Source organism: Salmo trutta, chromosome 5, assembly GCF_901001165.1.
Source record: "Salmo trutta chromosome 5, fSalTru1.1, whole genome shotgun sequence".
In the NCBI taxonomy this organism is placed as follows: domain Eukaryota; kingdom Metazoa; phylum Chordata; class Actinopteri; order Salmoniformes; family Salmonidae; genus Salmo; species Salmo trutta.
Window position 1 is genome coordinate 67,570,552 of NC_042961.1, and position 117,436 is coordinate 67,687,987.

General features: G+C 42.4%; 5 protein-coding genes and 1 long non-coding RNA gene across 6 annotated transcripts; 4 read left to right on the forward strand and 2 right to left on the reverse strand.

Moving 5' to 3' along the window:
- Positions 1-6,880: 6,880 nt before the first annotated feature.
- LOC115194904 (endonuclease domain-containing 1 protein-like) lies at positions 6,881-15,638 on the reverse strand. The gene is made up of 3 exons (XM_029754822.1): positions 15,629-15,638; positions 10,992-11,245; positions 6,881-8,362 (listed from the first exon to the last, which is right to left on the reverse strand). Exons 1-3 carry the CDS (start codon positions 15,636-15,638, stop codon positions 7,538-7,540), a joined length of 1,089 nt encoding a protein of 362 aa, XP_029610682.1. The 3' UTR covers positions 6,881-7,537.
- Positions 15,639-32,247: 16,609 nt separating this feature from the next.
- On the reverse strand, positions 32,248-42,359 carry LOC115194914 (endonuclease domain-containing 1 protein). The gene is made up of 6 exons (XM_029754836.1): positions 42,265-42,359; positions 41,155-41,286; positions 40,917-40,972; positions 36,243-36,363; positions 33,297-33,550; positions 32,248-33,061 (listed from the first exon to the last, which is right to left on the reverse strand). The coding sequence occupies exons 3-6, from the start codon at positions 40,956-40,958 to the stop codon at positions 32,519-32,521; spliced, it is 960 nt and encodes a 319-aa protein (XP_029610696.1). The 5' UTR covers positions 40,959-40,972; positions 41,155-41,286; positions 42,265-42,359; the 3' UTR covers positions 32,248-32,518.
- A 9,344-nt stretch (positions 42,360-51,703) lies between these two features.
- On the forward strand, positions 51,704-53,028 carry LOC115194921 (uncharacterized). The gene is made up of 2 exons (XR_003878562.1): positions 51,704-51,833; positions 52,500-53,028. It is a non-coding gene; the product is annotated as an uncharacterized LOC115194921 (long non-coding RNA).
- A 5,512-nt stretch (positions 53,029-58,540) lies between these two features.
- LOC115194917 (endonuclease domain-containing 1 protein-like) lies at positions 58,541-59,572 on the forward strand. The gene is made up of 2 exons (XM_029754841.1): positions 58,541-59,055; positions 59,306-59,572. Exons 1-2 carry the CDS (start codon positions 58,729-58,731, stop codon positions 59,393-59,395), a joined length of 417 nt encoding a protein of 138 aa, XP_029610701.1. The 5' UTR covers positions 58,541-58,728; the 3' UTR covers positions 59,396-59,572.
- A 17,782-nt stretch (positions 59,573-77,354) lies between these two features.
- On the forward strand, positions 77,355-79,924 carry LOC115194909 (endonuclease domain-containing 1 protein-like). The gene is made up of 2 exons (XM_029754829.1): positions 77,355-77,877; positions 79,292-79,924. The coding sequence occupies exons 1-2, from the start codon at positions 77,530-77,532 to the stop codon at positions 79,868-79,870; spliced, it is 927 nt and encodes a 308-aa protein (XP_029610689.1). The 5' UTR covers positions 77,355-77,529; the 3' UTR covers positions 79,871-79,924.
- Positions 79,925-102,541: 22,617 nt separating this feature from the next.
- On the forward strand, positions 102,542-104,291 carry LOC115194912 (uncharacterized). Its single transcript, XM_029754834.1, has 3 exons — positions 102,542-102,917; positions 103,240-103,275; positions 103,438-104,291. Exons 1-3 carry the CDS (start codon positions 102,591-102,593, stop codon positions 103,936-103,938), a joined length of 864 nt encoding a protein of 287 aa, XP_029610694.1. The 5' UTR covers positions 102,542-102,590; the 3' UTR covers positions 103,939-104,291.
- Positions 104,292-117,436: the final 13,145 nt, after the last annotated feature.

Sequence of the window (117,436 nt, forward strand, 5' to 3'; positions counted from 1 at the left end):
TTAAATACCTCCGTGTCTGGGAAGGGCTTGGTGTGTTTGGTTCTGATTAAATACCTCCGTGTCTGGGAAGGGCTTGGTGTGTTTGGTTCTGATTAAATACCTCCGTGTCTGGGAAGGGCTTGGTGTGTCTCGTTCTGATTAAATACCTCCGTGTCTGGGAAGGGCTTGGTGTGTTTGGTTCTGATTAAATACCTCCGTGTCTGGGAAGGGCTTGGTGTGTTTGGTACTGATTAAATACCTCCGTGTCTGGGAAGGGCTTGGTGTGTTTGGTTCTGATTAAATACCTCCGTGTCTGGGAAGGGCTTGGTGTGTTTGGTTCTGATTAAATACCTCCGTGTCTGGGAAGGGCTTGGTGTGTTTGGTTCTGATTAAATACCTCCGTGTCTGGGAAGGGCTTGGTGTGTTTGGTTCTGATTAAATACCTCCGTGTCTGGGAAGGGCTTGGTGTGTTTGGTTCTGATTAAATACCTCCGTGTCTGGGAAGGGCTTGGTGTGTTTGGTTCTGATTAAATACCTCCGTGTCTGGGAAGGGCTTGGTGTGTTTGGTTCTGATTAAATACCTCTGTGTCTGGGAAGGGCTTGGTGTGTTTGGTTCTGATTAAATACCTCCGTGTCTGGGAAGGGCTTGGTGTGTTTGGTTCTGATTAAATACCTCCGTGTCTGGGAAGGTCTTGGTGTGTTTGGTTCTGATTAAATTCCTCCGTGTCTGGGAAGGGCTTGGTGTGTTTGGTTCTGATTAAATACCTCCGTGTCTGGGAAGGGCTTGGTGTGTTTGGTTCTGATTAAATACCTCCGTGTCTGGGAAGGGCTTGGTGTGTTTGGTTCTGATTAAATACCTCCGTGTCTGGGAAGGGCTTGGTGTGTTTGGTTCTGATTAAATACCTCCGTGTCTGGGAAGGGCTTGGTGTGTTTGGTTCTGATTAAATACCTCCGTGTCTGGGAAGGGCTTGGTGTGTTTGGTTCTGATTAAATACCTCCGTGTCTGGGAAGGGCTTGGTGTGTTTGGTTCTGATTAAATACCTCCGTGTCTGGGAAGGGCTTGGTGTGTTTGGTTCTGATTAAATACCTCTGTGTCTGGGAAGGGCTTGGTGTGTTTGGTTCTGATTAAATACCTCCGTGTCTGGGAAGGGCTTGGTGTGTTTGGTTCTGATTAAATACCTCCGTGTCTGGGAAGGGCTTGGTGTGTTTGGTTCTGATTAAATACCTCCGTGTCTGGGAAGGGCTTGGTGTGTTTGGTTCTGATTAAATACCTCCGTGTCTGGGAAGGGCTTGGTGTGTTTGGTTCTGATTAAATACCTCCGTTTTTGGGAAGGGCTTGGTGTGTTTGATTAAAACCAGGGCTCCAATTGACTGAGGGTATCACATATCCTTTGTTAAAGAAAAGGGCAACAATTATATCTATTGTTTGCTTTATATTTGTGAATACATAAAACGTATCCAGATTATATCCAGCGTAATATAACAATGCTTCACTCTGTGATGTCTTATGGTAGAAACAACCTCTAAAATGCCGAGAAAGACGGGACTCCGATGCAGATGGAGATAAATTGATTCCTCTCTATGACAATCTGAAGCTGAGCTGCAGCCTATAATATTCTTTAGAGGTACAAAAAAATGGACTTTGCTATTCTGTCCCTATTAATTGAGCTTTTCTCTTTCTGAAAAGAGAAGATGTTTGTTTAAACCCAGGCAGCTTTTAAGGAAGCACTTCTGTTGTTGGGTTTTACAACGGACGAGAAGCCAGCAGTTGAAGCTTACAGTTTTCTGTGACAGTAGAGCCTCTGTCTGGGTGGAAAGGTCACTTTTGAAAGTGCCATGCTTAGATTCATCAGGATGTCTAAGATGTCATTATTTTTCTCTCGTCTAGGATGGCAGAACATCCGGGACATTGGTGATTTTATCAATGTAATCAGATATACCAGGCTGTGTTATTGACATTGAACTGATTATATAGCCTACTAACCAGATGTGTTAAATGGTGTTTAATTTGTAGCAGAGGAATATTAATTGGACTGCTGTTATGTTTTGTTCCTCCGACTTTTAGCTGAGAAAAAATGGACCCAAACACATTGGGGGGCAGAACGTCCAGGTCCGGTCCTGGAAGTGTTTAACACGTTTTATATACACACTTTATTAGAATACTTATGAAATACACATTGTTATATTTGGTAACACATGTTTATTTCCCCTCGACTCCAACCCCATTCGATGTAATGTCTACATAAGGGTCCAAACGACAAAACACTCACACAGCTCTGAGGAAGGCCTTGAGGCCGATACGGACAGCTGAATAAAGAGCAGTGATACTAGCAAGAGCAGTGGGCTGGTTTCTCCTTTTTTTTAATTAGTTTAACAACGTATAAAATACAACATTATTCAGAATATCAGATAACAGGACTTATTATCCAGCTGTGTATTGTTAGGTAGCTCTGGTCCAGGGTGTTATATCCATCAAGACGGTTCAGCACCATCAAGATGCACGTCACACCCTGGACCAGAGCTAATCATTAGGACGTAGTGCAACAACATATTCCAGTTAGATACGTCCCTAATGGCCCCCTATTCCCTTTATAGTGCACTACATTAGGGTACCATTTGGGAAGGAAATAAGTTCGTAATTACAACAAAGAACCACTGGGGGGCGACAGACAACAGTAGACAACTCTGTACAATAGAACATAAATACATAAATTACATTATAATGTCAATCACTGCAGAAAGTTTGTGTGTGTGTGTGTGTGTGTGTGTGTGTGTGTCAGTATGACTCCAGTTACAATGAAAATCACTTTGTTCAACAGACCTGGAGATATTTATTGGTTTTTGATGGATCAGCAAAGTGATTGGTGATTGATTGGTAACATGGTGAGTACAGGGTTCTCCATGTTTTCTCCCAGGTCAGTAATGTATTGCTTTGTCCCAAATGGAACACTATTCCCTATGTAGTGCACTACTTTAGACCAGTGCCAATTTGAGAAGGCCTAGGCTATAGGCTGCTATAGGCTATATCAGATATGCTTCTTAGAGTAGGTCTAGGCTATAGGCTATATCAGATAGGTTTCTTCTTTCTTTTTGTGTTTATATCTCGAGACATGAGCAGAATCTTTTTTATTACGACAAAAATCACTGGGTAGTATAGACCTATAGGCTACTGCTGATACAGGGTAGTATAGACCTATAGGCTACTGCTGATACAGGGTAGTATAGACCTATAGGCTACTGCTGATACAGGGTAGTATAGACCTATAGTCTACTGCTGATACAGGGTAGTATAGACCTATAGACTACTGCTGATACAGGGTAGTATAGACCTATAGTCTACTGCTGATACAGGGTAGTATAGACCTATAGACTACTGCTGATACAGGGTAATATAGACCTATAGGCTACTGCTGATACAGGGTAGTATAGACCTATAGTCTACTGCTGATACAGGGTAGAATAGACCTATAGACTACTGCTGATACAGGGTAGTATAGACTTATAGACTACTGCTGATACAGGGTAGTATAGACCTATAGACTACTGCTGGTACAGGGTAGTATAGACTACTGCTGATACTGGGTAGTATAGACCTATAGACTACTGCTGATACAGGGTAGTATAGACCTATAGACTACTGCTGATACAGGGTAGTATAGACCTATAGGCTACTGCTGATACAGGGTAGTATAGACCTATAGACTACTGCTGATACAGGGTAGTATTGACCTATAGTCTACTGCTGATACAGGGTAGTATAGACCTATAGACTACTGCTGATACAGGGTAGTATAGACCTATAGACTACTGCTGATACAGGGTAGTATAGACCTATAGACTACTGCTGATACAGGGTAGTATAGACCTATAGACTACTGCTGGTACAGGGTAGTATAGACTACTGCTGATACTGGGTAGTATAGACCTATAGACTACTGCTGATACAGGGTAGTATAGACCTATAGACTACTGCTGGTACAGGGTAGTATAGACTACTGCTGATACAGGGTAATATAGACCTATAGACTACTGCTGACACTGACAAACAAGCATTTCTCTCCACCTGCAATAACATCTGTTAAATATGTGTATGTGACCAATATAATTAGATTTGAACAGATCAATAAATCCACCTTGTCTGCAACCACATCATCTATGAAAAGGGAAGACAGAAATTCTGCAAGGTGAAGTCCATCTAACCTGGATGAGGAAATAATTGTCCAAAAACCAAGTTTCAAGTGTCTCTGACTGACCCAATGATAAAGAGGGAATATGCTCACAGCTCAATCACCAGGGATATGGATGTGTCACGTCCTGACCAGTAAAGGGGCTGTTAGTTATTGTAGTTTGGTCAGGGCGTGGCAGGGGGTGTTTGTTTAGTATGGTTTGGGGTTGTTTGGGTTATGTTCTATGTTAGTGTATTTCTATGTTATTTCTAGTTGGTCTATGTCTATGTGGTGTTTATTGGGTTGACCTTCAATTGGAGGCAGCTGCTTCTCGTTGCCTCTGATTGAAGGTCCTATAGGGGTGTTTGTTCTATGGGGGTTTGTGGGTAGTTATTTCCTGTTTTGTGTTCGTGCACCTGACAGGACTGTTGTAGTCGTTTGTTGTTTTGTATACGTGTTTATTTTTGTTTTCCTTCTTGAATAAAATGAGAAGATGAGTTCCCGCTGCGTTTTGGTCCCTACGACAACCGTGACAGGATGATGCTGTCCACTGGGGACAATAAAATAGCCTGCTATTCACTCAAATTGAGAATGTTAATAACTAAATGACTGATTAGTATTTTCATTGTCTTCACTTTACACCAACAGCCATTTGCTTTCCAAACTATGTTTTCCCGTGATTGTATTGTGAAATATTGTGACATGTCTGGGCCTGTTTTAGCTGCTTTTTACTGACAGTCGCTACCAAAAAGTATAATTTTTTTTGTATTTTCAGCACACACTGCCCAACCTGAGGACCTTCTAACTGTAGGCTGTGATTTAAAATGATCCACGTCTTATGTTTCATAAATAAGCGAAAGATCATCTGTGGCAGAATGATGCTTGCTGGTGTGTTAACCTATTTTGAATGATTTTATTGATTTATGTACAGACAGGATGTTGTCAATTTAATAAAATTTACTTTGAATTAAATTGGTTGGTAGACTGGAGAGACTACTGAGCTGAGTCAGGACAGACTGCTTCATTAAATAGGTTTTCAGAGACTCCTCCTTCAGGTTTCAAAACACATGCTGCACATGTCAAACACGTAGGAGTACTAGTCCACTAGTCAACACAGCATTGGGCACGGCCCAAGTTTATTTATTGTTAACCAGCAAATACTTTATTACAAAGGTGATTTTTACAACAAAGCATGTGACAGTGGAAGCTTGAAAACTGAAACCAGGCAGACAATGCAGGGCTGCGTTCAGTACATTAAAACTAAATAGAACGTTCAGTACATTAAAACTAAATAGAACGTTCAGTACATTAAAAGTAAATAGAACGTTCAGTACATTAAAACTAAATAGAATGTTCAGTACATTAAAACAAAATAGAACGTTCAGTACATTAAAACTAAATAGAACGTTCAGTACATTAAAACTAAATAGAACGTTCAGTACATTAAAACTAAATAGAACGTTCAGTACATAACAACTAAATAGAACGTTCAGTACATTAAAACTAAATAGAACGTTCAGTACATTAAAACTAAATAGAACGTTCAGTACATTAAAACTAAATAGAACGTTCAGTACATAACAACTAAATAGAACGTTCAGTACATAACAACTAAATAGAACGTTCAGTACATTAAAACTAAATAGAACGTTCAGTACATAACAACTAAATAGAACGTTCAGTACATTAAAACTAAATAGAACGTTCAGTACATTAAAACTAAATAGAACGTTCAGTACATTAAAACTAAATAGAACGTTCAGTACATTAAAACTAAATAGAACGTTCAGTACATTAAAACTAAATAGAACGTTCAGTACATTAAAACTAAATAGAACGTTCAGTACATAACAACTAAATAGAACGTTCAGTACATTAAAACTAAATAGAACGTTCAGTATATTAAAACTAAATAGAACGTTCAGTACATTAAAACTAAATAGAACGTTCAGAACATTAAAACTAAATAGAACGTTCAGTACATTAAAACTAAATAGAACGTTCAGTACATTAAAACTAAATAGAACGTTCAGTACATTAAAACTAAATAGAACGTTCAGTACATTAAAACTAAATAGAACGTTCAGTACATTAAAACTAAATAGAACGTTCAGTACATTAAAACTAAATAGAACGTTCAGTACATTAAAACTAAATAGAACGTTCAGTACATTGAAACGTAGTGGAGCGTTCAGTACATTAAAACTAAATAGAACGTTCAGTACATTAAAACGTAGTGGAGCGTTCAGTTGAATAGAAATGGTGCTGTACTGAACAACCAGCTGAAGAAACGGGGAGCGGTTGGGTTGTGGGTTCAAAATACACCGTTGCCCTTAAAACACGTCACTTAACGCTTCAATCCACACCCGGCAGACCCACTGAACGGAACAAATTTATCTCAGCCTGTTCAAGAAAGTACAAGAACATGTTTTTCAGCACAAATCATTCCGCAACGTAGCAAACGTTCCAGCAAACTGAACGTACCCCTGGTGAACTGTGTGTAGGACACAAGGGCTGCGTTTACACAGACAGACCAATTCTGATATTTTACACTAATTGTTATTTTGAACAATCAGATCAGCTCTTAAAAAGAGCAGATGTGAAACGATCTGATGTGATTGGTCAAAAGATATCAGAATTGGGTGCCTGTGTAAAAACAGCCTAATTTCACTGAGTGAAACAGAGAAAGAGAGAAAAGATTGAAGGAAATACAGAGGGATGGGAAGCCAAACTTCTAACTTGCTTTGACATTTATGGTTTTTAACCTAATCATTCTTGAAATCTGATCATTACTTTCCATAGATTAGGGACCTGCTTTGTGTACTGTACAAAACTCATATTGTCTAACAATGATCACATTTTCAATCCCTGTTCAAACTCACTTGAACAAGGAAATACACATTTTAATATTCCCCTTTTTTCCAAATCCAAAGACAACAAAGAGCCCCATTGTTGAGCTGCTATCCACCAAAAACTAAATGAAATAGATTTGTCTGCACTTCAGTGGAAGACATAAAGTCAGAGTTGATCCTCACTACCAGGGTAGCAGGTTAATGTCCACTACCTGCTGCTGACTAAAGGTCTATTCTCTTTTCACAACACATTCTAATGTTATTTCATTCTTTTTAATAAGAAGGATGAAATATACATTCAAAAATAACATTGTAATCACATGCAAAGTGAGTCCAGGCTAAGCAGTAATTATTTTAGATTTGTTTCAAAATACATTTGTCGGAAGTTGATCCTGAGATTAACATGATGTATGTTATTGAATTATCATGTATGATGTTGATCACAGCTTGAATTTCAGATCAGGTCAAATCTAATTTCAACACCCAAAACCAAATCAGCTACTCGGTTATATTCTTTAAGAATCAATGGCTACATATCATTCATTTAAAAGTCAAAAAAAAGGAGACAAATACAACAGGTAGGTAATAACCTTTGACCCCAACAGAGGAACAGACACAGTCATCATCATAGACACAATGATCATGTACATCCCCATCCCTGAGGGGAAGCTCTCTCAGAATATCAACTTTTCGGCGCTTTGTTAAGATCCCCTGGACATCACTCATCCGTTTCAAGTTGTTTTGGTCAGTTTTATCTTTTTTGTCTTTATCCTTAAGAAGCTCTTCCGGAATATCATCTTTTGGACACTGATCTGGGAACACCTTGACAACACCATCCCCATGGTAATGGTCGTTCAACTTCTCATACAGCTTTGCCAAGGTGATGGTGTCCAATTCTTTTTCATTCAGTTCCTCTTTGTTGTCCCCCCAGTATGCTCCGGCTATCCAGTTGTCCTTCTTACTGGTTTCACAGCAGAAGGCTGTCCACAGGAGATCTGGGATGTTCACTAAGTTCAGTTTGTTGTTACTGGGAACTGCTCCAGTCACCACATTGGCTTCTATCTTGTTGTTGTTCTTCTTACAGTTATTCCAAAGAGCTTCTCTGACTTTGAGCTCTGCTACACACCATCTACCCCCGTTGAAACTGCTTTCCTGGGGAACGATGTTTGTCAGGGTGAAAGTGGACCTCTTGGCAGCATCATCAGGTGCGTACGAACATGGGAACAGGTGACCTCTGTCCATACTCATGTTGTTATATTTGTAGTCTGCGTCCACAGCCTGGTGGTCGACTGTTATATCTGTATTATTATTAAGCTCCTTCATCTCGTGTTGGGTTTTCATCTCTTCTATTTTTATATCTTCAAGCTGCAGAAACATCAGTCAGACATTAAAACTCTTTAACTAGTTTAGACATTACAACTCTTTAACTAGTTTAAACATTACAACTCTTTAACTAGTTTAAACATTACAACTCTAACTAGTTTAGACATTACAACTCTTTAACTAGTTTAGACATTACAACTCTAACTAGTTTAGACATTACAACTCTTTAACTAGTTTAGACGTTACAACTCTTTAACTAGTTTAGACATTACAACTCTTTAACTAGTTTAGACATTACAACTCTAACTAGTTTAGACATTACAACTCTTTAACTAGTTTAGACATTACAACTCTTTAACTAGTTTAGACATTACAACTCTTTAACTAGTTTAGACATTACAACTCTAACAAGTTTAGACAATACAACTCTCTAACTAGTTTAGACATTACAACTCTTTAACTAGTTTAGACATTACAACTCTTTAACTAGTTTAGACATTACAACTCTTTAACTAGTTTAGACATTACAACTCTAACTAGTTTAGACAATACAACTCTTTAACTAGTTTAGACATTACAACTCTAACTAGTTTAGACATTACAACTCTTTAACTAGTTTAGACATTACAACTCTTTAACTAGTTTAGACATTACAACTCTTTAACTAGTTTATACATTACAACTCTTTAACTAGTTTAGACATTACAACTCTAACTAGTTTAGACATTACAACTCTAACTAGTTTAGACATTACAACTCTAACTAGTTTAGACATTACAACTCTTTAACTAGTTTAGACATTACAACTCTTTAACTAGTTTAGACGTTACAACTCTTTAACTAGTTTAGACATTACAACTCTTTAACTAGTTTAGACATTACAACTCTAACTAGTTTAGACATTACAACTCTTTAACTAGTTTAGACATTACAACTCTTTAACTAGTTTAGACATTACAACTCTTTAACTAGTTTAGACATTACAACTCTTTAACTAGTTTAGACATTACAACTCTTTAACTAGTTTAGACATTACAACTCTAACTAGTTTAGACATTACAACTCTAACTAGTTTAGACATTACAACTCTTTAACTAGTTTAGACATTACAACTCTTTAACTAGTTTAGACATTACAACTCTTAACTAGTTTAGACATTACAACTCTAACTAGTTTAGACATTACAACTCATTAACTAGTTTAGACATTACAACTCTTTAACTAGTTTAGACATTACAACTCTTTAACTAGTTTAGACATTACAACTCTTTAACTAGTTTAGACATTACAACTCTAACTAGTTTAGACATTACAACTCTTTAACTAGTTTAGACATTACAACTCTTTAACTAGTTTAGACATTACAACTCTTTAACTAGTTTAGACATTACAACTCTTTAACTAGTTTAGACATTACAACTCTAACTAGTTTAGACATTACAACTCTTTAACTAGTTTAGACATTACAACTCTTTAACTAGTTTAGACATTACAACTCTTTAACTAGTTTAGACATTACAACTCTCTAACTAGTTTAGACATTACAACTCTAACTAGTTTAGACATTACAACTCTTTAACTAGTTTAGACATTACAACTCTAACTAGTTTAGACATTACAACTCTTTAACTAGTTTAGACATTACAACTCTTTAACTAGTTTAGACATTACAACTCTTTAACTAGTTTAGACATTACAACTCTTTAACTAGTTTAGACATTACAACTCTTTAACTAGTTTAGACATTACAACTCTAACTAGTTTAGACATTACAACTCTTTAACTAGTTTAGACGTTACAACTCTTTAACTAGTTTAGACATTACAACTCTTTAACTAGTTTAGACATTACAACTCTTTAACTAGTTTAGACATTACAACTCTTTAACTAGTTTAGACATTACAACTCTAACTAGTTTAGACAATACAACTCTCTAACTAGTTTAGACATTACAACTCTTTAACTAGTTTAGACATTACAACTCTTTTACTAGTTTAGACATTACAACTCTTTAACTAGTTTAGACATTACAACTCTAACTAGTTTAGACAATACAACTCTTTAACTAGTTTAGACATTACAACTCTAACTAGTTTAGACATTACAACTCTAACTAGTTTAGACATTACAACTCTTTAACTAGTTTAGACATTACAACTCTTTAACTAGTTTAGACATTACAACTCTTTAACTAGTTTAGACATTACAACTCTTTAACTAGTTTAGACATTACAACTCTAACTAGTTTAGACATTACAACTATAACTAGTTTAGACATTACAACTCTAACTAGTTTAGACATTACAACTCTAACTAGTTCAGACATTAACTCGTCATAATAGTAACAATTTAACAATCCAGACTTAAGCTGAAAGTGGTTGCAACACATTATTGTCTCAAAGATACTGTATGTCTATAGCAGTAAACAAATACACATGTTGAATGAATAGAGATTAGAAGTACCTGGGGCTCTATCATCCAGGACTGACTTGATAACATAACTGTCTGCGATTTATACCAGTAAACAAATACACATGTTATGTTATATGACAAAACATTAGTCCTACCTGTGGTTCGATCATCCAGGACTGACTTGGTAACATAACTGTCTGTGATATATACAAGTAAACAAATACACATGTTATGTTATATGACAAAACATTACTCCTACCTGGGACTCTATCATCCAGGACTGACGTGGTCTACCTGTTGTATAACCAGTGAAGGTGTAGGCTGAGAACACAGGGATCCTCTTGGTCGTGTCGTAGAGAGTTGCAAACATGTAGGTGTTGTTGAACAACTGGCAGATCGGCTTGTAGCGGGTCTGGTTCTGGACTGTCCCATTAACCAAAATACCTGGGAGATTTGGAGTTGTCCCCTTCATGAAGAACTTCTTGCACTGTGGAACATCACTGAAGTTCTCCACTACATGAGAGAGAGCAGGAGGAAGGAGAGAGAGAAGGAGGAGAGTAGAGAGATGATTCAATACCCCCATCATCACCTGAAGACTGTACACCACAGAGACAAAGATGAAGTTACAGAGACCAGTTGGTAGACTGGAGACTGCTGAGCTGAGTCAGGACAGACTGATTTAAATAGTTATTACAGAGACCAGTTGGTAGACTGGAGACTGTTAAGCTGAGTCAGGACAGACTGATTTAAATAGTTATTACAGAGACTCCTCCTTCAGATGTCAAGACAGATCGGGTTGATTTGCATAAACTCCTCTGTATGTTTCCATGGAAACTGCTGTAACTAATAACATGTGACTCACCTCCTATAGTTTCTAACACGTATGGACCCAGAACTGAATCACACAATATTATAGTTCTGGGTTAATGAGATCACGTATGGACCCAGAAACATTATATTTGTTCAACATGCGTGAGGGGAGGAGTTCCCCTTTCTGTCCAATGAGGTCATTTCTGGACAATATTTCAGCAAGTAAAATGATGGTTCTACTTTAGAATGTGGAACACAGCCAATAGGGAGGTTTGATTGTTACACATTCTAAATAGTTCCACCTGTTCCACATACAGAGGAGTTTATCCAACCCTCCTTGTCCAGTCTGACCAATAATTATACCAGACAGGACTCATCTTCATACAGAGGAGTTTATCCAACCCTCCTTGTCCAGTCTGACCACTAATTATACCAGACAGGACTCATCTTCATACAGAGGAGTTTATCCAACCCTCCTTGTCCAGTCTGACCACTAATTATACCAGACAGGACTCATCTTCATACAGAGGAGTTTATCCAACCCTCCTTGTCCAGTCTGACCACTAATTATACCAGACAGGATTCATCTTCATACAGAGGAGTTTATCCAACCCTCCTTGTCCAGTCTGACCACTAATTATACCAGACAGGACTCATCTTCTCCCAGATATCATCACAGAATATATAATAATCTAGTTAGAAAGGCGGCCACTGGGTGAACATTGAGGCATTGATAGATCATGAGAGAAGAAAATATTAAATTACCATTTCTAAGCTGCTCATTTATTATAAAAACTCACCCCAGCACATTCTGAGGCAGGCCTTAGAGACAGGAAGGACATCACCCTCTTCTGGTCTTCACCCCACCAGGGAAAGGACAGTGATGAACTGTGGGCTCTGTAGGCAGCTCCTGGTTGGGTACTGTGGTAGTATAAATACACATATCAGAGGGTACTGTGGTAGTATAAATACACATAGAGGGTACTGTGGTAGTATAAATACACATAGAGGGTACTGTGGTAGTATAAATACACATATCAGAGGGTACTGTGGTAGTATAAATACACATATCAGAGGGTACTGTGGTAGTATAAATACACATATCAAAAGGTACTGTGGTAGTATAAATACACATATCAGAGGGTACTGTGGTAGTATAAATACACATATCAGAGGGTTGGGTACTGTGGTAGTATAAATACACATATCAGAGGGTACTGTGGTAATATAAATACACGTATCAGAGGGTACTGTGGTAGTATAAATACACATATCAGAGGGTACTGTGGTAGTATAAATACACATATCAGGGAGGAGGGTACTGTGATAGTATAAATTCACATATCAGAGGGTACTGTGGTAGTATAAATACACATATCAAAAGGTACTGTGGTAATATAAATACACATATCAGAGGGTTAGGTACTGTGGTAGTATACATACACATATCAGAGGGTACTGTGGCAGTATAAATACACATATCAGAGGGTAATGTGGTAGTATAAATACACATATCAGAGGGTACTGTGGTAGTATAAATACACATATCAGAGGGTACTGTGGTAGTATAAATACACATATCAGAGGGTACTGTGGTAGTATAAATACACATATAAGAGGGTACTGTGGTAGTATAAATACACATATCAGAGGGTACTGTGGTAGTATAAATACACATATCAGAGGGTACTGTGGTAGTATAAATACACATATCAGAGGGTTGGGTACTGTGGTAGTATAAATACACATATCAGAGGGTACTGTGGTAGTATAAATACACATATCAGAGGGTACTGTGGTAGTATAAATACACATATCAGAGGGTTGGGTACTGTGGTAGTATAAATACACATATCAGAGGCTACTGTGATAGTATATATACACATAGAGGGTTGGGTACTGTGGTAGTATAAATACACAGATCAGAGGGTACTGTGGTAGTATAAATACACATATCAGAGGGTTGGGTACTGTGGTAGAAAAATACACACAGACGGTACTGTGGTTGTATAAATACATATAAGAGGGTTTTGTGGTTGTATAAATACACATATCAGAGGGTACTGTGTTAGTATAAATACACATCAGAGGGTTGGGAACTGTGGTAGAAAAATACACATATCACAGGGTTGGGTACTGTGGTAGTATAAACACAGATATCAAAGGGTACTGTGGTAGTATAAATACACATATCAGAGGGTACTGTGGTAGTATAAACACAGATATCAAAGGGTACTGTGGTAGTATAAATACACAGAGGGTTGGGTACTGTGGTAGTATAAATACACATATCCGAGGGTTGGGTACTGTGGGAGTATAAACACATATCAAAGGGTACTGTGGTAGTAAAAATACACAGAGGGTACTGTGGTAGTATAAATACACATATCAGAGGGTACTGTGGTAGTATAAATACACATATCAGAGGGTAATGTGGTAGTATAAATACACATATCAGAGGGTACTTTGGTAGTATAAATACACATATCAGAGGGTACTGTGGTAGTATAAATACACATTTCTGTAGTATAATAATGAATATCAGTAAACATTCTAACCAACAGGTAAAGGTTAATCTGGAGAATGTGGCTATTGGCTGAGCAGGCAACTGGTGGGAGAAGGAAGGGCGGGTGGAATGTTTTTGAACCAAAATACCTTATAAATGTTTTGTTTGTGATATTGAAATTCTAACACTGATGTTATAAACACTTATTTAGTAAAAGTCAAGGAGGGGGTCAGGGGGAATGACTTCCACAATGACGGAGTTAGGGCCTAATTTAAATTCCTCAAACATGTCTGTGATCGTTGAAGAATACAGCTGTCTCATAACCATGTCTCCCCCCCCTCTCACTCTCCCCCATTCTCCCCCCCCCCTTCTCTATATTGGAAACCAGAAGATAGCAATAATGGATGTTTCATTTATTGGTGTTGTATATGTTGGTGTATTGTGGTCTGACCACTGCTGAGTTTATTTCAGAAACTGAAGTAGTTCACAGTAAGAGTTGACACAAGGCTGTGTATGTAGCATTAGAAAATGTGGTTCCTAACAACACTGTGGTCAGAGCAGCACTGGACTGATTAACACCTCAGACTCAGCAGCTGTAGATTCTTCAGTTGAGGAGGCCTTTTCTCAGTCAGAGTAGAGGAGACTGGGGAACAAACTAACACTTTTAAACTTTAGTTTATTATGAAAATATTATTAAAGTTAGATTCATCATATTTTTATACAAATAACATATCTCAGCTACCATAAACACACTAAGTATGTTCCTAGGACCTACCAGTCATTTACAATTCAACCAAGTGGAGGATATTAAATGTTATAATTGACCCAGTAGGTGAATGTTCCACAGGTCAATAATTTAACAAAAAGACAGGAGGATAGAATATTTACTTTAGGGCCTCAAAACCCTTTTTCTTCTTCAATAAAACTAAAAGTCATCAATGGATTTAAACAAAACCTCTTAGCAGTGTTGCTACTGAATGTTGGCTTGTATGATGTATAATATACTATGAATACATTTCTTATTTCATGAAACTACAGGAATCCTTTGTTTCAGGGAAACATTATATTTGTTCAACATGCGTGTGGGGAGGAGTTCCCCTTTCTGTCCAATGAGGTCATTTCTGGACAATATTTCAGCAAGTAAAATGATGGTTCTACTTTAGAATGTGGAACACAGCCAATAGGGAGGTTTGATTGTTACACATTCTAAATAGTTCCACCTGTTCCACATACAGAGGAGTTTATCCAACCCTCCTTGTCCAGTCTGACCACTAATTATACCAGACAGGACTCATCTTCATACAGAGGAGTTTATCCAACCCTCCTTGTCCAGTCTGACCACTAATTATACCAGACAGGACTCATCTTCATACAGAGGAGTTTATCCAACCCTCCTTGTCCAGTCTGACCACTAATTATACCAGACAGGACTCATCTTCTCCCAGATATCATCACAGAATATATAATAATTTAGTTAGAAAGGATGACACTGGGTGAACATTGAGGCATTGATAGATCATGAGAGAAGAAAATATTAAATTACCATTTCTAAGCTGCTCATTTATTATATAAAAACTCACCCCAGCACATTCTGAGGCAGGCCTTAGAGACAGGAAGGACATCACCCTTTTCTGGTCTTCACCCCACCAGGGAAAGGACGGTGATGAACTGTGAGCTCTGTAGGCAGCTCCTGGTTGGGTACTGTGGTAGTATAAATACACATATCAGAGGGTACTGTGGTAGTATAAATACACATAGAGGGTACTGTGGTAGTATAAATACACATATCAGAGGGTACTGTGGTAGTATAAAAACACATAGAGGGTACTGTGGTAGTATAAATACACATATCAGAGGGTACTGTGGTAGTATAAATACACAGAGGGTACTGTGGTAGTATAAATACACATATCAGAGGGTACTGTGGTAGTGAAAATACACATATCAGAGGGTTGGGTACTGTGGTAGTATAAATACACATATCAGAGGGTTGGGTACTGTGGTAGTATGAATACACACAGAGGGTTGGGTGCTGTGGTAGTATAAATACACAGAGGGTACTGTGGTAGTATAAATACACATATCAGAGGGTACTGTGGTAATATAAATACACATATCAGAGCGTTGGGTACTGTGGTAGTATAAATACACATATCAGAGGGTTGGGTACTGTGGTAGTATAAATACACAGAGGGTACTGTGGTAGTATAAATACACATATCAGAGGGTTGGGTACTGTGGTAGTATAAATACACATATCAGAGGGTACTGTGGTAGTATAAATACACATATCAGAGTGTACTGTGGTAATATAAATACACATATCAGAGGGTACTGTGGTAATATAAATACACATATCAGAGGGTTGGGTACTGTGGTAGTATAAATACACATATCAGAGTGTACTGTGGCTGTATAAATACACATATCAGAGTGTACTGTGGTTGTATAAATACACATATCAGAGGGTACTGTGGTAGTATAAATACACATATTCGAGAGTTGGGTACTGTGGTAGTATAAACACACATATCAAATGGTACTGTGGTAGTATAAATACACATATCTGAGGGTACTGTGATAGCATACATACATATATCAGAGGGTACCGTGGTAGTATAAATACACATATCAGAGGGTACTGTGGTAGTATAAATACACATATCAGAGGGTACTGTGGTAGTATAAATACACATATCAGAGGGTACTGTGGTAGTATAAATACACATGTCAGAGAGTACTGTGGTAGTATAAATACACATATCAGAGGGTACTGTGGTAGTATAAATACACATATAAGAGGGTACTGTGGTAGTATAAATACACATATCAGAGGGTACTGTGGTAATATAAATACACATATCAGAGGGTTGGGTACTGTGGTAGTATAAATACACATATCAGATGGTACTGTGGTAGTATAAATACACATATCAGAGGGTACTGTGGTAGTATAAATACACATATCAGAGGGTACTGTGGTAATATAAATACACATATCAGAGGGTTGGGTACTGTGGTAGTATAAATACACATAGAGGGTACTGTGGTTGTATAAATACACATATTAGAGAGTACTGTGCTAGTATAAATACACATATGAGAGTGTACTATGGTAGTATAAATACACAGAGGGTACTGTGGTAGTATAAATACACATATCAGAGGGTACTGTGGTAGTATAATTACACATATCAGAGGGTTGGGTACTGTGGTAGTATAAATACACATATCAGAGGGTTGGGTACTGTGGTAGTATAAATACACATATCAGAGGGTTGGGTACTGTGGTAGTATAAATACACATATCAGAGGGTTGGGTACTGTGGTAGTATAAATACACATATCAGAGGGTACTGTGGTAGTATAAATACACATATCAGAGGGTACTGTGGTAGTATAAATACACATATCAGAGGGTACTGTGGTAGTATAAATACACATTTCTGTAGTATAATAATGAATATCAGTAAACATTGTAACCAACAGGTAAAGGTTAATCTGGAGAATGTGGCTATTGGCTGAGCAGGCAACTGGTGGGAGAAGGAAGGGCGGGTGGAATGTTTTTGAACCAAAATACCTTATAAATGTTTTGTTTGTGACTTTGAAATTCTAACACTGATGTTATAAACACTTATTTAGTAAAAGTCAAGGAGGGGGTCAGGTGGTCGGGGAAATGACTTTCACAATGACAGAGTTAGGGTCGATTTTAAATTCCTCAAACATGCCTGTGATCCTTGAAGAATACAGCTGTCTCATAACCATGTCCCCCCCCTCACTCCCCCCCCCCTCACTCTCCCCCATTCTCCCCCCCCCCCCTCTATCCTCTGTTCACTTGTAACTTTTGTGAGGGTGGAAACTTCACTAACAGGAACTCGCAGTTTTCATTATTGGAAACCAGAAGATAGCAATAATGGATGTTTCATTTATTGGTGTTGTTTATGTTGATTTATTGTGGTCTGACCTCTGCTGAGTTTATTTCAGAAACTGAAGTAGTTCACAGTAAGAGTTGACACAAGGCTGTGTATGTAGCATTAGAAAATGTGGTTCCTAACAACACTGTGGTCAGAGCAGCACTGGACTGATTAACACCTCAGACTCAGCAGCTGTAGATTCTTCAGTTGAGGAGGCCTTTTCTCAGTAAGAGTAGAGGAGACTGGGGAACAAACTAACACTTTTAAACTTTAGTTTATTATGAAAATATTATTTAAGTTAGATTCATCATATTTTTATCCAAATAACATATCTCAGCTACCATAACACACTAAGTATGTTCCTAGGACCTACCAGTCATTTACAATTCAACCAAGTGGAGGATATTAAATGTTATAATTGACCCAGTAGGTGAATGTTCCACAGGTCAATAATTTAACAAAAAGACAGGAGGATAGAATATTTACTTTAGGGCCTCAAAACCCTTTTTCTTCTTCAATAAAACTAAAAGTCATCAATGGATTTAAACAAAACCTCTTAGCAGTGTTGCTACTGAATGTTGGCTTGTATGATGTATAATATACTATGAATACATGTCTTATTTCATGAAACTACAGGAATCCTTTGTTTCAGGGAAACATTATATTTGTTCAACATGCGTGTGGGGAGGAGTTCCCCTTTCTGTCCAATGAGGTCATTTCTGGACAATATTTCAGCAAGTAAAATGATGGTTCTACTTTAGAATGTGGAACACAGCCAATAGGGAGGTTTGATTGTTACACATTCTAAATAGTTCCACCTGTTCCACATACAGAGGAGTTTATCCAACCCTCCTTGTCCAGTCTGACCACTAATTATACCAGACAGGACTCATCTTCATACAGAGGAGTTTATCCAACCCTCCTTGTCCAGTCTGACCACTAATTATACCAGACAGGACTCACCTTCATACAGAGGAGTTTATCCAACCCTCCTTGTCCAGTCTGACCACTAATTATACCAGACAGGACTCACCTTCATACAGAGGAGTTTATCCAACCCTCCTTGTCCAGTCTGACCACTAATTATACCAGACAGGACTCATCTTCATACAGAGGAGTTTATCCCCCTTGGGCTGTGCTGTGGCGGAGATCTTTGTGGGCTATACTCGGCCTTGTCCCGGGATGGTATGTTGGTGGTTGGAGATATCCCTCCAGTGGTGTGGAGGCTGTGCTTTGGCAAAGTGGGTGGGGTTATATCCTACCTGTTTGGCCCTGTCCGGGGGTTTCATCGGATGGGGCCACAGTGTCTCCTGACCCCTCCTGTCTCAGTCTCCAGTATTTATGCTGCAGTAGTTTATGTGTCGGGGGGCTAGGGTCAGTCTGTCACATCTGGAGTATTTCTCTTCTCTTTTCCGGTGTCCTGTGTGAATTTAAATATGCTCTCTCTAATTCTCTCTTTCTCTTTCTTTCTTTCTCTCTCTCTCTCTCGGAGGACCTGAGCCCTAGGTCCATGCCTCAGGACTACCTGGCTTGATGACTCCTTGCTGTCCACATTTCACCTGGTCGTGCTGCTGCTCCAGTTCCAACTGTTCTGCCTGCAGCTATGGAACCCTGACCTGTTCACCGGACGTGCTACCTGTCCCAGACCTGCTGTTTTCAACTCTCTAGAGACAGCAGGAGTGGTAGAGATACTCTCAAAGATCAGCTATGAAAAAGCCAACTGACACTTACTCTTGTGTTACTGACTTGTTGCACCCTCGACAACTACTATGATTATTATTATTTGACCATGCTGGTCATTTATGAACATTTGAACATCTAGGCCATGTGCTGTTATAATCTCCACCCGGCACAGCCAGAAGAGGACTGGCCACCCCTCATAGCCTGGTTCCTCTCTAGGTTTCTTCCTAGGTTTTGGCCTTTCTAGGGAGTTTTTCCTAGCCACCGTGCTTCTACACCTGCATTGCTTGCTGTTTGGGGTTTTAGGCTGGGTTTCTGTACAGCACTTTGAGATATCAGCTGATGTAAGAAGGGCTATATAAATACATTTCATTTGATTTAGATGGTATAGCGTACAGTATATACATATGAGATGAGTAATGTAGGGTATGTAAACATTATATAAAGTGACATTGTTTAAGTGTTTAAGTTACATCCAATTATTAATTACCCAGTGGCATTGATAGATCATGAGAGAAGAATATATTAAATTACCATTTCTAAGCTGCTCATTTATTATGGAAAAACTCACCCCAGCACTTTCTGAGGCAGGCCTTGGAGACAGGAAGGACATCACCCTCTTCTGGTCTTCACCCCACCAGGGAAAGGACAGTGATGAACTGGGAGCTCTGTAGGCAGCTCCTGGTAAACAGCGTCTGGTCAATCCACTGCTGCTGCTTCTTGTTGAGAGTTGCCCACCAGATCTCTGGAATCACCAGTTGCATTTTAAGGGAGAGAGAGAGGCAGGAAGGACATCACCCTCTTCTGGCCTTCACCCCACTGGGGCAAGTTCAGAAGCCTGGGGTGGATACAAGAGGGCCTGGGATAGATCACCAGGGACAGGGGCCGAACGTGAGGCAGGAGGGAGCGCTGGAGGTACCTGCATGTCCAAGGGGTCCTACCTAATACATACAGAGAATACATAAGAGACAGACACAGTACTAAGCATTCTCAGCACCATGACAGTAAATCTACAGCATGAAAGGTAAGAGACAGATACAGTACTAAGCATTCTCAGCACCATGACAGTAAATCTACAGCATGAAAGGTAAGAGACAGATACAGTACTAAGCATTCTCAGCACCATGACAGTAAATCTACAGCATGAAAGGTAAGAGACAGATACAGTACTAAGCATTCTCAGCACCATGACAGTAAATCTACAGCATGAAAGGTAAGAGACAGATACAGTACTAAGCATTCTCAGCACCATGACAGTAAATCTACAGCATGAAAGGTAAGAGACAGATACAGTACTAAGCATTCTCAGCACCATGACAGTAAATCTACACCATGAAAGGTAAGAGACAGATACTAGATTTAGTTGTGTAACTAAAGGACAAAGAATGCATAGGCCTTTATGACAGATACAGGAAGGGAGTGTCATGATGCTGAGGAGTGTCACATTCAATACATGGACAAATAGTAAGATTAACACAATGCATATCTTCCATTATTGTAAAGTATTCATGCTTGCAGAATGTCAAGGGAACAGAATATCCTACCTAACATTGCAGAACCATATTCATGTGTAGATTGAAATGCAAGGCAAATATCATGATTATGACACCATGAAACTAGACAACATAATACATGTATTATCTAATCCATGACTGATACATGTTGAATAAAACTGTTTTACACTGAAACATCAAATAAACTACTGTACAGTAGCATGTTAAAGTTACTGAACTGTAGCCTGCATCACGTTCACACGATTTCACAACTTCACAGACGTCTTACACCACACAACAAAGCACCAATTTGAACGATAGTATGAATTAAAATAGCTCCGATTGTAAAAATAGTATTGAAAATGCAGACAAGTGGTGTGTGATTGTACAGGTAGTTACCGATACCAAACCAATGCTACGGGTATCATAGGTAGATGACTGCTGAGATATAACTGTATGTTTTACATTCACTTTTCCATTCTTCTAACAACTTCACAGATGTAGCAATAACATTTACAACTGATTTCATTCAACCTTATAAAAGATACTTACTCTGTAACTCTCCTTGTGATTTAAACAATGATCCGATGAAGGGAAAGTGGCTTCTTCTTCTTCTGTGGGTTTTATGGCGGACTACACACAAAAAGGTGCTTTGCTGCCACCAACTGGACGGTTTGAAATAAAAAAAAATACAATAAAATAAATAACTCCAAACATAATAGTGATACTAACTTAATCCACCCACCCTAATAAAATAGTACATTACCAAAACAAACAAAACTCCCACTTCCTCCTTCTTTTAGTTCTCTATATGTCCCTTCTCGGTCTCTAGGACCTGAGAGGGTGGTACGGCTCTGGGACCTGAGAGGGTGGTACGGCTCTGGAACCTGAGAGGGTGGTACGGCTCTGGGACCTGAGAGGGTGGTACGGCTCTGGGACCTGAGAGGGTGGTACGGCTCTGGGACCTGAGAGGGTGGTACGGCTCTGGGACCTGAGAGGGTGGTACGGCTCTGGGACCTGAGAGGGTGGTACGGCTCTGGGACCTGAGAGGATGGTAGGGCTCTGGGACCTGAGAGGGTGGTAGGGCTCTGGGACCTGGGAGGGTGGTACGGCTCTGGGACCTGAGAGGGTGGTAGGGCTCTGGGACCTGAGAGGGTGGTACGGCTCTGGGACCTGACAGGGTGGTAGGACTCTAGGACCTGAGAGGGTGGTACGGCTCTGGGACCTGAGAGGATGGTAGGGCTCTGGGACCTGAGAGGGTGGTAGGGCTCTGGGACCTGAGAGGGTGGTACGGCTCTGGGACCTGAGAGGGTGGTACGGCTCTGGGACCTGAGAGGGTGGTACGGCTCTGGGACCTGAGAGGGTGGTACGGCTCTGGGACCTGACAGGGTGGTAGGACTCTAGGACCTGAGAGGGTGGTACGGCTCTGGGACCTGAGAGGATGGTAGGGCTCTGGGACCTGAGAGGGTGGTAGGGCTCTGGGACCTGAGAGGGTGGTACGGCTCTGGGACCTGAGAGGGTGGTACGGCTCTGGGACCTGAGAGGGTGGTCCGGCTCTAGGACCTGAGAGGGTGGTACGGCTCCGGGACCTGAGAGGGTGGTACGGCTCTGGGGCCTGAGAGGGTGGTACGGCTCCGGGGCCTGAGAGGGTGGTACGGCTCCGGGGCCTGAGAGGGTGGTACGGCTCCGGGGCCTGAGAGGGTGGTACGGCTCTGGGACCTGAGAGGGTGGTATGGCTCTGGGACCTGAGAGGGTGGTGAGGCTCTGGGACCTGAGAGGGTGGTACGGCTCTGGGACCTGAGAGGATGGTAGGGCTCTGGGACCTGAGAGGGTGGTACGGCTCTGGGACCTGAGAGGGTGGTATGGCTCTGGGACCTGAGAGGGTGGTACGGCTCTGGGACCTGAGATGGTGGTACGGCTCTGGGACCTGAGAGGGTGGTACGGCTCTGGGACCTGAGAGGGTGGTACGGCTCTGGGACCTGAGAGGGTGGTACGGCTCTGGGACCTGAGAGGGTGGTAGGGCTCTGGGACCTGAGAGGGTGGTACGGCTCTGGGACCTGAGAGGGTGGTACGGCTCTGGGACCTGAGAGGGTGGTGAGGCTTGTGCCAATATTCCATGTAACTCCTTTGCTGTGAAATCTTTCAGCCCCAGGAACAGCTCCACCATAATCACTCTGACGTATATCTTCCTGTACCTTCTCTCTCCCTTGGCAGTGCCATTCATTACCACAGCTATAAATGCCATAAAGTCCACCTTCTTAACGTTTAAAATCTTGCTGCTGGTTAATGGCAACTCCCGCATCCTGCATTGTAGGCCTATCCGAAGAGACACACACGACACTTCAAACGTGTCAAGTCGGTTAAGACACACGTTCCTTCTGATCCGCAGAAACACAAGATCTAAACAAGCCCTCCTCTAGTGATCCTCACAGCCTTCACTTTACCCAGAACTCTCTCCACCAGGTTGGAGAACTCAAATGGTTTCTTCCAGATTGGTACTCTGCTCATCTGCTCCTCATTAACAAACCGTACTCCTACTAGATACAAAGGGTCATTCTCATCACTGTACCCTACTTTGCTCCGTTTTCCATTCTTTTGGATAATACTCCGGTTCTCCTTGATTCTACAGCCATTGTATTCAGAATCCACTGTATCATCTGCTTCCACCATCTTTCCAGCTTTCAGGGGAAGTGTCATGTCCGCCGTTTGTTTTTTGAAAATTCGAGATGGGGCCGGAGGCTAAAGTCAAAGGGCGAATATGATTGGACCACACGTCAAACGGGCGATGGTGGTTGGATATGGTTAGTTGAGACTGTCTCGCATTCCCATTGGTGGATTTTAGTAGCTTTTTGCTAGTTGAGATCTGCTAGACAACGGGTTAGCCTTGCGCAGGAAAATAATGCGTAAAAGAACGCTCAAAAGATGACACGCAAATTCGTGAAGCGTTCCTTATTTTGCCCCACCCTGGTGGTAGTTTTGCCTTTTTTAGACCTGTTCACTGTGTGGTGGAGAAAACAGGCACTTCTGTGGATGTTCGCTACCCTATAGTGGCATGTTGGGTAAGTTCAACAGGACGGCTGAACTAAACCTAAATCAAGTCAGACAGTTGTGTCCCAATCGACAAGGATGCTGCCTTTTGAGGCATCTCAATCCCGACAAAATTTAAAATGCTGCCTTCTAAGGTGCCTTCATTTGGTTGATTTTGATGGGACTCCCAATCACTGCCGGTTGTGATACAGCCTGGAAACAAACCAGGGTCTGTAGTGACGCCTCTAGCACTGAGATGCAGTGCCTTAGACCGCAGCGCCACTCAGGAGCTGTGAGAGACATCAAGAAGACAAACTTCCAACACTCAAATCAAATTAAACTTTATTTGTCACATGCGCCGAATACAACATTACTGTGAAATTTAAAAAAAAATATATATATATATACAGTAGAAAATAATACAGTAGAGAAAAAAAAAGTCTATATACAGTGAGTGCAAATGAGGTAAGTTAAGTTAAGGCATAAATAGGCCATGGTGGCGAGGTAATTACAATATAGCAATTAAACACTGGAATGGTAGATGTGCAGAAGATGAATGTGCAGGTAGAGATACTGGGGTGCAAAGGAGCAAGATAAATAAATAAATACAGTATGGGGATGAGGTAGGTAGATAGATGGGCTGTTTACAGATGGGCTATGTACAGGTGCAGAGATCTGTGAGCTGCACTGACAGCTAGTGCTTAAAGTTAGTGAGGGAGATATGAGTCTCCAGCTTTAGTGATTTTTTGCTGAAATGCTGAATACACCATGTGTAGACCTAACAGTGAAATGCTGAATACAACAGGTGTAGTAGACCTCACAGTGAAATGCTGAATACACCATGTGTAGACCTAACAGTGAAATGCTGAATACAACAGGTGTAGACCTAACAGTGAAATGCTGAATACAACAGGTGTAGACCTAACAGTGAAATGCTGAATACAACAGGTGTAGACCTAACAGTGAAATGCTGAATACAACAGGTGTAGTAGACCTCACAGTGAAATGCTGAATACAACAGGTGTAGACCTTACAGTGAAATGCTGAATACAACAGGTGTAGACCTCACGGTGAAATGCTGAATACAACAGGTGTAGACCTCACAGTGAAATGCTGAATACAACATGTGTAGTAGACCTCACAGTGAAATGCTGAATACAACAGGTGTAGTAGACCTTACAGTGAAATGCTGAATACAACAGGTGTAGACCTCACAGTGAAATGCTGAATACAACAGGTGTAGTAGACCTTACAGTGAAATGCTGAATACAACAGGTGTAGTAGACCTTACAGTGAAATGCTGAATACAACAGGTGTAGTAGACCTTACAGTGAAATGCTGAATACAACAGGTGTAGTAGACCTTACAGTGAAATGCTGAATACAACAGGTGTAGTAGACCTCACAGTGAAATGCTGAATACAACAGGTGTAGACCTCACAGTGAAATGCTGAATACAACAGGTGTAGTAGACCTCACAGTGAAATGCTGAATACAACAGGTGTAGACCTAACAGTGAAATGCTGAATACAACAGGTGTAGACCTAACAGTGAAATGCTGAATACAACAGGTGTAGTAGACCTCACAGTGAAATGCTGAATACAACAGGTGTAGTAGACCTCACAGTGAAATGCTGAATACAACAGGTGTAGACCTAACAGTGAAATGCTGAATACAACAGGTGTAGACCTCACGGTGAAATGCTGAATACAACAGGTGTAGACCTCACAGTGAAATGCTGAATACAACATGTGTAGTAGACCTTACAGTGAAATGCTGAATACAATAGGTGTAGTAGACCTCACAGTGAAATGCTGAATACAACAGGTGTAGACCTAACAGTGAAATGCTGAATACAACAGGTGTAGTAGACCTTACAGTGAAATGCTGAATACAACAGGTGTAGTAGACCTTACAGTGAAATGCTGAATACAACAGGTGTAGTAGACCTCACAGTGAAATGCTGAATACAACAGGTGTAGACCTTATCGTGAAATGCTGAATACAACAGGTGTAGTAGACCTTACAGTGAAATGCTGAATACAACAGGTGTAGTAGACCTCACAGTGAAATGCTGAATACAACAGGTGTAGACCTTATCGTGAAATGCTTACTTACAAGCCCTACTTACTTAGTGATGTTTCTTTGTTCCAGACCCTTACTGAACACCTATTCAGAGACAAGGCCGAGAACAAAGTCAACTTCCTGCTCCTCCTCTCCATGATAGACTCAGGAGGGAGGACGCTTCCTTCTATCCCGTCTGACCAGCGCTCTGCTACAACCAGCGCCTCATCAGCGATGTTCTCTCCATGGTCCTGAAATCAAATCGTCTGAGAGACACAGAGAGATGAGAAAGCGAGATTAGGATGTAGTCTTTTTAAGTAAAAAAAGAAGACATATTTAACATGCGATAGATGATTGAGTCATCTTAGAAATGAGTCGTGATAAAAGTAATGTGAGTGTATGATCAACACTTACCTTTTATTCAAAGACAAGATGACTCTCCTGGCCTTCCTGACAGCAAATACATGCACTGCTTCTTGGAGGTTGATTTTGTAACACACAGGTTTCACAGCCTCCACCTGGCTCTACCATCTCGTGGTGATGAGGGGTTTCACAGCCTCCACCTGGCTCTACCATCTCGTGGTGATGAGGGGTTTCACAGCCTCCACCAGGCTCTACCATCTCGTGGTGATGAGGGGTTTCACTGTGAGTCCATCTTTTACGTGCTCTTTCAGCATGGTCCCAGCGGTGTGTAGATCCGGATAAAAACGTAGAAATCTCTTGGAAGGTATTAAAAACTCAGCCGCCTCCAAGCAACACAATGCTGCATCAGAGAGAACCAGGTTCAAAATATATTTGGCTGCTTTTAGCTCACTGCACACTGTCTGCTGGATCTCAGTCTTCTGCCAACATGTCAATGATTACATTCTGGATTCTTTTACAGAGGTAGTGCTCATGTGTTTCTTTGGACGGCCCCTTCATGTACCATCAAAGACACCCAGCATTTCCGCACACTTCAGAAAGTTCCCATTATTTGGCTCGTTCAGCCTGTCGTTGGTCCCACATTGCGTAGAGTTCTGGGTGGCCATTACGCGTATCAGGGCTATGAGCCTCTGCAGCGCCGGCTGCCAGTGGAGAGTCTCTCCTTAAACATCGATAGTTTGCTTGGACACCAGCCTGATCTCCAGCTCCTTCCACCTCTGGAAACTATCTGGGTGGTCATGTGACTTCTCATGTGTGCTGAGGAGGTGGCACAGATTCCTCCAGTCCCTGGTTCTATACCTGACCAACGCAGGTTTGCATTTGTGTGAAAAAAGTTTTCAGCAAAAGAAGAAGGCTGCATAGTTTTTCTTGGAACAGACGAGCCATGTTCACTCTTAGCCTGTGGCGGTTATGACATTTCGTCAGTCGGTGATTGTCAAGAAAATAACTGCCTGCCTCACTGGTAAATGGCTGTTTATGTTCATTAACACATTTAGCATCTCCTGTCTTCCACACATAGCCTACAAGCCACTGATGCTGACCTCTGGAACATCGACATTTAAAAAAAGTCTAATAAATCCATGTAATATAGGCTACACCATCACAATAAATCCATTATTTATTTACACAAGTCTAAAGAAACATGAAGAAAATGCAGTCTATTTCAGAAGAACAGAATAGCATACTCTGAGATGTCCTTATGTTAGGCCCTGATCTGGCTATGCCGTATGGTTGTGGGATACACTAGTTAATTTAGCAGAAAAGAGTTGTTTAGAATTCCATGGCATTATTTTATAGTATGAATAATACAAGTTAAACATAGCTGAATAAAATAGAAAGGATATTTTCTCCAAATGATTTGAGGGAGTGCGCACGTGCGGCTATTCTGTGTTGAATGGTTAAGAAAGAAACAAGTCCTCCTATACGTTTAATTTAGAGTTATTAATGTAACTTTAGTTGTGATAAAAATGTTGTGCTATATGTTTAGATTTAACACATTGTAAGGCTGCATAATGAGACGAATGATGATTTGGGAAAAAGACACATAAAAGGTATAAGCTCTGCTTTGTTTTGTTTTGCGAAGGCTGTACACACATCATCAGCCTCTCATTCACAATTTGTAAAGCACTTGATAATGCCTTGAATTTCCTGGCGGCATCCCCTTTGTTAGGCCATAATCCCCCTAAAAAAATCCATGCCTTTTGCGGCAAGTGGCCGTTGTGCCCTCGGGCTGAATATAATAATTATAATTCCCTTCTCCCCGCTGCGTGCTGAAGCACCTCTCAGTTGCATGGCTCTCAGTCATGTGTTCGGGTCTTTCTCACAGGCTACAAGTGAAGACAGACACATCAGGGACGCGAATCCAATTCCGAGGTGCATATTGAAGAAATTGGAAGTCCCCATCTGTCCACATTTACTTTTCGTCAGCCAACAAGATGAGTAGGACTAACGGAGAGCAAAAGCACTAGCCTATGTCAATCTACTATCCCCCATAGTTCAAAAGTTGACCTATTCTGTGCGAGAAATAAATATTCCAAACATTGTCTAGGACAGTTGTGGGATGCAATAGATGCCAAATTAATACAACCACTAGCATCAAGGCAACGGAGGGAGGAGGGAGGCAGCCAATTGCCAAAATGCCGCCCCAAATTCAACTGCCGCTATAGGCAACCGCCTAATCTTGCCGAATGGGAGGGCCTGTAAAGATTCATCTCTATCTAAGAAAACTAAAATATGGAAATTCTGGAGTCCTATTTTGACAGTAAAATATAACAACTATAGTCTAATTGTCAAATTAAAATTCATGACAATCATTGGATTAGGTTGGTCTCAAATATATTGAGTCATGGATTCCTGCTTGGATTTGTTAGATGGAACAACTTATTTATTGAATACCTCAGTAGTGTATGTATTAATAAAGCACTATGAATGACTTTATGAGATGACGGGCTGTGTGTGTGCGTTCGTGCATGCAGGGGCAGATTGACCACTAGCAATTCTGGAAAATGCCAGATGGGTCCGGACAATTTTTGGGGGGGTTGGGACATTTAAATAATTAAAAAAGGGTGACATGGCCAGCTGTCCATGGGCCTGTTAAAATGTGTTTTACATTTCTCTGTTATACTAATCTATAATGAGCCTTTGTTGATCAGATATGCTGTCCCAGTTCTCATTCAAAATCAAACGTGGCAGAGACCTCTCTGACTCTGTCATCAGTTAGACTGCCAAGATCATGGATCATGAAAAACTTAAAGATTATCTTCTACATTGTCACCTCACTCAAAACGTCCTATTATTTGAGCGGCTAAAGCCGTGATTTGGTCAAAAAGTGCATTGTCCTCGTGATTCCTGTAATGAAAGTGTCTGCCCTGCTGCCCTCGCTGGGGCCTGCTGCTGTGATGAGTGAGCCACTCTCCTCTCCCCACGACACACTCGAGAGAAATGTGTTCTGATCACCATTTCAAAATGCAATTGTGGGAAAAACACAGCTTCGGATGCTTTGTCCCCTTGTACCCGTTGAAAAGAGGAGGGTCTCAGCGTTCTGGAGGTGTCATTTTAAATTGTAAACTCTCAATATTGAGCTCAATATAAACTATTTTACAGGATATTTTGAAGGTGTTGAACTTCAAATGAATGAACCTATGATATTAGTTAGTCCACATCAATATGTAACTCATCTCTATTGAAATATATATCTGGAAATTCTGGAGTCCTATTTTGACAGTAAAATATAACAAAAGTCTAATTGTCAACCCAAAATTCATGACAATCAATGGATTAGGTTGGTCCCCAAAATATATTGAGTCATGGATTCCTGCTTGGATTTGCTAGATGGAACAATGTTGATTAAGGGGAACATGTTAGTCTGAGCCCTGTAGTAATTAACACTTAGGGTAGGTGTGGATTCAGGGGAACATGCTAGTTAGTCTGGACCCTGTAATAATTAACACTTAGGGTAGGTGTTGATTCAGGGGAACATGTTAGTCTGGACCCTGTAGTAATTAACACTTAGGGTAGGTGTTGATTCAGGGGAACATGTTACTCTGGACCCTGTAATAATTAACACTTAGGGTAGGTGTTGATTCAGGGGAACATGTTAGTCTGGACCCTGTAGTAATTAACACTTAGGGTAGGTGTTGATTCAGGGGAACATGCTAGTCTGGACCCTGTAATAATTAACACTTAGGGTAGGTGTTGATTCAGGGGAACATGTTAGTCTGGACCCTGTAGTAATTAACACTTAGGGTAGGTGTTGATTCAGGGGAACATGTTAGTCTGGACCCTGTAATAATTAACACTTAGGGTAGGTGTTGATTCAGGGGAACATGTTAGTCTGGACCCTGTAATAATTAACACTTAGGGTAGGTGTTGATTCAGGGGAACATGTTAGTCTGGACCCTGTAGTGATTAACACTTAGGGTAGGTGTTGATTCAGGGAAACATGTTAGACTGGACCCTGTAATAATTAACACTTAGGGTAGGTGTTGATTCAGGGGAACATGTTAGTCTGGACCCTGTAGTGATTAACACTTAGGGTAGGTGTTGATTCAGGGGAACATGTTAGTCTGGACCCTGTAATAATTAACACTTAGGGTAGGTGTTGATTCAGGGGAACATGTTAGTCTGGACCCTGTAGTGATTAACACTTAGGGTAGGTAATGATTCAGGGAAACATGTTAGACTGGACCCTGTAATAATTAACACTTAGGGTAGGTGTTGATTCAGGGGAACATGTTAGTCTGGACCCTGTAGTAATTAACACTTAGGGTAGGTGTTGATTCAGGGGAACATGTTAGTCTGGACCCTGTAATAATTAACACTTAGGGTAGGTGTTGATTCAGGGGAACATGTTAGTCTGGACCCTGTAATAATTAACACTTAGGGTAGGTGTTGATTCAGGGGAACATGTTAGTCTGGACCCTGTAGTGATTAACACTTAGGGTAGGTGTTGATTCAGGGGAACATGTTAGTCTGGACCCTGTAGTAATTAACACTTAGGGTAGGTGTGGATTCGGGGGAACACATATCACAGGCACTACTTTGCAATATAGCCAAAGTCATTAGCTTAGCTTTTAAAACGGATAAGGGTTTAAGCAGACAGACAGACAGAGAACAAGCAGCAGCACAGGGACAGCAGAGTGGATGAGTTGCATTGATCTGGGCTGGTGTGGATAGAATGGCCAGGGCTGAGTTCTCCCAGTCGTTCCCTGGTTTGTGATTAGTGTCTGTACACTACCTGTGGTTACATTTAAACACCATACAGACAGACCTTTAAACTCTCAAACACTTAAATCATTACAGTTGTTTTATTCCTTCAGATGGGAAGAAGATGGATACATACAGTGATAGAATTACATTCAGAACATATAATAGTATCTCTATGGTAACAGTGATAGAATTACATTCAGAACATATAATAGTATCTCTATGGTAACAGTGATAGAATTACATTCACAACATATAATAGTATCTCTATGGTAACAGTGATAGAATTACATTCAGAACATATAATAGTATCTCTATGGTAACAGTGATAGAATTACATTCAGAACATATAACAGTATCTCTATGGTAACAGTGATAGAATTACATTCAGAACATATAACAGTATCTCTATGGTAACAGAGTGATAGAATTACACTGTTACCATCGAGATAGAATTACATTCAGAACATATAATAGTATCTCGATGGTAACCGTCGTATGGAAGTCACAACTTGACAAACTGTAGGCCAGTTGATGGGTAGAGAAGAGTAGAGACTATATATATATATATGACATAAAAGAGAAAAGTATTACAATTGAAAGTGTACATATGTTGACATGTAACCATAACCCTCATTACCATTATAACCCTCATTACCATTACAACCCTCACTATCATTATAACCCTCATTACCATTATAACCCTCACTACCAATTTAACCCTGATAATCATGACTCTAACAGTAATGATAGTTTGTTGATATGCTGTGAGCATCTGTACCCAGATCATCCAAAGAACCTTCCAGATCTATTTCTCATGGAATTGTAAAGATTCCTCACTACGGAAGAAATTCTTCCATCTGGGTCAGGGGGAAGTGGTAGGTTCAGGTTATCTTGGACAATCTTCTGGGTCTGGGGGAAGTGGTAGGTTCAGGTTATCTTGGACAATCTTCTGGGTCAGGGGGAAGTGGTAGGTTCAGGTTATCTTGGACAATCTTCTGGGTCAGGGGGAAGTGGTAGGTTCAGGTTATCTTGGACAATCTTCTGGGTCAGGGGGAAGTGGTAGGTTCAGGTTATCTTGGACAATCTTCTGGGTCAGGGGGAAGTGGTAGGTTCAGGTTATCTTGGACAATCTTCTGGGTCAGGGGGAAGTGGTAGGTTCAGGTTATCTTGGACAATTTGTTGGGAACACCTTGACAGGACCATCTTTGTGTTTTCCGTTCAACATCTCTTCGAGTTTTCCCAAGGTTTGTTGACCCAATGCCCCCTCCCCCTTCTTGTTCTTCCCCCAGTGTGCTCCGGCCATCCACTTCTTGTTCTTCTGGTACTTCTTGTTTTCACAGCAGTAGGCTGTCCACATGAGACCCGGGATGTTCACTCGGTTGTTCAGTTTGACTTTGTTGTTGTTGGGAACTGCTCCAGTCACCACATAGGCCTTTATCTGGTCGTTAGCATCCTTACAGTTCTCCACAAGAGTTCCTCTGACATTTTCCTCCATTTCTCTCCAGCTGCCATTGTTGAAGTTGACGTCCTGGGGAACGATGTTGGTCAGGGTAAAGGTGGACTTCTGAGTATCAAGGTTATGAGCATGTGAACATGGGAAGAGGTGACCTCTGTTCACATCTTTTTTTTTTATTGAGTTCTTATAGTCGTTATTCACAGCCTGGAGAGATTTGCCTTCTACACTTTCCTGCATTTCAGCGTCGAGCTGCAGGAAACAATTATTCATTCATTCACAAGTTCTGGACAATAAACTCTCATTTCTGTACAATAAACCCTCATTTCTGTACAATAAACCCTCATGTCTGGGGGTGTTCACAATCAAGACAATCAAGTCTCTATACCCTCCACAGTGGTAGTTCTATATTCTGTATCATAACTGTCTGAGATATAGCAGTAAACAAATACAAATGTTATGTTATATGAGAAAACATTAGTCCTACCCCAGGCTCGATCATCCAGGGATCTTTTGGTCTACCCGTTGTATTACCAGTGAAGGTGTAGGCTGAGAACACAGGGATCCTGTTGGTCGTGTCGTAGAGAGTTGCAAACCTGTAGACGTTTTTGTACTTCTGGCAAATCGGCTTGTAGCGGTTCTGGTTCTGGACTGTCCCATCAACCAAAATACCTGGGAGATTTGGAGTTGTCCCCTCCAGGAAGAACTTCTTGCACTGTGGAACATCACTGAACTTCTCCACTACATGAGAGAGAGCAGGAGGAAGGAGAGAGAGAAGGAGGAGAATAGAGAGATGATTCAATACCCCCATCATCACCTGAAGACTGAACACCACAGAGACAAAGATGAAGTTACAGAGACCAGTTGGTAGACTGGAGACTGCTGAGCTGAGTCAGGACAGACTGATTTAAATAGTTATTACAGAGACCAGTTGGTAGACTGGAGACTGTTGAGCTGAGTCAGGACTGACTGCTTTAAATAGTTATTACAGAGACCAGTTGGTAGACTGGAGACTGCTGAGCTGAGTCAGGACAGACTGCTTTAAATAGTTATTACAGAGACCAGTTGGTAGACTGGAGACTGTTGAGCTGAGTCAGGACAGACTGCTTTAAATAGTTATTACAGAGACCAGTTGGTAGACTGGAGACTGCTGAGCTGAGTCAGGACAGACTGCTTTAAATAGTTATTTCAGAGACTCCTCCTTCAGATGTCAAGACAGAAAGGGTTGATTTGCATAAACCCCTCTGTATGTTTCCATGGAAACTGCTGTAAATAATAACATGTGACTCACCTCCTGTAGTTTCTAACACGTATGGACCCAGAACTGAATCACACAATATTATAGTTCTGGGTTAATGAGATTAGACTGCTCTAAATAGTGACTGCATCCACACTTTGGTTCTGGTAGAAAAACGTTTTACGATAAAACATGACTTTACTCAGCATAGAGTCTGTCAGAAGATACACATCACACTATTACAACAGAGGGACTATTCTGGAATTACGGTTGCTGAGTTCACATTCATTAATATCCCACAAGGCTTAGCGACTGAATCAGCAACTCAAAGAAGTAAACTTGCATTTCCCTTGACCAGCAAGTCAACATATTTAGTATGATGTCTCAAAGGCCTCACATACATTACAGATATGTTTACAACTGAATGAAATGGAGGAAGATGTTTACAACTGAATGAAATGGAGGAAGATGTTTACAACTGAATGAAATGGAGGAAGATGTTTACAACTGAATGAAATGGAGGAAGATGTTTACAACTGAATGAAATGGAGGAAGATGTTTACAACTGAATGAAATGGAGGAAGATGTTTACAACTGAATGAAATGGAGGAAGATGTTTACAACGTGGTGTATCTGTAGTCTGACCACTGCTGAGTTTATTTCCAGTAACTGAAGTAGTTCACAGTAAGAGTTGACACAAGGCTGTGTATGTAGCATTAGAAAATGTGGTTCCTAACAACACTGTGGTCAGAGCAGCACTGGACTGATTAACACCTCAGACTCAGCAGCTGTAGATTCTTCAGTTGAGGAGGCCTTTTCTCAGTCAGAGTAGAGGAGACTGGAGAACAAACTAACACTTTTAGACTTTAGTTTATTATGAAAATATTATTTAAGTTAGATTCATCATATTGTTATACAAATAACATAATCTCAGCTACCATTACACACTAAGTATGTTCCCAGGACCTACCAGTCATTTACAATTCAACCAAGTGGAGGATATTAAATGTTATAATTGACCCAGTAGGTGAATGTTCCACAGGTCAATAATTTAACAAAAAGACAGGAGGATAGAATATTTACTTTAGGGCCTCAAAACCCTTTTTCTTCTTCAATAAAACTAAAAGTCATCAATGGATTTAAACAAAACCTCTCAGCAGTGTTGCTACTGAATGTTGGCTTGTATGATGTATAATATACTATGAATACATTTCTTATTTCATGAAACTACAGGAATCCTTTGTTTCAGGGAAACATTATATTTGTTCAACATGCGTGAGGGGAGGAGTTTCCCCTTTCTGTCCAATGAGGTCATTTCTGGACAATATTTCAGCAAGTAAAATGATGGTTCTACTTTAGAATGTGGAACACAGCCAATAGGGAGGTTTGATTGTTACACATTCTAAATAGTTCCACCTGTTCCACATACAGAGGAGTTTATCCAACCCTCCTTGTCCAGTCTGACCACTAATTATACCAGACAGGACTCATCTTCATACAGAGGAGTTTATCCAACCCTCCTTGTCCAGTCTGACCACTAATTATACCAGACAGGACTCATCTTCATACAGAGGAGTTTATCCAACCCTCCTTGTCCAGTCTGACCACTAATTATACCAGACAGGACTCATCTTCATACAGAGGAGTTTATCCAACCCTCCTTGTCCAGTCTGATCACTAATTATACCAGACAGGACTCATCTTCATACAGAGGAGTTTATCCAACCCTCCTTGTCCAGTCTGACCACTAATTATACCAGACAGGACTCATCTTCATACAGAGGAGATTATCCAACCCTCCTTGTCCAGTCTGACCACTAATTATACCAGACAGGACTCATCTTCATACAGAGGAGTTTATCCAACCCTCCTTGTCTAGTCTGACCACTAATTATACCAGACAGGACTCATCTTCATACAGAGGAGTTTATCCAACCCTCCTTGTCCAGTCTGACCACTAATTATACCAGACAGGACTCATCTTCATACAGAGGAGTTTATCCAACCCTCCTTGTCCAGTCTGACCACTAATTATACCAGACAGGACTCATCTTCTCCCAGATATCATCACAGAATATATAATCATTTAGTTAGAAAGGAGGCCACTGGGTCAACATTGAGGCATTGATAGATCATGAGAGAAGAAAATATTAAATTACCATTTCTAAGTTGCTCATTTATTATATAAAAACTCACCCCAGCACATTCTGAGGCAGGCCTTGGAGACAGGAAGGACATCACCCTCTTCTGGTCTCCACCCCACCAGGGAAAGGACAGTGATGAACTGGAAGCTCTGTAGGCAGCTCCTGGTTGGGTACTGTGGTAGTATAAATACACATATCAGAGGGTACTGTGGTAGTATAAATACACATAGAGGGTACTGTGGTAGTATAAATACACATATCAGAGGGTACTGTGGTAGTATAAAAACACATATCAGAGGGTACTGTGGTAGTATAAATACACATATCAGAGGGTACTGTGGTAGTATAAATACACAGAGGGTACTGTGGTAGTATAAATACACATATCAGAGGGTACTGTGGTAGTGAAAATACACATATCAGAGGGTTGGGTACTGTGGTAGTATAAATACACATATCAGAGGGTTGGGTGCTGTGGTAGTATAAATACACATATCAGAGGGTACTGTGGTAGTATAAATACACATATCAGAGGGTGCTGTGGTAATATAAATACACATATCAGAGGGTTGGGTACTGTGGTAGTATAAATACACATATCCGAGGGTACTGTGGTAGTATAAATACACATATCAGAGGGTTGGGTACTGTGGTAGTATAAATACACAGAGGGTACTGTGGTAGTATAAATACACATATCAGAGGGTTGGGTACTGTGGTAGTATAAATACACATATCAGAGGGTACTGTGGTAGTATAAATACACATATCAGAGTGTACTGTGGTAGTATAAATACACATATCAGAGTGTACTGTGGTTGTATAAATACACATATCAGAGTGTACTGTGGTTGTATAAATACACATATCAGAGGGTACTGTGGTAGTATAAATACACATATTCGAGAGTTGGGTACTGTGGTAGTATAAACACACATATCAAATGGTACTGTGGTAGTATAAATACACATATCCGAGGGTACTGTGGTAGCATACATACACATATCAGAGGGTACTGTGGTAGTATAAATACACATATCAGAGGGTACTGTGGTAGTATAAATACACATATCAGAGGGTACTGTGGTAGTATAAATACACATATCAGAGGGTACTGTGGTAGTATAAATACACATATCAGAGGGTACTGTGGTAGTATAAATACACATGTCAGAGGGTACTGTGGTAGTATAAATACACATAGAGGGTACTGTGGTAGTATAAATACACATATAAGAGGGTACTGTGGTAGTATAAATACACATATCAGAGGGTACTGTGGTAGTATAAATACACATATCAGAGGGTTGGGTACTGTGGTAGTATAAATACACACAGAGGGTTGGGTGCTGTGGTAGTATAAATACACATTCCGAGGGTACTGTGGTAGTATAAATACACATCAGAGGGTTGGGTACTGTGGTAGTATAAATACACATATCAGAGGGTACTGTGGTAATATAAATACACATATCAGAGGGTTGGGTACTGTGGTAGTATAAATACACATATCAGATGGTACTGTGGTAGTATAAATACACATATCAGAGGGTACTATGGTAGTATAAATACACATATCAGAGGGTACTGTGGTAGTATAAATACACAGAGGGTACTGTGGTAGTATAATTACACATATCAGAGGGTTGGGTACTGTGGTAGTATAAATACACATATCAGAGGGTTGGGTACTGTGGTAGTATAAATACACATATCAGAGGGTTGGGTACTGTGGTAGTAAAAATACACATATCAGAGGGTACTGTGGTAGTATAAATACACATATCAGAGGGTACTGTGGTAGTATAAATACACATATCAGAGGGTACTGTGGTAGTATAAATACACATATCAGAGGGTACTGTGGTAGTATAAATACACATATCAGAGGGTACTGTGGTAGTATAAATACACATATCAGAGGGTACTGTGGTAGTATAAATACACATATCAGAGGGTACTGTGGTAGTATAAATACACATATCAGAGGGTACTGTGGTAGTATAAATACACATATCAGAGGGTACTGTGGTAGTATAAATACACATTTCTGTTGTATAATAATGAATATCAGTAAACATTGTAACCAACAGGTAAAGGTTAATCTGGAGAATGTGGCTATTGGCTGAGCAGGCAACTGGTGGGAGAAGGAAGGGCAGGTGGAATGTTTTTTAACCAAAATACCTAATTAATGTTTTGTTTGTGATATTGAAATTCTAACACTGATGTTATAAACATTTATTTAGGAAAAGTCAAAGAGGGGTCAGGCGGTCGGGGAAATGACTTTCACAATGACAGAGTTAGGGTCGATTTTAAATTCCTCAAACATGTCTGTGATCCTTGAAGAATACAGCTGTCTCATAACCATGTCCCCCCCTAACTATCCTCTGTTAAATTGTAACTTTGTGAGGGTGGAGACTTCACTAACAGGAAATTGCAGTTTTCATTATTGGAAACCAGAAGATAGCAATAATGGATGTTTCATTTATTGGTGTTGTTTATGTTGATGTATTGTGGTCTGACCACTGCTGAGTTTATTTCCAGTAACTGAAGTAGTTCACAGTAAGAGTTGACACAAGGCTGTGTATGTAGCATTAGAAAATGTGGTTCCTAACAACACTGTGGTCAGAGCAGCACTGGACTGATTAACACCTCAGACTCAGCAGCTGTAGATTCTTCAGTTGAGGAGGCCTTTTCTCAGTCAGAGTAGAGGAGACTGGGGAACAAACTAACACTTTTAGACTTTAGTTTATTATGAAAATATTATTAAAGTTAGATTAATCATATTGTTATACAAATAACATAATCTCAGCTACCATTACACACTAAGTATGTTCCCAGGACCTACCAGTCATTTACAATTCAACCAAGTGGAGGATATTAAATGTTATAATTGACCCAGTAGGTGAATGTTCCACAGGTCAATAATTTAACAAAAAGACAGGAGGATAGAATATTTACTTTAGGGCCTCAAAACCCTTTTTCTTCTTCAATAAAACTAAAAGTCATCAATGGATTTAAACAAAACCTCTTAGCAGTGTTGCTACTGAATGTTGGCTTGTATGATGTATGATATACTATGAATACATTTCTTATTTACTGAAACTACAGGAATCCTTTGTTTCAGAGAAACATTATATTTGTTCAACATGCGTGAGGGGAGGAGTTCCCCTTTCTGTCCAATGAGGTCATTTCTGGACAATATTTCAGCAAGTAAAATGATGGTTCTACTTTAGAATGTGGAACACAGCCAATAGGGAGGTTTGATTGTTACACATTCTAAATAGTTCCACCTGTTCCACATACAGAGGAGTTTATCCAACCCTCCTTGTCCAGTCTGACCACTAATTATACCAGACAGGACTCATCTTCATACAGAGGAGTTTATCCAACCCTCCTTGTCCAGTCTGACCACTAATTATACCAGACAGGACTCACCTTCATACAGAGGAGTTTATCCAACCCTCCTTGTCCAGTCTGACCACTAATTATACCAGACAGGACTCACCTTCATACAGAGGAGTTTATCCAACCCTCCTTGTCCAGTCTGACCACTAATTATACCAGACAGGACTCATCTTCATACAGAGGAGTTTATCCCCCTTGGGCTGTGCTGTGGCGGAGATCTTTGTGGGCTATACTCGGCCTTGTCCCGGGATGGTATGTTGGTGGTTGGAGATATCCCTCCAGTGGTGTGGAGGCTGTGCTTTGGCAAAGTGGGTGGGGTTATATCCTACCTGTTTGGCCCTGTCCGGGGGTTTCATCGGATGGGGCCACAGTGTCTCCTGACCCCTCCTGTCTCAGTCTCCAGTATTTATGCTGCAGTAGTTTATGTGTCGGGGGGCTAGGGTCAGTCTGTCACATCTGGAGTATTTCTCTTCTCTTTTCCGGTGTCCTGTGTGAATTTAAATATGCTCTCTCTAATTCTCTCTTTCTCTTTCTTTCTTTCTCTCTCTCTCTCTCGGAGGACCTGAGCCCTAGGTCCATGCCTCAGGACTACCTGGCTTGATGACTCCTTGCTGTCCACATTTCACCTGGTCGTGCTGCTGCTCCAGTTCCAACTGTTCTGCCTGCAGCTATGGAACCCTGACCTGTTCACCGGACGTGCTACCTGTCCCAGACCTGCTGTTTTCAACTCTCTAGAGACAGCAGGAGTGGTAGAGATACTCTCAAAGATCAGCTATGAAAAAGCCAACTGACACTTACTCTTGTGTTACTGACTTGTTGCACCCTCGACAACTACTATGATTATTATTATTTGACCATGCTGGTCATTTATGAACATTTGAACATCTAGGCCATGTGCTGTTATAATCTCCACCCGGCACAGCCAGAAGAGGACTGGCCACCCCTCATAGCCTGGTTCCTCTCTAGGTTTCTTCCTAGGTTTTGGCCTTTCTAGGGAGTTTTTCCTAGCCACCGTGCTTCTACACCTGCATTGCTTGCTGTTTGGGGTTTTAGGCTGGGTTTCTGTACAGCACTTTGAGATATCAGCTGATGTAAGAAGGGCTATATAAATACATTTCATTTGATTTAGATGGTATAGCGTACAGTATATACATATGAGATGAGTAATGTAGGGTATGTAAACATTATATAAAGTGACATTGTTTAAGTGTTTAAGTTACATCCAATTATTAATTACCCAGTGGCATTGATAGATCATGAGAGAAGAATATATTAAATTACCATTTCTAAGCTGCTCATTTATTATGGAAAAACTCACCCCAGCACTTTCTGAGGCAGGCCTTGGAGACAGGAAGGACATCACCCTCTTCTGGTCTTCACCCCACCAGGGAAAGGACAGTGATGAACTGGGAGCTCTGTAGGCAGCTCCTGGTAAACAGCGTCTGGTCAATCCACTGCTGCTGCTTCTTGTTGAGAGTTGCCCACCAGATCTCTGGAATCACCAGTTGCATTTTAAGGGAGAGAGAGAGGCAGGAAGGACATCACCCTCTTCTGGCCTTCACCCCACTGGGGCAAGTTCAGAAGCCTGGGGTGGATACAAGAGGGCCTGGGATAGATCACCAGGGACAGGGGCCGAACGTGAGGCAGGAGGGAGCGCTGGAGGTACCTGCATGTCCAAGGGGTCCTACCTAATACATACAGAGAATACATAAGAGACAGACACAGTACTAAGCATTCTCAGCACCATGACAGTAAATCTACAGCATGAAAGGTAAGAGACAGATACAGTACTAAGCATTTTCAGCACCATGACAGTAAATCTACAGCATGAAAGGTAAGAGACAGATACAGTACTAAGCATTCTCAGCACCATGACAGTAAATCTACAGCATGAAAGGTAAGAGACAGATACAGTACTAAGCATTCTCAGCACCATGACAGTAAATCTACACCATGAAAGGTAAGAGACAGATACTAGATTTAGTTGTGTAACTAAAGGACAAAGAATGCATAGGCCTTTATGACAGATACAGGAAGGGAGTGTCATGATGCTGAGGAGTGTCACATTCAATACATGGACAAATAGTAAGATTAACACAATGCATATCTTCCATTATTGTAAAGTATTCATGCTTGCAGAATGTCAAGGGAACAGAATATCCTACCTAACATTGCAGAACCATATTCATGTGTAGATTGAAATGCAAGGCAAATATCATGATTATGACACCATGAAACTAGACAACATAATACATGTATTATCTAATCCATGACTGATACATGTTGAATAAAACTATTTTACACTGAAACATAAAATAAACTACTGTACAGTAGCATGTTAAAGTTACTGAACTGTAGCCTGCATCACGTTCACACGATTTCACAACTTCACAGACGTCTTACACCACACAACAAAGCACCAATTTAAGCGATAGTATGAATTAAAATATCTCCGATTGTAAAAATAGTATTGAAAATGCAGACAAGTGGTGTGTGATTGTACAGGTAGTTACCGATACCAAACCAATGCTACGGGTATCATAGGTAGATGACTGCTGAGATACAACTGTATGTTTTACATTCACTTTTCCATTCTTCTAACAACTTCACAGATGTAGCAATAACATTTACAACTGATTTCATCCAACCTTGTAAAAGATACTTACTCTGTAACTCTCCTTGTGATTTAAACAATGATCCGATGAAGGGAAAGTGGCTTCTTCTTCTTCTGTGGGTTGTATGGCGGACTACACACAAAAAGGTGCTTTGCTGCCACCAACTGGACGGTTTGAAATAAAAAAATACAATAAAATAAATAACTCCAAACATAATAGTGATACTAACTTAATCCACCCACCCTAATAAAATAGTACATTACCAAAACAAACAAAACTCCCACTTCCTCCTTCTTTTAGTTCTCTATATGTCCCTTCTCGGTCTCTAGGACCTGAGAGGGTGGTACGGCTCTGGGACCTGAGAGGGTGGTACGGCTCTGGGACCTGAGAGGGTGGTACGGCTCTGGGACCTGAGAGGGTGGTAGGGCTCTGGGACCTGAGAGGGTGGTACGGCTCTGGGACCTGAGAGGGTGGTACGGCTCTGGGACCTGAGAGGGTGGTACGGCTCTGGGACCTGAGAGGGTGGTACGGCTCTGGGACCTGAGAGGGTGGTACGGCTCTGGGACCTGAGAGGGTGGTACGGCTCTGGGACCTGAGAGGGTGGTACGGTTCTAGGACCTGAGAGGGTGGTAGGGCTCTAGGACCTGAGAGGGTGGTACGGCTCTAGGACCTGAGATGGTGGTACGGCTCTGGGACCTGAGAGGGTGGTACGGCTCTAGGACCTGAGAGGGTGGTACGGCTCTGGGACCTGAGAGGGTGGTACGGCTCTGGGACCTGAGAGGGTGGTAGGGCTCTGGGACCTGAGAGGGTGGTACGGCTCTGGGACCTGAGAGGGTGGTAGGGCTCTGGGACCTGAGAGGGTGGTACGGCTCTGGGACCTGAGAGGGTGGTACGGCTCTGGGACCTGAGAGGGTGGTACGACTCTAGGACCTGAGAGGGTGGTACGGCTGTAGGACCTGAGAGGGTGGTACGACTCTGGGACCTGAGAGGGTGGTACGGCTCTAGGACCTGAGAGGGTGGTACGGCTCTGGGACCTGAGAGGGTGGTAGGGCTCTAGGACCTGAGAGGGTGGTACGGCTCTGGGACCTGAGAGGGTGGTACGGCTCTAGGACCTGAGAGGGTGGTAGGGCTCTGGGACCTGAGAGGGTGGTACGGCTCTGGGACCTGAGAGGGTGGTACGGCTCTGGGACCTGAGAGGGTGGTACGGCTCATGGACCTGAGAGGGTGGTACGGCTCTAGGAACTGAGAGGGTGGTACGGCTCTGGGACCTGAGAGGGTGGTAGGGCTCTAGGACCTGAGAGGGTGGTACGGCTCTGGGACCTGATAGGGTGGTACGGCTCTAGGACCTGAGAGGGTGGTACGGCTCTGGGACCTGAGAGGGTGGTAGGGCTCTAGGACCTGAGAGGGTGGTACGGCTCTGGGACCTGAGAGGGTGGTACGGCTCTGGGACCTGAGAGGGTGGTACGGCTCTGGGACCTGAGAGGGTGGTACGGCTCTGGGACCTGAGAGGGTGGTAGGGCTCTAGGACCTGAGAGGGTGGTACGGCTCTGGGGCATGAGAGGGTGGTACGGCTTGTGCCAATATTCCATGTAACTCCTTTGCTGTGAAATCTTTCAGCCCCGGGAACAGCTCCACCATAATCACTCTGATGTATATCTTCCTGTACCTTCTCTCTCCCTTGGCAGTGGCATTAATTACCACAGCTATAAATGCCATAAAGTCCACCTTCTTAACGTTTAAAATGTTGCTGCTGGTTAATGGCAACCCCCGCATCCTGTATTGTTGGCCTATCCACTAAAATGGATTCTTCTGGTGCAACATTCAGTAGTCTACTAAAGCAGGTCAGGTCAGTAGTCTACTAAAGCAGGCCAGTAGTCTACTAAAGCAGGTCAGGTCAGTAGTCTACTAAAGCAGATCAGGTCAGTAGTCTACTAAAGCAGGTCAGGTCAGTAGTCTACTAAAGCAGGTCAGGTCAGTAGTCTACTAAAGCAGGTCAGGTCAGTAGTCTACTAAAGCAGGTCAGTAGTCTACTAAAGCAGGTCAGGTCAGTAGTCTACTAAAGCAGGTCAGGTCAGTAGTCTACTAAAGCAGGTCAGGTCAGTAGTCTACTAAAGCAGGTCAGTAGTCTACTAAAGCAGGTCAGGTCAGTAGTCTACTAAAGCAGGTCAGGTCAGTAGTCTAATAAAGCAGGTCAGGTCAGTAGTCTACTAAAGCAGGTCAGTAGTCTACTAAAGCAGGTCAGGTCAGTAGTCTACTAAAGCAGGTCAGGTCAGTAGTCTACTAAAGCAGGTCAGTAGTCTACTAAAGCAGGTCAGGTCAGTAGTCTACTACAGCAGGTCAGGTCAGTAGTCTACTAAAGCAGGTCAGGTCAGTAGTCTACTAAAGCAGGTCAGGTCAGTAGTCTACTAAAGCAGGTCAGGTCAGTAGTCTACTACAGCAGGTCAGTAGTCTACTAAAGCAGGTCAAGTCAGTAGTCTACTAAAGCAGGTCAAGTCAGTAGTCTACTAAAGCAGGTCAGGTCAGTAGTCTACTAAAGCAGGTCAGATCAGTAGTCTACTAAAGCAGGTCAGTAGTCTACTAAAGCAGGTCAGGTCAGTAGTCTACTAAAGCAGGTCAGGTCAGTAGTCTACTAAAGCAGGTCAGAAGTCTACTAAAGCAGGTCAGGTCAGTAGTCTACTAAAGCAGGTCAGGTCAGTAGTCTACTAAAGCAGGTCAGGTCAGTAGTCTACTAAAGCAGGTCAGATCAGTAGTCTACTAAAGCAGGTCAGTAGTCTACTAAAGCAGGTCAGGTCAGTAGTCTACTAAAGCAGGTCAGGTCAGAAGTCTACTAAAGCAGGTCAGGTCAGTAGTCTACTAAAGCAGGTCAGATCAGTCTGCATCTCTTACCTCAGCGTCAGGTCAGTCTGTCTCTCTTACCTCAGCGTCAGGTCAGTCTGTCTCTCTTACCTCAGCGTCAGGTCAGTCTGTCTCTCTTACCTCAGCGTCAGGTCAGTCTGTCTCTCTTACCTCAGCGTCAGGTCAGTCTGTCTCTCTTACCTCAGCGTCAGGTCAGTCTGTCTCTCTGACCTCAGCGTCAGGTCAGTCTGTCTCTCTTACCTCAGCGTCAGGTCAGTCTGTCTCTCTTACCTCAGCGTCAGGTTAGTCTGTCTCTCTTACCTCAGCATCAGGTCAGTCTGTATCTCTTACCTCAGCGTCAGGTCAGTCTGTCTCTCTTACCTCAGCATCAGGTCAGTCTGTCTCTCTTACCTCAGCGTCAGGTCAGTCTGTCTCTCTTAACTCAGCGTCAGGTGTGTCTTTTGTTGCCTTCCACTGATTGCAGGGAAACATTTTGTAATATTTTTTACAGCAGCTCACCCAGTGACATTTTGATGAGAAATAATAGTATTTATTGTTTGTGAACTTGGACAAAGGGGGACATTTCCTGGTTCAAGTGTGGCTGAATGTGGGATGTAAATTCTCACAATCTGTTTTTAGTCTGCTTGTTTATCGTAACTGAATGCAAATATGCTAATGATCAATTATTTGGATAATAGATCAAAATCATAGATGATGGAAATATATATAATATATTTATCAATCAATTAATCAGTAAATCATTTGAAACCTGTCCTTTTCAGAGGTCATGAAGTGGAGGTTTGAAAACTGGAACAAGGCTGACACCTGCTGGTGAGATGATTCTACAACACTGCTTGAAAATCCTTTAAAAAAATGTGTTTAACTTTTATTTAAATAGACAAGTCAGTTAAGAACAAATTATTATTTAAAATGACGGCCTACCCCGGCCAAACCTGGACGATGATGGGCCAATTGTGCGCCGCCCTATGGGACACCCAATCACGGCCGGATGTGATGAAGCCTGGATTTTGATGATTCTAGAACAATGTTTGAAAGTCCTTCTTGACCAGCTCCAGGTATGTTTAGAGACATGGTAGCTTCTTGACCAGCTCCAGGTATGTTTAGAGACATGGTAGCTTCTTGACCAGCTCCAGGTATGTTTAGAGACATGGTAGCTTCTTGACCAGCTCCAGGTATGTTTAGAGACATGGTAGCGTCTTGACCAGCTCCAGGTATGTTTAGAGACATGGTAGCTTCTTGACCAGCTCCAGGTATGTTTAGAGACATGGTAGCTTCTTGACCAGCTCCAGGTATGTTTTGAGACATGGTAGCTTCTTGACCAGCTCCAGGTATGTTTAGAGACATGGTAGCTTCTTGACCAGCTCCAGGTATGTTTTGAGACATGGTAGCTTCTTGACCAGCTCCAGGTATGTTTAGAGACATGGTAGCGTCTTGACCAGCTCCAGGTATGTTTAGAGACATGGTAGCTTCTTGACCAGCTCCAGGTATGTTTAGAGACATGGTAGCTTCTTGACCAGCTCCAGGTATGTTTAGAGACATGGTAGCTTCTTGACCAGCTCCAGGTATGTTTTGAGACATGGTAGCTTCTTGACCAGCTCCAGGTATGTTTAGAGACATGGTAGCTTATTGACCAACTCCAAGTATGTTTTGAGACATTGTAGCTTCTTAACCAGCTCCAGGTATGTTTTGAGACATGGTAGCTTCTTGACCAGCTCCAGGTATGTTTAGAGACATGGTAGCTTATTGACCAGCTCCAGGTATGTTTAGAGACATGGTAGCTTCTTGACCAGCTCCAGGAATGTTTAGAGACATGGTAGCTTCTTGACCAGCTCCAGGTATGTTTAGAGACATGGTAGCTTCTTGACCAGCTCCAGGTATGTTTTGAGACATGGTAGCTTCTTGACCAGCTCCAGGAATGTTTAGAGACATGGTAGCTTCTTGACCAGCTCCAGGTATGTTTAGAGACATGGTAGCTTCTTGACCAGCTCCAGGTATGTTTAGAGACATGGTAGCTTCTTGACCAGCTCCAGCTATGTTTTGAGACATGGTAGCTTCTTGACCAGCTCCAGGTATGTTTAGAGACATGGTAGCTTATTGACCAACTCCAGGTATGTTTTGAGACATTGTAGCTTCTTGACCAGCTCCAGGTATGTTTAGAGACATGGTAGCTTATTGACCAGCTCCAGGTATGTTTAGAGACATGGTAGCTTCTTGACCAGCTCCAGGAATGTTTAGAGACATGGTAGCTTCTTGACCAGCTCCAGGTATGTTTAGAGACATGGTAGCTTCTTGACCAGCTCCAGGTATGTTTAGAGACATGGTAGCTTCTTGACCATCTCCAGGTATGTTTAGAGACATGGTAGCTTCTTGACCAGCTCCAGGTATGTTTTGAGACATGGTAGCTTCTTGACCAGCTCCAGGTATGTTTAGAGACATGGTAGCTAGCTGGTATGCTGGACCATAGCTGGTTGGACACATAGTTATGGCAAAGTTTGAATGAATAACTGACAACTAAAATAGTGCTTTCAGTAATTTATATTTTTAGCTCAAATTATGTGGTCTATTGTTGAATTGGAACATTTTGGAGTCACTTGGATACATTTAAACACCATGAGAACAAAACACCAGACTCTCACAGGCTTCATTTTTTATTTATTTCAACTTTATTTAACCAGGTAGACTAGTTGAGAACAAGTTCTCATTTACAACTGCGACCTGGCCAAGATAAAGCAACGCAGTTCGACACATACAACAACACAGAGTAACACATGGAATAAACAAACATACAGTCAATAATACAGTAGGAAACTCTATATACATTGTGTGCAAATGAGGTAAGATAAGGGAATTAAGGCAATAAATAGACCATAGTGGCGAAGTAATTACAACATAGCAATTAAACACTGGAATGGTAGATGTGCAGAAGATGAATGTGCAAGTAGAGATACTGGGGTGCAAAGGAGCAAGATAAATAAATAAATAACAATATGGGGATGAGGTAGTTGGATGGGCTATTTACAGATGGGCTATGTACAGGTGCAGTGATCTGTGAGCTGCTCTGACAGCTGGTGCTTAAAGCTAGTGAGGGAGATATGAGTCTCCAGCTTCAGTGATTTTTGCAGTTCCAGCAGAGAACTGGAAGGAAAGGCAACCAAAGTAGGAATTGGCTTTGAGGGTGAGTGGTGAGATATACCTGGTGGAGCGCGTGCTACGAGTGGGTGCCGCTATGGTGACCAGTGAGATATACCTGCTGGAGCGCATGCTACGAGTGGGTGCCGCTATGGTGACCAGTGAGCTGAGATAAGGCGGGGCTTTACCAAGCAGAGACTTGTAGATGACCTGTAGCCAGTGGGTTTGGCGACGAGTATGAAGCGAGGGCCAGCCAACGAGAGTGTACAGGTCGCAGTGGTGGGTAGTATATGGGGCTTTGGTGACAAAACGGATGGCACTGTGATATACTGCATCCAGCTTGTTGAGTAGGGTGTTGGAGGCAATTTTGTAAATGACATCGCCGAAGTCGAGGATCGGTAGGATGGTCAGTTTTACGAGGGTATGTTTGGCAGCATGAGTGAAGGATGCTTTGTTGCGAAATAGGAAGCCAATTCGAGACTTAACTTTGGATTGGAGATGTTTAATGTGAGTTTGGAAGGAGAGTTTACAGTCTAACCAGACACCTAGGTATTTGTAGTTGTCCACATATTCAGTCAGAACCGTCCAGAGTAGTGATGCTGGACTGGCGGGCAGGTGCAGGCAGCGATCGGTTGAAGAGCATGCACTTAGTTTTACTAGCATTTAAGAGCAGTTGGAGGCCACGGAAGGAGAGTTGTATGGCATTGAAGCTCGTCTGGAGGGTTGTTAACACAGTGTCCAAAGAAGGGCCAGAAGTATACAGAACAGATAGATTTGCTACATTTGTCATTAGCTGACTAGGAAGTTCCCCAATTCAGGGTTAAAAAAACTGTCTGGGTCTTCACAATTGACACATTGCTGAGTTTACAATTAGTTAGTTTAGTTGTTCCATCTCTTAACAGCTGATATGCAGGAAGAGATCGCCTGCTAGCTAGTTTTTGGATCCGATCCCAATTTAGCTCGGCTAGCGGGCTGATAAAAAGCACTGACTCAACATTTGAATTAAAAATTCACATTAAAGTAATTTGTTGAGCATTTAAACAATTTGGTAAATAAATAAATAAATAAAATAGTTAAATAAACGTACATTTCAAAGTTATTAGCTATGTTCGCTCAGGAACATGTCTATCCCCAGCGGAGGGACAAAATAAGGCCGCTTCACGAATGTGCGTGTAATCTGTTGCGCATTATTTTCCTGTGCAGACCAACCGGATGTCTATCCAGTCTCAACTTGCTAAAATCCTCCAATGGGAATGCGAGACAGTCTCAAAGAAACGTATCCATCCACGTGTGGACCAATCAGATTCGCCCTTTGACCTTAGCTCCGCCCTAACCGGAAGTTTGAAAAACCAAACGGCGCCATGACACTTTCCCCTCATCGGATCTTTGTTTACACCAAACGGAGAGTTACAGAGTAAATATATATTTTACCAGGTTGGATGAAATCAGTTGTAAATCTTATTGCTACATCTGTGAAGTTGTAAGAAGAATGGAAAAGCGAATTGAAAACATACAGTTCTATTTAGTTTCATGGTGTAAAAATCGTGATATTTGGTGTCATGTTCGCATCTTGGAGGAGGCAACGCAACAACCTGCTACAACTCAACTCCCCGGGGAGTGAAAAAGGTATGTGATCGTAGGTGCGGGGAAGGACGGCAGGGAAAAACACCGTTTACAGGGAATTTATTCTTCATTAAACACGTTAAGGTGGAAAAGGGGCTGGACGGAACCAAAGCAATGGAAGTAAAAGAGTCCCATCTCCTACCTTACCTGCCTTCCCACAGCTTACCTGACCTTTAACACCAACTGGTACTAACCAGAATACAGGGGGTGGTCCTCCCAGGTCTGACCTGACCTTTAACACCAACTGGTACTAACCAGAATACAGGGGGTGGTCCTCCCAGGTCTGACCTAACCTTTAACACCAACTGGTACTAACCAGAATACAGGGGGTGGTCCTCCCAGGTCTGACCTGACCTTTAACACCAACTGGTACTAACCAGAATACAGGGGGTGGTCCTCCCAGGTCTGACCTAACCTTTAACACCAACTGGTACTAACCAGAATACAGGGGGTGGTCCTCCCAGGTCTGACCTAACCTTTAACACCAACTGGCTGCTAACCAGAATACAGGGGGTGGTCCTCCCAGGTCTGACCTAACCTTTAGCACCAACTGGCTGTTAACCAGAATACAGGGGGTGGTCCTCCCAGGTCTGACCTAACCTTTAGCACCAACTGGCTGTTAACCAGAATACAGGGGGTGGTCCTCCCAGGTCTGACCTAACCTTTAACACCAACTGGTACTAACCAGAATACAGGGGGTGGTCCTCCCAGGTCTGACCTAACCTTTAACACCAACTGGCTGCTAACCAGAATACAGGGGGTGTTCCTCCCAGGTCTGACCTAACCTTTAGCACCAACTGGCTGTTAACCAGAATACAGGGGGTGGTCCTCCCAGGTCTGACCTAACCTTTAACACCAACTGGTACTAACCAGAATACAGGGGGTGGTCCTCCCAGGTCTGACCTAACCTTTAACACCAACTGGCTGCTAACCAGAATACAGGGGGTGGTCCTCCCAGGTCTGACCTAACCTTTAACACCAACTGGCTGCTAACCAGAATACAGGGGGGGTCCTCCCAGGTCTGACCTAACCTTTAACACCAACTGGCACTAACCAGAATACAGGGGGTGGTCCTCCCAGGTCTGACCTGACCTTTAACACCAACTGGCTACTAACCAGAATACAGGGGGTGGTCCTCCCAGGTCTGACCTAACCTTTAACACCAACTGGCTACTAACCAGAATACAGGGGGGGTCCTCCCAGGTCTGACCTAACCTTTAACACCAACTGGCTACTAACCAGAATACAGGGGGTGGTCCTCCCAGGTCTGACCTGACCTTTAACACCAACTGGTACTAACCAGAATACAGGGGGTGGTCCTCCCAGGTCTGACCTAACCTTTAACACCAACTGGTACTAACCAGAATACAGGGGGTGGTCCTCCCAGGTCTGACCTAACCTTTAACACCAACTGGCTGCTAACCAGAATACAGGGGGTGGTCCTCCCAGGTCTGACCTAACCTTTAGCACCAACTGGCTGCTAACCAGAATACAGGGGGTGGGCCTCCCAGGTCTGACCTAGTGTACATAGACAGACTCAATACTACGGGTTATGTATGCCCGCAGGCCTCTTGCCTAAACACTCCCAAGGTGCATTCCCCTTCCCCCCTGGGAACAAATGAAACAGATTAATTCAAACTTAGTGAACAATTTCAATAAACCAAAAACACTCAGTCCTATGGCATACCTCTGTAGGAGAGGCTACACAATACTTTCAACAACTTCCAGACCAACAACCAACACAGGACATACAGAGCAGCTCTCTCTCCTAACAAAGAAACACAGGCTTTTCAAGCTGCTGGAGGAGTTGGTAATTGAAGATCAGCTGTTTCCCCTGACAAGACGGTGGGTCAGAGCTCCAATCAGTGATGGGGGTCGACCAATCAGCTGCTTGAGGAATCCAGGAAGCCATTTCCTGAAACACACACAAACCCACAACAACACAGAAACTGTGGAACATAACGTTTGCCTTGCATTTCAATCTACACATGAATATGGTTCTGCAATGTTAGGTAGGCTATTCTGTTCCCTTGGCATTCTGCAAGCATGAATACTTTACAATAATGGAAGATGTGCATTGTGTTAATCTTACTATGTGTCCATGTATTGAATGTGACACTCCTCAGCATCATGACACTCCCTTCCTGTATCTGTCATAAAGGCCTATGCATTCTTTGTCCTTTAGTTACACAACTAAATCTAGTATCTGTCTCTTACCTTTCATGCTGTAGATTTACTGTCATGGTGCTGAGAATGCTTAGTACTGTATCTGTCTCTTACCTTTCATGCTGTAGATTTACTGTCATGGTGCTGAGAATGCTTAGTACTGTATCTGTCTCTTACCTTTCATGCTGTAGATTTACTGTCATGGTGCTGAGAATGCTTAGTACTGTATCTGTCTCTTACCTTTCATGCTGTAGATTTACTGTCATGGTGCTGAGAATGCTTAGTACTGTATCTGTCTCTTACCTTTCATGCTGTAGATTTACTGTCATGGTGCTGAGAATGCTTAGTACTGTATCTGTCTCTTACCTTTCATGCTGTAGATTTACTGTCATGGTGCTGAGAATGCTTAGTACTGTATCTGTCTCTTACCTTTCATGCTGTAGATTTACTGTCATGGTGCTGAGAATGCTTAGTACTGTATCTGTCTCTTATGTATTCTCTGTATGTATTAGGTATGAACCCTTGGACATGCAGGTACCTCCAGCGCTCCCTCCTGCCTCACGTTCGGCCCCTGTCCCTGGTGATCTAACCCAGGCCCTCTTGTATCCACCCCAGGCTTCTGAACTTGCCCCAGTGGGGTGAAGACCAGAAGAGGGTGATGTCCTTCCTGCCTCTCTCTCTCCCTTAAAATGCAGCTGGTGATTCCAGAGAGCTGGTGGGCAACTCTCAACAAGAAGCAGCAGCAGTGGATTGACCAGACGCTGTTTACCAGGAGCTGCCTACAGAGCTCCCAGTTCATCACTGTCCTTTCCCTGGTGGGGTGGAGACCAAAAGAGGGTGATGTCCTTCCTGTCTCCAAGGCCTGCCTCAGAATGTCCTGGGTTGAGTTTTTCCATAATAAATGAGCAGCTTAGAAATGGTAATTTAATATTTTCTTCTCTCATGATCTATCAATGTCTCAGGATGCCACTGGGTAAACATTATCTTGCTGATCAACTTTTCTGTGACGATATGTGGAAGAAGATATGTCTGAAGTAAAAAGAGGAACTGGCCTAGAGCGAGTCCTGTCTGGTATAATTAGTGGTCAAGACTGGGCAAATCAAAACAAATGTATTTATAAAGCCCTTCTTACATCAGCTGATGTCACAAAGTGCTGTACAGAAACCCAGCCTAAAATCCCAGACAGCAAGTACTGCAGGTGTAGAAGCACGGTGGCTAGGAAAAACTCCCTGAAAGGCCAGAACCTAGGAAGAAACCTAGAGAGGAACCAGGCTATGAGGGGTGGCCAGTCCTCTTCTGGCTGTGCCGGGTGGAGATTATAACAGAACATGGCCAAGATGTTCAAATGTTCATAAATGACCAGCATGGTCAAATAATAACAAGGAGGGTTGGATAAACTCCTCTGTATGAAGATGTGTCCTGTCTGGTATAATTAGTGGTCAGACTGGACAAGGAGGGTTGGATAAACTCCTCTGTATGAAGATGAGTCCTGTCTGGTATAATTAGTGGTCAGACTGGACAAGGAGGGTTGGATAAACTCCTCTGTATGAAGATGAGTCCTGTCTGGTATAATTAGTGGTCAGACTGGACAAGGAGGGTTGGATAAACTCCTCTGTATGAAGATGAGTCCTGTCTGGTATAATTAGTGGTCAGACTGGACAAGGAGGGTTGGATAAACTCCTCTGTATGAAGATGAGTCCTGTCTGGTATAATTAGTGGTCAGACTGGACAAGGAGGGTTGGATAAACTCCTCTGTATGAAGATGAGTCCTGTCTGGTATAATTAGTGGTCAGACTGGACAAGGAGGGTTGGATAAACTCCTCTGTATGAAGATGAGTCCTGTCTGGTATAATTAGTGGTCAGACTGGACAAGGAGGGTTAGATAAACTCCTCTGTATGAAGATGAGTCCTGTCTGGTATAATTAGTGGTCAGACTGGACAAGGAGGGTTGGATAAACTCCTCTGTATGTGGAACAGGTGGAACTATTTAGAATGTGTAACAATCAAACCTCCCTATTGGCTGTGTTCCACATTCTAAAGTAGAACCATCATTTTACTTGCTGAAATATTGTCCAGAAATGACCTCATTGGACAGAAAGGGGAACTCCTCCCCACACGCATGTTGAACAAATATAATGTTTCCCTGAAACAAAGGATTCCTGTAGTTTCATGAAATAAGAAATGTATTCATAGTATATTATACATCATACAAGCCAACATTCAGTAGCAACACTGCTAAGAGGTTTTGTTTAAATCCATTGATGACTTTTAGTTTTATTGAAGAAGAAAAAGGGTTTTGAGGCCCTAAAGTAAATATTCTATCCTCCTGTCTTTTTGTTAAATTATTGACCTGTGGAACATTCACCTACTGGGTCAATTATAACATTTAATATCCTCCACTTGGTTGAATTGTAAATGACTGGTAGGTCCTGGGAACATACTTAGTGTGTTTATGGTAGCTGAGATATGTTATTTGGATAAAAATATGATGAATCTAACTTAAATAATATTTTCATAATAAACTAAAGTCTAAAAGTGTTAGTTTGTTCCCCAGTCTCCTCTACTCTGACTGAGAAAAGGCCTCCTCAACTGAATAATCTACAGCTGCTGAGTCTGAGGTGTTAATCAGTCCAGTGCTGCTCTGACCACAGTGTTGTTAGGAACCACATTTTCTAATGCTACATACACAGCCTTGTGTCAACTCTTACTGTGAACTACTTCAGTTTCTGGAAATAAACTCAGCAGTGGTCAGACCACAATACATCAACATAAACAACACCAATAAATGAAACATCCATTATTGCTATCTTCTGGTTTCCAATAATGAAAACTGCAATTTCCTGTTAGTGAAGTCTCCAGCCTCACAAAGTTACAATTTAACAGAGGATAGAGAAGGGGGGGGGGGGGGGTGAGAGGGGGGAGTTGGAGACATGGTTATGAGACAGCTGTATTCTTCAACGATCACAGACGTGTTTGAGGAATTTAAAATCGACCCTAACTCTGTCATTATGGAAGTCATTTCCCCGACCACCTGACCCCTCTTTGACTTTTCCTAAATAAATGTTTATAACATCAGTGTTAGAATTTCAAAGTCACAAACAAAACATTTATAAGGTCTTTTGGTTCAAAAACATTCCACCCGCCCTTCCTTCTCCCACCAGTTGCCTGCTCAGCCAATAGCCACATTCTCCAGATTAACTGTTACGGATACAGGTATCCTTAATGTGTATTTCTTTTCTCTCCTTCTCCTCCTCACAGGTGACAATTATCACTCACCAATCAGTCACCAATCAGAAGACACCTGTTCCTTTTCCCTCAACCAATCACAGCCCCTTTCCCTTGGTTTAAAAACCCAGTCAGTTGTTTTCTCTCCAGATCAATCTTTGTGTTCATTCTCTCAATCGCTCTCTGTGTCCCCAGCCCTATCTCTGTATTGATCTCTTTTGTTTTGCAACTACATGTCACATATATCCGGTTATCCTGTGAGTATTGTTTTGTTGTTTGACTTGTTTGGTGGGAAAAAGGGGGTAACCAGACAAGTCGCCCATGGGCATACATTACCCGTAGGAATACTTTGCGAAAGTACCCTAGTTAGAACTGGGTGGACCACCCACTGTATTTTTGGTTAGTTAGCTGTTATTGAGGTTTGTCTAGTTTAAGGGTGTTTTGGATTTTTGTTTCTTTGCTTGGGTCCAGCTCAGCCCCTTTTCCCACACCCGTTTACCGTGTGTTTAAAATAAACCCTGAGTGTTTGACGGTAGATTTTAAGTTGTCTGTGGTTTTTGTTCTCACTGTTACTTGTCACGATTATAATTTGCCTGATTTATGTTACGGGTCTCGTATCCATCCCCCCCTAGACTGCAGGGCCAAAAGGGATTCGTAACCGTTACCTGTTGGTTAGAATGTTTACTGATATTCATTATTATACAACAGAAATTTGTATTTATGCTACCACAGTACCCTCTGATATGTGTATTTATACTACCACAGTAAGCTCTGATATGTGTATTTATACTACCACAGTAAGCTCTGATATGTGTATTTATACTACCACAGTACCCAACCCTCGGATATATGTATTTATACTACCACAGTACCCTCTGATATGTGTATTTATACTACCACAGTACCCTCCGATATGTGTATTTATACTACCACAGTACCCAACCCTCATATGTGTATTTATACTACCACAGTACCCAACCCTCATATGTGTATTTATACTACCACAGTACCCAACCCTCATATGTGTATTTATACTACCACAGTACCCAACCCTCATATGTGTATTTATACTACCACAGTACCCAACCCTCATAGGTGTATTTATACTACCACAGTACCCTCTGATAGGTGTATTTAGGCTACCACAGGAGCTGCTACATAGTAAATATACTATCCTCCTGTCTTTTTGTTAAATTATTGACCTGTGGAACATTCACCTACTGGGTCAATTATAACATTTAATATCCTTCACTTGGTTGAATTGTAAATGACTGGTAGGTCCTGGGAACATACTTAGTGTCTAATGGTAGCTGAGATATGTTATTTGTATAACAATATGATGAATCTAACTTAATTATTATTTTCATAATAAACTAAAGTCTAAAAGTGTTAGTTTGTTCCCCAGTCTCCTCTACTCTGACTGAGAAAAGGCCTCCTCAACTGAAGAATCTACAGCTGCTGAGTCTGAGGTGTTAATCAGTCCAGTGCTGCTCTGACCACAGTGTTGTTAGGAACCACATTTTCTAATGCTACATACACAGCCTTGTGTCAACTCTTACTGTGAACTACTTCAGTTACTGGAAATAAACTCAGCAGAGGTCAGACTACAGATACACCAAGATGTAAACATCTTCCTCTATTTCATTCAGTTGTAAACATCTTCCTCCATTTCATTCAGTTGGACACATCTTCCTCCATTTCATTCAGTTGGACACATCTTCCTCCATTTCATTCAGTTGGACACATCTTCCTCCATTTCATTCAGTTGGACACATCTTCCTCCATTTCATTCAGTTGGACACATCTTCCTCCATTTCATTCAGTTGGACACATCTTCCTCCATTTCATTCAGTTGGACACATCTTCCTCCATTTCATTCAGTTGGACACATCTTCCTCCATTTCATTCAGTTGGACACATCTTCCTCCATTTCATTCAGTTGGACACATCTTCCTCCATTTCATTCAGTTGGACACATCTTCCTCCATTTCATTCAGTTGGACACATCTTCCTCCATTTCATTCAGTTGGACACATCTTCCTCCATTTCATTCAGTTGGACACATCTTCCTCCATTTCATTCAGTTGGACACATCTTCCTCCATTTCCTCCATTTCATTCAGTTGGACACATCTTCCTCCATTTCATTCAGTTGGACACATCTTCCTCCATTTCATTCAGTGGACACATCTTCCTCCATTTCATTCAGTTGGACACATCTTCCTCCGTTTCATTCAGTTGGACACATCTTCCTCCGTTTCATTCAGTTGGACACATCTTCCTCCGTTTCATTCAGTTGGACACATCTTCCTCCGTTTCATTCAGTTGGACACATCTTCCTCCGTTTCATTCAGTTGGACACATCTTCCTCCGTTTCATTCAGTTGGACACATCTTCCTCCGTTTCATTCAGTTGGACACATCTTCCTCCGTTTCATTCAGTTGGACACATCTTCCTCCGTTTCATTCAGTTGGACACATCTTCCTCCGTTTCATTCAGTTGGACACATCTTCCTCCGTTTCATTCAGTTGGACACATCTTCCTCCGTTTCATTCAGTTGGACACATCTTCCTCCGTTTCATTCAGTTGGACACATCTTCCTCCGTTTCATTCAGTTGGACACATCTTCCTCCGTTTCATTCAGTTGGACACATCTTCCTCCGTTTCATTCAGTTGGACACATCTTCCTCCGTTTCATTCAGTTGGACACATCTTCCTCCGTTTCATTCAGTTGGACACATCTTCCTCCGTTTCATTCAGTTGGACACATCTTCCTCCGTTTCATTCAGTTGGACACATCTTCCTCCGTTTCATTCAGTTGGACACATCTTCCTCCGTTTCATTCAGTTGGACACATCTTCCTCCGTTTCATTCAGTTGGACACATATCTGTAATGTTTGTGAGGCCTTTGAGACATCATACTAAATATGTTGACTTGCTGGTCAAGGGAAATGCAAGTTTACTTCTTTGAGTTGCTGATTCAGTCGCTAAGCCTTGTGGGATATTAATGAATGAACTCAGCAACTGTAATTCCAGAACAGTCCCTCTGTTCTAATAGTCTGATGTGTATCTTCTGACAGACTCTATGCTGAGTAAAGTCATGTTTTTATCCTAAAACGTTTTTCTACCAGAACCAAAGTGTGGATGCAGTCACTATTTAGAGCAGTCTAATCTCATTAACCCAGAACTATAATATTGTGTGATTCAGTTCTGGGTCCATACGTGTTAGAAACTACGGGAGGTGAGTCACATGTTATTAGTTACAGCAGTTTCCATGGAAACATACAGAGGGGTTTATGCAAATCAACCCTTTCTGTCTTGACATCTGAAGGAGGAGTCTCTGTAATAACTATTTAAAGCAGTCTGTCCTGACTCAGCTCAACAGTCTCCAGTCTACCAACTGGTCTCTGTAATAACTATTTAAATCAGTCTGTCCTGACTCAGCTCAACAGTCTCCAGTCTGCCAACTGGTCTCTGTAACTTCATCTTTGTCTCTGTGTTGTACAGTCTTCAGGTGATGATGGGGGTATTGAATCATCTCTCTACTCTCCTCCTTCTCTCTCTCCTTCCTCCTGCTCTCTCTCATGTAGTGGAGAAGTTCAGTGTTGTTCCACAGTGCAAGAATTTCTTCATGGAGGGGACAACTCCAAATATCCCAGGTATTTTGGTTGATGGGACGGTCCAGAACCAGAACCGCTACAAGCCGATTTGCCAGAAGTTCAACAGCATCTACAGGTTTGCAACTCTCTACGACACGACCAAGAGGATCCCTGTGTTCTCAGCCTACACCTTCACTGGTAATACAACGGGTAGACCAAATGATCCCTGGATGATCGAGCCCCAGGTAGGACTAATGTTTTGTCATATAACATTTGTATTTGTTTACTGCTATATCTCAGACAGTTATGATACAGAATATAGAACTACCACTATGGAGGGTACAGAGACTTGATTGTGGATTGTGAACCCCCCCAGAAGAGGGTTTATTGTACAGAAAGGAGGGTTTATTGTACAGAAAGGAGGGTTTATTGTACAGAAAGGAGGGTTTATTGTACAGAAAACCTGTGAATGAATGTATGACTTGTTTCCTGCAGCTCAACGGGGAAAACAACAGTCCTGAAATGCAGAAAGAGACAGGAGGCCGTTACGAACACCAGGCTGGGAACAGCGACTATGGAAACTAATCAGATTATCAATATGTGAACTATAACAACTCAATACCAATTAAAGGGGTGAACAGAGGTCACCTCTTCCCAAATTCACATGCTCATGACCTTGATACTCAGAAGTCCACCTTTACCCTGACCAACATCGTTCCCCAGGACATCAAATTCAACGGGGGCAGCTGGAGAGAAATGGAGAGAAATGTCAGAGGAAAGCTTAAGACGGACTGTATTAGTAACAAAGGGAAGATAGAAGCCTATGTGGTGACTGGAGCAGTTCCCAGCAGCAACAACACACTGAACAAACGAGTGAACATCCCAGAGCTCCTGTGGACAGCCTACTGCTGTTACAACAGGAAGATGAACAAGCGGATAGCCGAAGCACACTGGCAGTGGAACAAGGAGATAAAGAAGAATACAGTGAATCCAGTAACCTTGGGAAAACTCGAAGAGATGTTGAACAAATATCGTAAAGGTGTTCTTGTCAAGGTGTTCCCAACAAATTGTCCAAGATAACCTGAACCTACCACTTCCCCCTGACCCAGAAGATTGTCCAAGATAACCTGAACCTACCACTTCCCCCTGACCCAGAAGATTGTCCAAGATAACCTGAACCTACCACTTCCCCCTGACCCAGAAGATTGTCCAAGATAACCTGAACCTACCACTTCCCCCTGACCCAGAAGATTGTCCAAGACCCAGATGGAAGAATTTCTTCCGTAGTGAGGAATCTTTACAATTCAATGAGAAATAGATCTGGAAGGTTCTTTGGATGATCTGGGTACAGATGATCACAGCATATCAACAAACTATCATTACTGTTAGAGTCATGAATATCAGGGTTAAATTGGTAGTGAGGGTTGTAATGGTAGTGAGGGTTATAATGGTAGTGAGGGTTGTAATGGTAGTGAGGGTTATAATGGTAGTGAGGGTTATAATGGTAGTGAGGGTTGTAATGGTAATGAGGGTTATAATGGTAATGAGGGTTGTAATGGTAATGAGGGTTATAATGGTAGTGAGGGTTGTAATGGTAATGAGGGTTGTAATGGTAATGAGGGTTGTAATGGTAATGAGGGTTATAATGGTAGTGAGGGTTATAATGGTAATGAGGGTTGTAATGGTAGTGAGGGTTATAATGGTAATGAGGGTTGTAATGGTAATGAGGGTTATAATGGTAATGAGGGTTATAATGGTAGTGAGGGTTGTAATGGTAGTGAGGGTTATAATGGTAATGAGGGTTATAATGGTAGTGAGGGTTGTAATGGTAGTGAGGGTTGTAATGGTAGTGAGGGTTATAATGGTAGTGAGGGTTATAATGGTAATGAGGGTTATAATGGTAGTGAGGGTTATAATGGTAGTGAGGGTTGTAATGGTAGTGAGGGTTATAATGGTAATGAGGGTTATAATGGTAGTGAGGGTTGTAATGGTAATGAGGGTTGTAATGGTAATGAGGGTTATAATGGTAGTGAGGGTTATAATGGTAATGAGGGTTGTAATGGTAATGAGGGTTATAATGGTAATGAGGGTTATAATGGTAGTGAGGGTTATAATGGTAGTGAGGGTTGTAATGGTAATGAGGGTTATAATGGTAGTGAGGGTTATAATGGTAGTGAGGGTTATAATGGTAATGAGGGTTGTAATGGTAATGAGGGTTATAATGGTAGTGAGGGTTATAATGGTAGTGATGGTTATAATGGTAGTGAGGGTTATAATGGTAGTGAGGGTTATAATGGTTATAATGGTTACATGTCAAGATATGTACACTTTCAATGGTAATACTTTTCTCTTCTATGTCTATATATATCTATAGTCTATACTCTATCAAATGTAAAAAGAGATACTGTTATATGTTCTGAATGTAATTCTATCACTGTTACCATAGAGATACTATTATATGTTCTGAATGTAATTCTATCACTGTTACCATAGAGATACTATTATATGTTCTGAATGTAATTCTATCACTGTATGCATCCATCTTCTTCCCATCTGAAGGAATAAACATCTATAGTGAATGAAGCCTGTGAGAGTCTGGTGTTTTGTTCTCATAGTGTGTAAATGTATCCAAGTGACTCCAAAATGTTCCAATTCAACATTAGACAACGTTATTTGAGCTAAAAACATAAGTGATTGAAAGCACTATTTTAGTTGTCAGTTGTTCATTCAAACTTTGCCGTAACAATGTGTCCAACCAGCTATGGTCCAGCATATCAGCTAGCTACCATGTCTCAAAACATACCTGGAGCTGGTCAAGAAGCTGCCATGTCTCAAAACATACCTGGAGCTGGTCAAGAAGCTACCATGTCTCTAAACATACCTGGAGCTGGTCAAGAAGCTACCATGTCTCTAAACATACCTGGAGCTGGTCAAGAAGCTACCATGTCTCTAAACATACCTGGAGCTGGTCAAGAAGCTACCATGTCTCAAAACATACCTGGAGCTGGTCAAGAAGCTACCATGTCTCAAAACATACCTGGAGCTGGTCAAGAAGCTACCATGTCTCTAAACATACCTGGAGCTGGTCAAGAAGGATTTTCAAACAGTGTTGTAGAATCATCTCACCAGCAGGTGGCAGCCTTGTTCTAGTTTTCAAACGTCCATGAGCTCTGTGAACAGAACAGGTTTCAATTGATTGATATATGTACAATTAGTCACCATCTGTGTTTTATATCTATTATCCATATCATTGATAATTAGCATATTTGCATTCAGTTACGCTAAACCAGCAGACTTCAAACAGATTGTGAGACAGAATTTTCATCCCACTTTCAGCTACACTTGAACCAGGAAATGTCCCCCTTTTGTCCAAGTCCACAAACAATAAATACTATTATTTCTCATCAAAATGTCACTGGATGAGCTGCTGTAAAAAATATTACAAAATGTTTCTCTGCATTCAGTGGAAGGCAACTAAAGACACCTGACGCTGAGGTAAGAGAGACAGACTGACCTGAAGCTGAGGTAAGAGAGACAGACTGACCTGATGCTGAGGTAAGAGAGTCAGGCTGACCTGACGCTGAGGTCAGAGAGACAGACTGACCTGACGCTGAGGTAAGAGAGACAGACAGACTGACCTGACGCTGAGGTTAGAGAGACAGACTGACCTGACGCTGAGGTAAGAGAGACAGACTGACCTGACGCTGAGGTCAGAGAGACAGACTGACCTGACGCTGAGGTCAGAGAGACAGACTGACCTGACGCTGAGGTAAGAGAGACAGGCTGACCTGACGCTGAGGTCAGAGAGACAGGCTGACCTGACGCTGAGGTCAGAGAGACAGACTGACCTGACGCTGAGGTAAGAGAGAAAGACTGACCTGAAGCTGAGGTAAGAGAGACAGACTGACCTGACGCTGAGGTAAGAGAGACAGACTGACCTGATGCTGAGGTAAGAGATACAGACTGACCTGATGCTGAGGTCAGAGAGACAGACTGACCGTGGGGGATGAAAGGAGAACCAATGTAGGGAAAAGCTGATGTTTTTCCACAAGTGATTTCAGTAATACTCTGTGAAATTAACAGCCCCTTCCATTTTACTTCCGGGTCGTGTCCCCAAATCTTTAGAAATGGCTTGACGTTTATATCATAACATTTGTGAAAACACGGTCCTTTACAATATATATATAAAATACATATGTTTTGGGTGAATTTACCTCTGCCTGGATTCCTTTTATGGATTATTTGGCTTGAAGACCTTTGCGATGCGATTTTGCACATTGAAGACTATTCAGAAAGACAACAAAATACTACAATGCTACTTCCTGGAAAATTACGTGTCACTTTAGTAGTCTATAGAAAAAATACCTTGGATGAGTAGGTCGAGAGAGAGAGAGAGAGAGAGGCAGAGATAGATAAAGAGAGAGTGGGAGGCAGAGAGAAAAAGAGAGAGAGATGCCATATATTCATTTGAGACAGTTTCACGCAGCAAGAAAAGGATCCTGCAGCAACAGGAAATTGTAATTGTTTTGTTGTTTATAATTAATGGACATGTTTTGTAGGGGTTGTTACAAAAACAGTTAGGTCAAATGAAGTCTGACATTTTTAAAGAAATCAATACAAACTTTAGAAGCCTTTTTAACCTGGAATACGTTACAAATTAGCATTTCATTTTGTGCTAGAAAATTCCTTCAACAACAGGATGATCAAATTAAGATACGGCTCCTGTAGGTTTCACAGCAGTATTTCGTTCTAAGCAGGTTTTTCAGTTTTTGCAGCAAACAAAAAGAAAAAACCGTTTTACAATGTACAAAATACAATAAATATAATATCTGGTGTCAGAGATGTGATGCAAAACGTACGTTCAGAGTGTCAAGATCCAGACGGGTTTGAGCGCTATCAGGAGAACCTTCCTTGGGAACCTAAATCTAGACAGATACACAGACAGAATGACAGACAGACAGATACACAGACAGAATGACAGACAGACAGATACACAGACAGAATGACAGACAGACAGATACACAGACAGAATGACAGACAGACAGAATGACAGACAGACAGATACACAGACAGATACACAGACAGATACACAGACAGAATGACAGACAGACAGACAGACAGACAGACAGACAGACAGACAGACAGACAGACAGACAGACACACAGACAGAATGACAGACCTTTAGAATGACAGACAGACAGATACACAGACAGAATGACAGACAGACAGACAGACAGACAGACAGACAGACAGAATGACAGACAGACAGACAGAATGACAGACAGACAGATACACAGACAGAATGACAGACAGACAGATACACAGACAGAATGACAGACAGACAGAATGACAGACAGACAGATACACAGACAGAATGGCAGACAGACAGAATGACAGACAGACAGATACACAGACAGAATGACAGAATGACAGACAGACGGACAGACAGACAGACAGACAGACAGACAGACAGACAGACAGATACACAGACTGACAGACAGACAGATACACAGACTGACAGACAGACAGATACACAGACTGACACACAGACAGAATGACAGACAGACAGAATGACAGACAGACAGATACACAGACAGAATGACAGACAGAATGACAGACAGACAGATACACAGACAGAATGACAGACAGACAGATACACAGACAGAATGACAGACAGACAGATACACAGACAGAATGACAGACAGACAGATACACAGACAGAATGACAGACAGACAGATACACAGACAGAATGACAGACAGACAGATACACAGACCGAGTGGTGAAGTTCAGTGACGTTGCAGATTGTGAGAAGTTCTTCATGGATGACATAACTCCTTAAAACCATTGTCATGTTTTATCATCGAACCCAGCTCTGCCAGCTCAATTTAACAACCCATCCCGTATTGTATATAGGAGAGGTCGTGGACATGTAAGAACCCACCCCGTATTGAATATAGGAGAGGTCATGGACATGTAAGAACCCACCCCGTATTGTATATAGGAGAGGTTATGGACATGTAAGAACCCACCCCGTATTGTATATAGGAGAGGTCATGGACATGTAAGAACCCACCCCGTATTGAATATAGGAGAGGTCGTGGACATGTAAGAACCCACCCCGTATTGTATATAGGAGAGGTCATGGACATGTAAGAACCCACCACTTATTGTATATAGGAGATGATGCAATTTACGCTACAAAATGGTCCATGCCAAACGCAAAAGAAAACGAGCCAGGCTCTTTACGCCCTCTTCTGAATGGCAGCTATAAATGCAGATGCTGAGCTCAGTACAACAATATGATGAAGTGTGAATGTTTCTACCACCCATATACAGGAAAACAGGTCCAAATAAATGACATCATTACCTGGTCCACCACCCATGTTATCTACATTATTACATGTCCATGTGGGCTGTGTTATGTAGGTAAAACCTCTCGTTATCGCAGAGAATTAGTGAACATAAAAGTTAAATCAGGAGTAAAGACAGGGATTATCCAGTCGCAGTACATTGTAATGACCTAAAACATGACATTTCTACCTTTAGGTTGTGTGACATAGAGAAAGTCAAGATATCAGACAGGGGAGGTGATATAACACTGAGCTAATGAGAATGTTTTGGGATTTTCACCCTCCAGACATTATTCCCTAAAGGTCTTAATGATGAAATGGATCTTTACGGGATATGTTAGTGCAGGCTGGGCCACATCAGGAGAAGGAGGGGAATTTACCAAGAGATGAGGGGCAACGACAGTTTTCGGTGGCCAACTACAATATGAGGATGGTGAACGGGGAGAGAGTGGAGAGACCAAGGCTTGTCTATTCCAAGAAAAACGATGCAGCCTTCTGGTTTTGCTGCAAACTTTTTTCACAAGAGTGTAAATCTGCGCTGGTCAGGGATGGAACCAGGGACTGGAGGAATCAGTGTCTCCTCCTCAGCCTCTCATGATAAGTCACATGACCACCCAGATAGTTTCCAGAGGTGGAAGGAGCTGGAGATCAGGCTGCTGTCCAAGCAAACTCACATGATTTGATTTCAGGACCATGGACAGCTACCGAGAGAAAACATCGCTGACTGCAATGCAGCACCACAGCAGAGGAAAGAGGCCACTCTACACAATAAATACATGCTGATGTTGGACCATCACATTCGATATGGAAATAAACATCATTCATTAAGGCTGGGTCATTGACAGAAAGCTTATTTTACACTGCTACAGCAAAACGAGGCCCGCCATGCATTTATGAAAGCGCTTGTTTCCAAAGCTCAAATGATCTTACTGTATTTTACAGTTCTACAGGAATATTAAAATATATGTTCAATATGTTATATAAAAGTGTTATTTTTATTGTAATTGTAACATTTATGGGGTCGTTCCATGTGTGATAACAGGTGTGATATTATTAATCAGAAACCCGTTTTCCTACTGTAGGTAGTAGGTTGCACAGTGACAGCAACATTGTAACTCTCCGATGCAGCGGTTCAAGTAAAATTCCCTTCTGCCTGGTAAGGAACCTCCTATATGTACACGCGTCCACACAACATGTTAACGGTCATAAACACACAATTACACTGATAATTGGAGCTTATTTCTTCATCCTCCAATAAATAAGTGGTGAGACTCCCTGTTTGACGGACACAATTATCCTCCATAGATGTCGGTATAGACATATACTCCAATACTGTCCCATGTACTGATTAAATACCTCCGTGTCTGGGAAGGGCTTGGTGTGTTTTGTTCTGATTAAATACCTCCGTGTCTGGGAAGGGCTTGGTGTGTTTGGTTCTGATTAAATACCTCCGTGTCTGGGAAGGGCTTGGTGTGTTTGGTTCTGATTAAATACCTCCGTGTCTGGGAAGGGCTTGGTGTGTTTGGTTCTGATTAAATATCTCCGTGTCTGGGAAGGGCTTGGTGTGTTTGGTTCTGATTAAATACCTCCGTGTCTGGGAAGGGTTTGGTGTGTTTGGTTCTGATTAAATACCTCCGTGTCTGGGAAGGGCTTGGTGTGTTTGGTTCTGATTAAATACCTCTGTGTCTGGGAAGGGCTTGGTGTGTTTGGTTCTGATTAAATACCTCCGTGTCTGGGAAGGGCTTGGTGTGTTTGGTTCTGATTAAATACCTCCGTGTCTGGGAAGGGATTGGTGTGTTTGGTTCTGATTAAATACCTCCGTGTCTGGGAAGGGCTTGGTGTGTTTGGTTCTGATTAAATACCTCCTTGTCTGGGAAGGGCTTGGTGTGTTTGGTTCTGATTAAATACCTCCGTGTCTGGGAAGGGCTTGGTGTGTTTGGTTCTGATTAAATACCTCCGTGTCTGGGAAGGGCTTGGTGTGTTTGGTTCTGATTAAATACCTCCGTGTCTGGGAAAGGCTTGGTGTGTTTGGTTCTGATTAAATACATCCGTGTCTGGGAAGGGCTTGGTGTGTTTGGTTCTGATTAAATACCTCTGTGTCTGGGAAGGGCTTGGTGTGTTTGGTACTGATTAAATACTTCCGTGTCTGGGAAGGGCTTGGTGTGTTTGTTTCTGATTAAATACCTCCGTGTCTGGGAAGGGCTTGGTGTGTTTGGTACTGATTAAATACCTCAGTGTCTGGGAAGGGCTTGGTGTGTTTGGTTCTGAATACCTCCGTGTTTGGGAAGAGATTTTCTCTCTCTTAAAACTAGAAGAAGTTTGTTTAAACCCAGGCAGCTTTTAAGGAATCACTTCTGTTGTTGGGTTTTACAACGGACGAGAAGCCAGCAGTTGAAGCTTACAGTTTTCTGCGACAGTAGAGCCTCTGTCTGGGTGGAAAGGTCACTTTTGAAAGTGCCATGCTTAGATTCATCAGGATGTCTAAGATGTCATTATTTTTCTCTCGTCTAGGATGGCAGAACATCCGGGCCATTGGTGATTTTATCAATGTAATCAGATATACCAGGCTATGTTATTGACATTGAACTGATTATATAGCCTACTAACCAGATGTGTTAAATGGTGTTTAATTTGTAGCAGAGGAATATTATCTGGGCTGCTATTATGTTCTGTTCCTCCGACGTTTAGCTGAGAAAAAATGGACCCAAACACATTGGGGGGCAGAACGTCCAGGTCCGGTCCTGGAAGTGTTTAACACGTTTTATGTACACACTTTATTAGAATACTTATGAAATGCACATTGTTATTTTTGGTAACACATGTTTATTTCCCCTCGACTCCAACCCCATTCGATGTAATGTCTACATAAGGGTCCAAACGACAAAACACTCACACAGCTCTGAGGAAGGCCTTGAGGCCGATACGGACAGCTGAATAAAGAGCAGTGATACTAGCAAGAGCAGTGGGCTGGTTTCTCCTTTTATATCAGTTTAACAACGTATAAAATACAACATTATTCAGAATATCAGATAACAGGACTTATCCAGCTGTGTATTGTTAGGTAGCTCTGGTCCAGGGTGTTATATCCATCAAGACGGTTCAGCACCATCAAGATGCACGTCACACCCTGGACCAGAGCTAATCATTAGGACGTAGTGCAACAACATATTCCAGTTAGATACGTCCCTAATGGCCCCCTATTCCCTTTATAGTGCACTACAATAAGGTACCATTTGGGAAGGAAATAAGTTCGTAATTACAACAAAGAACCACTGGGGGCGACAGACAACAGTAGACAACTCTGTACAATAGAACATAAATACATAAATTACATTATAATGCCAATCACTGCAGAAAGTGTCTGTGTGTGTGTGTGTGTATGTATGTGTGTGTGTGTGTGTGTGTGTGTGTGTGTGTGTGTGTGTGTGTGTGTGTGTGTGTGTCAGTATGGCCCCAGTTACAAGGAAAATCACTTTGTTCAACAGACCAGGAGATATTTATTTATTTATTTATTCTAGGCTATAGGCTATATCAGATATGTTTCTTAGAGTAGGTCTAGGCTATAGGCTATATCAGATAGGTTTCTTAGAGTAGGTATAGGCTATAGTCTATATTAGATACGTTTCTTCTTTCTTTTTGTGTTTTTTAAATTATTATTTTTATTTCACCTTTATTTAACCAGGTAGGCTAGTTGAGAACAAGTTCTCATTTACAACTGCGACCTGTCCAAGATAAAGCAAAGCAGTTCGACACATTCAACAACACAGTTACACATGGAATAAACAAACATACAGTCAATAATACAGTAGAAAAAAAAGACAACAAAAAGTCTAAACATAGAACATAGACATACAAAAACAGATAAACACCCCCTGTCACGCCCTGACCACTCTACCATAGAAAATAACAACTTACTATGGTCAGGACGTGACAAGGATGTAGAAGACATCCCCCCGGGAATATATTTCAGGATGTAGAAGACATCCCCTCAGGAATATTTTTCAGGATGTAGAAGACATCTCCCCCAGGAATGTAAATCAGGATGAAGAAGACATCCCCCTCAGGAATATATTTCAGGATGTAGAAGACATCCCCCCCCTAGGAATATATTTCAGGATGTAGAAGACATCCCTGATAAGGGATTTATATGTTTAAATGTAATGATTAAATAATTCTACCCTGAAACCTAACTATTAGTGATTATTAGTTTATGTAGCATGTATAATGAATAATTAAAGTACTAAACGTAAGTCCCATAAGGTTTAGTAGAGACCTGTGAGGAAGAGATCTGTATGTGTGTGCCTAAGAAAATACCGAGAACAATTAGACTGTGTTTGGCCCGACCTGGCTAAAACTCTGAGGAACTTATGATAGGACAGGCAATACTTCTCATAGTTTCTCTAATCTCGGGGGAATGGAATGGACAGTGCTGGGTAGTGATAAACAGTGGTGAGAACTCTGGGGAGGGATACAACTCACCTACCGTTCGTGTGTATGTATGTGTGTAGGATATCTACTATTCGTGTGTATGTATGTGCGTAGGATATCTACTATTCGTGTGTATGTATGTGCGTAGGATATCTACTATTCGTGTGTATGTATGTGCGTAGGATATCTACTATTCGTGTTTATGTATGTGTGTAAGTAGGGAGTGAACTATAAAATGGATGTCTTTGGATTATGAACTTCAGAACCTTCTCTGAATTAAACTGTACGGACCTTTTGCAGAAGCTGAGTCTTTGCCTAATTATTATTAACCCAGTGTCTTACAAACCTTGGGGATTAGTCAAAGCTTATTGATTGTTAGTTATCATCATTGGGATTGAAAAATTCTTATGACAGCTTGGTCCTTCGAGCCGGATCTCAATACCTTTTTCTGTCGTTCCATGGAGACACCGAAACCGTGCACGGGCGGATGAGATATCCATAGATTAAAGACCTGGCCCCAGACTGGGTTTTTTTTACAGACCGATGGCGAATTGGTATGCGACAGAAACGGTGACGAGATCCAACCTACATTGAAATCTCAGCTGCAAGATTAAGGTCAGTAGTCTTTATTCATGGATTTTGGGGGTAGGATCTAAACTTGCATTAGACGTATACATTGTTATAAATCTTGTGTAGGTAAGGTGATAATTACTAAAGTCTGTCACGGTTGTCGTAGGGTGTAGACCAAAACGCAGCGGGAAAATGTATACTCATCTTCTTTTTATTTAGTGAAGAAGGAAAAACAGAAAAACGTATGCAAGAAAACTAAACGAACTTGACAGTCTTCTCAGGCACACACAGCTAAACAAGAACACAATCCCCCACAAAATACTCAAACAAACACATACCTATATATAGGACTCTTAATCAGAAGCAACTAGAAAACACCTGCCTCCAATTGAGAGTCCAACCCCCAATTACCTAAACATAGAAATACAAATAACTAGACTAAACATAGAAATACATAAACATAGAACATTTCCCAAAAAACCCGGAATAATAAATCAAACACACCACTAAACAAACAACCACCCCGAAACCACCTAAAACAAATACCCTCTGCCGCGTCCTGACCAAACTACAATAACAAATAACCCCTATTACTGGTCAGGACGTGACATTACCCCCCCCCAAAGGTGCAGACCCTGTATGCACCTCAACAAAAAACCCCAAAATAAACCCCTAACTAAAGGGAGGGAAGCGAGGGTGGCTGCCGTCAACAACGACTACTGTGCTACACCCCCCCCCTCCCCAACCCACCTATACTGGAGGTGGCTCAGGCTCTGGTCTACTTCCCCCACCCAACCTGTCCACCCCTGCTGAATGCTCAGGGCTGTAGAGCGTCTCTGGGAGCTCCGGACTGTAGGCCGACTCACTCGGTTCCGGACTGTAGGCAGACTCACTCGGTTCCGGACTGTAGGCCGACTCACTCGGTTCCGGACTGTAGGCCGATTCTTGGTTCCGGACACTCTGGACGAGGCACTGTCTCCGGACACTCTGGACGAGGCACTGTCTCCGGACACTCTGGACGAGGCACTGTTGCCGGAAGCTCGGGACTGGGCTGACGCACTGGAAGCCTGATGCGTGGTGCTGGTACTGGAGGTATCAGACTTGAGGCACGCACTTCAAGACTAGTGCGAGGAGCGGGAACAGGACGTACTGAACTGGGCTGACGCACTGGAAGCCTAGTGCGTGGTACTGGTATTGGAGGTATCAGACTGGATACACTCACTTCAAGGCTAGTGCGAGGAGCGGGAACAGGATGTACTGGACTGGGCTGATGCAATGGACCGTAGAGGCGCACTGGCGGTCTCGAGCGCAGGACTGGCAACGCCCGTACTGGCTGGGTGCCCAATTCCCCCTGGCAAATGCGGGGCACTGGCACTGTGCACACCGGCCTAAAAACACTTGGCCTCTCCACAGTACGCAATATCCCGAAGCACGGGACCTGTCCAGTCAAAGGTTGCTCAACAAAAGCACGGGGATTTGGCTTAGGGCTTAATTCTTGCCCAGCCAAACTACCCGTGTGCCCCCCCCAAAAAAAATATTGGGGCGTCCTCTCCACCTTTACCTGCTTCCCAGGCAGGCTGTCACATTGGTCGAGTAGTTGTACCCACGTCCAGTCAATCCTTGCCTCTAATACCTCCAGCGACCAGGATGCCATTACCTCCCGAGCGCGCTGTTTTCTCCACTCCAGGTGCTGCTCCTGACAGTCCACCCGTTGCTCCTTCCTCCGCTGCTTGGTCCTTGGTTGGTGGGAGATTCTGTCACGGTTGTCGTAGGGTAAAGTGGACCAAAACGCAGCGGGTATATGTACACTCATCTTCTTTTATTAACGGCAAAGAAGGAAAAACCAAAATAAACACGTATACAGAAAACACAACGACAAATAACAGGCCGGTAAGGCACAAAGCTATACACAGCACATAATCTCCCACAAAATACTCAAACAAACACATACCTATATATAGGACTCTCAATCAGAGGCAACTAGAAAACACCTGCCTCCAATTGAGAGTCCAACCCCCAATTACCTAAAAATAGAAATACAAATAACTAGACTAAACATAGAAATACATAAACATAGAACATTGCCCAAAAAACACAGAATAATAAATCAAACACACCACTAAACACACAACCGCCCCGAACCACCTAAAACAAATACCCTCTGCCACGTCCTGACCAAACTACAATAACAAATAACCCCTATTACTGGTCAGGACGTGACAAAGTCCAGGAGGATTCATATTCAGTATAGCGTTTTTAGAAGTTTATATAGAAAAAGTTCAAAAGTAACAAAGTATCTAGATAAATATAAAACGGGGGGCTGAGTAGTGAATGAAATTGGGTCCTCAATGACTCAAGGTAGTTGAGGCCATTACCAAAAGAAACTACCCCGTATCGAAATAGTCTGGGACTATTAGAGGAATATGGGAAGTAGTCTGGGACTATTATAAATATATGGGAAGTAGTCTGTGACTATTATAGGAATATGGGAAGTAGTCTGGGACTATTAGAGGAATATGGGAAGTAGTCTGGGACTATTAGGGGAATATGGGAAGTAGTCTGGGACTATTAGGGGAATATGGGAAGTAGTCTGTGACTATTAGGGGAATATGGGAAGTAGTCTGTGACTATTATAGGAATATGGGAAGTAGTCTGGGACTATTATAAATATATGGGAAGTAGTCTGGGACTATTAGAGGAATATGGGAAGTAGTCTGGGACTATTATAAATATATGGGAAGTAGTCTGGGACTATTAGGGGAATATGGGAAGTAGTCTGGGACTATTAGGGGAATATGGGAAGTAGTCTGGGACTATTAGAGGAATATGGGAAGTAGTCTGGGACTATTAGGGGAATATGGGAAGTAGTCTGGGACTATTAGGGGTGTATGGGAAGTAGTCTGGGACTATTAGGGGTATATGGGAAGTAGTCTGGGACTATTAGGGGTATATGGGAAGTAGTCTGGGACTATTATAAATATATGGGAAGTAGTCTGGGACTATTAGGGGAATATGGGAAGTAGTCTGGGACTATTAGGGGTGTATGGGAAGTAGTCTGGGACTATTAGGGGAATATGGGAAGTAGTCTGGGACTATTAGGGGAATATGGGAAGTAGTCTGGGACTATTAGAGGAATATGGGAAGTAGTCTGGGACTATTATAAATATATGGGAAGTAGTCTGGGACTATTAGAGGTATATGGGGAGTAGTCTGGGACTATTAGAGGTATATGGGAAGTAGTCCGGGACTATTAGGGGAATATGGGAAGTAGTCTGGGACTATTAGGGGAATATGGGAAGTAGTCTGGGACTATTAGAGGAATATGGGAAGTAGTCTGGGACTATTATAAATATATGGGAAGTAGTCTGGGACTATTAGAGGTATATGGGGAGTAGTCTGGGACTATTAGAGGTATATGGGAAGTAGTCCGGGACTATTAGGGGAATATGGGAAGTAGTCTGGGACTATTAGGGGAATATGGGAAGTAGTCTGGGACTATTAGAGGAATATGGGAAGTAGTCTGGGACTATTATAAATATATGGGAAGTAGTCTGGGACTATTAGAGGTATATGGGGAGTAGTCTGGGACTATTAGAGGTATATGGGGAGTAGTCTGGGACTATTAGAGGTATATGGGAAGTAGTCTGGGACTATTAGGGGTATATGGGAAGTAGTCTGGGACTATTAGAGGTATATGGGAAGTAGTCTGGGACTATTAGAGGTATATGGGAAGTAGTCTGGGACTATTAGGGGTATATGGGAAGTAGTCCGGGACAAGTGAAAACATATGAGAATAAGAGCACACAGATCGATTGTGAGAATAACCATAATAACAAGGAAAGTAATTGAATAATATGGGTGGTAAATCCTCAAAGGAGGTCCCGAAATTAAGAGAGATATATTGAATCCAAGGATAAAAGGAACATTTATTTTGGCCCAAAATGGAGAAATAAGTACGAATTTGATGGACGTTTAGATGTAGAAAAGCTAGAGTTAATGGTAGAACATAGACATGTAGATAGTGAAGAGGACAGGACAGTCAAAGCCCTGAGAAGTGTGGCGGATGAATCAGAATTAGTTGGGTAACATAGATAATTAAGATGTTGTATTTCAATAATATGCTTATGTGAGATGCTTGTCATTAGAATGTATCCCTTCGGATAATGAATGTTGGCAGTTGCACTTTGCCCTTAGCATTTTCTTGTTTGCTTATGGTGGAATACAGCTCATTCAATGCTATCTTGGTACCAGCCTCTGACTGCTGTAGTATGTAAACAGCTGCAAAGAATATAGATAAAAACTCTCTCAGTAGGTAATGTGGTCTACAGCTCTTTCATGAGATACTACCTCAGTCGAGCAATGACTCGAGACTTCCTTACATATCGTGCACCAGCTGTTATTTTCTCTCCCCTAATCAAATCAAATGTTATTTGTCACATGCGCCGAATACAACAGGTGTAGTAGACCTTACAGTGAAAAGGGAGGGGAGAGAAAACATTGGATATTTACAGTATCTCACAAATGTGAGTAAACCCCTCACATTTTTTGTTTTTAACCCTCGCAAGGCTGCTGGCCCAAACGGAATCCCCAGCCGCGTCCTCAGAGCATGCGCAGACCAGCTGGCTGGTGTGTTTACGGACATATTCAATCACTCCTTATCCCAGTCTGCTGTTCCCACATGCTTCAAGAGGGCCACCATTGTTCCTGTTCCCAAGAAAGCGAAGGTAACTGAGCTAAATGACTACCGCCCCTTGGCACTCACTTCCGTCATAGTGAAGTGCTTTGAGAGACTAGTCAAGAACCATATCACCTCCACCTTTCCTGACACCCTAGACCCACTCCAATTTCTTACAGCCCCAATAGGTCCACAGACGATGCAATCGCAATCACACTGCACACTGCCCTAACCCATCTGGACAAGAGGAATACCTATGCAAGAATGCTGTTCATCGACGACAGCTCAGCATTTAACACCATAGTACCCTCCAAACTCATCATTAAGCTTGACACCCTTGCACAGACCCTGGGTCTCGACCCCGCCCTGTGCAACTGGGTCCTGGACTTCCTGACGGGCCGCCCCCAGGTGGTGAGGGTAGGTAACAACATCTCCACCCCGCTGATCCTCAACACTGGGTCCCCACAAGGGTGCGTTCTCAGCCCTTTCCTGTACTCCCTGTTCACCCACGACTGCGTGGCCATGCACGCATACAACTCAATCATCAAGTTTGCAGACGACACTACAGTGGTAGGCTTGATTACCAACAACGACGAGGCGGCCTACGGGAGGAGGTGAGGGCCCTCGGAGTGTGGTGTCAGGAAAATAACCTCACACTCAATGTCAACAAAACAAAGGAGATGATCGTGGACTTCAGGAAACAGCAGAGGGAGCAGCCCCTTATCCACATCGGTGGGACAGTAGTGGAGAGGGTTGAAAGTTTAAAGTTCTTCGGCGTATACATCACTGACAAACTGAAATGGTCCACCCACACAGACAGCGTGGTGAAGAAGGCGCACTAGCGCCTCTTCAACCTCAGGAGGCTGAAGAAATTCGGCTTGTCACCAAAAACACTCACAAATTTTTACAGATGCACAATCGAGAGCTTCCTGTCGGGCTGTTTCACCGCCTGGTACGGCAACTGCTCCGCCCATAACCGTAAGGCTCTCCAGAGGGTAGTGAGGTCTGCACAATGCATCACCAGGGGGCAAACTACCTGCCCTCCAGGACACCTACACCACCCGATGTCACAGGAAGGCCAAAAAGATCATCAAGGACATCCACCCGAGCCACTGCCTGTTCACCCCGCTATCATCCAGATGTCGAGGTCAGCTCAGGTACATCAAAGCGGGGACCGAGAGACTGAAAAACAGCTTCTATCTGAAGGCCATCAGACTGTTAAACAGCCATCACTAACATTGATTCCAATACAAAACAGAAACAGAAACAATTACCCACAAAACCCAAAGGAAAAACATGCTCCTTATGTGTGACTCCCAATCAGCAACAACGAACTTCAGCTGTGCCTGATTGGGAGCCACACATGGCCCAAAACAAAGAAATACAAAAAACCTAGAAAACGAACATAGAATCCCCGCCTAATGTAACACCCTGGCCTAAGCAAAATAAAGAACAAAAAACCCCTCTCTATGGCCAGGGCGTTACAGTCAGTAGTAACAGATAAATAAGTCCAGTTAGAAACCACGTAGAAAGCTTTTATTCAATGTGATAATGGTTGGTTAGTTTCTCTACATGCCCGAGAGGTTTTGTTTAAATCCATTGATGACTTTTAGTTTTATTGAAGAAAAAGGGTTTTGAGGCCCTATAGTAAATATTCTATCCTCCTGTCTTTTTGTTAAATTATTGACCTGTGGAACATTCACCTACTGGGTCAATTATAACATTTAATATCCTCCACTTGGTTGAATTGTAAATGACTGGTAGGTCCTGGGAACATACTTAGTGTGTAATGGTAGCTGAGATATGTATGTTTGCACAAAATATTATTAATAAACTGAAGTCTAAAAGTGTTGGTTTGTTCCCCAGTCTCCTCTACTCTGACTGAGAAAAGGCCTCCTCTACTGAAGAATCTACAGCTGCTGAGTCTGAGGTGTTAATCAGTCCAGTGCTGCTCTAACCACAGTGTTGTTAGGAACCACATTTTCTAATGCTACATACACAGCCTTGTGTCAACTCTTACTGTGAACTACTTCAGCAGCCATGATTCCAGAATAGTCCCTCTGTTGTAATAGTGTGATGTGTATCTTCTGACAGACTCTATGCTGAGTAAAGTCATGTTTTTATCCTAAAACGTTTTTCTACCAGAACCAAAGTGTGGATGCAGTCACTATTTAGAGTAGTCTAATCTTGTTAACCCAGAACTATAATATTGTGTGATTCAGTTCTGGGTCCATACGTGTTAGAAACTACAGGAGGTGAATCACATGATGGTAAAGCTCAGTTGGTAGAGCATGGCGCTTGCAACACCAGGGTTGTGGGTTCGATTCCCACGGGGGCCAGTATTTAAAAATGTAATAAAATGTATGCACTCTACTGTAAGTTGCTCTGGATAAGAGCGTCTGCTAAATGACTAAAATGTAAAAATGTAAATGAAATGTTTCAGCAGTTTCCATGGAAACATACAGAGGTGTTTATGCAAATCAACCCTTTCTGTCTTGACATCTGAAGGAGGAGTCTCTGTAATAACTATTTAAATCAGTCTGTCCTGACTCAGCTCAACAGTCTCCAGTCTACCAACTGGTCTCTGTAATAACTATTTAAAGCAGTCTGTCCTGACTCAGCTCAGCAGTCTCCAGTCTACCAACTGGTCTCTGTAACTTCATCTTTGTCTCTGTGGTGTACAGTCTTCAGGTGATGATGGGGGTATTGAATCATCTCTCTACTCTCCTCCTTCTCTCTCTCCTTCCTCCTGCTTTCTCTCGTGTAGTGGAGAAGTTCAATCCAGAATGCAAAGAGTTCTTCATGGAGGGGAAAACTCCAAATCTCCCAGGTATTTTGGTTGATGGGACAGTCAAGGACCAGAACCGCTACAAGCCGATCTGCCAGTTGTTTAAATACATGAAGAAAAAGGTTGTTTGCAACACCTACATGTTTGCAACTCTCTACGACACGACCAACATGATCCCTGTGTTCTCAGCCTACACCTTCACTGGGTTTGGATCGAGTGGGAAAAGACCAGATACATGGATGATTGAACCTCAGGTAATTTAACCATATTTTCAAATCAACATTTAATGCCAAGGTAGAACAATAACCTTCAATAGACAATTACTACTGTCTGTTCTAGCAAGATTACATGTCTGTATCGTTCCTTAAAGGGATAGTTTCTAAAATAAAAAACTGAAATACCTTATTTACATAAGTATTCAGACCCTGGTTTTGCTTTGTCATTATGGGGTATTGTGTGTAGATTGATGAGGGAAAAAACAATTGAATCAGTTTTAGAATAAGTCTGTAACGTAACAAAATGTGGAAAAGTAATTTGGTCTGAATACTTTCTGAATTAATGTACAGGTCTAATATACAGGTCCGATATACAGGTCTGATATACAGGTCTAATATACAGGTCTAATATACAGGTCAGGTCTAATATACAGGTCTAATATACAGGTCAGGTCTGATATACAGGTCTAATATACAGGTCTAATATACAGGTCTAATATACAGGTCTAATATACAGGTCAGGTCTAATATACAGGTCAGGTCTAATATACAGGTCTAATATACAGGTCTAATATACAGGACAGGTCTAATATACAGGTCTAATATACAGGTCTAATATACAGGTCTAATATACAGGTCTAATATACAGGTCTAATATACAGGTCAGGTCTGATATACAGGTCTAATATACAGGTCTAATATACAGGTCTAATATACAGGTCTAATATACAGGTCTAATATACAGGTCTAATATACAGGTCTGATATACAGGTCTGATATACAGGTCTAATATACAGGTCTGATATACAGGTCTAATATACAGGTCTAATATACAGGTCTAATATACAGGTCAGGTCTAATATACAGGTCTAATATACAGGTCTAATATACAGGTCTAATATACAGGTCTAATATACAGGTCTGATATACAGGTCTGATATACAGGTCTAATATACAGGTCTGATATACAGGTCTAATATACAGGTCTAATATACAGGTCTAATATACAGGTCAGGTCTAATATACAGGTCAGGTCTAATATACAGGTCTAATATACAGGTCAGGTCTAATATACAGGTCTAATATACAGGTCTAATATACAGGTCTAATATACAGGTCTAATATACAGGTCTGATATACAGGTCTGATATACAGGTCTGATATACAGGTCTAATATACAGGTCTAATATACAGGTCTAATATACAGGTCTAATATACAGGTCTGATATACAGGTCTAATATACAGGTCTAATATACAGGTCTAATATACAGGTCAGGTCTAATATACAGGTCAGGTCTGATATACAGGTCTAATATACAGGTCTAATATACAGGTCTAATATACAGGTCTAATATACAGGTCTAATATACATGTCTAATATATATCAGGTCTGTGCCTGTATACAGTATAACTGCATGAATTATGAATGAATGATGAATATTGTTCTTACAGCTGGACGGAGGAGTAGAACCAGTTATGAGTCTGGAGAAACCAGGAGTCATTTATACACACCAGGCTGTCAATCAGGATTATGATATAGATGGTAAAATCAAGAAGGTGAACAGAGGTCACATGTTTCCTAAAGCTTTTGCTCTCCAACCTGTTAATCAGGACTCCACCTTTACCCTGACAAACGCTGTTCCTCAAGTAAAGACATTTAATGAAGGTAGCTGGGCAAAGATTGAGCTTGAGGTTAAAAAGGATCTGAAGCAGTGTCTAGATAATACTGGTAAACCCAAGGCCTATTTGGTGACTGGAGCACTTCCCAGTGACAACAACATCGAAAACAACAAACTGAACAAACGAGTGAACATCCCAGATCGCCTGTGGACAGCCTACTGCTGTTACAACAACAAGATGAAAAAGTGGATGGCTAAAGCACACTGGGGTGAGAACAAAGAGGAACTGAACAATAAAGTATTGAACCCCCATACCTTGGCAGAGCTGTATAAAATGTTGAAGAATCACTACCAAGGGGATGTCCAGGTGTTCCCAGAGCATCCATGTCCATTGGAGTCATTCTCAGAATGAGAGAAAGAAGAGCAGAGAGAGGGAGGTCGGAAGGGGAGATGTTTGCAGGAAAAATGTTAATGGATTGTGATGAGGATTGTAAATGTCTCACGTTGTACGTGGTACAGATGTTTAGTCCAGTGGTAACACAGACAACTATAAAGTACATTCCCCCATGGAAGACCAGGGTGCCCAGAGTCAAATCTTTCTATTCTATCCTACCTTCTACTTTCACTGCTATGTCTGTATATCACACAAAAGGGAATGGAATTCTGTAGAAAATAAAGTTTAATTCATTTATGATATAAAGACATTACTGTTGTTAATATATAGTCCAACAGTATGTCAGGTTCTGACTACCATGTAACTGTTACCATGGAGATACTATTATATGTTCTGAATGTAATTCTATCACTGTTACCATGGAGATACTATTATATGTTCTGAATGTAATTCTATCACTGTTACCATGGAGATACTATTATATGTTCTGAATGTAATTCTATCACTGTTACCATAGAGATACTATTATATGTTCTGAATGTAATTCTATCACTGTTACCATAGAGATACTATTATATGTTCTGAATGTAATTCTATCACTGTATGTATCCATCTTCTTCCCATCTGAAGGAATAAACATCTATAATGAATGAAGCCTGTGAGAGTCTGGTGTTTTGTTCTCATAGTGTTTAAATGTATCCAAGTGACTCCAAAATGTTCCAATTCAACATTAGACAACGTTATTTGAGCTAAAAATATAAATGTTTGAAAGTACTCTTTTAGTTGTCAGTTATTCATTCAAACTTTGCCGTAACTATGTGTCCAACCAGCTATGGTCCAGCATACCAGCTAGCTACCATGTCTCTAAACATACCTGGAGCTGGTCAAGAAGCTACCATGTCTCTAAACATACCTGGAGCTGGTCAAGAAGCTACCATGTCTCTAAACATACCTGGAGCTGGTCAAGAAGCTACCATGTCTCTAACATACCTGGCGCTGGTCAAGAAGCTACCATGTCTCTAAACATACCTGGAGCTGGTCAAGAAGCTACCATGTCTCTAAACATACCTGGAGCTGGTCAAGAAGCTACCATGTCTCTAAACATACCTGGAGCTGGTCAAGAAGCTACCATGTCTCTAAACATACCTGGAGCTGGTCAAGAAGCTACCATGTCTCTAAACATACCTGGAGCTGGTCAAGAAGCTACCATGTCTCTAACATACCTGGCGCTGGTCAAGAAGCTACCATGTCTCTAAACATACCTGGAGCTGGTCAAGAAGCTACCATGTCTCTAACATACCTGGAGCTGGTCAAGAAGCTACCATGTCTCTAAACATACCTGGAGCTGGTCAAGAAGCTACCATGTCTCTAAACATACCTGGAGCTGGTCAAGAAGGATTTTCAAGCAGTGTTGTAGAATCATTTCACCAGCAGGTGTCAGCCTTGTTTCAGTTTTCAAACCTCCACTCCATGAGCTCTGTGAACAGGACAGGTTTCAATTGATTGATTGATTGATTGATTGATTGATTGATATATTTCCAATTAGTCTCCATCTATATTTTAGATCTATTATCCATATCATTGATAATTAGCATATTTGCATTAAGTTACGCTAAACAAGCAGACTAAAAACAGAAATGTCCACCTGTCCAGGTCCACAAACAAGAAATGCTTCCATTATTTCTTATCAAAATGTCACTGGTTGAGCTGCTATGAAAAATAATTACAAATCTTTTGAATGGGCTTCATGTTTATATCATAACATTTGTGAAAACACGGTCATTTACGATATATATATATAAAATAGATGTTTCGTTTTTTGATTAATTTACATTTGCCCAGATGCCGTTTATGGATTATTTGGCTTGAAGACCATTGCGATGTGTTTTTGCCCATTGAAGACAACAGACCTTTTGCACAACATAGCAACGCCCACTTCCGCTCAACATCCTACCTGATACATAGCTTCCTGTCTCGATACATAGCTTCCTGTCCCGATACATAGCTTCCTGTCTCGATACATAGCTTCCTGTCTCGATACATAGCTTCCTGTCCCGATACATAGCTTCCTGTCTCGATACATAGCTTCCTGTCTCGATACATAGCTTCCTGTCTCGATACATAGCTTCCTGTCTCGATACATAGCTTCCTGTCTCGATACATAGCTTCCTGTCCCGATACATAGCTTCCTGTCCCGATACATAGCTTACTCTCCCGATACATAGCTTCCTGTCCCGATCACGTTCTGTCAGCCTGATTGTAGCCATACTAGCCTTGGAGTCGCTTGTTTTATCATTAATATACTGAGTATAATATATGAATTCATTATTTAAAATTAATCATAAATATATTTATGTAATCATATTTCTATCGCATTTTTTGTATCATTCTTGTTGAAAATGTTTATCCGTTCAGTTTGTGATTTTTGTAATTTGGTTCCTGATTGATGACTTGGTGCCAGGTCAACCGTCCACCCTTTCTGTCTAAACAGAGCGAAATGCCAGCAGCACAGGTCCATTCAAACGCAGAAGACTTCCCATCTTAGAATTAGAATTAAACTGAACAAGCTGTTTCAGTCAGAGATCCCCATGTCACTGATGAGAAGCATCAACTGCTTCAGGGCTGTGGCTTGTCTTCTCACCAACTACAGGTGTGGGCCTCTTGTGAAGGCCAAGGAGCAATGAGCTACTACTGCAATGCATCTTTCCTTTTGTAGCTGTGACCATCCACATTGTTTTATACCCTGCAGTCCATTTATTGATATTAAACATCACTGCTTATACTCCAAACACAACATGTTGTAAAGACTTTTTATTTACAGTGACAAGAGAACACAAACAAATTGAATTCATTATTTTAAATTATTTATGAATTAATAGCACAGACAGATTTGTTGGTTTGTTTTCTCTTTCATTAATTGAAATATAATGGCAGTTGGCTTTCAATGGAGTGCAGAGTCAGAAAAACTCTTGTGAAACACTGTAAGGATGCCAACAACAAGATAAAAGCCTATTTGGTGATCGGAGCGCTGCCTTGGAATGTCAAACTGAACAAGCAAGTGAACGTCTCTTCTGTGGAAGCCTACTGCTGTTACAACAGTAACCGGGGACAGTGGATGGCTCAACCACACTGGGCTGAGAACAAATACATGGTCTCCCGAGTGGTGCAGCGGTCTAAGACACTGTATCTCTGTGGGAGAAGTGTCACTACAAACCCTGGTTTGATTCCAAGCTAAGTCACAGCTGTCTGTGATTGGGAGTCCCATAGGGCGGTGCACATTTGGCCCAGTGTCATCTGGGTTTGGCTGGGGTAGGCCGTCATTGTAAATAAGAATTTGTTCTTAAGCCTAGTTAAAAGAAAAAACATTGACAAATGTAACATTTTGAGAGAGCAATATGCTGAACTTATTCTACCAGGCTGTTGTCCAGCTGTTCCCACCACAATATCTAATAATTACATTCAGAGAGAGAATCTCCTTGGCGACAAGGATGGGAGTGATGATTTTGTCTGTTCCTCTGTCGGGATCAAAGGTCATTCCTTACCTGTTGTTTGTTTTTCTGTGCTGGTGATGATGATGTCGTCTCTAGTGACTTAACCATCACATACATGTGACATCATCAGGTCAAGCAGGTAATAATGGACCTGGTTTAGTCTGACCTGAGTTTCACGCTGTGATCAACATTCACTTTTAATGACAATACTTTCTGAACTATCAGCACAGTAGACGACTGACCTGACCTGCTTTAGTAGACTACTGACCTGACCTGCTTTAGTAGACTACTGACCTGACCTGCTTTAATAGACTACTGACCTGACCTGCTTTAGTAGACTACTGATCTGACCTGCTTTAGTAGACTACTGACCTGACCTGCTTTAATAGACTACTGACCTGACCTGCTTTAGTAGACTACTGATCTGACCTGCTTTAGTAGACTACTGACCTGCTTTAGTAGACTACTGACCTGACCTGCTTTAATAGACTACTGACCTGACCTGCTTTAGTAGACTACTGACCTGACCTGCTTTAGTAGACTACTGACCTGACCTGCTTTAGTAGACTACTGACCTGACCTGCTTTAGTAGACTACTGATCTGACCTGCTTTAGTAGACTACTGACCTGCTTTAGTAGACTACTGACCTGACCTGCTTTAATAGACTACTGACCTGACCTGCTTTAGTAGACTACTGACCTGACCTGCTTTAATAGACTACTGACCTGACCTGCTTTAGTAGACTACTGATCTGACCTGCTTTAGTAGACTACTGACCTGCTTTAGTAGACTACTGATCTGACCTGCTTTAGTAGACTACTGACCTGCTTTAGTAGACTACTGATCTGACCTGCTTTAGTAGACTACTGACCTGACCTGCTTTAGTAGACTACTGACCTGACCTGCTTTAGTAGACTACTGACCTGACCTGCTTTAGTAGACTACTGATCTGACCTGCTTTAGTAGACTACTGACCTGCTTTAGTAGACAACTGACCTGACCTGCTTTAGTAGACTACTGACCTGACCTGCTTTAGTAGACTACTGACCTGACCTGCTTTAGTAGACTACTGATCTGACCCGCTTTAGTAGACTACTGACCTGCTTTAGTAGACTACTGACCTGACCTGCTTTAATAGACTACTGACCTGACCTGCTTTAGTAGACTACTGACCTGACCTGCTTTAGTAGACTACTGACCTGACCTGCTTTAGTAGACTACTGACCTGACCTGCTTTAGTAGACTACTGACCTGACCTGCTTTAATAGACTACTGACCTGACCTGCTTTAATAGACTACTGACCTGACCTGCTTTAGTAGACTACTGATCTGACCTGCTTTAGTAGACTACTGACCTGCTTTAGTAGACTACTGACCTGACCTGCTTTAATAGACTACTGACCTGACCTGCTTTAGTAGACTACTGATCTGACCTGCTTTAGTAGACTACTGACCTGACCTGCTTTAATAGACTACTGACCTGACCTGCTTTAGTAGACTACTGACCTGACCTGCTTTAGTAGACTACTGACCTGACCTGCTTTAGTAGACTACTGATCTGACCTGCTTTAGTAGACTACTGACCTGCTTTAGTAGACTACTGACCTGACCTGCTTTAATAGACTACTGACCTGACCTGCTTTAGTAGACTACTGACCTGACCTGCTTTAATAGACTACTGACCTGACCTGCTTTAATAGACTACTGACCTGACCTGCTTTAGTAGACTACTGATCTGACCTGCTTTAGTAGACTACTGACCTGCTTTAGTAGACTACTGATCTGACCTGCTTTAGTAGACTACTGACCTGACCTGCTTTAGTAGACTGCTGACCTGACCTGCTTTAGTAGACTACTGATCTGACCTGCTTTAGTAGACTACTGACCTGCTTTAGTAGACTACTGACCTGCTTTAGTAGACTACTGACCTGACCTGCTTTAATAGACTACTGACCTGACCTGCTTTAGTAGACTACTGACCTGACCTGCTTTAATAGACTACTGACCTGACCTGCTTTAATAGACTACTGACCTGACCTGCTTTAGTAGACTACTGATCTGACCTGCTTTAGTAGACTACTGACCTGCTTTAGTAGACTACTGATCTGACCTGCTTTAGTAGACTACTGATCTGACCTGCTTTAGTAGACTACTGACCTGCTTTAGTAGACTACTGACCTGACCTGCTTTAGTAGACTACTGACCTGACCTGCTTTAGTAGGCTACTGATCTGACCTGCTTTAGTAGACTACTGATCTGACCTGCTTTAGTAGACTACTGACCTGCTTTAGTAGACTACTGACCTGACCTGCTTTTGTAGACTACTGACCTGCTTTAGTAGACTACTGACCTGACCTGCTTTAGTAGACTACTGACCTGCTTTAGTAGATTCACTCTGTATATTATTTGTAAGTCTATTTCTCTTGTTAAAGGGGCAATCTGTGATTGTTGTATTCTTTTGTTGGACTTTTAAATGAATTATATGTAGCCATTGATTCTTAGAGAATATAACAGAGTAGCTGATTTGGTTTTGGGTGTTGAGATTAGATTTGACCTGATCTGAAATTCAAGCTGTGATCAACATCATACATGATAATTCAATAACATACATCATGTTAATCTCAGGATCAACTTCCTACAAATGTATTTTGAAACAAATCTCTAAAATATTTACTGCTTAGCCTAGACTCACTTTGCATGTGATTACAATGTTATTTTTGAATGTATATTTCATCCTTCTTATTAAAAATAATGAAATAACATTTGAATGTGTTGTGAAAAGAGAATAGACCTTTAGTCAGCAGCAGGTAGTGGACATTAACCTGCTACCCTGGTAGTGAGGATCAGCTCTGACTTTATGTCTTCCACTGAAGTGCAGACAAATCTATTTCATGTAGTTGTTGGTGGATAGCAGCTCAACAATGGGGCTCTGTGTTGTCTTTGCACTTGGAAAAAAGGGGAATATTAAAATGTGTATTTCCTGGTTCAAGTGAGGTTGAACAGGGATTGAAAATGTGATCATTGTTGGACAATATGAGTCTTGTACAGTAAACAAAGCAGGTCCCTAATCTATGGAAAGTAATGATCAGATTTCAAGAATGATTAGGTTAAAAAACAGAAATGTCAAAGCAAGTTAGAAGTTTGGCTTCCCATCCATCTTTGTATTTCCTTCAATCTTTTCTCTTTCTCTGTTTCACTCAGTGAAATTAGGCTGTTTTTACACAGGCACCCAATTCTGATATCTTTTGACCAATCACATCAGATCGTTTCACATCTGCTCTTTTTAAGAGCTGATCTGATTGTTCAAAATAACAATTAGTGTAAAAAAATATCAGAATTGGTCTGTCTGTGTAAACACAGCCCTTGTGTCCTACACACAGTTCACCAGGTGTACGTTCAGTTTGCGGGAACGTTTGCTACGTTCGCGAAATGGTTTGTGCTGAAAAACAAGTTCTCAAAATGTTCTTGTACATTCTTGAACAGACTGAGATAAATTTGCTCCGTTCAGTGGGTCTGCCCGCGTGTGGATTGAAGCGTTAAGTGACGTGTTTTAAGGGCAACGATGCATCTTGAACCCACAACCCAACCGCTCCCCGTTTCTTCAGCTGGTTGTTCAGTACAGCACCATTTCTATTCAACTGAACGCTCCACTACGTTTTAATGTACTGAACGTTCTATTTAGTTTTAATGTACTGAACGTTCTATTTAGTTTTAATGTGCTGAACGTTCTATTTAGTTTTAATGTACTGAACGTTCTATTTAGTTTTAATGTACTGAACGTTCTATTTAGTTTTAATGTACTGAACGTTCTATTTAGTTTTTATGTGCTGAACGTTCTATTTAGTTTTAATGTACTGAACGTTCTATTTAGTTTTAATGTACTGAACGTTCTATTTAGTTGTTATGTACTGAACGTTCTATTTAGTTTTAATGTACTGAACGTTCTATTTAGTTTTAATGTACTGAACGTTCTATTTAGTTTCAATGTACTGAACGTTCTATTTAGTTTTAATGTACTGAACGTTCTATTTAGTTTCAATGTACTGAACGTTCTATTTAGTTTTAATGTACTGAACGCAGCCCTGCATTGTCCGCCTGGTTTCAGTTTTCAAGCTTCCACTGTCACATGATTTATAATAAAAATCACTTTTATAATGACGTTTTTGCAGGTTAACAATAAATATAGTTCCTAAAATGACGAGTTTTCAGGACAAGAGTCACTAACAGTAGTGGAAAGCTCCTCAGCTACTCCCTGGGCCCAATGCTGTGTTGACTAGTGGACTAGTACTCCTACGTGTTTGACATGGGCAGCAGCAGGCCTGAGAGCCGAGGGTTAGAGGATGACATGTTCCTTATTTCATATTGTTCCCCTTTTTTAATCAGGTTAGAATTATAAACTAATAGAAAACAGAAGTGGAAGACTATTGCAAACACTGCTCTAAATCACTTATATTCACCACTAGAGGGAGAGAAGAGGAGAGAGAGAGAAGAGGAGAGGGAGAGAGGAGAAGAAGCGCGAGAGAGAGAGAGAGAGAGAGAGAGAGAGAGGGAGAGAGAGAGAGAGAGAGAGAGAGAGAGAGAGAGAGAGGGTGGAGGCAGGGCACCGCATCCAACTGATAATTTAATTCAAAGTTAATTTGATTAAATTAACAAAATGTATCTGTACATAAATCAATACAATGAAAATATGTTAGCACACCAGCAAGCATTATTTAAGCCACAGATGATCTTTCACTGATTTATAAAACATAAGATGTGGAACATTTTAAAATCCTCTCTGATTCCATATAAACTGCTGTAACTTCAGGCCTTTTCCATATAAACTGCTGTAACTTCAGGCCTATTCCATGGAACTGATGTAACTGTAGGTCTTTCCATATAAACTGCTGTAACTTCAGGCCTATTCCATGGAACTGCTGTAACTATATGTGACTCACCTCCTGTAGGCCTATTACATGGGACTGTATGGTGATCAGACCTCTGGGCCTTTTCACAAGAACCACCACAGACATTTACATTTACTTCATCTGAATTAAACATTTGCCCTAAATCTGCCATTGAGAATGTCATGTCTTGACTTTTCCTAGATAAGTGTTTTAAAGAAATGGGGAGACTTGGGTATTTGTTTTTTGGACTGAAGCTGTAGAGATCAGTCAGGAATTGAACTTCTAATATCTAATTCATCCATTAAATGACTGGGTAGGATGGTGCATTGATCAGCTGTACAGTTTCAAGCTGTTATTTTTGCGCTTTTTCCCAAAGTCAACCTTTAACACATTGACTTTGTTTGAACATGATTTCATAAACTAAATCTTAGAAGGACAAATGATTATGAATGTTTTTAACCCCCTTCCATTCCTTCTCTTGACGGTTGTCTGGCCAGCTGATTATCAGATTCCCCAGATTACCCCTATAACTAGCCTGTTCAACCTCTCTTTCGTGTCGTCTGAGATTCCCAAAGATTGGAAAGCAGCTGCTGTCATCCCCCTCTTCAAAGGGGGGACACTCTTGACCCAAACTGCTACAGACCTATATCCATCCTACCCTACCTTTCTAAGGTCTTCGAAAGCCAAGTCAACAAACAGATTACCGACCATTTTGAATCACACCGTACCTTCTCCGCTTTGCAATCTGGTTTCAGAGCCGGTCACGGGTGCACCTCAGCCACACTCAAGGTCCTAAACGATATCGTAACCGCCATCGATAAGAAACAATACTGTGCTGCCGTATTCATTGACCTGGCCAAGGCTTTCGACTCTGTCAATCACCGCATCCTCATCAGCAGACTCAATAGCCTTGGTTTCTCAAATGATTGCCTCGCCTGGTTCACCAACTACTTCTCTGATAGAGTTCAGTGTGTCAAATTGAATGGCCTGTTGTCCGGACCTCTGGTAGTCTCTATGGGGGTGCCACAGGGTTCAATTCTTGGGCCAACTATTTTCTCTGTATACATCAATGATGTCGCTCTTGCTGCTGGTGATTCTCTGATCCACCGCTACGCAGACGACACCATTCTGTATACTTCTGGCCCTTCTTTGGACACTGTGTTAACAACCCTCCAGACGAGCTTCAATGCCATACAACTCTCCTTCCGTGGCCTCCAACTGCTCTTAAATACAAGTAAAACTAAATGCATGCTCTTCAACAGATCGCTGCCTGCACCTGCCCGCCCGTCCAGCATCACTACTCTGGACGGTTCTGACTGAATATGTGGACAACTACAAATACCTAGGTGTCTGGTTAGACTGTAAACTCTCCTTCCAGACTCACATCAAACATCTCCAATCCAAAGTTAAATCTAGAATTGGCTTCCTATTTCGCAACAAAGCATCCTTCACTCATGCTGCCAAACATACCCTCGTAAAACTGACCATCCTACCATCCTCGACTTCGGTGATGTCATTTACAAAATAGCCTCCAACACCCTACTCAATTAACTGGATGCAGTCTATCACAGTGCCATCCGTTTTGTCACCAAAGCCCCATATACTACCCACCACTGCGACCTGTACGCTCTCGTTGGCTGGGCCTCGCTTCATACTCGTCGCCAAACCCACTGGCTCCAGGTCATCTACAAGACCCTGCTAGGTAAAGTCCCCCCTTATCTCCGCTCGCTGGTCACCATAGCAGCACCTACCTGTAGCACGTGCTCCAGCAGGTATATCTCTCTGGTCACCCCTAAAGCCAACTCCTCCTTTGGTCGTCTCTCCTTCCAGTTCTCTGCTGCCAATGACTGGAACGAACTACAAAAATCTCTGAAACTGGAAACACTTATCTCCCTCACCAGCTGCACCAGCTGTCAGAGCAGCTCACAGATCTCTGCACCTGTACATAGCCCATCTATAATTTAGCCCAAACTACTACATCTTCCCCTACTGTATTTATTTATTTTGCTCCTTTGCACCATATTATTTATATTTTAACTTTGAACTTTCTTCAAATAACAAATCTACCATTCCAGTGTTTTACTTGCTATATTGTATTTACTCTGCCACCATGGCCTTTTTGCCTTTACCTCCCTTATCTCACCTCATTTGCTCACATTGTATAAAGACTTATTTTTCTACTGTATTATTGATTGTGTGTTGATTTACTCCATGTGTAACTCTGTGGCGTTGTATGTGTAAAACTGCTTTGCTTTATCTTGGCCAGGTCGCAGTTATAAATGAGAACTTGTTCTCAACTTGCCTACCTGGTTAAATAAAGGTGAAATAAAATAAATAAAAGATGAACATTGACTTGTTAGTTTAATGCAGAATGAATGAACCCTCTCTGTTCTCCTAGATGCTGAACCCAGATGTAGGGACTGTGTACACTGAGAGTTTTTCTTCTCTCATGATCTATCAATGCCTCAGGACGTCACTGAGTAAACATTATCTTACTGAATGAGGAACTATTCTCTCATGTTATCTGGGCGAAGGTGTGTCTGAAGTAAACAGAGCACCCAGCCTGCAAGCAGTCAACCTCCTTTTCAGTTGTTTTATTACATTGACCAGATCAACCTGTAATTGTTTGTTTAAATGAGTCTTGTCTGGCATAATTATCTGACTTGCAAACAGTCATTTGCCGACTTAGTGGCCTTGTGGGTAGAGTGTCCACCCTGATAGGGGTTTGGGGTTTGTTCCCTGGTTGAGTCATACCAAAGACTCTAAAAAATGGGACCAGACGTGTCTCTGCTTGGCACTCAGCATTAAGGAGATGATGGGGTACAAGGCCTTCTAACAGACCAGCTTCCTGTCCAGTACTTGTACATCAAGCTGCTTCATGCTACAGAAACAAGAGACTCAGGCAAGGCTTTCCTACTTAAGTAGTCAGTTGACAACAGTTAAAACGATATTTCACTCATTTTGTTTCCAAAGAAACAGGTAAAGGTTGATCTTGTGAATTTGAAAACCTCTTACATCTAGACGTTCCGCTAGCGGAACACCTGCTCCAATATCCAATGATAGGCGTGGCGCGAATTACAAATTCCTCAAAAATACAAAAAACTTCAATTTTTTTTGTTGATAGGGTGTACCAGGGGTGGCACGCTTGCATCCCACATAGCCCCTAGAGGTTAACCTCTCTAGAGTATGTGGGACGAAATCGTCCCACCTACTCAACAGCCAGTGGAATCCCGTGGCGCGATATTCAAATCCCTTAAAAATGCTATTACTTCAATTTCTCAAACATATGACTATTTTACACCATTTTAAAGACAAGACTCTCGTTAATCTAACCACACTGTCCGATTTCAAAAAAGGCTTTACAGCGAAAGCAAAACATTAGATTATGTCAGCAGAGTACCCAGCCAGAAATGATCAGACACCCATTTTTCAAGCTAGCATATAATGTCACATAAACCCAAACCACAGCTAAATGCAGCACTAAACTTTGATGATCTTCATCAGATGACACACCTATGACATTATGTTATACAATACATGCATGTTTTGTTCAATGAAGTTCATATTTATATCAAAAACCAGCTTTTTACATTAGCATGTGACGTTCAGAACTAGCATACCCCCCGCAAACCTCTGGTAAATTTACTAAATTACTCACGATAAACGTTCACAAAAAACATAACAATTATTTTAAGAATTATAGATACAGAAGTCCTCTATGCACTCAATATGTCCGATTTTAAAATAGCTTTTCGGTGAAAGCACATTTTACAATATTCTGAGTAGATAGCCCAGCCATCACGGCTAGCTATTTAGACACCCACCAAGTTTAGCCCTGACCAAACTCCGATTTACTATTAGAAAAGTTTGATTACCTTTGGTGTTCTTCGTCAGAATGCACTCCCAGGACTGCTACTTCAATAACAAATGTTGGTTTGGTTCAAAATAATCCATTGTTATATCCAAATATCCTCTGTTTTGTTAGTCCGTTCAAGACACTATCCGAAGTGTAAATAAGGGTCACGAGCATGGCGCATTTCGTGACAAAAGATTTCTAAATATTCCATTACTTTGAAGCATGTCAACCGCTGTTTAAAATCAATTTTTATGCCATTTTTCTCGTAAAAAAGCGATAATATTCCGACCGGGAATCTGCGTTTAGGTAAACAGACGAAAGAAAATAAAGCATGGGGTCGACTCGGGCAGGAGCCTGAGTCTCACAGTACTGTGACCAGCCACTATCCAAACGCGTTACTTTTTTTCAGCCAAAGCCACGATTCAGCTTTTTGCCGTCTTCTGAGAGCCCATGGGAGCCGTAGGAAGTGTCACGTAACAGCAGAGATCCCCTGTAATGGATAGAGATAATCAAGAAGGCCAAGAAATTGTCAGACAGGGCACTTCCTGCATGGAATCTTCTCAGGTTTTGGCCTGCCAAGTGAGTTCTGTTACACTCACAGACACCATTCAAACAGTTGTAGAAACTTTTGAGTGTTTTCTATCCAAAGCTAATAATTATATGCATATTCTAGTTTCTGGGAAGGAGTAATAATCAGATTAAATCGGGTACGTTTTTTATCCGGCAGTGAAAATACTGCCCCCTAGCCATAACAGGTTGACGCCTCTGACACAAAAACTCAAAGAAGTCCAAATATTTAGTATGACGTCTCATAAAGGCCTCACCTACATTACAGATATGTACATCTGAATGAAATGGAGGAAGATGTTTACAACTGAATGAAATGGAGGAAGATGTGTCCAACTGAATGAAATGGAGGAAGATGTTTACATCTTGGTGTATCTGTAGTCTGACCACTGCTGAGTTCATTTCCAGAAACTGAAGTAGTTCACAGTAAGAGTTGACACAAGGCTGTGTATGTAGCATTAGAAAATGTGGTTCCTAACAACACTGTGGTCAGAGCAGCACTGGACTAATGTAACGCCCTGGCCATAGAGAGGGGTTTTTTGTTCTTTATTTTGGTTAGGCCAGGGTGTTACATTGGGTGGGCGTTCTATGTTCTTTTTCTATGTTTTTATATTTCTTTGTTTTGGACCGTGTGTGGCTCCCAATCAGGCACAGCTGAAGTTCGTTGTTGTTGATTGGGAGTCACACATAAGTGCATGTTCTTCCGTTGGGGTTTTGTGGGTAATTGTTTCTGTCATTGTGTTTCACCTGACAGGACTGTTTGGCTGTCAGTTTCTTGTTTTGTAATTGTATAGTGTTCCGTTTAAGAATTAAATATGATGAACACTAACTCCGCTGCGTTTTGTTCCACTCTCTCTTCAGACAGTCGTTACAGAATTACCCACCAACAACGGACCAAGCAGCGGAGGAAGGAGCAGCGCCAGGAGGAGCAAGGATCCTGGACCAGGGAGAGAAAGGACTGGACATGGGAGGACATCCTGGACGGCAAGGGATCCTACACTTGGGAAGAGATCCTGGTCGGAAGGGATCGCCTCCCATGGGAACAGGTAGTGGCACTCAGAAGAGTGGAGGCAGCAGGAAAGAAGGACCAACGGCAACGGTATGAGGGAACACGGCTGGGAAGGAAGCCCGAGAGGCAGCCCCCCCCAAAAAAAAAAATTGGGGGGGCACACGGGGAGTGTGGCAGAGTCAGGTTGGAGACCTGAGCCAGCTCCCCATGCTTACAGGAGGCAGCGCAGTACTGGTCAAACACCGTGTTATGCGGTAAAGTGCACGGTGTCACCCGGTACGCGTGGAGAGCCCGGTGCGCTACATCCCAGCTCCTAACATCTGCCGGGGGAGGTTGGGCATCGAGCCAGGACGGGTTGTGCAGGCCGTGCGCTCTAGACCTCCAGTGGGTCTCCCCATCCTGGTCCGTCCTGTGCCACCTCCCAGAACTAGGCATCCAGTGGGTCTCGCCAGTCAGGAGCTGCCAGTTCCTCCCTGTCTCATTCTGTTCTACTCTCTGTTCCTCCCTGTCTCATTCTGTTCTACTCTCTGTTCCTCCCTGTCTCATCCTGTTCTACTCTCTGTTCCTCCCTGTCTCGTCCTGTTCTACTCTCTCTGTTCCTCCCTGTTCTACTCTCTCTCTGTTCCTCCCTGTCTCATCCTGTTCTACTCTCTCTCTGTTCCTCCCTGTCTCTCCCTGTTCTACTCTCTCTGTTCCTCCCTGTTCTACTCTCTCTGTTCCTCCCTGTCTCGTCCTGTTCTACTCTCTCTGTTCCTCCCTGTCTCGTCCTGTTCTACTCTCTCTGTTCCTCCCTGTTCTACTCTCTCTCTGTTCCTCCCTGTCTCATCCTGTTCTACTCTCTCTGTTCCTCCCTGTCTCGTCCTGTTCTACTCTCTCTCTGTTCCTCCCTGTCTCATCCTGTTCTACTCTCTCTGTTCCTCCCTGTCTCATCCTGTTCTACTCTCTCTGTTCCTCCCTGTTCTACTCTCTCTCTGTTTCTCCCTGTCTCATCCTGTTCTACTCTCTCTGTTCCTCCCTGTTCTACTCTCTCTGTTCCTCCCTGTCTCGTCCTGTTCTACTCTCTCTCTGTTCCTCCCTGTCTCATCCTGTTCTACTCTCTCTGTTCCTCCCTGTTCTACTCTCTCTGTTCCTCCCTGTCTCGTCCTGTTCTACTCTCTGTTCCTCCCTGTCTCATCCTGTTCTACTCTCTCTGTTCCTCCCTGTTCTACTCTCTCTCTGTTCCTCCCTGTTCTACTCTCTCTGTTCCTCCCTGTCTCATCCTGTTCTACTCTCTCTGTTCCTCCCTGTTCTACTCTCTCTCTGTTCCTCCCTGTCTCATCCTGTTCTACTCTCTCTGTTCCTCCCTGTCTCGTCCTGTTCTACTCTCTCTCTGTTCCTCCCTGTCTCATCCTGTTCTACTCTCTCTGTTCCTCCCTGTCTCATCCTGTTCTACTCTCTCTGTTCCTCCCTGTTCTACTCTCTCTCTGTTTCTCCCTGTCTCATCCTGTTCTACTCTCTCTGTTCCTCCCTGTTCTACTCTCTCTGTTCCTCCCTGTCTCGTCCTGTTCTACTCTCTCTCTGTTCCTCCCTGTCTCATCCTGTTCTACTCTCTCTGTTCCTCCCTGTTCTACTCTCTCTGTTCCTCCCTGTCTCGTCCTGTTCTACTCTCTGTTCCTCCCTGTCTCATCCTGTTCTACTCTCTCTGTTCCTCCCTGTTCTACTCTCTCTCTGTTCCTCCCTGTTCTACTCTCTCTGTTCCTCCCTGTCTCATCCTGTTCTACTCTCTCTGTTCCTCCCTGTTCTACTCTCTCTGTTCCTCCCTGTTCTACTCTCTCTGTTCCTCCCTGTTCTACTCTCTCTGTTCCTCCCTGTCTCATCCTGTTCTACTCTCTCTGTTCCTCCCTGTCTCGTCCTGTTCTACTCTCTCTGTTCCTCCCTGTCTCATCCTGTTCTACTCTCTCTGTTCCTCCCTGTTCTACTCTCTCTCTGTTCCTCCCTGTTCTACTCTCTCTCTGTTCCTCCCTGTTCTACTCTCTCTCTGTTCCTCCCTGTCTCTTCCTGTTCTACTCTCTCTGTTCCTCCCTGTTCTACTCTCTCTGTTCCTCCCTGTTCTACTCTCTCTGTTCCTCCCTGTTCTACTCTCTCTGTTCCTCCCTGTTCTACTCTCTCTGTTCCTCCCTGTCTCGTCCTGTTCTACTCTCTCTCTGTTCCTCCCTGTCTCATCCTGTTCTACTCTCTCTGTTCCTCCCTGTTCTACTCTCTCTGTTCCTCCCTGTCTCGTCCTGTTCTACTCTCTGTTCCTCCCTGTCTCATCCTGTTCTACTCTCTCTGTTCCTCCCTGTTCTACTCTCTCTCTGTTCCTCCCTGTTCTACTCTCTCTGTTCCTCCCTGTCTCATCCTGTTCTACTCTCTCTGTTCCTCCCTGTTCTACTCTCTCTGTTCCTCCCTGTTCTACTCTCTCTGTTCCTCCCTGTTCTACTCTCTCTGTTCCTCCCTGTCTCATCCTGTTCTACTCTCTCTGTTCCTCCCTGTCTCGTCCTGTTCTACTCTCTCTGTTCCTCCCTGTCTCATCCTGTTCTACTCTCTCTGTTCCTCCCTGTTCTACTCTCTCTCTGTTCCTCCCTGTTCTACTCTCTCTCTGTTCCTCCCTGTTCTACTCTCTCTCTGTTCCTCCCTGTCTCTTCCTGTTCTACTCTCTCTGTTCCTCCCTGTTCTACTCTCTCTGTTCCTCCCTGTTCTACTCTCTCTGTTCCTCCCTGTTCTACTCTCTCTGTTCCTCCCTGTTCTACTCTCTCTGTTCCTCCCTGTTCTACTCTCTCTGTTCCTCCCTGTTCTACTCTCTCTCTCTGTTCCTCCCTGTCTCATCCTGTTCTACTCTCTCTGTTCCTCCCTGTTCTACTCTCTCTGTTCCTCCCTGTCTCATCCTGTTCTACTCTCTCTGTTCCTCCCTGTCTCATCCTGTTCTACTCTCTCTGTTCCTCCCTGTCTCATCCTGTTCTTCTCTCTCTGTTCCTCCCTGTTCTACTCTCTCTGTTCCTCCCTGTCTCATCCTGTTCTACTCTCTCTGTTCCTCCCTGTCTCATCCTGTTCTACTCTCTCTCTGTTCCTCCCTGTCTCATCCTGTTCTACTCTCTCTGTTCCTCCCTGTCTCGTCCTGTTCTACTCTCTCTCTGTTCCTCCCTGTCTCTCCCTGTTCTACTCTCTCTGTTCCTCCCTGTTCTACTCTCTCTGTTCCTCCCTGTCTCATCCTGTTCTACTCTCTCTGTTCCTCCCTGTCTCGTCCTGTTCTACTCTCTCTGTTCCTCCCTGTTCTACTCTCTCTCTGTTCCTCCCTGTCTCATCCTGTTCTACTCTCTCTGTTCCTCCCTGTCTCGTCCTGTTCTACTCTCTCTGTTCCTCCCTGTTCTACTCTCTCTCTGTTCATCCCTGTCTCATCCTGTTCTACTCTCTCTGTTCCTCCCTGTTCTACTCTCTCTGTTCCTCCCTGTCTCGTCCTGTTCTACTCTCTCTCTGTTCCTCCCTGTCTCATCCTGTTCTACTCTCTCTGTTCCTCCCTGTTCTACTCTCTCTGTTCCTCCCTGTCTCGTCCTGTTCTACTCTCTGTTCCTCCCTGTCTCATCCTGTTCTACTCTCTCTGTTCCTCCCTGTTCTACTCTCTCTCTGTTCCTCCCTGTTCTACTCTCTCTGTTCCTCCCTGTCTCATCCTGTTCTACTCTCTCTGTTCCTCCCTGTTCTACTCTCTCTGTTCCTCCCTGTTCTACTCTCTCTGTTCCTCCCTGTTCTACTCTCTCTGTTCCTCCCTGTCTCATCCTGTTCTACTCTCTCTGTTCCTCCCTGTCTCGTCCTGTTCTACTCTCTCTGTTCCTCCCTGTCTCATCCTGTTCTACTCTCTCTGTTCCTCCCTGTTCTACTCTCTCTCTGTTCCTCCCTGTTCTACTCTCTCTCTGTTCCTCCCTGTTCCTCCCTGTTCTACTCTCTCTCTGTTCCTCCCTGTTCTACTCTCTCTGTTCCTCCCTGTTCTACTCTCTCTGTTCCTCCCTGTTCTACTCTCTCTGTTCCTCCCTGTTCTACTCTCTCTGTTCCTCCCTGTTCTACTCTCTCTCTCTGTTCCTCCCTGTCTCATCCTGTTCTACTCTCTCTGTTCCTCCCTGTTCTACTCTCTCTGTTCCTCCCTGTCTCATCCTGTTCTACTCTCTCTGTTCCTCCCTGTCTCATCCTGTTCTACTCTCTCTCTCTGTTCCTCCCTGTCTCATCCTGTTCTTCTCTCTCTGTTCCTCCCTGTTCTACTCTCTCTGTTCCTCCCTGTCTCATCCTGTTCTACTCTCTCTCTGTTCCTCCCTGTTCTACTCTCTCTGTTCCTCCCTGTCTCGTCCTGTTCTACTCTCTCTGTTCCTCCCTGTTCTACTCTCTCTGTTCCTCCCTGTCTCGTCCTGTTCTACTCTCTCTGTTCCTCCCTGTCTCATCCTGTTCTTCTCTCTCTGTTCCTCCCTGTTCTACTCTCTCTGTTCCTCCCTGTCTCATCCTGTTCTACTCTCTCTGTTCCTCCCTGTTCTACTCTCTCTGTTCCTCCCTGTTCTACTCTCTCTGTTCCTCCCTGTTCTACTCTCTCTGTTCCTCCCTGTTCTACTCTCTCTGTTCCTCCCTGTTCTACTCTCTCTGTTCCTCCCTGTTCTACTCTCTCTGTTTCCTCCCTGTTCTACTCTCTCTGTCCCCTCTCTACTCTCTCTGTTCCTCCCTGTTCTACTCTCTCTGTTTCCTCCCTGTTCTACTCTCTGTGTTCCTCCCTGTTCTACTCTCTCTCTGTGTTCCTCCCTGTTCTTCTCTCTCTGTTCCTCCCTGTTCTACTCTCTCTGTTCCTCCCTGTTCTACTCTCTCTGTTCCTCCCTGTTCTACTCTCTCTGTTCCTCCCTGTTCTACTCTCTCTGTTCCTCCCTGTTCTACTCTCTCTGTTCCTCCCTGTTCTACTCTCTGTTCCTCCCTGTTCTACTCTCTCTCTCTGTTCCTCCCTGTTCTACTCTCTCTGTTCCTCCCTGTCTCATCCTGTTCTACTATCTCTGTTCCTCCCTGTTCTACTCTCTCTGTTCCTCCCTGTCTCATCCTGTTCTACTCTCTCTGTTCCTCCCTGTTCTACTCTCCCTGTTCCTCCCTGTTCCTCCCTGTTCTACTCTCCCTGTTCCTCCCTGTTCCTCTCTGTTCCTCCCTGTCTCGTCCTGTTCTACTCTCTCTCTGTTCCTCCCTGTTCTACTCTCTCTGTTCCTCCCTGTCTCATCCTGTTCTACTCTCTCTGTTCCTCCCTGTCTCATCCTTTTCTACTCTCTCTGTTCCTCCCTGTTCTACTCTCTCTGTTCCTCCCTGTCTCATCCTGTTCTACTCTCTCTGTTCCTCCCCTGTCTCGTCCTGTTCTACTCTCTCTGTTCCTCCCTGTTCTACTCTCTCTGTTCCTCCCTGTTCTACTCTCTCTGTTCCTCCCTGTTCTACTCTCTCTGTTCCTCCCTGTCTCATCCTGTTCTACTCTCTCTCTGTTCCTCCCTGTCTCATCCTGTTCTACTCTCTCTCTGTTCCTCCCTGTCTCGTCCTGTTCTACTCTCTCTGTTCCTCCCTGTCTCGTCCTGTTCTACTCTCTCTGTTCCTCCCTGTCTCATCCTGTTCTACTCTCTCTGTTCCTCCCTGTTCTACTCTCTCTGTTCCTCCCTGTTCTACTCTCTCTGTTCTACTCCTCTCCCTCCCTGTTTCCTCCCTGTTCCTCCCTGTTCCTCCCTGTTACTCTCTCTCTGTTCCTCCCTGTTCTACTCTCTCTGTTCCTCCCTGTTCTACTCTCTCTCTGTTCCTCCCTGTTCCTCTCTGTTCCTCCCTGTTCTACTCTCTCTGTTCCTCCCTGTTCTACTCTCTCTCTGTTCCTCCCTGTTCCTCTCTGTTCCTCCCTGTTCTACTCTCTCTGTTCCTCCCTGTTCTACTCTCTCTGTTCCTCCCTGTTCCTCCCTGTTCTACTCTCTCTGTTCCTCCCTGTCTCATCCTGTTCTACTCTCTCTCTCTGTTCCTCCCTGTTCTACTCTCTCTGTTCCTCCCTGTTCTACTCTCTCTGTCTCCTGTTCTACTCTCTCTGTTCCTCCCTGTTCTACTCTCTCTCTCTGTTCCTCCCTGTTCTACTCTCTCTGTTCCTCCCTGTTCTACTCTCTCTGTTCCTCCCTGTTCTACTCTCTGTTCCTCCCTGTTCTACTCTCTCTCTCTGTTCCTCCTGTTCTACTCTCTCTGTTCCTCCCTGTTCTACTCTCTCTCTCTGTTCCTCCCTGTCTCGTCCTGTTCTACTCTCTCTGTTCCTCCCTGTTCTACTCTCTCTGTTCCTCCCTGTCTCATCCTGTTCTACTCTCTGTTCCTCCCTGTTCTACTCTCTCTGTTCCTCCCTGTCTCGTCCTGTTCTACTATCTCTGTTCCTCCCTGTTCTACTCTCTCTGTTCCTCCCTGTCTCATCCTGTTCTACTCTCTCTGTTCCTCCCTGTTCTACTCTCCCTGTTCCTCCCTGTTCCTCTCTGTTCCTCCCTGTCTCGTCCTGTTCTACTCTCTCTCTGTTCCTCCCTGTTCTACTCTCTCTGTTCCTCCCTGTCTCATCCTGTTCTACTCTCTCTGTTCCTCCCTGTCTCATCCTTTTCTACTCTCTCTGTTCCTCCCTGTTCTACTCTCTCTGTTCCTCCCTGTCTCATCCTGTTCTACTCTCTCTGTTCCTCCCTGTCTCGTCCTGTTCTACTCTCTCTGTTCCTCCCTGTTCTACTCTCTCTGTTCCTCCCTGTTCTACTCTCTCTGTTCCTCCTGTTCTACTCTCTCTGTTCCTCCCTGTCTCATCCTGTTCTACTCTCTCTCTGTTCCTCCCTGTCTCATCCTGTTCTACTCTCTCTGTTCCTCCCTGTCTCGTCCTGTTCTACTCTCTCTGTTCCTCCCTGTCTCGTCCTGTTCTACTCTCTCTGTTCCTCCCTGTCTCATCCTGTTCTACTCTCTCTGTTCCTCCCTGTTCTACTCTCTCTGTTCCTCCCTGTTCTACTCTCTCTGTTCCTCCCTGTTCCTCCCTGTTCCTCCCTGTTCCTCCCTGTTCTACTCTCTCTGTTCCTCCCTGTTCTACTCTCTCTGTTCCTCCCTGTTCTACTCTCTCTCTGTTCCTCCCTGTTCCTCTCTGTTCCTCCCTGTTCTACTCTCTCTGTTCCTCCCTGTTCTACTCTCTCTGTTCCTCCCTGTTCCTCCCTGTTCCTCCCTGTTCTACTCTCTCTGTTCCTCCCTGTCTCATCCTGTTCTACTCTCTCTCTCTGTTCCTCCCTGTTCTACTCTCTCTGTTCCTCCCTGTCACATCCTGTTCTACTCTCTCTGTTCCTCCCTGTCTCACCCTGTTCTACTCTCTCTGTTCCTCCCTGTTCTACTCTCTCTCTGTTCCTCCCTGTCTCATCCTGTTCTACTCTCTGTGTTCCTCCCTGTTCTACTCTCTCTGTTCCTCCCTGTCTCGTCCTGTTCTACTCTCTCTGTTCCTCCCTGTTCTACTCTCTCTGTTCCTCCCTGTTCTACTCTCTCTGTTCCTCCCTGTTCTACACTCTCTGTTCCTCCCTGTTCTACTCTCTGTTCCTCCCTGTTCTACTCTCTCTCTGTTCCTCCCTGTTCCTCCCTGTTCCTCCCTGTTCTACTCTCTCTCTGTTCCTCCCTGTTCTACTCTCTCTGTTCCTCCCTTTTCTACTCTCTCTCTGTTCCTCCCTGTTCTACTCTCTCTGTTCCTCCCTGTTCTACTCTCTCTGTTCCTCCCTGTCTCGTCCTGTTCTACTCTCTCTGTTCCTCCCTGTTCTACTCTCTCTGTTCCTCCCTGTCTCGTCCTGTTCTACTCTCTCTGTTCCTCCCTGTCTCATCCTGTTCTACTCTCTCTGTTCCTCCCTGTTCTACTCTCTCTGTTCCTCCCTGTCTCGTCCTGTTCTACTCTCTCTGTTCCTCCCTGTTCTACTCTCTCTGTTCCTCCCTGTCTCATCCTGTTCTACTCTCTGTTCCTCCCTGTTCTACTCTCTCTGTTCCTCCCTGTTCTACTCTCTCTGTTCCTCCCTGTCTCGTCCTGTTCTACTCTCTCTCTCTGTTCCTCCCTGTCTCGTCCTGTTCTATTCTCTCTGTTCCTCCCTGTCTCATCCTGTTCTACTCTCTCTGTTCCTCCCTGTCTCGTCCTGTTCTACTCTCTCTGTTCCTCCCTGTTCTACTCTCTCTCTGTTCCTCCCTGTCTCGTCCTGTTCTACTCTCTCTGTTCCTCCCTGTTCTACTCTCTCTGTTCCTCCCTGTCTCATCCTGTTCTACTCTCTGTTCCTCCCTGTTCTACTCTCTCTGTTCCTCCCTGTTCTACTCTCTCTGTTCCTCCCTGTCTCGTCCTGTTCTACTCTCTCTCTCTGTTCCTCCCTGTCTCGTCCTGTTCTATTCTCTCTGTTCCTCCCTGTCTCATCCTGTTCTACTCTCTCTGTTCCTCCCTGTTCTACTCTCTCTCTGTTCCTCCCTGTCTCGTCCTGTTCTACTCTCTCTGTTCCTCCCTGTCTCATCCTGTTCTACTCTCTCTGTTCCTCCCTATTCTACTCTCTCTCTGTTCCTCCCTGTTCTACTCTCTCTGTTCCTCCCTGTTCTACTCTCTCTGTTCCTCCCTGTTCTACTCTCTCTCTGTTCCTCCCTGTTCTACTCTCTCTGTTCCTCCCTGTTTCATCCTGTTCTACGCAGTCTGTTCCTGATCGTCAGCAGCAGTCTCCAGTCTACCAACTGGTTCTCTGTAATTAACTATTTTAAATCAGTCTTGTTCCTGACTCAGGCTCAGCAGTTTCCAGTTCTACCAACTTGTCTCTCTGTAATAACTATTTAAAGCAGGTCTGTCCGACTCAGCTTCACCAGTCTCCAGTCTAACCAACTGGTCTCTGTAACTTCATCTTTGTCTCTGTGGTGTACAGTCTTCAGGTGATGATGGGGGTATTGAATCAACTCTCTACTCTCCTCCTTCTCTCTCTCCTTCCTCCTGCTCTCTCTCATGTAGTGGAGAGGTTTGATCCACTGTGCCAGAAGTTCTTCATGAAGGGGACAACTCCAAATCTCCCAGGTATTTTGATTGGTGGGAAAGTCGAGGACCAGAACCGCTACAAGCTGATTTGCCAGTTGTTCAACAACGCCTACAGGTTTGCAACTCTCTACGACACGTTCAACAAGATCCCTGTGTTCTCAGCCTACACCTTCACTGGTGCTTCTACAGACTGCAGACCAAAACATCAACCCTGGATGATCGAGCCCCAGGTAGGACTAATGTTTTGTCATATAATATAACATTTGTATTTGTTTACTGCTATAAATCACAGACAGTTATGTTACAGAATATAGAACTACCACTATGGAGGGTATAGAGACTGGATTATCTTGATTATGAACCCCCCCAGAAGAGGGTTTATTGAACAGAAAGGAGGGTTTATTGAACAGAAAGGAGGGTTTATTATACTGAAAGGAGGGTTTATTGTACAGAAAAGAGGGTTTATTGTACAGAAAGGAGGGTTTATTGTACAGAAAAGAGGGTTTATTGTACAGAACTTGTGAATGAATGTATGACTGTTGTTTCCTGCAGCTCAATGGGGAAACCAACAACCCTGAAATGCAGAAGGATAGTAAAACGATTGAATACCCAAAGCAGGCTGGGGACAAAGACTATAAGAACTCAATACCAAATAAATGGGTGAACAGAGGTCACCTCTTCCCATGTTCACATGCTCATGACCTTGATACTCAGAAGTCCACCTTTACCCTGACCAACATCGTTCCCCAGGTGGTGTCCTTCAACGGGGGCAGCTGGAGAGAAATGGAGGAAAATGTCAGAGGAAAGCTTAATACGGACTGTATTAATAACAACGGGAAGATAAAAGCCTATGTGGTGACTGGAGCCGTTCCCAGCAGCAGCAACACACTGAACAACAGAGTGAACATCCCAGATCTCATGTGGACAGCCTACTGCTGTTACAACAGTGAGAAGGACAAGTGGATGACTAAAGCACACTGGGGTGAGAACCAAAATGAGGACAAGAAGAAAACATTGCCCTCACATACCTTGTCAGAACTGTATGACATGCTGGACAGGCATTATGGTGGTGCTGTCCAGGTGTTCCCAGAACAGTGTCCAATCGGTCTTCACCCTACCACTACCCTTAACCCTACCCCTAACCCTACCACTACACCTAACACCTGGAAGAATTATCGTGAAATAATTTTGTCCACACTGAGGAATCTTTACAATTCCATGAGAAATAGTTCTGGAAGGTTCTTTGGATGATCTAGAAGGTACAGATGCTCTCACTGTATCAGCAAACTATCAACTACACTCTGGTTACGGTTAGATAATGGTTATAATGGTCATAATGGTTATGAGGGTTATAAGGGTTAAAATGGTTATAAAGGGTTATAACAGTTAAGGGTTATAATGGTTTGATAAGAGAATTATCTAAAAGGTAAATGAATCAATAAACCATGATGACTTATTAGTCATACAGCATGGCTAATGAATAATCAATGTAATGATCAATGTAGTGATCGATTGGTCTGATTAGTCCCAGAAAGTCCAGGAACCACTGGAGAGGGAAAGAAATGTGTGTATGTAATTAGTGTAGAGAGCAGGGGACAGATGGTCCAGGGAGTAAAACTTCAAAGGGTTCCTAACCTTGAGGGAAAGGAACAGGCTGAGGGGGTTGCAGGTCACCAACAGTTTGTGTGTAAATGCGCAAGAACTATATAATGACTGTTTTGTTATCCTGACCTCAGAACGTTCTCATGAATAAAGGTACAGAAACCTTTTGCAGAAAGCTGAGTCCTTGCCTAATTATTTTAACCCATTGTCTTACAAACCTTGGGCATTAGTCAAGGCGAATTGATTATTATCATCAAGATATAAAATTCCTTTAACGGGGTTATAATGGTTATAATGGTAATGAGGGTTATAATGGTAATGAGGGTTATAATGGTAGTGAGGGTTATAATGGTAATGAGGGTTATAATGGTAATGAGGGTTATAATGGTAATGAGGGTTATAATGGTAATGAGGGTGGTAATGGTAATGAGGGTTATAATGGTAATGAGGGTTATAATGGTTACATGTCAACATATGTACTCTTTCAATTGTAATACTTTTCTCTTCTATGTCTATATATATCTATAGTCTATACTCTATCAAATATAAAAAGAGATACTGTTATATGTTCTGAATGTAATTCTATCACTGTTACCATAGAGATACTATTATATGTTCTGAATGTAATTCTATCACTGTTACCATAGAGATACTATTATATGTTCTGAATGTAATTCTATCACTGTTACCATAGAGATACTATTATATGTTCTGAATGTAATTCTATCACTGTTACCATAGAGATACTATTATATGTTCTGAATGTAATTCTATCACTGTTACCATAGAGATACTATTATATGTTCTGAATGTAATTCTATCACTGTTACCATAGAGATACTATTATATGTTCTGAATGTAATTCTATCACTGTTACCATAGAGATACTATTATATGTTCTGAATGTAATTCTATCACTGTTACCATGGAGATACTATTATATGTTCTGAATGTAATTCTATCACTGTTACCATAGAGATACTATTATATGTTCTGAATGTAATTCTATCACTGTTATCATGGAGATACTATTATATGTTCTGAATGTAATTCTATCACTGTATGTATCCATCTTCTTCCCATCTGAAGGAATAAACATCTATAATGAATGAAGCCTGTGAGAGTCTGGTATTTTGTTCTCATAGTGTTTAAATGTATCCAAGTGTCTCCAAAATGTTCCAATTCAACATTAGACAACGTTATTTGAGCTAAAAACATAAATGATTGAAAGTACTCTTTTAGTTGTTGGTTTATCATTCAAACTTTGCCGTAACTATGTGTCCAACCAGCTATGGTCCAGCATACTAGCTAACTACCATGTCTCTAAACATACCTGGAGCTGGTCAAGAAGCTACCATGTCTCTAAACATACCTGGAACTGGTCAAGGAGCTACCATGTCTCTAAACATACCTGGAGCTGGTCAAGAAGCTACCATGTCTCTAAACATACCTGGAGCTGGTCAAGAAGCTACCATGTCTCTAAACATACCTGGAGCTGGTCAAGAAGCTACCATGTCTCTAAACATACCTGGAGCTGGTCAAGAAGCTACCATGTCTCTAAACATACCTGGAGCTGGTCAAGAAGCTACCATGTCTCTAAACATACCTGGAGCTGGTCAAGAAGCTACCATGTCTCTAAACATACCTGGAGCTGGTCAAGGAGGATTTTCAAGCCGTGTTCTTGAATCATCTCCCCAGCAGGTGGCAGCCTTGTTCCAGTTTTCAAACCTCCACTCCATGAGCTCTGTGAACAGATATTTTATACTTTTGATTGATTGATTGATTGATTGATATATGTCCAATTAGTCTCCATCATCTGTGTTTAGATCTATTATCCATATCATTGATAATTAGCATTTTTGCATTCAGTTACGCTAAACCAGCAGACTAAAAACAGATTGTGAGACTTTTCATCCCACTTTCATCTACACTTGAATCAGGAAATGTTCCTCTTTGTCCAAGTCCACAAACAATAAATACTATTATTTCTCATCAAAATGTCACTGGTTGAACTGCTGTAAAAATAAATACAAAATGTTTCCCTGCATTCAGTGGAAGGCAACTAAAGACACACCTGATGCTGAGGTAAGAGAGACAGACTGACCTGACGCTGAGGTAAGAGAGACAGACTGACCTGATGCTGAGGTAAGAGAGACAGACTGACCTGATGCTGAGGTAAGAGAGACAGACTGACCTGATGCTGAGGTAAGAGATACAGACTGACCTGACGCTGAGGTAAGAGAGACAGACTGACCTGATGCTGAGTTAAGAGAGACAGGCTGACCTGTCGCTGAGGTAAGAGAGACAGACTGACCTGACACTGAGGTAAGAGAGACAGACTGACCTGATGCTGAGGTAAGAGATACAGACTGACCATACCAACTACCACATCATACCGTCCAGCATAACAGCTACCATGTCTATAAAATATACCTCTCACTCCATCACTCCCTCTCATCTCTCTCTCCCTCCTCTCATCTCTCTCTCGCTCCTCTCATCTCTCATCTCTCTCTCTCCCTCCTCTCATCTCTCTCTCTCTCCCTCCTCTCTCATCTCTCCCTCCTCTCTCATCTCTCCCTCCTCTCTCATCTCTCATCTCTCTCTCTCCCTCCCTTCTCTCCCCTCTCATCTCTCCCTCCTCTCTCATCTCTCCCTCCTCTCTCATCTCTCTCTCCTCTCTCATGTCTCATCTCTCCCTGTGTTAAAGTAGTGTGCAACACTCATCTCACCAGCAGGTGGAAGCCTTGTTTCAGTTTTCAAACTTCCACTCCATGAGCTCTGTGAACAGAGGATGGGTTTCGATTGATTGATTGATTGATTTAATTTCCATTTAGTGATCATCATCTGCGTTTTAAATCTATTCACCAGTGGAGGCTGCTGAGGGGAGGACGTCTCATAATAATGTCTGGAACGGAGCGAATGGAAAACCATGTGTTTGATGTATTTGATACCATTCCACCTACCCGCTCCAGCCGTTACCACGATCCTGTCTTCCCCAAATACAGTTCCACCAACCTCCTGTGATTCAGCCATATAACTAACAATAACAAGTTATTTGCATTCAGTTATGCGAAACAAGCCAACAAAAAAAGAATATTATATATGGTCGTTATGACGATTAGGATGGTAATGGTGACGATGATAATCCAGGGATAGATAGGTGCATAGATCGATAGATCCATCTCCCTCCGACAACACAGCTCCACCCTAAAGCATAGCAACCAACTAGCCACAGCATGCTAGCTGATCCTTTAAAAAAATATATATGTATTATTTAATTATTTAAAAAAAAAAAATGTTTTATTAATAATGTAGAATAGTCTGTATTACATACAAGAAGTACATAAATAGACAATGATAACATATGCTAGGGGGGTACAACACATTACAAATTATACAAAGACCTTAAAAGAAACACACATATTGATTGTTTTAACAGCTTTCGTATTAAAAAGAATGCTGAATGATCTTAATTTACTGCTCGAAATTCGTTATAGAAAACACGGAAGTGTTTTTTTATTAGTGAATTTACATTTATGAATATGACATTTTTCCATTAGCGCCAATTAAATTTATGAGGTAAAATTGTTTTTCTTTATTGTTATTATGGCTAAGGAAACCGAGCAGCACATTCTCCCATAACAAACAAAAGTCATCAAGAATATTAACAATTATAAAACTGTGAATATATTTCAATAATTGTTTTACAAAATAAATACAAAACTGTTTCTGGATGCTCAACACAAAAAGTACAATCAATGTTAAGGTCTTTTGTGAGTTTCATCAGGTAATGTTTCGCAGGGTAATACATATGGATCATTCTGAAAGAGACCTCTTTGATCTTGTTAACAAGGAAGTAGACTCCTCCTTCAGGTTTCAAAACAGATGTTTATTTTACTAGGCAAGTTAAGAACAAATTCTTATTTTCAATGACTGAACAGTGGGATTAATTGCCTTGTTCAGGGGCAGAACGACAGCTCGGGGATTTGATCTTGCAACCTTTCGGTTTCAAGTCCAACGCTCTAACTACTAGGCTACCTGCCGCCACAATAGATAGGGTTAATTTGCATAAACGCCTCCGTACGTTTCAATGGAAACTGCTGTAACTAAAATAATGTGACTCACCTCCTGTAGGTCTATTCCATGGGACTGACTCACCTCCTGTAGGTCTATTCCATGGGACTGACTCACCTCCTGTAGAGCTATTCCATGGGACTGACTCACCTCCTGTAGAGCTATTCCATGCGACTGACTCACCTCCTGTAGGCCTATTCCATGGGACTGACTCACCTCCTGTAGAGCTATTCCATGGGACTGACTCACCTCCTGTAGGTCTATTCCATGGGACTGACTCACCTCCTGTAGGTCTATTCCATGGGACTGACTCACCTCCTGTAGGCCTATTCCATGGGACTGACTCACCTCCTGTAGGTCTATTCCATGGGACTGACTCACCTCCTGTAGGTCTATTCCATGGGACTGACTCACCTCCTGTAGGTCTATTCCATGGGACTGTATGGTGATCAGACCTGCTTTAGTAGACTACTGACCTGATTTAGTAGACTACTGACCTGCTTTAGTAGACTGACTGACCTGAACTGCTTTAGTAGACTACTGACCTGACCTGCTTTAGTAGACTACTGACCTGCTTTAGTAGACTACTGACCTGACCTGCTTTAGTAGACCACAGACCTGCTTTAGTAGACTACTGACCTGGCCTGCTTTAGTAGACTACTGACCTGCTTTAGTAGACTACTGACCTGACCGGCTTTAGTAGACTACTGACCTGACCTGCTTTAGTAGACTACTGACCTGACCTGCTTTAGTAGACTACTGACCTGCCCTTCTTTAGTAGTCTACTGACCTGACCTTCTTTAGTAGACTACTGACCTGACCTGCTTTAGTAGACTACTGACCTGCTTTAGTAGACTACTGACCTGACCTGCTTTAGTAGACGACTGACCTAACCTGCTTTAGTAGACTACTGACCTGACCTGCTTTAGTAGACTACTGACCTGCTGTAGTAGACTACTGACCTGACCTGCTTTAGTAGACTACTGACCTGACCTGCTTTAGTAGACTACTGACCTGACCTGCTGTAGTAGACTACTGACCTGACCTGCTTTAGTAGACTACTGACCTGACCTGCTTTAGTAGACTACTAACCTGGCCTGCTTTAGTAGACTACTGACCTGGCCTGCTTTAGTAGACTACTGACCTGGCCTGCTTTAGTAGACTACTGACCTGGCCTGCTTTAGTAGACTACTGACCTGGCCTGCTTTAGTAGACTACTGACCTGACCTGCTTTAGTAGACTACTGACCTGATTTAGTAGACTACTGACCTGCTTTAGTAGACTACTGACCTGACCTGCTTTAGTAGACGACTGACCTAACCTGCTTTAGTAGACTACTGACCTGACCTGCTTTAGTAGACTACTGACCTGCTGTAGTAGACTACTGACCTGACCTGCTTTAGTAGACTACTGACCTGACCTGCTTTAGTAGACTACTGACCTGACCTGCTGTAGTAGACTACTGACCTGACCTGCTTTAGTAGACTACTGACCTGACCTGCTTTAGTAGACTACTAACCTGGCCTGCTTTAGTAGACTACTGACCTGGCCTGCTTTAGTAGACTACTGACCTGGCCTGCTTTAGTAGACTACTGACCTGGCCTGCTTTAGTAGACTACTGACCTGACCTGCTTTAGTAGACTACTGACCTGATTTAGTAGACTACTGACCTGCTTTAGTAGACTACTGACCTGAACTGCGTTAGTAGACTACTGACCTGAACTGCTTTAGTAGACTACTGACCTGACCTGCTTTAGTAGACTACTGACCTGCTTTAGTAGACTACTGACCTGACCTGCTTTAGTAGACCACAGACCTGCTTTAGTAGACTACTGACCTGACCTGCTTTAGTAGACTACTGACCTGGCCTGCTTTAGTAGACTACTGACCTGCTTTAGTAGACTACTGACCTGACCGGCTTTAGTAGACTACTGACCTGACCTGCTTTAGTAGACTACTGACCTGACCTGCTTTAGTAGACTACTGACCTGCCCTTCTTTAGTAGTCTACTGACCTGACCTTCTTTAGTAGACTACTGACCTGACCTGCTTTAGTAGACTACTGACCTGCTTTAGTAGACTACTGACCTGACCTGCTTTAGTAGACGACTGACCTAACCTGCTTTAGTAGACTACTGACCTGACCTGCTTTAGTAGACTACTGACCTGCTGTAGTAGACTACTGACCTGACCTGCTTTAGTAGACTACTGACCTGACCTGCTTTAGTAGACTACTGACCTGACCTGCTGTAGTAGACTACTGACCTGACCTGCTTTAGTAGACTACTGACCTGACCTGCTTTAGTAGACTACTAACCTGGCCTGCTTTAGTAGACTACTGACCTGGCCTGCTTTAGTAGACTACTGACCTGGCCTGCTTTAGTAGACTACTGACCTGGCCTGCTTTAGTAGACTACTGACCTGGCCTGCTTTAGTAGACTACTGACCTGACCTGCTTTAGTAGACTACTGATCTGACCTGCTTTAGTAGACTACTGACCTGACCTGCTTTAGTAGACTACTGACCTGACCTGCTTTAGTAGACTACTGGCCTGACCTGCTTTAGTAGAGTACTGACCTGACCTGCTTTAGTAGACTACTGACCTGACCTGCTTTAGTAGACTACTGACCTGACCTGCTTTAGTAGACTACTGGCCTGACCTGCTTTAGTAGACTACTGACCTGCTTTAGTAGACTACTGATCTGACCTGCTGTAGTAGACTACTGACCTGCTTTAGTAGACTACTGACCTGGCCTGCTTTAGTAGACTACTGACCTGGCCTGCTTTAGTAGACTACTGACCTGGCCTGCTTTAGTAGACTACTGACCTGGCCTGCTTTAGTAGACTACTGACCTGGCCTGCTTTAGTAGACTACTGACCTGACCTGCTTTAGTAGACTACTGACCTGATTTAGTAGACTACTGACCTGCTTTAGTAGACTACTGACCTGAACTGCGTTAGTAGACTACTGACCTGAACTGCTTTAGTAGACTACTGACCTGACCTGCTTTAGTAGACTACTGACCTGCTTTAGTAGACTACTGACCTGACCTGCTTTAGTAGACCACAGACCTGCTTTAGTAGACTACTGACCTGACCTGCTTTAGTAGACTACTGACCTGGCCTGCTTTAGTAGACTACTGACCTGCTTTAGTAGACTACTGACCTGACCGGCTTTAGTAGACTACTGACCTGACCTGCTTTAGTAGACTACTGACCTGACCTGCTTTAGTAGACTACTGACCTGCCCTTCTTTAGTAGTCTACTGACCTGACCTTCTTTAGTAGACTACTGACCTGACCTGCTTTAGTAGACTACTGACCTGCTTTAGTAGACTACTGACCTGACCTGCTTTAGTAGACGACTGACCTAACCTGCTTTAGTAGACTACTGACCTGACCTGCTTTAGTAGACTACTGACCTGCTGTAGTAGACTACTGACCTGACCTGCTTTAGTAGACTACTGACCTGACCTGCTTTAGTAGACTACTGACCTGACCTGCTGTAGTAGACTACTGACCTGACCTGCTTTAGTAGACTACTGACCTGACCTGCTTTAGTAGACTACTAACCTGGCCTGCTTTAGTAGACTACTGACCTGGCCTGCTTTAGTAGACTACTGACCTGGCCTGCTTTAGTAGACTACTGACCTGGCCTGCTTTAGTAGACTACTGACCTGGCCTGCTTTAGTAGACTACTGACCTGACCTGCTTTAGTAGACTACTGATCTGACCTGCTTTAGTAGACTACTGACCTGACCTGCTTTAGTAGACTACTGACCTGACCTGCTTTAGTAGACTACTGGCCTGACCTGCTTTAGTAGAGTACTGACCTGACCTGCTTTAGTAGACTACTGACCTGACCTGCTTTAGTAGACTACTGACCTGACCTGCTTTAGTAGACTACTGGCCTGACCTGCTTTAGTAGACTACTGACCTGCTTTAGTAGACTACTGATCTGACCTGCTGTAGTAGACTACTGACCTGCTTTAGTAGACTACTGACCTGACCTGCTTTAGTAGACTACTGACCTGACCTGCTTTAGTAGACGACTGACCTGACCTGCTTTAGTAGACTACTAACCTGACCTGCTTTAGTAGACTACTGACCTGACCTGCTTTAGTAGACTACTGACCTGACCTGCTTTAGTAGACTACTGACCTGACCTGCTTTAGTAGACTACTGACCTGACCTGCTTTAGTAGACTACAGACCTGACCTGCTTTAGTAGACTACTGACCTGACCTGCTTTAGTAGACTACTGACCTGCTTTAGTAGACTACTGATCTGACCTGCTTTAGTAGACTACTGACCTGACCTGCTTTAGTAGACTACTGACCTGACCTGCTTTAGTAGACTACTGACCTGCTTTAGTAGACTACTGACCTGACCTGCTTTAGTAGACTACTGACCTGACCTGCTTTAGTAGACTACTGACCTGACATGCTTTAGTAGACTACTGACCTGCTTTAGTAGACTACTGATCTGACCTGCTTTAGTAGACTACTGACCTGCTTTAGTAGACTACTGACCTGCTTTAGTAGACTACTGACCTGCTTTAGTAGACTACTGATCTGACCTGCTTTAGTAGACTACTGACCTGACCTGCTTTAGTAGACTACTGATCTGACCTGCTTTAGTAGATTCACTCTGTATATTATTTGTAAGTCTATTTCTCTTGTTAAAGGGTCAATCTGTGATTGTTGTATTCTTTTGTTGGAATTTTAAATGAATGATATGTAGCCATTGATTCTTAAAGAATATAACCGAGTAGCTGATTTGGTTTTGGGTGTTGAGATTAGATTTGACCTGATCTGAAATTCAAGCTGTGATCAACATCATACATGATAATTCAATAACATACATCATGTTAATCTCAGGATCAACTTCCTACAAATGTATTTTGAAACAAATCTCTAAAATAATTACTGCTTAGCCTGGACTCACTTTGCATGTGATTACAATGTTATTTTTTAATGTATATTTCATCCTTCTGATTAAAAAGAATGAAATAACATTTGAATGTGTTGTGAAAAGAGAATAGACCTTTAGTCAGCAGCAGGTAGTGGACATTAACCTGCTACCCTGGTAGTGAGGATCAGCTCTGACTTGATGTCTTCCACTGAAGTGCAGACAAATCTATTTCATGTAGTTGTTGGTGGATAGCAGCTCAACAATGGGGCTCTTTGTTGTCTTTGGACTTGGAAAAAAGGGGAATATTAAAATGTGTATTTCCTGGTTCAAGTGAGGTTGAACAGGGATTGAAAATGTGATCATTGTTAGACAATATGAGTCTTGTACAGTACACAAAGCAGGTCCCTAATCTTTTCTCAGCTTTGCTCCGTTCAGTGGGTCTGCCGGGTGTGGATTGAAGCGTTAAGTGACGTGTTTTAAGGGCAACGGTGTATTTTGACCCGCAACCCAACCGCTCCCCGTTTCTTCAGCTGGTTGTTCAGTACAGCACCATTTCTATTCAACTGAACGCTCCACTACGTTTTAATGTACTGAACGTTCTATTTAGTTTTAATGTACTGAACGTTCTATTTAGTTTTAATGTGCTGAACGTTCTATTTAGTTTTAATGTACTGAACGTTCTATTTAGTTTTAATGTACTGAACATTCTATTTAGTTTTAATGTACTGAACATTCTATTTAGTTTTAATGTACTGAACGTTCTATTTAGTTTTAATGTTCTGAACGTTCTATTTAGTTTTAATGTACTGAACGTTCTATTTAGTTTTAATGTTCTGAACGTTCTATTTAGTTTTAATGTACTGAACATTCTATTTAGTTTTAATGAACTGAACGTTCTATTTAGGTTTAATGTACTGAACGCAGCCCGGCATTGTCTGGAATAATAACCATTCTTAGTGTCTGTGTCCCAAATGGCACCCTATTCCTTATGTAGTGCAGGTATGGTCTAACGTACTGCACTACATAGGGAATAATGGTCAAATAGGTCCTGGTCTAAAGTAGTGCACTAAATAGGGAATAGGGTTGGAATAGGGTTCAAATAGGTCCTGGTCTAAAGTAGTGCACTACATAGGGAATAGGGTTCCATTTGGGACAAAGCAATATATTACTGACCTGGGAGAAAACATGGAGAACCCTGTACTCACCATGTTACCAATCAATCACCAATCACTTTGCTGATCCATCAATAACCAATAAATATCTCCAGGTCTGTTGAACAAAGTGATTTTCATTTTAACTGGAGTCATACTGACACACACACACACACACACACACACACACACACACACACACACACACACACACACACTTTCTGCAGTGATTGGCATTATAATGTAATTTATGTATTTATGTTCTATTGTACAGAGTTGTCTACTGTTGTCTGTCGCCCCCCAGTGGTTCTTTGTTGTAATTACGAACTTTTTCCTTCCCAAATGGTACCCTATTGTAGTGCACTATAAAGGGAATAGGGGGCCATTAGGGACGTATCTAACTGGAATATGTTGTTGCACTACGTCCTAATGATTAGCTCTGGTCCAGGGTGTGACGTGCATCTTGATGGTGCTGAACCGTCTTGATGGATATAACACCCTGGACCAGAGCTACCTAACAATACACAGCTGGATAATAAGTCCTGTTATCTGATATTCTGAATAATGTTGTATTTTGTACGTTGTTAAACTGATAAAAAGGAGAAACCAGCCCACTGCTCTTGCTAGTATCACTGCTCTTTATTCAGCTGTCCGTATCGGCCTCAAGGCCTTCCTCAGAGCTGTGTGAGTGTTTTGTCGTTTGGACCCTTATGTAGACATTACATCGAATGGGGTTGGAGTCGAGGGTAAATAAACATGTGTTACCAAATATAACAATGTGAATTTCATAAGTATTCTAATAAAGTGTGTACATAAAACGTGTTAAACACTTCCAGGACCGGACCTGGACGTTCTGCCCCCCAATGTGTTTGGGTCCATTTTTTCTCAGCTAAACGTCGGAGGAACAAAACATAATAGCAGCCCAATTAATAGTCCTCTGCTACAAATTAAACACCATTTAACACATCTGGTTAGTAGGCTATATAATCAGTTCAATGTCAATAACATAGCCTGGTATATCTGATTACATTGATAAAATCACCAATGGCCCGGATGTTCTACCATCCTAGACGAGAGAAAAATAATGACATATTAGACATCCTGATGAATCTAAGCATGGCACTTTCAAAAGTGACCTTTCCACACAGACAGAGGCTCTACTGTCGCAGAAAACTGTAAGCTTCAACTGCTGGCTTCTCGTCCGTTGTAAAACCCAACAACAGAAGTGCTTCCTTAAAAGCTGCCTGGGTTTAAACAAACATCTTCTCTATTCAGAAAGAGAAAAGCTCAATTAATAGGGACAGAATAGCAAAGTCCATTTTTTTGTGCCTCTAAGAATATTATATGCTGCAGCTCAGCTTCAGATTGTCATAGAGAGGAATCAATTTATCTCCATCTGCATCGGAGTCCCGTCTTTCTCTGCATTTTAGAGGTTGTTTCTACCATAAGACGTCACAGAGTTAAGCATTATTATAGACCGCTGGATATAATCTGGATACGTTTTATTTATTCACAAATATAAAGCAAACAATAGATATCATTTTGCTATTTTCTTTAACAAAGGATATATGATATATATATATATATATATATATATATATATGATATATGATGAGTCAATTGGAGCCCTGGTTTTAATCAAACACACCAAGCCCTTCCCAGACACGGAGGTATTTAATCAGAACCAAACACACCAAGCCCTTCCCAGACACGGAGGTATTTAATCAGAACCAAACACACCAAGCCCTTCCCAGACACGGAGGTATTTAATCAGAACCAAACACACCAAGCCCTTCCCAGACACGGAGGTATTTAATCAGAACCAAACACACCAAGCCCTTCCCAGACACGGAGGTATTTCATCAGAACCAAACACACCAAGCCCTTCCCAGACACGGAGGTATTTAATCAGAACCAAACACACCAAGCCCTTCCCAGACACGGAGGTATTTAATCAGAACCAAACACAGCAAGCCCTTCCCAGACACGGAGGTATTTAATCAGAACCAAACACACCATATTTTCTCATATTTAAAAAAAATATATATTCGCTTCCTGATAATTTTTGTCTATTAGACATGGGAGCAAATTGTTTGAAATAGTGGTATGAACTTCAGGTGATATAAACACACACACCACCATAGCTACGAAGGATAGTGGTATGAACTTCAGGAGATATAAACACACACATCACCATAGCTACCAAGGATAGTGGTATGAACTTCAGGAGATATAAACACACACATCACCATAGCTACCAAGGATAGTGGTATGAACTTCGGGAGAAGGGGGAATGGGGTGGGGGGGAACTGTAGCAACACTATGAGCTGGTGGCTGGGGCGCAGCGGGCGGTGTAGTGACCGAACAGGGGCACCGGAGGGCGACAGACAAGTGTCAAAATATCGCCTCAAATTCAAGTGCTGCCATCGGCGACGGTCTAATGGGAGGGCTGGCCCTGAACACGTCTGTAAACCCACAATGAGGACATCAAGGAAGTTTTCATAAATCATTGGGTTCCGTTCAAGAAAAAACGTCAGAGTAGTCTGAAGTGGAGGCATTAATTCATGTTCACATTTACAACATAACATGCATGGACATTTCATCATTAAGACCTTTAGGGAATAATGTCTGGAGGGTGAAAATCCCAAAACATTCTCATTAGCTCAGTGTTATATCACCTCCCCTGTCTGATATCTTGACTTTCTCTATGTCACACAACCTAAAGGTAGAAATGTCATGTTTTAGGTCATTACAATGTACTGCGACTGGATAATCCCTGTCTTTACTCCTGATTTAACTTTTATGTTCACTAATTCTCTGAGATAACGAGAGGTTTTACCTACATAACACAGCCCACATGGACATGTAATAATGTAGGTAACATGGGTGGTGGAGCAGGTAATGATGTCATTTATTTGGACCTGTTTTACTGTATGTGGGTGGTAGAAACATTCACACTTCATCATATTGTTGTACTGAGCTCAGCATCTGCATTTATAGCTGCCATTCAG

Coding starts and splice junctions, on each gene's coding strand:
- LOC115194904 (XM_029754822.1), bottom strand. Junction 8,363..10,991: donor CCTGGATGATAGAGTCCCAG/GTAGGAGTAATG, acceptor ATGTTTCTGCAG/CTTGAAGATATAAAAATAGA.
- LOC115194914 (XM_029754836.1), bottom strand. CDS start 40,958: ATGTCCTTCCTGTCTCCAAGGCCTGCCTCAGAAAGTGCTGGG. Junction 33,551..36,242: donor CTGCCTCAGAATGTGCTGGG/GTGAGTTTTTAT, acceptor TCTCTCATGTAG/TGGAGAAGTTCAGTGATGTT. Junction 33,062..33,296: donor CCTGGATGATCGAGCCTGGG/GTAGGACTAATG, acceptor TGTTTCCTGCAG/CTCGACGCTGAAATGCAGGA.
- LOC115194917 (XM_029754841.1), top strand. CDS start 58,729: ATGATGGGGGTATTGAATCATCTCTCTACTCTCCTCCTTCTCTCTCTC. Junction 59,056..59,305: donor CCTGGATGATCGAGCCCCAG/GTAGGACTAATG, acceptor TGTTTCCTGCAG/CTCAACGGGGAAAACAACAG.
- LOC115194909 (XM_029754829.1), top strand. CDS start 77,530: ATGATGGGGGTATTGAATCATCTCTCTACTCTCCTCCTTCTCTCTCTC. Junction 77,878..79,291: donor CATGGATGATTGAACCTCAG/GTAATTTAACCA, acceptor TTGTTCTTACAG/CTGGACGGAGGAGTAGAACC.
- LOC115194912 (XM_029754834.1), top strand. CDS start 102,591: ATGATGGGGGTATTGAATCAACTCTCTACTCTCCTCCTTCTCTCTCTC. Junction 102,918..103,239: donor CCTGGATGATCGAGCCCCAG/GTAGGACTAATG, acceptor TGTTTCCTGCAG/CTCAATGGGGAAACCAACAA. Junction 103,276..103,437: donor ACAACCCTGAAATGCAGAAG/GATAGTAAAACG, acceptor ATCGTTCCCCAG/GTGGTGTCCTTCAACGGGGG.